General features: G+C 37.7%; 1 protein-coding gene across 1 annotated transcript; it reads right to left on the bottom strand.

Annotated features, from left to right (window-relative positions):
- Positions 1-74,076: 74,076 nt before the first annotated feature.
- Positions 74,077-129,471, bottom strand: LOC104587315 (uncharacterized). The gene is made up of 11 exons (XM_010244867.2): positions 129,175-129,471; positions 117,967-118,022; positions 110,887-111,011; positions 110,184-110,278; positions 101,030-101,235; positions 92,163-92,351; positions 91,825-92,025; positions 80,805-80,958; positions 80,624-80,687; positions 74,399-74,464; positions 74,077-74,320 (listed from the first exon to the last, which is right to left on the bottom strand). The coding sequence occupies exons 1-11, from the start codon at positions 129,292-129,294 to the stop codon at positions 74,244-74,246; spliced, it is 1,353 nt and encodes a 450-aa protein (XP_010243169.1). The 5' UTR covers positions 129,295-129,471; the 3' UTR covers positions 74,077-74,243.
- Positions 129,472-144,179: the final 14,708 nt, after the last annotated feature.

Genomic DNA, 144,179 nt, shown 5'->3' with positions numbered 1-144,179 from the left:
TAGCATGAGGATGGGTCCTTCAGTAATGAGGAAACGCACCAGAAAATGGGCTATCCATTTGCTGTTGGGCTTGTCTAAGTGTTTCACAAGATGATAGGGGTGTCATAGACCGATGTGGGAGGAGCTTCACCAGAAAATGGGAACTCTCTCATGGTACCTTGGCGTTCATGAATATGATGGGTGAGCACTCACTAGACAGAAAGGTTTACCTGAAAACGGCTCTGAACCTTGTCTGACAGAGGCCAAAGGGAAAACTCATATGATGAGTGGATATGATCCTTCACAGAAAGGTGGTGGGGTTTTGCAGCTGAAATAGTTGGCTCCATGCACCCTATGTGGTTTCCCACATTTCCAGAGACAAGTCGCTGTCTCCGTCCCTGAGAAGGAGGGAAAACTCAGAGATGAACAAATGGGAATGGAACATAGACTAAAATCCATGTCTGTGATATGAACATGAATCAAATAAGGTTGTGGACTGATATTTGCTGTTTTATTAGAAAATGGCAAACGGACAATTTGCAAAGCTTCTTGACAACAACAAGCTTAAGGGCCCAAAGTATGCCGACTGGTACCGTAATCTAATGCTGGTTTTAACATCTGAAAAATTGGACAAGGTAGTCAAGTCTCCTACCCCAGAGCGTCCGGGTGATAGAGTTTCCGAAGCCCATAGGAGAGAATTCCAAGATTGGGAGGATAAAAACTCCCTAGCCCGCTGCTATGTCGTTGCTTCTTTGGACAACTCAATACAGAGGCAGTTCGATCAGATCAAACTCGCTAAAGACATATTGAACAGTCTGAAAACAATGTACGAAGAGCAAAACCGTTCTACTCGGCAGAAGGTCTTGAAAATGTTCATGACCGCTCAGATGTCCAAGGGGCAGAAAGTTCACGACCATTGTCTTCGGATGATGGGATACATTAACGAGCTGGAAGCCCTTGGATCCGGGCTAGATCTTGGCACTCAAGTGGATGCCATTCTGAACTCCTTGCCCTCTTCCTTCAATGGGTTCATATTAAACTACAATATGAACAAGCTGAATGTCAGCGTCCAAGAGCTCAGCAATATGTTGCAAAGGGCCGAGGACTTACTTAAGAAGGATGAGCCTATGGTGATGCTTGTTGAAGCTAACAAAACGGGCAAGAAAAAGAGGAAAGCAAAGAAGCCTCAGAAGAAGACTACCAAGCCCAAGAAGCATAAGAACGACAAGATAGCATATGCATGTCACTTCTGCAAACAAACCGACCATTGGAAGAGGAACTGTCTTCAGTACCTAGAATCCAAGAAAGGTAATTTCGAATCTTGTGTCATAGAAACCAACTTATCGGTAGCTTCTGTGTCCTGGTGTATTGACTCCGGGGCTTCAACTCATGCGTGTAACTCACTACAGGGGTTCAAGGTAAGCAGAAGGCTGAATGATGGAGAAGTGATGCTCTACTTGGGGACTTCTGCAAGCGTTGCAGCTGCAACAATAGGCACCATAGAATTAAAATTTAGAGAAGAAAATATTGTACTTAAAGATTGTCTTTTTGTGCAAAATCTAAGAAGAAATTTGATTTCTATCTCAAAACTGTGTGCAGATGGATATTCTGTCTTTTTCAGTAATACGATTACTATTAAAAGAAACAATAAATTCATCGCATATGGGGGAACTGCAGAATGGTCTCTATGTTTTACATCCTTCTCTAGAAACTAACATAGCCGAAACTACGTCGGCTGAAATCCCCAAGAAAAGAGCACGTGATATAGCTAATCCCACGTGCCTATGGCATTACCGACTTGGCCATATCGGTATTGACTGAATCACAGGACTGGTAAAGGATGGTCTTTTGGATTTTCTAACTGCAGAAGATCTTCCCACTTGTGAGCCTTGCCTTCAGGGTAAGATGACAAAGAGGTCATTTAACGGTAAGCCTGAAAGATGTACAGGCACGCTTGACCTTATACATACTGATGTATGTGGTCCACTGAGTGTTAGGACCCGTAACCAACACGTGTATTTCATTAAATTCACCAATGACTATTCTCGGTATGGTTACGTGTACCAAATGAGACATAAGTCTGAATCCTTTGAAAAGTTCAAAGAGTTCAGACAAGAGGTCGAGAAACAGTTAGGGAGAGAAATTAAGTCCCTCCGATCAGATCGAGGCGGCGAATATCTCTCTAACGAATTCAGGGACTACTTAAAGGTAAATGGGATAGTATCACAGTTAGTTCCTCCTGCTACACCACAACTTAACGGTGTTTCAGAGAGGAGGAATAGGACCCTATTATATATGGTCCGGTCACTTCTCATCCATTCAGAGTTACCCACATCTTTTTGGGGATACGCATTAGAGACTGCGATATACGTGCTGAACCGGGTTCCAACCAAATCGGTTTCTAAGACTCCCTATGAGCTTTGGACCGAAAAGAAACCAAGTGTACGACACTTGAAGATTTGGGGTTGTCCGGCTCACGTTAAAAGAATGAATCCGGACAAATTGGAATCCAAGACCAGCCGTTGCCTATTCGTAGGCTACCCAAAGGGCTCAGTGGGCTACCTATTCTATGATCCAAGTGAGCAGAAGGTGTTCTGCAGTCGGAATGCACAATTCTTGGAAAAAGACTACATCCTGGACAATCTTCGTCAGGAAATTGTTCTTGATGAGGAGAGTTCAGATGTAGTGGGAGGTGTCCCACAAGTTCTAGGTAGTGACCAACCTAGAAGATCTACCCGGGTGTCCAGGCAACCGGTCCGTTTTGGTTACGATCAGGATAGTTACTTGGTTGAAACCTTGACTAGTGAAGAGGATCCCATGACTTATACGGAAGCTATGTTCGGCATAGACTCCCTTAAATGGGTAAATGCCATGAGAGTTGAGATGGACTCAATGGAGACCAATGGAGTCTGGACTCGGGTGGATCCGCCCTCCGGGGTAAAAGCAATTGGTTGCAAATGGATCTACAAGAGGAAGAAGGGCCCCGATGGCAGGGTTGAGACCTACAAAGCTTGTCTGGTGGCGAAAGGATACACTCAGAAAGAAGGCATCGATTATGGGGAAACCTTTTCGCCCGTGGCCATGCTTAAATCCATTAGGATCCTGCTAGCTATAGCAGCTTACTATGACTATGAGATTTGGCAGATGGATGTCAAAACTGCATTCCTGAATGGAGATCTTACTGAAGAAAACTATATGCAGCAACCGCAAGGTTTTGTACCTGCGGGTCAGGAACACATGGTCTGTAAGTTGAATAGATCCATATATGGACTCAAGCAAGCTTCTAGAAGTTGGAACATCCGATTTGACTCTACGGTCAAAAAGTTTGATTTTGAGTAGAATCCAGATGAACCCTATGTTTATAGGAAGACCAGTGGTGACAAAGTTACGTTTCTGGTTCTGTATGTAGATGACATTCTACTCATTGGGTATGATGTAGAAATGTTAACTACAATAAAAGTATGGCTATCACAGCAATTCTCCACGAAAGACCTTGGAGAAGCCTCCTATATACTGGGTCTTCAACTCTATAGAGATAGATCGAAGCGGATAATAGGATTATCCCAATCTGCTTATATTGACAAAATAGTCAAGAGATACAGCATGGAAAACTCCAAGAAAGGAATTGTTCCTTTCAGGCATGGAGTCAATCTCTTCAAGAAGATGTCTCCAAAGACCTCTGAGGAGATCAAGAGCATGAAAGACATTCCCTATGCCTCAGCCGTAGGGAGCATCATGTATGCCATGCTGTGCACTCATCCTGACATTTCCCAAGTAGTGAGTGTAGTAAGCAGATTCCAGGCCAACCCAGGGCAAGAGCATTGGACTGCTGTAAAATGCATACTTAAGTACCTTCAAAGGACAAAAGAGTTTTGCTTGGTATTTGATGGTAGTTCACTACAGATCCAAGGGTATATAGATGCGGATTTCCAGTCGGATCTGGATGATAGAAAGTCTACATCTGGATATGTTTTCACAATAGGATCGTGTCCTGTTTGCTGGAAAAGCAGCAAACAGGGGTCCACAGCAGACTCCACAACCAAGGCCGAATACATTGCTGCAAGTGAAGCTGCCAAGGAAGTCGTGTGGATGAAGAAGTTCGTTCACGAATTGGGAGTAGTTCCATCCAGCACATCACCCATTCCATTGTTGTGTGACAACAATGGAGCGATTGCTCAGGCTAAGGAGCCACGAGCCCACTCGAAGTCGAAGCACATCGAGAGGAAGTACCACGTACTCCGGGAGATTGTTGGTAGAGGGGACATCTTGATTCAGAATGTAGCATCAGCGGAGAATGTAGTAGACCCATTGACTAAGCCACTGGCACAGAAAGTGTTCGAGAAACACGTGGAAAGTATGGACTCCGGCTTATACCAGATTGGACCTAAGTGCAAGTGGGAGCTGTTAGACAGTTGTATGCCCTTAGCTTTAATCAGAAATATGTACATTATGAATTTATTGTAAATGAATAAAGTACACATTTGATTCATGTTCCTGTCGTGTGTTTCTATGTAATACCCTTAAACTAGACACTTAATGAGACTTGTGTTAGTTTAGAATGTTCACAACCATTGGGTAAGTCTAGGGAGATTTATCTTGCCAAGGCTGACACTGGTGTGCTACCAACTGTTGGGGTGGCTTGTCTCAGCTACCAGGGTGAGACCCGAAGCACATGCAGTGTAGGATTAATAGAACCTTTGAACCGGACCAGATTTCCAGTATTGCCCTAAACCTTGGAGATAGATGGGCAAAATTGGAAAGTTGCACCTGACCCCTAAACTTGATTATGATACAACACTAGGTGTCGGATTGGGTTGTCTTTGATGTACCAATCAATGAGATCCTTAGCGGGGGTCAAAACCTGGGTATGTTGGGACACTCTGAGAATTCATCTGAGTGGGTGATCATAGTGACAGGATCAGCCCCTTTGTCGGACAAAGGTAATGATCGGGGATACACTCTCTCTGATGGAAACCAAGACTGCCGACAGCCGATTTGAGATTTTGTTTTGCAAAATATATTTATATAAAGATATATATATATATATGTTATGGTTTCGAAATGATTTGCAAAAGGTTTTAATTCCCGGGATCCATGTAAGCAGAGAGTGCAACACTGTTCCGTGCAGTCGAGGGAGAGGTCCTCCCTTGTCGGGCAGTGTTTGATCATTATGGGCTGAGAGGTTAAGTGTAAGACCATTGAGGATAATACCTGATGGGCTAATCTTCCATCTGCCCACAGTCCCTGGGTGTTACAAGGTGGCTTGGCCCAAGGACCACTTAGGGTAAGTGTTGGGCCCATAGATCCCATTAGATGGGTTTCAGGGGGTGCACTGTCCATAACAGTGTATTCGGCCAGGCCTTGTAACAAAGGCTGGGCTGAACCCATGTAGCTGATGTGTAGATCAATGTTTGGGTCCCACGCCATACAAGGAAGCCCAATTGGGCAGCAGTTTGGAAGGCTAAGTGAGTACATAACCTCAAATGGGCCTTAAGCCCATTTCGAACTGGGCTGATTTGATCAATCAATTAAAAAGGGGGCGAATTCTGAGATGGATCAGCTGATAGGATTGGGCCTAGACCCTATCCACTTAGAGAGTCCAAGATCTAAATGAGATTTAGATCTGGAAGCCTCCTAATTGGATTAGGAGATGGCTGATCTAATCTACAGATAAGATAAGGGTTATCCCTTATCACTTAATGGGACTTCTAATCCAAATATGATTTGGATCAGCAACTCCTAATGGGATTAGAAGCTGATCCTTTTAAGATTATGAAAGGAGAAAGGGGCGGCAACTATTATTGATTGATGTTCAATTCTCTTCAGAGCTGAAAATCACAAGAAGAGAGAATTCTGCATCCTGCGAATACTCTCTTGCCGCTTCCTTCCTACAGCCGCCACCTCCAGTAGTTCGATCTCCTACTCTCTACAGGAGTAATCAAGATTTGATCTTGATACCAATCTTTTGGGGAAAATATTGATTGGAGCTGTATTCACAAGCCATCCTGTTGATTCTTGCGAAGGGTCAAGTTCGTTTGGAAGAACATTGCTGATTTTGCTCCATCCTGCACTGCGCCATCTTTAGTGAGAGCATATTTTGGATCCTTCCTTGGGCGTGAACACCTCCATTGGGAGATACTGTTTCTCCGTATCAGGTACATCCTCCCTCCCACTCCTTTTGGTTCAGATCTGGTTTGGTTCATGGTTCAAGATTGATCCTTGAAAAATATGTTTTTTCTAAAATAGGGAATTCGATTCCCTGCAAAGATGGGAGAAAATTTTTGAAATTCGCCCAGTCCATTCTGCAAGACTTGGGCGTCCATGTGAGGGATATCCCATCCCTTCAAGGATGTAGAGACTAGGTATTTGGAGATCGAGAAACTAGCATACGTGCTGGTCATAGAAGCCCAAAAACCTCGCCCATACTTCTAGGCCCACACTATCGTTGTTCTCACCAACAAACCCCTGAGGCAAATTCTGCTCAAGCCCGATGTGTTTGGAAGATTAACGAAGTGGTCCATCGAGCTGAGCGAATATAATATCTGGTATGAGCCACGACCAGCAGTCAAAGCCCAGGTCTTGGCAGACTTCGTAGAAGAGTGCACGTTCGGCGCAGCAACCCCCGAGTCGGTCGAGCTCGCTCACACGATGGAAGTATCAACCAGTACGGCACCAGCCCCAATTAGAGTGGAACTGACCTGAGATTAGGAAACCTGGATCCTCCATGCTGATGGCTTGTCCAACTAGCGGGGAAGCGATGCAGGACTGGTACTGTGCGGCCCAAGCGAGGTGAAGCTAGATTATGCTCTTTAGTTCGGATTCGATGCATCGAACAACGAGGCAGAATATGAATCACTGATTGTTGGGCTAACCTTAGCAAGGGAAATGAAAGCAAAGCACCTTATCGTATGCAGCGACTCACAACTAGTGGTCAACCAAGTCATTGGCGAGTACAAAGCCCGTGACCCAACTATGGTAGCTTACTTGGCCAAAGTCAGAGAGATCCTGCATAGGTTCATCTTCTACTTTCTCAGGCAAATTCCGAGGTCTGAGAATGCTGAGGCCGATGCCTTGTCATGTCTAGAGAGCACGAGCAACAACACTATGCAAATTGTGAATATAGAGGACTTACCTCGGCCCAGCATTCTCAAGAGGGCAGAAGAGGTCGCTCCCGTATCGCAAGCGGAACCGAGCTAGATCGACCCACTCGCTGGTTATCTACTCCATGGGACCCTATTTGCAGAATGCAATGCGGCTCAGAGGGTAGAGCGTCAGTCAGCCAAGAACGTCCTCATAGACAGACAGTTGTACAGAAGATCCTTCACGCTCCCTTATCTGCGTTGTCTGTGACCCTCAGAAGCTGAGCACGTACTTCGCGACACCCATGAAGGCTTGTGCGGTGGACACTTGGGGGGCAGAGCCCTCGCACAAAAAGTGTTAAGGCAAGGCTTTTATTGGCCCACAATGAAGACAGATGCACTTGAGCTCGTCAAAAAGTGTGGCAAATGTCAAAGGCATGCCAACATCCACCACTAACCTGCTACAGATTTAAAATACCTCACTAGCTCGTGGCCATTCGCGGAATAGGGAATCGACATCCTTGGTCCTTTCTCGCCAGCAACCGGGTAGAGGAGGTTCTTGGTTGTAGCAGTAGATTATTTTATGAAGAGAGTGGAAGCTGAACCCCTAGTAACTATCACAGCTCGTAACATTCAAAATTTCTTTTGGAAAAGCATAGTATGCCACTTCGAACTACCCCGGGTATCGATATCCGACAATGGGAAGCAGTTCGAAGATGTTAAGTTTCAAAACTAGTGTGCCGAGATGGGGATTCAGCAAAACTTTGCCTCAGTTGCACACCCCCAAGTGAACGGACAAGCATAAGTAACTAACAGGGCAATACTTCACGGATTGAAAGCTCGCTTAGCTCAAGCAAAGGGATTGTGGGTGGACGAACTACCCAGTGTACTTTGGACCTACCTAACTACTATCAAGACTGCGACGGGTGAGACCCCCTTCAACCTCACGTATGGCATAGAGGCAGTGATCCCGACAGAGATCGAGGTACCCACATTGAGATTTAAGGCCTATGATGAGGAGACAAACGATGACGAGCTCCGTACCAACTTGGACCTGATAGAGGAGGTGCAAGACCTGGCTTACATTCGGACCACGGTCTGCCAGTAGAGTAGCTCGGTACTATAACGCCCGGGTCAGAAAACAAACTGGGAAGGTTCGTACCGTGTAAGGCGGGTGTTCGGGGAAGGCACATATGAGCTCGAGACTTTGGAAGGGAAGCAGGTACCTTGAGCATGGTAATCGATAACCTAAGAAGGTACTACTTATGAGCCTGTGACTCCAAGGCAAAATTTCTCTAAGTATATGAGACCACCGAACTGGTAAAAAAAGATGACCGACTAAAGAGAGGACTATGAGTCACTCCCAGAAAACTAAGGGCTACGGTGTCGAGCTGACAAAAAGACCTCGACACTACAATAAGTCCTAGTTGCCTCTTCGACATAGGCAGACAAGTCCTTGTTGCCTCTTCGACATAGGCAGACAAGTCCTAGTCGCCTCTTCGGCATAGGCAGATAAGTATAGTCACCTCCTCGGCATAGTCATAACAATTCTCAATCGCCTCCTCAGCTTGGACAAGTAAGTACCCCGTGCATAGACAGGTCGGGCAGGTACCCTACAGTGCCTATCCACCTCGGTGTACAACAACACAAGGTTATTCCTACCTAGAGTCCAGCTCGCTAGTCTGGCACTTCGGGATAATCAATCGCCTCTTTGGCTTGGGCAAGTAAGTAGCACGTGCATAGATAAGTCGAGTATATACCCTATAGTGTCTATCCACCTCGGCGTTCAACAACACAAGTTTATTCCTACCTCGAGCCAACTCGCTAGTCTGTCACTTCGGGATAACCAACACTTCGAAAAATTTTTACTTAGAAAGATTTTTGCACACATAAGACTTTTTGAATCATTATATTTCATTAACAAAAAAAGTTCCAAGTACATGGCAACTATAACTATAACCAGGCTCAGAGGCCCGGGACATACACTATATGGGGGGTCCAAGAAAAGAGGCATGTTTAAACATCAGATTTTCTTGAATCTCCTCTAGCAGGAAGGTTAGTCTCCATGTGGTCTTCCTCCACGTCATCTCGACCTACCTCCCCTGACGGTCTCGCCTTGAGAAGTTCGTCATCGCTTTCTCCCTCGGAGGAGTCAGGTTCCTCGTCAGCCTCCTTCGCTATCTCTGGAGTAACAATAGACAAGGAGATGGATCTGAGATCGAGCTCGGGGAACTTCTGTCGCATCAACCACCTGTAGAGCTTGAAGCCCGATCGGTATGAACCAAAACCATATTCGACCTAGAGGTCATGAAACTCGGGGGACTCTTTGAACTCCTTGATGGAATGATCTCTCTCCTGAATCCTCGCCTCCTGAATTGCGGTGTCGAAGATTTTAGTACGTTCCTTGATCATTGCCTCAAGGTTTTCATTCTTCCGAAGGAGAGCTTCCTTCTCCCCCTTGAGCTTCTTCTTTTCCTCTATTAGCACTAGAATCAGCTCCTCTTGGCTCTGAGCTCCCTTTTTGGCTCTAAGAACTTCACCCCGAGCTAAGTCCAGCTTGTGGTAAAGCTTTCGAGTGTTCTCTTTGGCCTCCTGAGCTCGCTTCAAGCGGGATCTCAGATTGATAGACTAGCAAGTGGATAGCGGAGTTCACCTAAAAACAAAAAGCAAGCGTAAGTATCACTGACAAAAGGATAAGAAAGTAAATGAAGGGGCAAGTTACTTACCACCATACAGTAGCTAACTGCTCTCCCTCTGAGCTGACTTGTTGGCATGTCAGCCCACTCCGCGACCTCCGCAAGAAACACTACATCTTTCCTCTTAAGAAGCCTGAGCCTCAGAGTCCTTATGCTCTCCTTCGCTGAGGGGGGCTGAGGCTCAGGCACCGAAGTACCTTTGGGCTCGCGAGGTGGGGTCCCCTCATCCTGATCCTCGTCCAGGTCAACAATTGGAGGTTGGGGGTGAACCTCCTCCCCTGGGAGCTCGGCAGAGGATGGCTCTGGCGCTACAACCTCAGATTCGACAAGAACCAAAGAGGTGACCTCCTCTCGACGGGACCTTTTCGTGGCCTTTCTCTTCTTCCCCTTCTGAACACTCTTTAAGAGGTCAGCAGCGTCAACATCCGTCATAGCTTCTGCAAAAGAGAAGAAAAAGAGAATTTTTCAGTCAGTTACGAACTGAAGTAAGTGCAAAAAGAAAAAGGAGAAGTAATGTGTGCGTCGAGATAGAGGCCTACCAAGAGGACTCAGCCCAGCTCGTACAAGCTTCTCCTCGACCAGGAAATCTTCAATCTCAAGGCCGAGGTCCCTCCAAGAGTGAATGACCACCCTGGTCTCTGCATCCAGCCTCACCCCGGGGTCCTTAATGGCCACTCGCCAGTTAGTCGGGAATGGCCGTCCTTCAGGGTTCCGAACAAAAAAGTACCTTCTTTTCCAGGCCGATACCTTGTTCAGGTTACCGAATAGGACCTTGAACCCGGGCCGAGGTGAGATATAGTAGCTCTGTTGGGTGTCTCCATGCAGGCAAGAATAATTTTTCTTAATGGAACAAATTGAGCTAAAGATGTCTAGAGTGAGAGGTCGATTATACTCGTGGAATAGCGAGATCGTACCAACAATAGTACAGATGGAGTTCGGGTGTAGCTGATCAATAGTGATGTTAAAAAACTTAATAATTTCTATGATGAAGGGGTGGAGCGGGAAGCACAGCCCAGCTACGAGTTGTTCCTCAAAAATCGCGAGTTCGTAATGGTCGTGGACCCAAGGGTACTGACCCAAAGGAATGCTGAAGACAAGAGTATCGAGGAGACGGTAATGAGCTATTAAGAACAACAATCTGTCCGAGGTCATCGTGGAAGGGCCAAAGTTGTTCGAATCCCGACCTTGAGTAGAAGACGAGACCCCCACTCTGGAAGTTGGCCGCTCTACCTGAGGCTCGGGTCCCTCAAGCTGAGATGGTCCGACGTCAGGTAAAGGCATTTCTCCTAAAAGGTTTAAAGAGGAGCTCTCTAGCGAAGAGCTAGCCTCACCGGTGGGAGCTGAGGACCACACCTTGGCACCCCCGGGCTCACTAGAATCACTAAGTAACCTATCTATGCTAGCACTAGACATATTGGACAGGAAAAGGAAAAGGGAACAACTAATGAAAGAAGATGAACTCACCAAAGAAGGCGATAACGACCTCGGACACAAGGGGAGAGAATGGCGAGCTGAAGGACTCTGATGCGATCTCAAGAAAGCTCAGTTACATGATTTATGGTGAGGATAATGGGCCTTTCGGCTCCTATTTATAATCCACCACATCCAGAAATCGACGGTGGAGATCTGTGCGATCCTACGACTTTAATAAAAACCAGTTGCACGCTACCCGAGGATGAAATTGGTTGAGTGCGCACAGGTCCGACTAACAGTCCACCCTCCAAGTCGCCTAGACTTTGTGCCAAACCCACCTGGACTCATCATGAACTCCCCGCACTGGGTCAGGACCCCTGGCACGAGGAGTGGGGGGCAATTGATGAAGGGTGATTTGGCACGACCTAGTAAGAAAGGGTCACGTAGACACGATCTGCTCGAGAGGTGACAACTCAGCCAAAGGAACCCAGTCCGCAACAATCGGAGCTTGGGTATTCAGTCCATAACAATCGGAGCTCGGGTATTCAGTCACCTCGGCCCAAAAACCACCTTGGCATAGAGACACCTCGGCCCAACGGACCCCGAATTTCTCTGGATGACGACAAAACTCATCCTAGCTCTGCTTGAATCGGAGGAAAACTACCTTATCAACTAACACATTGCTCTCCTTCAAAAACAGAACAGATCTTATCCATACAGTCTGGAGATCCCAGAGCTCTTTTGTAAGGTCCACGACTACTTCACTATATAAGGACATCAAACCCCAAGGCAAACGTACACCTGATTATTTACTCACTAGCATTCAAGCATTCAAATATTCAACTTGCATCCACAGTATAGAACTGACTTAAGCATCGGAGCGAGCTTACCGAGTAAGCCACCCCGGGTTCTCTGATCTGTTATTTTGCAGCTTGGTCCAGCTCGCCGCACAACTGGAGTTCGAATCATCTTCCAGCTAGGAGTATGTAGATCACGCTCCATCATTATCTAAAAGGAAAGTTACTCATACTTTTCCTTTACTTTCTAATTACTAGTTGGGACTTGTGCAATGCATGGGCTTTGTTAAAAGCAATTGTGTCAAAAGGAGCCTTGCAACAATACCATTCGAGTCAAGTGAAATTGAGTCCAATACAAACATGATTTTTTTATTATGTATTGTTGGATGAATTGGTGTTAAAATTAATTTTTTTTTAATTTAAACTAAAAAATTCTCACATTATTAATTTTATTAATAAATTTATAGTAGTATTTATTTTTATTAATTTTTACTAAGTTTTATTATTTTATATTAGAATTGTTAATGTTGCTATTTTTAAATTGATTTTAAAGTCAATAAATTTTTTAAAATATATTTATTATTTTTTACTAATTATAATTATTAGTTTATTGTTATTATATTTATTGATTTTATCATTATTTTTTAAATGCAATTTTAATGGATATTAAATTATAAAAATTAATTCTAGAACTAATAATTTCTTATTAATATTTTTTTATTAATAAACTTGTAATAATTAGAATTAAAATAGATAGAAATTAAGTAGCAATGACCATGGGTAGAGCCAAGTTTCCCCAAGCACATGTGATAAGGATATGGCCCAACTTAGGCTCGACCTAGGTTCTAGGCCAAAACATAAGCCCGTATCCAATCCTACATGGGCTTGGCCTAGGCTTAGCAATTGTGATAAAGGTTATAGTCTAGGCATGAATAGGGCCAGGCTTAAATTTGAGCCTATGAGTTTTTTTTTTGTATATAGTGAATATATGTAATATTTTATATTATATGTCATAATATGTATATAAAAATTATCTTATACATTTTCTAATATAAAATATCATAAATTATATGTACTATAAGTATGTATAAATAATAAAAATATGTGTGAGCCATGTAGGGCTCGGGCTAGGCTTGAAGTGTTGGGTCCAAGCTTAGCCTTACAGTTTGTTGTGTTAATACAGTCCCAGACAGGGCCAAACTGAAAATGATGACCCCTAAAGCTAAGTGATTAACAATTTTGTTTAATTTTGATTTTACTAATAAATTTTGGTAATTCATGTTATATTATCAATTAGTTAAGATTAATTAAGTTATTGTTAATTATATACTTTATTTATAAATAAAATTATTATCATATTGTGTTTTATTAATTAACAATAAAAAATAACACCCATTTAAAAAATTGGTAATTTAATGCCCACATTAAATGAAAGTTTCACTCACTAAACACAAAAGTTTGTTACGTGGAATTGTGTAAAATTAGAAAAAAACACAAAATCAAAAAGAAGAGAGAAAAGATGGAGGCCACATCATATAATTCCTTTTTAATATATGCATATAGATAGGTTAAAACTTTACTCACTTTTCAAAATAGGTTAGACCACCTATTAGAATCACCAATCATTGTTAAAAAGCAAAAGGAAATGTATTATGACAATAAAACTGTTTATATTAAATGAAAAAAATCTTCCGTACAAATTTCAAAATATCATTATTTCATTTTTTTAAATAAATATGTGAGAATGCATGTGGGGTCCATTGACCTTACCACCCAGAACCAGCAGTTCATATATGGAGAAGACACTGAATGATCATTTAAACTATGAATTCAAGTACCGATTGGTATATTTAAGATTGGAGTATATGACTGCAGCTTCTCTTCCAAACATGAAACCAATCAAAATTTACGAGGTGGGGGAATCAATAAAAATTCTTAATAAAATTAAGGCTCAGTTTGGAAGGAGTACAAATTAATGTAAATATGTACAGTATAAATATATCTAAAATATAAGGTTTTGCACTTTATAAATTTGTATTTGTACTCTTTCCAAACTGATTATAAGGGACTATTTGCTAATAGATGAAGTGGCAGGAATAATTGATTTATTGTTTTGTCTTTTAGTGGAAAATATAATTATTAATTATATAATAAATTGTTCCAATAGTCAATCCAACTTCAGCTTCAGCCATTAAGGAGCTCACAACTTATTTAAAAACTTACCAAGAAATAAAACAGTAAAAATAGCCCTTAAACTCTAAATTTTTCTCAATAGAAAAATGTTCCTTTTTTTATAGAACCACATCTTTAACCCTAATATGTTGGGGTTAATTGGTAAACCCATATTGACCCAACTTGAGCTAAGTTTGGGTTGAGGTTGACGCATACCAAACCAACTCGTTGGTATTGTAGTATTGAAACATTTGTAAATAGAGCCTTAATTGGACCAGGTTCCTCTTAGGTTAGCTTTGGGTCAAAGTTGGGTTTAGCAAAACCCATAACGAACTCCACCTCATTGACATATCAAAATCCTATCACTATACTATGCGAATCATTTTTTTCTATTGTCCAACTTGATCTCTAACCCTAGCTATATTTTCATTCTTTCCCTTGTAGTTTATATTAGTCGGGACCTCTGTGATGCATGGGCTTTATAATTAAACAAAATTGATGAAAGAGTTCTATGATATTTCTAATTAAATGGTACCCTGAGTCCAATTCAAGCATTATTTTTGGGTTATGTGTAGTTTATTCAATCACAGTCCAAGTTGTGTTTTAATGAAAGTGGCCAATTTCCTATGCTTTAAATAAATTTGTATTGTTTTTTATCTTAATGATATTTTTTATTCATTTTTAAATTTTATTGGTTTGTTATTATTTTCATATTATTTTTAGGTAAAATTATAAAAAGTCTCCTCTTATAACAATTTTATAAACAACCCTTGTGTTTTGGCCATAACAAAAACGTCCCTTATCTATACTACTTTAAAAAGCAAGAATGCCTGAAGAATATTTCTGGAATTTTCTAAGGACAAAATTACCGTTCTATATTTAAATTTATTGATAAAAAATAAGGGCAAATAGGGTAATCAGTTCTTGATATTAAATGATTTAATTTATTAACTTGCACTCAATTCTCATCATTAAGTTCTATTAATTAAATTCATAATTAATAATTTAATAATTCCAATAACAAAAAAGTTTATACTTTTAAAATCTACCTAGAAAAAAATAGTGTTTTCATCTTGGTGGTGGTAAGAAATTAAATCATTTTAGGTCAAATGGGTTAATCCATGTTGCCACGATTAAATAATAAAATTTAAAAATAGATAAAATGAGAAAATAGAAATTAAAAAATTGGAAACATTTTTAACATACAAATTAAACAATAATAAGTATGATAAATAAGAAATGTTTTTATTAATGATGGAAATGGAATGTAAAATTTAAAACCAATTGGAAATAAAAATATTTTCCTATTCTTTCTTATTAAATCATATATTTAAGATATATTTTTCTCATCATTAAATTATTGTAATTAAATCCACAATATTTATTTTAATAGTATAAAAATAAATATTTTGAAAAGTAATTTGAAAACAAAACCATTTTCTTCCCTCCCAGTGGTGGGATAAGCAATTTGACCATTTAGGATCAAATGGATTAATAAATAATGACATAATTAAATGATAAAAGGAAGAAAATAAATAACTATGAAATGTAAGAAGAATTTTTATTAATGATAAAAATGGAATGCCAAATTCAAAATCTACCTAGAAATGAAATGGTGTCATAGTCAAATAATAAAATTTTTAATAACAGAAAATACAAAGAATCACAAAAATAAAAAAAAAAAGATAGAGAAAATTTTGGGCACATATCTAATGTTATATATTTATAAAAAATAAAATATTGGGTGCATATCTAATATTGTACATTCATTATATTGAACAAAAATAAGTTTTATACATAAGAAATAATTTTGTCAATGATGGAAATATATAATACAAAATTTAATGTCAACCTAGAAATCAAACAATTTTCAGTTTTAGATGGTTAGTTAATGGTTTGAGTCAAATGATACCATAGACAAACAAAATTTAAGTGTGATAAGTAAAAAATATTTTATATAATGTAAATGAAATATATAATTTAAAGGGAAAATTATAGTCAAAGTCGGTTGTATGTTTAAAATTAGGTTGCAAGTTGGTCCAAAAACAAACAAAATTCTAACAATTGGCTCTATATTTCAAATTATATAAACCCCTACTATGTCATTGAAGGATTATGTGGCTATTGCCAATATGGGTCTCTTTGTCCATGTTGGACATAGCAAAAAACCTATACCAAAAATAGGTTTTCAATTTCTCTCCCACTCGCTCTATCTCTTGATCTCCCTCCCTTCTCTCTCACTCTCGTAGTCATCTCTTGATCTCCCACTCCCTCTCTCCCACTCTCTTAGCTTCGATTTGTAGTCAAATCAAAACCTCTCTCTCTCTCTCTCTCTCTCTCTCTCTCTCTCTCTCTCTCTATATATATATATATATATATATATATATATATATATATTGTTCTCCCTCAATCTTTTTCATTCTTCTCCCTTGCTCTCCCTCTCATTCAATATCTCATTCTCCCTCAATCTCTATCATTCTCTAGTTGGTGTAAATTTTATAGCCAAGAGCTTCTTGTGAATTATTTTTATCAAATTGGTGTAATAATTTTTGAACCATACCAAGTTGGTATTCTTTTATACAATTTGATTAATATCATATAAGTGTTTAAGAAAATAAAAAAATGAGAGAGGGAGCAGGAAAGAAGCTGAGGGAGAATGATAGAAATTAAGAGAGAATGAGAGATCAACCAAGAAAGAGAATGAGATTGAGGGAGAACGATAGGTAGAGAGAGAGAGAATGAGAGAAGTTGATATAAAAGAATGTAAATACAGAAAATAAAACTATTTTTATTTATTAAATCGCTTAGTCATTGAGTAGATAAAGATGACTATAAGTGAGAGAGTGTGAGGGAGATTGAGAGAGAGAGAGAGAGAGAGAGAGAGAGAGAGAGAGATGGACCAACTTGTTTCCTAATTTTAAATATATAGCCGGCTCTGTTTATAATTTTCCCTAATTCAAAAATAATCCTAAAGAAAAACTATTTTCTTATCTAGATGGTGGGTCAATGATTCAACTTTTCAAAGAAACCCATGATGTCATAATTGAATAATAAATATGAAGAAAAATTTCAAGTAATTAATATGAAGAAAAATTTCTCACGTTCAACGCATGTACTTAATTACTAGTAGTTTAAAAAAGTGCAAATACCTTCTTTCCATTAGTTGTTCAGTAATAAAGGCATTGAAGTTACCAAAATACCCTCACAACTTTCACTTTTGAAGTGTAAATCTCTTTATTCTTCATAGACGAAGTAAGGTTAAAAGGCTGAAGTGAAGTAAAAGGAAGCAATTTTTTCCAAGGTATTTTAGTAAATTTACATCTGAATGAAGTTGGTTAAGGATAAATTTGATATTTTAAAAAATTAATGCATTTCATCAGCATTTTCTAGTTGGAACGTGAAGGAAGGTCTTTGCGCACATATTTTCAAAATAGTGGATGTTTTTGTTAAGGTCAAAATAAAAGGGAGCTTCATAGGCTTAGTTTGGAAGGAGTACATCAGTACAAATGCAAATTTGTTGAGTGTAATAAATAATATTTATTCTAAAATGCAAATTAATTAATTAATTAACTAAAAATAACTTTCTTTTATATCGAAGTAGATTATTTAGCCTAATAATATGTCATTGAACATCTCCACTTCAATATAATTAATTTTTATTAATGATTATAAATTAATGTAAATATATTTAAAGTTAATGAATTAGTGGAGTAATGGAGAGGAAAGAGAATTTGTGGTATGAGTTATTGTAAGGAAAGAGTTAAGTGCATAGTTAATGAGAAATAGGGGAAAGAGTTCATGGTGACTTAATAGGGGAGATAAATGTCTTAAAGGTGATTGGCCACTTGAGTTATTTTGTTCAATTTCAAAATTAAAAAAATTAAAATAACCCAGAAAAAAGATAAATACATTTCAAAAACAACCAGAAAACATGAAAGTGCCAACTTGAAACATTCAGGTCCCATTTTGTTTGCGGGAATAGGGTTGTGGAATTGGAATAGGAATGGGCCATTCCGATTCCAACTGTTTGGTTGGGTGGAATCAGAATCCCATTCCCATTAATTCCTGGTGGAATGGCCATTTCCTTCCCCCCCCCCCCCCCCCCCCCCCCCCCCACTTGGGAATGAAATCCCATTCCCACTCATTTCAATTCCCATTTTGATTTACATCTGAACTAAACAGACTTTGGGAATAGATTGATCATTTTGATTCTGATTCTAATTTTGATTGTGAACCAAACAGACCCTCAATTTTAATATATAAATATAAATGGTCTCTAGAGCTAAAATTTCCCACCTAAAACTCGCAACCAAATTCCTTGGATGTGTAAAGAGGGTGGCTATTTAATTCAAACATAGCGAATTTAACCAAGACCAAGAGAAAAGAATTTGACCAAATTGAGAGAAAAATTGGTTAATCCAAACACTGATTTTAAGTTTTAACAAAAACATATATATTGCTGGGACTGATTAGTGATTTCTATTCCTCATTGGTATATTTTAGATTATCCAAAATTAATTGGACCCATTGGATAAATTGGACAAGAAATTAGGCCGCATAGCTTAGGACAATGTCAACTTATATTATATTGATTCAAGGTGATTCTATTTTTTTTTTTTTATTTATCCGTACTGAAAACATGTCTAACCCTTATTAACTAAGGGGGTTGTCTTTTCGGGCAATGTTGCTGTGTTTTTGTTTTCATCAGTAGTATGCAAATTTATTTGTATATATCTTGTCCTAAAGGCTGTGTTTCGTTGCTATGCAAATTTATTTGCACTAGTACAAATGTATGGGAGTGCAAATGTAAAAATGTAAATTTTTGTTTAATTTTGTTTTGATTTTATTATTGTAATCAAACAAAAAAAAGCTTAATTAAAAATAAAAATAGATTAGAATTTATACTCAAATCATTTGTACTGTCATAATTTTGCATCAATGCAAATTTATTTGTATTACATACACAGCCAAAAAAGCAAATCAAAAGGCTCAGTTTGGAAAAACTACAAATATAAATATATACAGTGTAAATACATACAAAATAATATAAAATATAAAGCTTTGCACTCTACATATTTACATCTGTACCCTTTTCAAACTGAGTCAAAAGTGTTTTCTAGAAACACCATGACAGTTGAATAACCAAGAGAAAACAATGTTTTCTTGGGCCAACTTGTAGGGCCCAGTTTATTGGAATCAAATACAAGAAAAAACAAATTATATTTCAGAAACACCCTCTTAAGTTCTCGCAGCAAACACTTGAAAAATCACAGAACGTTGACTCCAGACTTCATTAAATGCATGTTCATGCTGTTTGAAAGGGATTATCTCACAATTAAAAAAGCAAAAGGAAAATAATTTTAGGAGATTTACTAATAAGCGCAACTAAAACCTTCCTCCATACCCATTTAAAAATAGAGAAACAGACAACAGAGGAAGCAAAAGATGAAAGTAGAGATGAGGTGATTGTATGTCACGGGCTGCATTATTAAGGCTCAATTTGGAAGGAGTATAAATACAAATATACTCCTTCCAAACTGAGCCTAATTATTAAGACAAAGTACATGCAATCTACAAATTTGTATTTGTACTCCTTCCAAACTGAGCCTAATTAAATGGATATTGGTATTAAAAGAATGCCACAAGGTCCACAACCTTGTTAGTTGGTTTCTTTAGACAGTTCTGTTTCATATTTTTTTAGCACCGACACTTTTATGATAATAAAGGGAAAATCTATGATGCGGGAAACACATGGTATAGAAGAGTTTTGATCAATCGAAACCCACCCATAATTTTGATAAATAATATATGATTGGTTATCACGTTTATGATTCCAGTTGATTGGTCAAAAGTTTTTCAGACATCATATCTTTCCCATATCGTAGTCGAACCCAATGATAAATTTGGGTAAATTTCTAAAACCTCCCCTTAAGTTTCTTCACTGTTGGCTGAATAAACCTCCCCTGAAGTTTGGTAATTGCAATCATGTCTTTTAAATTCTCTAATACATACAGTTGCAAGCAGACCCCCTCTAATTAGAGTCCTCTAACGAGAGGCATGAAAATATCCAAAATACCTATATAGTTAATTTTGAGCAAAATGTTTATTTTCCAAATTTTCTCTTCACATCAATAATCATTACCCTAAACCCATTCAATATCTTTTTTAAAATTGTTTTATTTTCTAAATTTGCCCTTCATATCAATCGCCCAAAGGTAAAACTACAACTTTAAACTCTTATTTCATTTGTTATTAATTTATACAGTTTGTGTTGTTTTTTATGTAAAAACTAGCCTCAAGTGCAATTGTAGAGGTATTTTGGACATTTTCGTGCCTCTTGTTAGAGGATTCTAACATAGGGGGTCTACTTGCAATCAAGGATTAAAATATCAATACGGTACGCTCGATATGGGGTGTATCATATCTGTATTTGGTCATACCGGCATGAGATATGCTAGTGTATCCTTCTAGTTGTGCGTATCGGTCTGATATGCCATCGGATACTGCACATACAGACCAATACGGAAGCGTATTGAACCTCAGTTTGACAACAAGCATGAATTCAATATAAAAAGTGCTAATAGCATGACTTAAACCCAAGACCACAACTTGCCTAGCTCCTAACAACAATGCATCTTTAACCACTAAGCCAACTTTTATTTCATGTCAATAAATGGAATACATTAACTTTTACTACTTAATATCTACATAAAATCCCAATAACCAACATACACTTATCTTCAACAACTCCAATTACAAATTAAAAAGAATAATATTTAAAATTAATATTTCATAAACCAATAGAATAAATAATGTATCAAATCCACATTTATATAAAAAAAGTTGATTTTTAATTTAAAAAAAATTAAAATATTAATAGTAGAATAATTATTTTAATACTTAAATTTTACTAATTTGCACATTATATATATCTCAAAATTTTTGTAAATTATTAATTAATATTTTAATTTGCATTAAATAACCATATATTTATTATTTACAAAAAATAAAAATAGTATTTACAAAATTTTTAAAAATATAATATAAATTGAATCTATCAAATCCACTAATCTATATTTATATTTAAAAAATTATTTTTTTATTTTAGAAATTTATAAAAATAAAAATATTAACAATGAAATAATTTCTATAGTAATTAAAATTTATGAATTTTCATATAATATATATCTTTGAAATTTACATAGATTTGATATATTTTAAGTTAGGATTATATATTTTTATAAATTATTAATTCATTTTTATTTGCATTTATAATAACATATTTATTGTTTACAAAAGAAGAAAATAGTGTTCACCAAAATTTTGAGAATTAATTTTTAGTTAACATTTTTTTTAATGTTAAAAATTCTAAGTAGTAAAATAGAAAAAATGATATAATAATTGAAATATAATAGTTGCATATGTTTTGTGCCTTGCACTTTAATATAAAATAAGATAAGAATGGCATTGTGCATATATTAATTTATAAAAATATATATAATATGTTTCTTAGAATCTTGATTGATGCATATCAATAAAATTGTATGATATCAATGCATTCTGCTATATTTATTGTAATATATTTCTTCATATATACCGTCAAAATGTACAATATGTTCTTATGTATTTATACATTATTTGTAGCTATTTTGACATTAAAAATATTGTTAGTAATATATTTATCGAATTAATATTCATTTTCCTAGTGTATTCAAGTGTTTTCATGTTTTTTGTCTATATCCATGTATTTCCAAAGCATATCCGTATCCATATCCGCATCCGAATTATCTGATAGGATACCTGATACTGATACATTAATCATTGCTTCCAACTTTGTAATTGCAATTACCAAACTGCGAAAGAGGTTTCAGCAACACTTAAAAATATTTGGAGAGGTTTCAACAATTTACCCTAATTTTTTCTCGAAAAGGGAAAGTTCTATTTCTCCTTTTTTTCTTTTATATCAAATCAAATGCATCCTTAATGATCCATTGTTGTAAGATAACTATAACTAGAGAGAGAGAGGGAGAGGGAAATCTATGATAAAGTTGTGGACAAGAAAGAAGAAAGTCCAAAGCTGGCTAAAGCAGGCATCGCACGTATCATCAAATGATCAAAAGTTTGCAAATGCTAACCCTCACATGATCAATACATGGGCTGTTAGCCTGTTACCTATAATCAAGAAGAATCCAAGGAGGAACTAATAACAAACTAGCCCTCACATGTCTGGTGATCAGAAGGCAATTGAAGGTGCTAGACAGCTTTTCTTCTCTAATCAGATATAGACACTGGAGCTATCAACGAAAGTTGATTAATTTCATAATTATTGCTTTCAGTTGTTACATCAATACAAAAGCAAAATCAGTGGAGTTCAAGCATGTGAGTATGATAGATCATGAAAGAAAACTAATGTTATATCAACTTCCTCCAATCAGGGAGAGGTGTGTTTTGGACAGTGTAATATCGTTTTCAAGTGAAAATATAAAGGCACAAAAGAACCAAACGAGGAATCTTTTGTTTTAGAACAATACACCAAATTACAGGGAAGTTTAGTCTGAAGAACAGGAAAGTAAATTTTGATGTGTTAGTTCCAGTTTTCTTTGCTTTGTTTCTCTGCTTTTATTCGCTTTGCCTTCTATTAAGGGTTTTGTTGTTTTTTTGGATCACGAGAGGGGGAGGGTGGGGAATTGGTCAATAGGATTTTCGTTTCCATTGACCAAGACATTCATGTTCCATTTTTTAGATTTTTGTGAGGACTACGGGAAATTTACTTTCTCTGTATGGCTATACCCATCTCCTAGGTGGGTAAGTAACTTTCCCACCTAGGGAAATTTGCCCCTTTTAATAATAGATTTTTAGGCTCAGTTCGTTTTTCGGTAAGTTACTTACCAGGGTAAATGTAATTATTTGGGTAAGTTTTTCTTGAGAAACACTTACCCAAATAAGTGCATTTACCCATGTTCTTTTATTTCTCAGGTAAATAAGGCAATGACCATTTTAGCTATAGAAATTCATTATTAAAAAGGACATTTTTGTCCCATTCAAATGTTGGAAACTTTCCCCTTATGTGGCAAAGTTATTTACCCACCTAGGAGATGGGTATCACTTTCTTGGGTAAGTGATACCCAGGAAAATAAACTTTCCCTGGTCCCTACATAAAGCTGAAAAAAGAACATGGGATTCTTGGTCAATGAGAAACAAAATCCCATTGACCAACTTTCCCCCCTCTCTAAATCCAAAAAAAGAACGCCCCCTTGAGGTTAAGATGGCCAATGTCTTATTTACTTGATAAATAAAAAAAACATGCTTGGGTTAGTAACTTAGATTGCGTTTGTTTAAAGTGTAAATGAGAACAGGGGTAAATTTTACACCCCATTTTGATTTTGCAGACATTTGGTAAAGGTGTCAATATACTTCATCAATCGGTGTAAAAGTTCATTCTTGTTAGTATATTCATCGAAAATCAGCGGAAAGTTTACATTGATAAAATTGATGTAAAACTTTACCTTCCTTTGTCCAACGGTTACCTCGCGTCTCTTCTGTCCAAGAGCTACATGTCTTCGTTCGAACGAAGAAGAGAGTGAACTAGTGCAACGGTAGCATCTCCGACCAGTGAGTTTCGATTCCAAAGCCCAGCTCCACTAATACTACCGGTCTTCCATCCATCCATGCCAGTGCTTGGCACCGCCAATCGGGGACTAACAGAAATGGGTTCACACCTCTACCAGTTCCGGTTCCAAAGCCTAGTACATTAATACTACCAGTCTACCATCCATCCACACCGGTGCTTGGCACCTCCGATCGGGGATTGAGAAATGGGTTCCCACCTCTACTAGTTCCACCTCTACTAGTTCCGAATCCAAAGACTAGCTCCACTAATACTACTAGTTTGCCATCCATCCACGCCGATGCTTGGCACCACTGATCGGGAACTGACAAAAATGGGTTTCTGAAGGGATGAGAGATCCATCACATGGGTGGCCGAACCCTGCAGGTAGATTGGGCGAAATTTCAAAAATTTCTCTCTCTCCCATGTGGGAATCACATTCCACTATTTTAGAAAACTGCATTTTCAATGATCAATCTTGAACCTAAACTGGACCAGATCTAAAACCAAAAGGTAGGAGAGGAATATACTTGATACGGAGTAACAGTAACTCCTAATGAAGGTGTTCACACCCAAGGAGATTACCAAAGACTGCTCCCACTGAAGATGACACAGCGTAGGGTGGAGCAGAATCAGCAGGATGGCTCTTCAGCAAGAACCTGATTCTTCACCAAGAATCTAATAGAGGGCGAGTGAGCATGACTTCAGATTACCTTTTCTACCAAAAGGTGATATCAAGAACCCTTCTTGATCGCTCCTAAAGGTGGAGATCGAACTGGCAATGGCGGCAATAGCAGGAGGAGGCAAGAGCAGAAAATGGCATCAGTCCAACTGTATGTTGTCTTCTCTCTTGAATCAGTAAGACTGAAGGATGAACTGGGGTTCGCCCTTCTCCTCTATTTATAGCCTTAAAGAGAGCTTCTCCTAATCCCATTAGGAGTTTCCTAATCCAAATCTTGTATTTGGATTTGGACTCTCTTTAAGAGATAAGGATAATCCCTTATCTTATTTGCAGATAAAGATCAGCCTTCCTAATCTAATTAGGAGTTTCTAGATCTAAATCTCTATTTGAATCTAGGCTCTCTGAGTGGATAAGGACAATCCCTTATCCTATCTACTAATGTAAATCTCTGAACCACCCCTCTTTAATTAATCTAATTAAGCCAGTTCGAATTGGGCATTAGGTCCATTAAGTCCATGTGCTCACTTATCCTCCAAACTACTGCCCAGTTGGATATCCTTGTATGGTGTGGGGCCCAAACATTGATTTACACATAAGCTACATGGGTTCAGCCCAGCCTCTATTACAAGGCCTAGTAGGAGACAATGAACCCCTGAGTCCATTACCATGGGCTCTTAACAAGCCCAACATTTACACTAAATGGTCATTGGGTCAAGCCACCTTATAAAAACCCAAGGACTGTGGGAAGATGCAAGATTAGCCCATCAGGTATTACCCTCAATGGTCTTACACTTAACCTCTCACCCCATAATGATCAAACACTGCCCAACAAGAGATGACCTCTCCCTCGGCTGTTAGGAACAGTGTTGCACTCTCTACTCACATGGATCCCGGGAATTAAAACCTTTTGCAAACATTTTGAAACCATAATATATATATGTATATCTATATAAATATATTTTGCAAAACAATGTTCAATGGTTGAAATCGGCTGCCGGCAGCTTTGGTTTTCATCAAAGAGAGTGCATCCCCGATCATTACCTTTGTCCGACAAAGGGGCTGATCCTGTCACTATGATCACCCACTCAGATAAATTCTCAGACTGTCCCAACATACCTAAGTTTTGACCCCTTCTAAGGATCTCATTGATTGGCATATCAAAGACAGCCCAATCCGACACCTAGTGTAGTATCATAATCGAGTCTAAGGGTCAGGTGTAACATTCCAGTTTTGCCCATCTATCTCCAAGGTCCAGGGCAATACTGGAATTCTGGTCTGGTTCAGGGTTTCAAGAAAACTCACACTACATGTACCTCAGGTCTCACCCTGGCAGCTGAGACAAGACACCCCAACCAACTTGGCGGCACATCAGCGTCAGCCTTGACAGGATAAATCTCCCCAGATCTATCCAACGACTGTGAAGATTCTAAACTAACACGAGTCTCATATGTGTCCAATTTAAGGGTATTACACAGAAACACACCATAATAACATGAATCAAATATGTACTTTATTCATTTACATTAAATGTCATAATGTACATCATTCTAATTGGAGCTAAGGGCATACACTGTCTAACAGCTCCCACCTCTACCAGTTCCAATTCTAAAGCCCAACTCCACTAATACTACCAGTCTACCATCCATCCACACCGGTGCTTGGCACCGCCGATCGGGACTGACAAAAATGGGTTCCCACCTCTACTAGTTCCGATTTCAAAGCCCAGCTCGACTAATACTACTAGTCTGCCATCCATCCACGCCAGTGCTTGGCACTGCCAATCGGGGACTGACAGAAATGGGTTCCCACCTCTACTAGTTTCCACCCTTCTTAACTGTTGGATTTTAATCTCATAAGAGATTATATCCAATGGGTTTGATTGGTCAATTACATGAGAAATTGCACATGCACACTTGATTGAAAAATTAGTTTTTCTCTTACAAAACCCAATTTTGAACTTGTCCCACATTGGAAAATTATAAGCTTTGTTTTCAGTATTTCATTAGGACCTGATTTACACTCCTTAGAAATAGTAGAGGAGAGTATGGGGGTTTGATACCACGCAAGACGCGGGCACACGTGTGCGCGCATGTGTGTGGCGCAATGAGGCACTTTAGAGGCACATTTTGCTCACACTTTGCGTGGCTTGCGAAGGCAGGCTTTGGTTTTGGTGCGTTGCTGACCGTTGATCACTGTTGATGAGATCAACAGTTACGATTCGATCAGGTGTGATCAAGAGGCACAATTCAAAGTTAACAGTCATTAACTGTTAACTACTTTTTAAACAGTCACAATGTTTGAAATTGTGACTGTTCAAGGTGCCTTCTCTAAACCAACACCTACATTTTCTCCATACCTCTTCATAAACTATTTAAGAAGCATGAATCAGACTCCAAAAACTCACATTTTTCAAAATCAACTTTGCTGGTTGCAGATTCTCGCCCAAGGCTCTGTTATATCCTGGGATAGGATTTTCCTATAACCCAACAGCAAACTCAGTGAAACTGAGTAGGGGCAAATAACGTTCTAATGACAGTGTCTTCAGACGCACCTCAGAGCTTCTCCTCCAAAGTTACAGTGACCCCATTTTCCAACAGTAACTTGCTTTTCTCTCTCTCGCCCTTCTGGTTCACTCTGGCTGAATCTCGACCCTTTAGATTTCGATGCTCTCTCTCTTGTCCGAGTGGTTTCAATGGTCAACACTACTTACCAGAGAACCCATGTTATTCAGCAACTAGTGTCTTCTGCGAGAGGAGATTCTTCGGTGACTCACCGGTGCACTGCATCACAAGAATTGTCATGAAATCGTAGCAGCTCAATGGATTCCTTTCTCCTGCAATTGGTCGTCTCACGGAACTTAGAGAGCTCTCTCTCCCTGACAATCACCTCATTGACAAAATTCCTCGACAAATCATTGATTGCCAGAAATTGCAAATCCTAAACCTGCGAAACAACCGCTTTTCTGGCAGAATTTCATCAGAATTCTCCTTGCTCGTAAGCCTCCGATCCCTTGATATATCTTCAAATAGATTTTCGGGCGATCTGTCCAATGGTAAAAGCACTCCGTCGAGACCCACTGACCCAGGTTTTATGTGAACAATAGCAGCAGTAAGCTTTTTAATTTACACCCTACACAACCAGGTATAAATTTTCAAAATCAGCCCGTTTTAATTTCCATCGATCACTAAATAGGTTCATATTTTTTCATGGTGTAAAATTTGAATTTAAACCTCAAACAAATGCAACATTATTGAAAAGTGAATGGAGCCTAAATGTGTTTCTTTAGTGCTATTGCATGCGGTTGGGTAATTTTTATTTTCCCTACTTTATTCTGTATAATCCATTATATTACCCACCTGGAGGGATGATGCATCCAATCCAAACCATATATCAGATGTGGGAACTTTGGTCTGGTCTTGAATTTGCCTCTCCAATCCATATCTGCTTTAATATCCGCCTCATGTTTTCAATTTTTTTGTAGTAAATTTTGTAAGTTCGATTTGCTTAAACTTTCTTTTTTTTAGGATAAATTTGCTTAAACTTTCAGAATGAATAGAGGATATGGCTGAATATATGAAAGCCTTTTTAGACCCCTTTTTTAGCATTAAACTTTACTCCAAGTGAAAGACAGAACATATGAAAGCCTTTTTAGACTTTTTTTAGCCCCAAATTTTAATCTAGGTGGAGGGTGACCACCTTAAATTTTATTAATTATTATTCAGTTTAAATAAAAAAAAAAACTGAACCAAAAATTTTTATTTTTAGAATTAAAAGTTTGATTAACCAAATTCATTATATAATATCTAATAAATATAATATGTTATAATGAAATTCAGTTTCATAATATATATATATATATATGTTATAATATGTATAATATATTATATATTATTAAAATTATATTTTAACCAAAATAACCGAAAAACCGATCTAATTGAAAATTTTTTGGTTTATTCGGTCCAAGAGCTCACCCCTAGCTAATTAAAGGGAAGAAAAAAGTTTAGAGGGAAGGTCGTAGCCTGCCTTACCCAAGCCCAAGATACAAAACTAATAGAAAAGCTTTATTTTAAATACCATAAAAATGTAAAGTATTTAAAATATTTGTAACAATTGTTATGTTAGTATGTGGTCATTCAAGTCTTGTAAAACTTAAAATTCTTTTTGTAAAAGCAAAGAATCATTAATAAAATGTCTCATTACACAAATATAACTAATATTATATTTGAAATCCTATATATTAGATGTAAGGGAAATTCTACAAAAAAATTTGATAAAGTAGAAATTAAATCTTGTTTGTATGAAAAAAAATTAAAAGCATATACTTTAATAGTATTTTTAGAAACCTTTTTAAATTGGGTATTTATAGATTGTTGTAAAACTTTTTTATGCCTAGGACCTTCAACTAATAAAAATGGTTGTTGAGCATGTATAATATATTTTGGTAATTTTGTGTTTGAGTTCCATCGTTATTGTTTTTTTAAATGATTGACCATGTGTCTAGCCAAATGGTCAGTGCCCCCTTTTATATTATAACTAAATTCACTTTTTCATTTCATGCAAACTCCTCTCTTTCCCTTTCTCTGAACATCTTCTGTTTGAAACGTTTTCTAGACATCGTTGGTCTTTCTCTTGCCACACCTAGAAACGCTAACAGTAGGGGTGGTTTTTTCGTCAATAGTTCCGCTAACACTCATATTGGTGCTATCATACTATGACTAGACATCAGTGAAATCATAAGGAAAGGGATTGTTAGAGGAACCAGCCATTTTAATAAATTTTAAATATTAAAACCGTAAAAGAGTTAAAATTAATTATCACTTACCAAGTCCGCCAATTCGGTATACTAACTTGATTTCAAGTTTTCAACTAATGAAGCTTCTAAGCCTCCCTCATTGCAAACTTGAGACACTTTATCAAGTGTTCTCCTTGTTGAAACTTGAATAAAGTTGAGAATTAGGGACTTGGGAGCAATAAAGAGAGTATGAGAATTGGGGAGGTAAGGGTATTTATGGTAGTTAGAAATAATTTAATTAACCACAATATCCATATAAACTATTTGTTTTATAGTTGTTGGGGTGTATTTGTTGGGACCAATTGCCTTACCCAAGAGGGGGTGAATTGGGTATAACTTAAAACTTTAAGTAGATTAAGCTCACCTACATTCTCCTAAAACTGAATCCAGCCTTCTTGTAGAATCAAATCAAGTAGTGGTGGAATAAATACTTAGTTTAGTGTGTTTAACAATTAATTAGATGACTGCTCAATGTGATTAACTTCACTACCGAACAAAGAACTGAAGCTTCAGAAAAATAAGCAATGTAATCATAGAAGTTGTAGGGGTTAGCAATTAAACATATAAAAAACAATAAGTTCAAGTATCTAGTTGAATGTAAATAGCAGCTGTAAGTAGATTTAACAATGAAGTAAACAAGTTGCTATGAATATGTTAGTGGAGTTGTAGTTAATATAAAAATATTGTAAATTTAAGTAACTACAAAATGTAAAGGTAATATGATAGCTGCACAAGAACTGTGTGCTGATTTGCGTAGTTGGAGGTCAAGGACTAGCCATAAAGCAATAACTGTGAGAATGACCAACTATTGGAATAATCACTTGAGATTTAGGAATTGGAAGACTGCTATTGGAATCTCGAGGGTAGAACTGATAAAATGTAAATAATTACAGTTGAACAATAAACATAAGCAATTGCAGAAATGTAAATATAAAGTAGTTAATGTAAATGTTAGTGCAATCAGTAGGGTTAGTACAGTTAGTAGCTTACTAACTACACGTCTACACCAAGAAATCTGTATCTTGCATATCAAAAGAAAATAAACAAAATAAGGTGCAATGCATGCATGATAAGCAGATTTTCAAGTTTAAGCAATTTGTAGAGAAGTTAGAAAGTGTTAGCAAAGAGACAAGGCATACGAGATTTTATAGAGGTTCGGAAAAAACCCTTACCTACGTCCTCTAACTTAGGCCACCTCTGAGGATTTCCACTGACTAGTAGACTTCTGAGTGTGAACAAAATCCTTAAATTTAATAAGACTTCCAGGTGCCTACAATACCGTAACAGTTGGACTTATTGATGCTAACAAGACCTTAACTGTTGGACTTATGGGTGCCAACAAGACGTAATTGGTAGAACTTGCATGTGTTTAAAAAACCTTTGGTTGGGCTTTCGAGTGTTAATCAAACCTTAATGGTGTTCAAACTATAACACCTACCTGCTCTCAAGATATTATAGATAAAGCATGATGACAGGACATAACAAGCCTCTAAAATAAGTAGATATAAATAATATATAGCTCAAAACTATTCAATTGGAAGAGTGTAATATCAAGATGCTTAGCTTAGTGAAAAGACCTACACTAGATAGGTGAGAGTGTACAAGCTTAAAGCCTCCTTAGCTTTTTTCACCTCTAAAACTATTAACAGTCAAGAATCTCTTCTATAAAAGGACGCTTGCTAACTTGCTCTCTAAAATTAACTATACACTATATACAATGTTAGTTGAAGTTGTCTTTTTTCTAGCTTATTTGAACCAAACTAACACCTTTATTCATAGAGGCTATGAGAGCAAGTGATCATTGTCTAGTGGTTGGAGGTTACTTGCCAATCTTAGTAATGATTCAAATTTGCTCCAACATAATAAAAGGCTTATTAGAGATAGCATTAACCATTTAAGACTTCAAATAGTTAAATTTTCTTTGAATTAGTTGAATGTCAAATTTGGTAGTTGCCTACTAGAAGAAGGGAGGAATCTTTTTTTTTTCTTTCAATTAACTGGATCCTACCTTTATCTGTCTAATTCCCAAAAAGGAAAATTGTATTACAGTTTAGGATTATCGTCCAATTAGTCTTTGCAATGTATTGTATAAAATCCTTTTAAAAATTCTAGCCAATAGATTTTGTACTGTCTTGGATAGATGCATCTCTCTTAACCAATCAGTTTTTATTCCAAGCCAACAAATAGTAGACAATACCATCATTGCCCATAAAATGTCTCACTACCTAAAGCATCACAAAAAAGGTACAAGCTATGTATCCATTAAATTGGACATGGCAAAAGCCTATCATCGGCTAGAGTGGCCTTTTCTTCTAGAAGTCCTCAAAGCTCTAGGTTTTGCACCTGACTTTTGTCAAATCATTCTTGAATGTATTTCTTCAGTTTCTTATTCCATTCTTATCAATGGTACTACAGAGGGCAGAATTTTGCCTACCAAAGGTCTCAGGCAATGAGACCCTTTGTCTCCTTACCTTTTTATTCTTGCCATGGAATATTTAACCCGAATGATCTCCAAAGCTAAAAATGACAACCAAATTCAAGGCCTGAAAATTTCACCCCGAGCCCCTACCATTTCTCACTTATTATTTGCTGATGATATTCCTCTTTTCTTAAGAAGTCATAGAGATGAACTAGACTCGCTTAAAGTTCTCCCCCATCAGTTCTAGAACCTTTTAGGACAACTCATTAATCTGGACAAGTCAGGGATCTATTTTAGTAAAAATACACATTCAAAACAACAAAGGATGATTCAGAGACAACTCCAAATGAAAGCTCTTCCTACAAATTCTAAATATTTATGTCTTCCTTTGATTTGGGGAAGAAACAAACACTCCCAACTCTCTTTCATCCTTGAAAATTTCAGAAATAAACTTAATAAATGGAAAGCCTCCACCATCAGTCAAGCAGGTAAACGAGTCCTCATACAATCTGTTCTTCAATCTATTCCTTCTCACTCCATGACTGTAGCTCAATTACCTCGGAAAACAATTAATGAGATCGATCAAATCATTAAAAACTTTTGGTGGGGTAAATCTGAAAAAAAAATCTTTATCCTCATCATTGGGCTCCTTGGAACAAACTCACTCTTCCTAAATCCTCTGGTGGATTAGGTTTTAGACAAACTAAATTAATTAATTTTATCCTTCTGAAGAAGCTTGCATGGAGATTTCTTAATAATCAGCACCATTAGTGGGCCCAATTATGGAAAGCTAAATACTTAGTCTTGAATTCTTTTGTGGACAATATTGCTCAAGTTCCTTGGTTACAAATTGATGATAAATTTCAGCTAATTAATCAACCCATTCTTGTTCACTTAATAAATCTTACTTTCTCTGATCTCATTAGAAATGGTAGCTGGAATATACCGAAAATCCAAAATCATTTTGATCCTTATCAAGCTACTCAGATACTTAATACTCCTATATTTCCTGCAAATACTCCTACACATTGGGTTTGGACTAATCACTCTTCAGGAAAATTCATATCTTCAGTTGCTTATAAAAAGTTAATTCAAGATTCCATTCCACCTTTGTCAGATCAAATTAAATTTTGTACCAAATGGATTTGGAAACTTTCTTGTCCTCCTCGTTATCAGCTTTTATTCTGGAGATTTATTCATGGTTACATCCCTGTAAAGGACAAAATTCTTCTTAAAAATCAAGATCAAACTTGTGTGTTCTGTCAAACTCATCCTGAAACCTTATTTCTTGAGTGTTCTTTTACAAAATCTATTCTTTTTGCATCACCCTGGAATGTAATTCTTACTGATACAACTCATTTTTCATGGATTAACTGTATTATTGATCTTGATCACAAGAGTCCAGATAAACAAACCTTCCTTAAAATGCTTACTTGGTATGTTATTGCTTTATATTATATTTGGTTTGCAAGAAATGAGAGGGTTTTTAAAGATTCCGATATTTCCAATCTTTGGATTATAAAGAAAACTAATTTTATCTTTAATGGACTTTTTTACTCTCGATTTGATTCAAGCTCTACTATAGAACCATCCCCACAACTATGTTTAAAAGTTAAACCATATACTGATTGTATCATTTTCACTGATGCAGGGAAAATTAATCAATGCTCATTTACTTATGGAATTATCATCCTAAATGTTCAGTTGCATTGTCTTCAAATTGCATGGGGAAAGAAAAGTTTAAAATCTGTAGTGGAAGCTGGACTCTTTGCCATCTATCAAGGAAGTATTTTGACCTGACAGCTTGGAAAATTTCATCCTTTAATTTGCTCAAACTCTCATCCTTTAGATTTTGTTCAGAACTTTACAAGTTTCTCTTTTTGTTAATATAATATGATTTTACTTGTCAAGAAAAAAGTTAACTAATATGTATTTTAACTCGGCCTATCAGAGTTAGTCAACTATATTGTTTTGGGTAGTCAATTACTCTTCATAGTGTAGGAAATTTTATACTTTGGTTGTCATAGGTAGTCAACGATGTCACAGAGGCTGACATTTTCATGCCTCAACTAACATAGGTAGTCAACTATTCCTTTTAGGGTAGTCAACTATGCCCCACAATTAGAAATTTTTAGCCCTCACTATTAAGGTTAGTTAACTATATGATTTTGATTAGTTGATTAATGATAGCCTAACACTAAGAAACCTTAGAAATATTTGTTGAAATGTTTGGAGTTTATTCCATGGTTTTAAATGATGATTTTGAAGTATTTATAACTCTAACTACAAGAAAACCTAGGAACCAAACCTATTATAATGTACCATTTGTCTCTAGGGTTGCCTAAATCAATTTTGGTCTTGTTGAGCATCATAGAAATAAAGTGCATCTCATGCAACGAATTACATCAAGATCCTAAAGATAATAAATTTTTAAACATGGTTTGTTAAGGGATGAGAGATCCATCATGTGGATGGCCGAACCATGCAGGGTGGTTGGACGAAATTTCAAAAATTTCTTTTTCCCATCCGAGAATCATATTCTTTAATTTAGAAAACTGCATATTCAAGGTTCGTTCTTGAAACAAACCGGACTAAATCTAAAACCAAAAGGAAGCAAATAAGGATGTACCTGGTACGAAATAACAGTAACTACCAACGTAAGTGTTCACGGCAAAAGAGGTGACCAAAACCCACATCCATTGAAGATGACACAGCGTATGATGAGACATGATTAGCAAAGTGGTTCTTCAACAAGAACCCTAATTCTTCAGCAAGAATCACGCAAGGGGCTGGTGAATTGGGGAATTGGGGAAGAATTCTGCAGATTGTTGAGTGTGTAAAACTAGTGAATTCGCCCCTATTTATAGTCTTCTTTGGATCACCTTCCTAATCCAATTAGGAAAGAGTCTCTTGATCCAAATCTGATATTTGGATCTAGACTCTTAAATGGATAACACTTATCTTATCCTTTATCTAATCCTGATCAGATTATAAATCAGAATTCGCCCCCTTTTTAATTAACTCACTTAAGCCCAGTTCGAAATGGGTTTTAGGCCCATTTAGTCACATAGCTCACTTTCCCTTTAAATGCTAGCTAACTTGGCTCTCTTTGTATGGCGTGGGATTCTAGCATTGATTTACACATCGGCCACATGGGTTCAGCTCAGTCTCTGTTACAAGGCCTAGCCTAATTCACTACAGAACACAATGAACCCCTGAGTCTATCAGTATGGGCTCTTAATGGGCCCAACGTTTACACTAAATGGTCTTTGGGTCCAGCCACCTTATGAAGGCCCAAGGACTATGGGGAGATGCAAGATTAGCCCATCAGGTATTACCCTCAATGGTCTTACACTTAACCTCTCAGCACATAATGATCAAACACTGCTCGACAAAAGAGGACCTCTCCCTCGGCTGCAAGGTACAGTGTTGCACTCTCTACTCACATGGATTCCGGGAATTAAAACATTTTGCAAACATTTTGTGAAACCATAATATATATGTATATCTCTATATAAATATATTTTACAAAGCAAGTCTCAACAATTTGAAATCAACTGCCGGCAGTTTAGGTTTCCATCAGAGAGAGTGCATTCCTCGATGATTCACTTTGTCCGAAAAAGGGTTGATCCTATCACTATGATCACCCACTCAGGTGAATTCTCGAACTGCCCCAACATACCTAGGTTTTGACCCCCTCTAAGGATCTCACTAATTGACATATCAAAGACAGCCCAATCCGACACATAGTGCAGTACAATAATCGAGTATAGGGGTCAGGGGTAACATTCAAGTTTTGCTCATCTGTCTCCAAGGTCTAGGGCAATACTAGAATTTGGTCTGGTTCAGGGTTTCAAGAAAACCCACATTACATGTACCTTAGGTCTCACCCTGACAGATAAGACAAGCCACCAAAATCCACTTGATGGCACATCAGTGTTAGCCTTGGCAGGGTAAATCTTTACAGATCTATCCAATGGCTGTAAAGATTCTAAACTAACGCGAGTCTCATAGGTGTTCAGTTTAAGGGTATTACACAGAAGCACACCAAAATAACATGAATCAATTATGCACTTTATTCATTTACAATAAATGACAATAAGTACATCAATCTGATTGAAGCTAAGGGCATATACTGTCTAACAGTTTGATGTAGCCTTCCTCTTTGATGAATTATAGTAGCATTCAACTTTTTGAGTAGCTAGAAAACCTTTGAGTTCTTACAATAGCCTTATCATGTTTGATCTTGTTTAGAGCATCTAGAGAGACTTGGAGATGTATTGAGAAAATGAAGCTCAGACAACCGAATCAAGCTATGCTTCCATATCTTCATCTTGGTAGCAAATTAATTTGCTTCCATTTCTTCCATATCTACATCTCTGATGAAGTTCTTGGTCTCTCTCCTGAGGTGGTCATCATAGTAGAAGATAATGATGAATGGTTTTGTCGACTTCTTGACAAAGAAGAGATTGAGGGTAGACCTGGAAAAAAGTTGACCCAACCCATGAACCCGACCTAACCCAACCCGAAAAAACAGGGTTAGGGTCTTATATTTAGCTACCCGAATGTGAAAAATGACTCGACCCGACCCAATCCGAAAAAAACTGGGTTGGGTTGGGTCATGGGTCAACCCGCTGACCCGATTATCAAGTCTAATTGGGATTATTTATGCATTGTTAGAAGTTTCCACTCTTTAATTTTTTCTATTTAATCTTTACTTTTATTGTTTACTCTTTAAATTGTTAAATGTTCAAGCTTTTTATTTTATATTAGGAATTTTAAGGTTAATTCTTTTAATTTTGACATTTTTCATGTTATTTTTTCTTAATTTTAATTTTTTTTTGGGATGACCCGAATTGACCCATGGGTCAAACCTAACCCAAACATTTAGGGTTAGGGTCTAACATTTAACAACCCAACTCAACCTGAAATCAACCCGAAGTACCTTGACCCGAACCCGAACCACCCAACTCAATTGCCAGGTTTAATTGAGGGTGTTGTCGTCAACTGGGACCACTAAAGGCCCCCAGCGCGGATGGTATGTTATCTTCCATTATTTCTAATGATATAACCATGTAGGTACAACTACAATCCTTATTTAGTGGTGGTACTATTGATCATGAATTTGTTAAAACTAATTTAATTCTTATCCCCAAAGTTATATAGCCATCTTGAATTAGTACCATAGTATCGCCCAATCAGCTTGTGCAGTGTAATTTACAAAATATTTTCTAAATTATTTGCTAATTAATCAGCTTAGGCCCCTCTTACATAAAATTATCTCTCCCTGGCAAACTGCTTTTGTTTTATAAAAGCAAATTGTTGACAACATTCTAATTGCATATGAGGTTGTCCATTATATCAAGAAAATGAAGGGTAAACAAAGAGTGTTTGCCCTCCAATTTGACATGGTGAAAACGTATGTAGGACAATGTAGATTTTATGGGACAAGGTTCTCTCTTGTCCAACAGGTTGATTTGTAATGAGATTGAGAAAAATTTCAGGCAGCTTTTTATGGGATAATAATAATTACATAAAAGTACGGATCGGCTCATTGTTTATACAGAATTCTGATTTTCACTGCTCACCTACAACATTTTAAAATGTCAATTATTCCCATTTTATACACCAATGTCCGCCCATAAATTAGCATCAATTCTGATTTGGCACCTACCCCAACTGTATGTTGTACCTATGAATTCTGACGTTGGACTGAACCGTCATTCTCCCTTCTACTTATACATTACGAGTCCCATTTCCTTGCCTTTCTTTTGGTCCAGATGGCTGGTTGTAGCTGGCATTGCCACGTGTCTCCTTGTGGATGTTGAATATGAAGAGGCTTGGGCCATCCTTCAGCTTCAGGGCTAGCTAATGTCTTTTCTCAATCAGTTGTTAGTGGTCGATGCATTCATTGGTTGTTGCCTCACATTTTCATTTTCATTTTCTTTCTGTTTACTATATTAGAAGTGTTGATAATGTTCTGCCTAATAATCTTGCTTCTACTTTCAAGAATTTGACTTGTAGGGTGTCATGTGGTCGGACTCGTCCACCTGATGTAATTCGGTCTTTTTTTTAAGGTAGTTATAAATTTACGGGGTACCGCACTATTGGTACTCTTAATGAATTTGTTATCATCAAAATACATAAGGTCAACCATATTTTAGTCTTTCATAGAATTAATTATAATTTTACTAAGATACTCGAAAACTAGTTGTTATGTTAAGGGGGCATTTAAGTTATTTTTACCTCCAAAAACCAAAATACACAACTACCCTCAAACTAGCCATTTATAATTATTTATGATATTTTTATAAAACACCCCAAACAAGTGTAAAATATCGATTGGAAACCCCAATGCAATATTAATTATTTGGCGGGTTGCTGAACCACTATGTGAGCCATACCGTACCTAGTCACGTGTCATGCCAGTACAACCCACATTATCTTACTATGCCATATGCCATGTTGACCTGTGGGCCTCAAAACTCAAGCCCGGAATGACTCGTGTCGTGCCAACCTAGAGGGGAACGACCCACTTTGTAGTTTTTACAAATGTGGAAAAGAAACATCTGGAAATTATTCTTCTTTCTTCCTTCTTCCTCGTATGCATTTGAGGCAAGCATATTGGTTAATTGAGAGAGAGACAAAGGAAGTGGTAATTCACTCTCTGTATAAACCTTTTTTTTTTTTTTTGTTTTTCTCCCCATTTTTTATTCACTGGGTCTGGGTGGGTGAAGGATTAGGATCAAAAGAGTAAAGAATAGCTTTTATGTTGTTCATCTTTTTTGGTGAGGTTTCTTGAAACCCAAGAATTGGCAGTATGCAGTAAAGATGAGTTAGCTGAGCTGGTGGACCAAAGATCTTTCGTGTGCGACCATCTAATCCTTCTTAACTTGTCAATTCTCCTCCTCAGACGTCCTAATCTACATGGGTTTTCAGACATATCTCACCCCATTCAAACTCCTAAACATGATAAGGAATGAGACTGATTTGGACTATAGAGAGATAATGAAGTGCAATGTTTCAGGCTTTTTAATACTTAATTTGCATAGTTGGTCCCACACAGCATTCAATAGACCTAAGATGATTATTTAAATAGTTATTACTTCCAGTGACTTCGCCATTAGATAAGTAAGCCATGTTTTGTTTAAATATATACACTTGGAATATGAATTTCCTCCGATCAGGAAAGTTTTTATTGGACGTTGTGTAGTAGTTTTCAAAAGAAAAACATAAATTGAAGTATCAATTTAAAAAATAGCTACCAAAGTCTCTTCATCTCTAGCACTCTGTGCGGCTTTAAAAAATAATCTGTGTCTGCTGTAAGAGTTGCTTACAGAGGAGGGCTAGCACTAAATTCTATATATTATCCACCTTGTCTTTCAATTAGAGCTTTCAACCCAGCCCAACTGCTCTTTCCTTATAGCCAATTAAGATTTCTTTTTAAATATTTTTAAGGGTCATTTACGTAGACAACCCATATGAAATATAATTTCATTTATTTATTAAACCCACTTTCTAGTTTGTATGTTATTAAGCCACTTTACTTAATTGGCCATCCATTAGGAACTGTTTGTGCTTTCGTATTAAAATGGTCACATGACCTCTTAAAACGAGTGGAAAATGTGAAAAGATATATCTGCAGGTTTCTAATAAAAGATTGATTAAGTAAATAAGTTTGCAATCTATACTATATCTTCAAAGTAAATGACTCTATTTTCAAATTAATAACAATAATAAAGCTTAATTTTTGAAGCTAACATCAATTGGTGAAGGTTAAGAAAAAAGGATCTTTATGATGACATGCCATATTTTGGATTATTTCGATATCATTGAACCATTTGGTTTCATTTGGTTTTTCCCCATCTCCTTATTTCAGTCACATGGAGAGGATGATGCGCCAATAATCCAGACCAAACACTTAATTTAATCTACAAGCGCTCTATAGTGAACCATGTATTTGAGCTTTTCTTAATAAAGTTTAATTTTATTTTGCCAAGTGGGAGGGGGTATAGATTAAAATTCCCCATGAATATAATAGAGGGTGCTGCAGAAACTCGTAAATTGTTTTTCTTGTGAGTTGGCCCAATATCAAATCAAATTGGTTATATATAGATATTTGGTTTGAAAATATATTGATTTTTGAAACAAAAACACAGAAAACATATTGTTGGTTGCATATGCATTTTTGTTTCCATAGTTCAAACAAAAAATATATTCTTGAATTTTTGGTTTGAAAACATGTTGTCATATGATGATCTCTTAATTATCATGTTTTGTAAACATAAAATATTTACTATCCATTTTTTCATTTTAAAAAACATTATTTTGATGGTTTCAAACACACGAACATATATTTTAAAACAAACCAATTTGTTTTAGATTCTTGAAACAAAAAAAAAAAAGAAAGAAAAATATAGTTCAACAACATTTTTCAGTTTTTTTTGGCCGATGTGACTTGATATGGCCAAAGTTGTTTGTGCCAATCAACGATCAACTCATGGCCACCTCGGACCTTGGAGGGCAACCTCATATTTTTACATGCCTGCATTTATGGTAGCGAGCCCTCCTTGGGGACGTTACAACTGTAGTTGATCTCTTGGGCTCATTAAATGTTAAACGTTTTACCACGTAGTCCCAGCTTTAATGAAGCCTTCGATCATTGTGATTCGATGTGCAGAGACATTACAAGGTGCCCATCATGCTACCATTAATGGGGTGGGGTATCACTAGTAAATTGGGACGAGAAGCCATAGGTTATAGGTATCTCTTTTACAGCCTTTGATGACTTTTTGTCTACGTAGGTGGGATTCTTGACTAAATCACCTTAAAATTTTCTAAAATACCCTCATTTCCACCTTGATAACATCAACCAATTGACATTGTCTATAAGAATAACAAACAACCGAGTCACTATGGCCAACAGATAAGATGCATGTGCTGATAATGCTTCTAAGTTAGAAAATTATGCACCATCTATGGAAACTAGTGGGAGGACAACATCAAAATGATCGACCCTTTGACGCATGATGACCTAGAAGAAGAGTCGTCAATCCACCATCCATAAGTCAAGGCCTCAACAAGAGCCGCACCAACAATAACTTCAACATTTTGAGGCCAAAAGTAGTAGTCACCTCAGAAGCCACCAACACTCGTATACGAGTGAACACTAGCTATCGTACTATCTATCGCACCCTGCCAACAACTAACAGGGTAGAGCACCTGTTAGACAGTTTTGTATGTCCTTAGTTTCAATCAGAATGATGTACTTTATGAGTTTATTGTAAATGAATAAAGATACATATTTGATTCATGTTCCCTTGGTATGTTTCTGTGTAATACCCTTAAACTGGACACTTAATGAGACTCGTGTTAGTTTAGAATGTTCACAGCCAGTGGGTCGGTCTGGGGAGACCTATCCTGACAAGGCTGACACTGTAGTGCCACCAAGTCGGTTGGGGTGGCCTGTCTCAGCTGCCAGGGTGAGACCCTAGGCACATACAGTGTAGGATTAATTGAATCTTTGAACTGGACCAGATTTCCAGTATTGCCCTGGACCTTGGAGATTAATGGGAAAAACTGGAAAGTTACACCCGACCCCTAGACTCGATTATGATACTGCACTAGGTGTCGGATTGGGCTATCTTTGATGTACCAATCAGTGAGATCCTTAGCGGGGGTCAAAACCTGGGTATGTTGGGACAGTCCGAGAATTCATCTGAGTGGGTGATCATAGTGACAGGATCAGCCCCTTTGTCGGACAAAGGTAATGATTGGGGATGCACTCTCTCTGATGGAAACCAAGACTGCCGGCAGCCGATTTCAACCGTTGAGATTTGTTTTTGCAAAATATATTTTATATAAGATATAAAAGTATATATATGGTTTCTAAATTGTTTGCAAGAAGGTTTTAATTCCCGGGATCCATATAAGTGGAGAGTGCAACATTGTTCCTTGCAGCCGAGGGAGAGGTCCTCTCTTGTCGGGCAGTGTATGATCATTATGGGCTGAGAGGTTAAGTGTAAGACCATTGAGGTTAATACCTGATGGGCTAATCTTGCATCTGCCCACAGTCCCTGGGTGTTACAAGGTGGCTTGGCCCAGGGACCTCTTAGGATAAGTGTTGGGCCCGTAGAGCCCATTTGATGGGTTTCAGGGGGTGCACTGTCTTTAACAGTGTATTCGGCTAGGCCTTGTAACAAAGGCTGGGCCGAACCCATGTGGCTGATGTATAGATCAATGCTTGGGTCCCAGGCCATACAAGGAAGCCCAACTGGGCAGCAGTTAAAAGGGTTAAGTGAGCACATAAGCTTAATGGGCCTAAAGCCCATTTCGAACTGGGCTGCTTATTTAGTTAATAAAGGGGCGAAATCTGAAGTGGATCAGCTAATAGGATTGGGCTTAGACCCTATCCACTTAGAGAGTCCAAGATCTAAATAAGATTTAGATCTGGAAACCTCCTAATCAGATTAGGAGATGGCTGATCTGATCTCCAGATAAGATAAGGATTATCCCTTATCACTTAAAGGGACTTCTAAACCAAATATGATTTGGATTAGCAACTCCTAATCTGATTAGGAGCTGATCCCTTTAAGACTATAAAAGAAGAAGGGGGCGGCAGCCTTTAGACACACAATACACACAGATCATCAGGTTTCTTTGGTGCTGAAATCTAGAAGAGAGAATTCTGCTCCCTGCAAATACTCTCTTGCCGCCTCCCTGTTCTTGCCGCCCTGCTTTCCAGTTCGATCTCCACTTGTGGGAGAAGTCAAGATTGGATCTTGACATCAGTCCTTTGAGAAATGATTGAAAGGAAGCTGTGCTCACATGCCATCTTACTGATTCTTGCGAATGACAGAGTTCTTGGAGAAGAACACTGCTGATTCTGCTCCACCTGCACTGCGCCATCTTCAGTGGGAGCAGGATCCTTCCTTGGGCGTGAACACCTTCGTTGGGAGATATTACTTCTCCGTATCAGGTATAATCCTTCCCACTTCTTTTTGGTTACGATTCCCAGTTGAAGGGAGAGAAAAATTTTTGAAATTCGCCCCTTATTCCGCAATCTTTTGGGCGTCCATAGGATGGATCTCTCATCCCTTCACGCAAGACGCTAGTCCATCCCATTGGTTCCAATATCTAACCTTTGTTAGCACCTAAATTGTTGTTATGCTCAGACGGGGGTGCACCTACAACATCAGGATACTCCCAAAATGACCTACAATAGATGGTTTGATGAACTGGCTACCTAGCTGTGCTATTCAAGCCAAAATCAAGGAAGTCAAGGTGGGTAGGATGGATGTCTCCCAAACTTCAAGACTCTCAACTTGGAAACTTATGAGGACATCATCGGCTTAGAGGACTACATCGAAAGCTTTAAGGAACTCATGCTACTTCATGAGTTTTTCGACACCATGATTTGTTGAGCCTTCAAGCCATAGTAAAGAAGGCAGCTCAACGATGTTTTTCACATCTTCCCCCTGATCTATCAAATCATAGGACCAATTTATAGACTTCTTCCTTTCCCACCTTGTAAGCAATAAATGTTGCTAGAAGACCTCATCCAGCTGAATGGTAATGAGATAAAAGCTAGACAAACCACTCCAAGATTACATTCAACACTTAAATGCTGAGGCCCCCGAGATTAAGGGCGTCAACTAAGCCGTTGTCATAGTAGTCATTAACGACATAAAACTATCATCCTTCAACTTCTCTCTTCAAGAAACCACCTCAGACCATGGTGATCTCCTATCATGGACCGAGAAATGAAGACGCCCAAGCCAGAAAGCACCCAATGGTAGATGACCACACTACAAGAAAATCGACCATTGGCAACAGTCATTTGTTTACAGTTAGAAAAGGTTGTTGCCAAAAGCCTAATTTTAGCCACAGTTGATTTGTACTGTTTCTAAAACCATGGATTGGCAACAGATTCTATCCAATTGTTGCTATTACGTATCTAACTGTTGCAAATAGCGCCTTTTTTATGATTACCATTGCTGTTAAACCAATGTATTGACAACAGACCCTATCCAATAGTTGCTAATTGTGGACCAACCGTTGCTAATTTCTTTCAACATGTAGCAACAATCATAAAAAAGATGTAGTTATAGTGATTTAAAACATTCAACAACTACATTAAAGAATGATTAATATGGAAGCCACAAAAAGAAAAAGGTTCATCTTAACTTATTTTATATTTTTATTGGGGCAGCTTAAATGGGAGATGTGATTTCAATGGGTCAAGTTTAGTATAAATTTGGTTAAAATACAGAAAAATGCAAAAACAAAAGAAAAAAGAAAAAATTTCAAACTTTTATGACATTAATATAATTTCTATTTTCTATTTTCTTTTTTTAATTTTTTATTATAATAATAGAAATACATGATAAAGAAACAACTTTTAACCAAAATCAATCAGTATCATATAATAAAATGGTAACAAATTAGTAGGCTATGTATCAAATCATTGAGGGGTTTTGATTCGTCAGTCCTACACCATGTCTTTCCAACATCTTTTTTTCCCTATTTTACAGTTATTTGTCATTTCAATAATTTTTTTCCTATAACATTATGCTATAGTGTAATTGGAATAAAAATTGTGACAACTTTTGGATTGGATGGTTCAACCGTTTGCATCAAGCAATGGTTTGAAAACATTGATACACGGAACCTTTATTCAATTAATCTCAAATATACAAATATTTCAATGTTGAAATATCAATAATACATTATTTCGAGAATTGTAACGATTAACTGGTTTGTAGACCTGTTCATGGGTCGGGTAGCCCGACGGCCTGGCCTGGCCCAGCCCGCACTCTCTCTCTCTCTCTATCTCTCTCTGTTCAACCGCTTCAACAATAGCAGCAGCAACAAGTTGAACTTTAGGCTTTGGGCTCGGGTCCAAATTGTAGGCTCAATGGTCGGGTCAGGCCTTAAAAAAATATGTTAATGAAGAGTGAAAACCCGGCCCGGCCCATGAACAAGTGTATTGGTTTGATAAAAAAAAATTGTAAGCTAGTCCACTAACCAATTTTCTGTTTAGGCTCCAAACACTAGGTGATTAGAAAAATCTTCCATAATTGGGCAATTCAAGAATTGGTGAACTGGTTTTGATTTCATAAAACTGGTTCATTTTTATTCATATATATTTTTTGATTTTTTATCTCAATGGTTGGATATGCATTAATTACCAAGGGGCCCAAAGGCGCCTTGTCCCACTATTTTTTTTCAAAAATGCCTTTTTTTATTGATTTGATTCGGGCGGTTGAACTGACCCCCCACCCCACCCCACCCCACCCCACCCCACTAGATGTGTTCATGGGCTGGGTTGGGCCAGGTTGGGTTGGACTTTGTCTCTATATCAATAAAACATGCTTAAGCTTTAACTTGACTTGACCATCGGACATAGATCTTTAGATTAAGAATAACCCTCATAGTTCAACCAAGAAATTGGGAAAGAAGATTTTTTATTCAACAATAAAACTGATTTTTATTTATATTAAATAAAAAAACCAGACTCGTGACAATTATTTAATTTCTACAGCATTGAGGTGGAATAATTCAAATTTAGTTCATTTTCACAATAAAACACATCCTCAGCAAAGGCAACAGAAGAAAAGTCTATAGCCAGATGCCATGCCACCCTTTTCACTCTTCAACTAGTTCTTTGACTAACAGATATACTTGTTTCAGTCCCTAGGAGAAAAAGAAAAAAATTAAACACCTTTACTCTTAGCATCTATATAGCGTGTATCTTGTTGGTAATACTCCACAGCCCCTATGCCATTAGTTTCTTAGCTAACAAGTATTGCTAGAATTCCCTTGAGCCATGATATTGTAGGATCTTCTTTGAATTAGAATGACCAATAAGTCAAGGGGAGAGTTAGATAATGTCCTTTAAGGTCACTCACTATCTTTTTCTCTGGAGAAGCCCAGATTCCCCAAAGAGAAACTCTCAAGTTTTAATTAATGAAACCAGGAAGTTGATCTATAGTCTAATCGTTAACTCTATAGGCTCAATTTGGAAGGAGTACAAGTGCAAATATATAGAGTGCAAAGCTATGTATTTTGTATTATTTTGTATATATTTACACTATACATATTTGTATTTGTATTTGCACTGTACATATTTTTATCGTCTATGTTTGCTATCTTCTTTTTAGAGTTGGTAAGATAATTGTTCTATAGGTGAGGCTGAGTCTAGGTTAAAACGGCTTCATCAATGTGCTGAGAAGGAACTACAAGTTTATCTAAATGCAGAGGGCCCATCAGAAGACTTCAATGAGTTCTGAACAAAGCTTGTTGGGCTGACTAGGTAACTACTAGAACACATATATACTATTGGAACTAAACATTGTGGGGATATTTGGTATTAAGGTGTGGGACATGATTTGTTTCATCAAATATCAATCATCATTTGAGGGATAAGCACCTTTTTAATATAAGCCTAGAAAGAAAGCCTTAATGGAATAAGAAAGGGGGAAACACCTTCATCAATCCTATCTTGCTTGTTATTCTCCAATTTCAGCTGTGATTTACAATAGAAATCTGAACTTTTAAAATTTAATAGCCTGTTTACTTTTAATGATAGTGTGACTCGAAACTACTTTGAGAATTTGGTACGAGCATTGGAGAACAGTTTATCAGATGTTGACTCCCATGGTGCTTGTAGCAAAACAACAAGCTCTAAGAATTTGAGAGGAAACATATCCAGAGGTGGAAGAGGCAAAGGAATGGCCTCCCAAGCTCCTAGTCAAACTGGATGGTTCAGGTCACTGGTCTTGTGACCATTGAACATATGCCAATGTTAAGTTTGCAAACACTTGCCAAATGTAGAGATAAGTTAGAGCTCTTCAGGATGTAGAATCAACCTTTCATGAGCTATTTATTATTTTCAACGAACTAGCTATCGTGGTTATGTAGCGGAAGACACAACTCCAAATATGTGGATGGAGGCATTGGATCAAATTTTGTGTTAATTGTATTATGCATTAGATCAAAGTTCTTGTTAATTGTATTATTTAGATGATATGAATTTGGAAATTGTAAAATATTATTAACATAGTTGCATATGAATTATAGTTGGAATGCAACTTTTATCTTTTATAATATCAATGGGCTCACATATTGACATTTTACAAGTGTATTTTATTTAGATGATTGACAATAATTATTATAATATTTGTAACAATTTGTTAAATTAAATATCAACAATTAAAATGATAATTGACAATAGTTAAGGTAACAAATGCTTGATTGTTGCTACTTCAACAATAGTTTGGGAAAACCGATGCCATAAATGAGCATAAGAGACAATTGTCCAGTTGTTGCTAACAACAATTAACATGATTGTTGTATATGAAATTTTGGGGCAACAATTGCTTGATTGTTGCCTATTCAACAAAAGGGTTGTTGCCTAAGATGCTAATTAGAGACAAAATTTTAACTGTTGCAAATTTATAATTACCATCAGCTAGTATGATTGTCGCTAAAGGTACCATTGAGCAACAATTAAGTAGTTATTGCTAAAAATTTATAGGGGCAATGATTTTTTTTATTAATTGTTGCTAAAACAAAACATTTGGCAACAATGTCAATTGGTTGTGACAAAACACTATTGCTACCAACAGCTTCTCCAACTGTTGTGAATAGTATATTTTGCAACAATTGATTGTTGCTAAAAACTTTTAACAACGGCTTTACTAGCCACAACTTGTTCAGTTGTAACTAAAACATTAGGCAATAATTTTTCCTATATTGGGAACAAATTTTGACTGTTGCCAAAGGTCAATTTTCTTATAGTGCTAGGATGACACGAAAATGAAGAAAAGAGATGAGTCGAGGTTTGGCAGCTCACATAATAAGAAGGACAAGTCATGCAAGTTCGTATGAGAGCAATACACCATTAAACTATTGACCCTATGTGTTTTGATGATAACAAATTCATTGAGATTATTAATAGTGTGCTAAATATGCAATTAACTTAAGTAAGCATTTCAAAGACATAATTATGTTAAAGCAAACTTGTTAATGAAGATGAAGAAGTAGAAGCATTATTTGATTCAGATGCATAAGCTTCACATCTCTAATACAATCTCCAATTTGTCCAATGAAGATGCTCCACAAAATTTCAAGGATGAAAAGGCTACAATATCAATTCAAGGACTTCGGAGCTACTCAAGAAGTTCAATGCTACAACAACTCACTACGGTGGGCTGTAGAAATGACCCTGATCATAAGCCTAATGGTGTTTAAGGCCACTTAATTGATCAGGATGCTATAGTAATTCAACACCTCAGGGATTAATGGGTGAAAGGGCAATCGGAGACCAACTTGGAGCTAATGTTCAAACATGTAGATCTTTCCTTTTCTGCTTGTCCATGGTTTATCATTGGCCTTGGGGAGTCTAACTACAAATTGGTCCAAAATATAGTATTGCTAGCATATCTTACCCAAGTCTATGGGCTTGAGAATACACTCTAGCTCCGACTTGCCCTCTATCAGTGCAACAGGTGGGGTTGTCATAGAAACTGCCAATTCTCTACTCACTCCCCTCTCCATGAAAGCTGAGGTAGTCGCCTCATCCCATTTAGCCTAGGGTAACCTAACACTACTCTCAAGAACCTCCACCTCGGAGGTACAATCCAAACTTTTAGTCTTTGAACCTGACTCATTGGAAGAGGACTGGGTAGTACTAGTTTGGCCATACACCTCTCGATCTTACCCTGAAAGACATATTGAGCAATGAGGACTTATTGAAGATGGGGAAAGATGAAGACTTTGAAGGATAGATGAGGACCTTGTCAAATGTATTGATTCCCAAACCAATGATATGTGTTCTAGGCTAGATGATTTTAAACCATCATAAACCGGTCAGGTGATTGGTTCCGTTTTCTCCTAAAATTTGATTTCCTCAAAAATCATTGATTTTGGTCAATAAACCACTGAATTAGGTGGTTAATTGTTCGAACAGTTTTGATCGTTTTTTACTTTTCTAAAATTTTCTAAAATTTTTTTATTTTTTTGCTAGAATGGGCCAATAATTTGATTCGAATGATTGGACTTTTTGACCCGATAAGCAGACCCCTGACCGATTCAGTCTCCGGGTCAATTTTAAAAACCATGGTTACGACCATGATCGAGCTCTCAGGCTCACTAAATTCCAGTATAATGCTCGGCCACATGGTCCCAACTTGAATGAAGTCCACCATCCCTATGATTTGGCGTATAATGCTATTACAAGGTGCCCATAATGCCACCATTAATGGGGCCTTGCCTATAAATTAGAACAAGAAGCTGCATGTATCTTTCTTACACATTTTAATATTCCTATTATTGCTCTTACTCTCACCTCGCCCCTAGGACCACACCCTGGGCCTTTGACGTCTTTTTAGGCACACAAGTGAGACCCTTGGCCATCTTCGATAACATCATCACTATTTTGAAAACAAATGAAATAAAAAACTTTAATGGTGTAGAACATCACCTTAGTATGTGTACCAAGAAATATATTGAGGATCTAATGTTAGTCTTTTTGTAGTTTTAATTTACAAGAAGGAAGAGAGAAAAAAAAAAAAAAAACGTGGTTGCTTTTGTTAATGTGGGACAACACCCTCTAGTTATTAATAAAAAGTGATTGTTCTATTACTCCCTAGTTTAATCCTTTGGAAAATAAAGGATTATTTCATCCTTTAGAATATGCTCCTAGTCTAATTTGTAATCTAATGAGTATATTCTAAAGGTTGAAATGACTTTTTTTATCAAATAAACAAATTAACTACCAATTGTTGTTTAAATATATTTGTAAATAGGGGTCAATAAAATCATTCTATCACTTAAAGGAAAATGACTTACAACTAGGGGAGGCAAGTGAAACTATAGTGATCAAAATGTCAGTTCTATGAAATGTCAGTTCTATGAGCATCAGAAAATGGCTCACTTAGGCTGATGGAACCTTCGGGAATTTCGTAAAAAATATTTTTTGTTGAATAGTGACTCCAAACCCCAAGGCATTAGTTGAACTAGCCTGGGTAAGACTCAGTTGGGAGAGGGAAGGGGTTAGGCACCCCTCTCCCAGGTCCAATAGGTGGGGCCTACATGGGATTCTGAAGATGCACAACCTTAGGTATATAATCAATTAAAGGCATATTGATAACAAAGAAATCAGAACTAAAACACACATTGGAGAATCTATACCCTATCAATTTCTATAAGGCTCGGTAAGTTACTAACCCGGGTAAATGCAATTACCTGGGTAAGTTTTTCCTGGTAAATACTTATCTGGGTAGGTGCATTTACCCATGTTCTTTTATTTCCTAGGTAAACAAGGAAATGACCATTTTAGCCATAAAAATCTATTATTAAAAGGGGCATTTTTGTCCCATTCAAGTGTTGGCAACCTTCCCCCTAGGTGGAAAAGTTATTTACCCACCTAGGGTAAGTGATAGCTAGGAAAATAAACTTTCCCTGGTCCCACATAAATATGAAAAAAGAACATGGGATTCTTGGTCAATGAAACCAAAATCCCATTAACCAACTTTCCTCCCTTCCAAAATCCCAAAAAAGAATGCCCCCTAAGTATTTTTTTTATTTTATTTGTTTATTTATTTATTTTCACTTTTATTTGTTTATGTGTTTCTTTTTCTGTTTTGTCATCATTTTTATAATTGAAATATAATTTCATTGATCAAAGAATATGAGATGTTACAAGCATCCCTTGGAAAGTTGCGAGGTGTAGCCTATCCTAGACATTACAATGAAACAAGAACAAACTAGAAAAATTACAGACTTGCCCAAAATAGTTCTTCCCTAGATACCCCTTGTTCGGCAAGAGAGTTAGTGAAAGCATTTGTTGACCTACCCACTCATTGGACTCTAATTGTCATGTGTCTTGTTAACCATTTAATTTTTTTCATGAGATCCCTATAGCTCCATGTAACTGAATGAAGGTTCTGCAACCAACCCACAATCACCCTAAAGTTCCCTTAAATTAGTAATTTCTCTATCCCAAGTTGGTTGGCAATCTGAATTCCTTGTAGAATCACCTACTCCCACCAGGCCTGAAAACAGAGATAAGATATTGCTTTCCTTAGTTCTCAAGACCCCTCTAAGCATTGACAAACATGGATTTCCTTGGCTACTCCCGTCAAAGTTCAGTTTAATGAAAACTTTCAAAGGAGGTACCCAAACTATTGCATATTTATTTTTCTGCGAGAACATATTAGCTATTACAACCCAGCTTCTCCAAAAGCCATCAAAGGAAAAAGGAGTAAAGGAGTCTAGGGTTCTCAACCATGCATATATCTAGTTAATATGCACTCCTTCACTGTTGGAAGGCTTCTCTCCTTGTCAAGAAAGGTTCTAGAATTCCTTCCCCAATAATCCTTAATGCAGTTGTTCTAGTGCATCTCTACATTCATTTCCCTTTTTCTTGTTGGCTAGGCAAAGGATGAGTTGAACAACAATTTTACTTTTGATGGCTGAATCCACCTACAACCAAACAAATCAGAAATCCAATCCCATAGAGATGCAGCAAAGGGGTAGGAAATCAATAAGTGGTAGCAGTCCTTACTATGGGTTTTGTACAAAATACACTAGTTTGGGGATAGACACAAAAAATGCCTTTTCTTTTGTAAGTTTTCCAAAGTATTAATCTTATCATGGTACACCTCCCAACAAAAGACAACTATTTTAAGGGGAATAGACTTGGCCTGAAGTTCTAATACAGGGAAAGACCCAAGCAAAACACTAGAACACAGGGGCCTACACTCTCTTATTAGAAGAAGAAGGGTCCAAAAGAACATTACCAAGAGAAGAAAGCAACTTAGTAACACAAGGAAGTTCATCCTCCTGCAAACCTCTACAAAATCTGAGTCAAAATTCAAAGAAAGAAGGAGGACTAGAGGGGAAAGGAATGAGGAAATATGTTCTTTTTTTTATAAAGGGAAAGAGAATAAAGAGAGAGAAAAAAGTCTTTGAGAGGCAAGTTACCCACCCAAGTGTCTTCCTAAAAAATAACAAGATTACTCATGCAAGCATCATACCTTACACATTAGAGAATTTGGGAAGAATTCTATGTATTTCCTTCCAATATGTTGTAGGGTATCTTGACGAGATACTCTGGAAATATGTTCTTTTTTTTATAAATCTTGAATGCTATCCACCACTTGTGAACATCCCAATTGGTTTGCGGTTCACTTCATGGTTGAAATGGTATGGAGCCACCACCCATCAATGCAAGGAACATGGGAATAATGGGCCTCACAAGTTTAAAAACAAAAGGAAAGGTGTTAAGTGAAATGAAATAAGAAAAAAAGAAACTATAAGGAATTAAACCTACAAGAATGTTAGTGGGTCTGTCTACCAAAGAGGATGGTTATTGTGGGCTTGTTTCTTAAGTGATTCAGCCCTCTCATTCTTTATTTGGGTGTGAGAAACCCTTAGAGGAGCAAAGGAGTTGGCAACTACATGCCATCCTCCCTCTTTATCCAAAGTTCCTCTCACTCCTACTAAGAGAATAAAAGAGGCCAAATCACTAGGGATTCAATCCCCCATGAGCAACCCCTCTAAAGAAATTCCTAACCTAAAATTAAAAGAAAACAAGGAAGCAAAACATACAAAAAAAATAAAGAAATTCAATTTGAATTAACGTAAAAAAAAGAGAAAACAAAACCATTGAACTTACATTCTAACATTCAAATAAGAGGTTCAAAATGCATATTTTTATCTGGATAAACAAAACCAAATTTAAACAACTAAGGAGTTAAATTAAAGGTGGGTCATTGAAACATTATTTCTACCAATTTTCTAACCACTTATTACCTCCTTCCTATCTACTTTAGAAATCCATCTACTAAGCATGTATGCCACTAAAGTATAAAAGGAAAGGGGAGAGTGGATCACCTTATCTTAAACCCTTACAGGCTGGAAATAAGTCTTTTACTACTTCATTTACTAGCATAGAATGATGAGCCAAAGTGAGACATGAAGAGAACCAATTACACCATCTTTCCCCAAAACCATAGAACCTAAGCACCTATAAGAGGAAGGTCTAGTCCACTAAATCATACGCCTTCTCATGGTCTAATTTACAAGCAAAACCACATCTTCTAGATCTCCTCATGCTTTCTACACACTCATTTGCTATTAGAATTTTATCGGTAATTTGCCTACCTTGTACAAATTCTCCTTGAGAAAGGCTAATGAGGGAGGATAAAAACCCTTTTGATCCTCAAAAAAAGCACATTTGCCTAAATTTTGTAAATACTAATCACCAAACTAATGGGCTTATTGTCATTAGGTTTCTTGGCTTCTATCTTTTTAGGAATAAGGGCTAGGAAAGTGGCACTAACCCTAGGGCTGATTACATGTCTCTCTCCAAATTCTTTGAATACTACAAACAAGTCCTCATTAACTATTTCCCAACAATCATAATAGAAAGCCATCTGATCCTGGGGCTTTTGATCTATCCATGGAAAAGACAAGTTGTTTTATTTCCTCTTCCTCAAAATCTCTTTCCAGCCATCTCAAGATATTCTCCTCCAACCTAAGTCAATCTAAGCCTTCTAATCTATCTCAAGACAGAAGAGGTCTTATCAAAATTGAATTGAAATCGTCCACAAAAAAACCTTGCTATCTCTTCTTGGCAGTGAATAACTTCCCTATCTATCTGTAAATTAGCCACAAAATTTTTTCTCCTTTCATTAGCTACTAAACGAAAATATTTGATATTTCCGTCACCTTTCTTAAGCCACTTATACATAGACTTTTGCCCCAAAGAAATTTCCTCTCTATAGAGGACATCTTTCATTTCCTTTTTCAACTTCCACCTCAAGTCTCTATCTCTCTCTTGTTAATTCATGGTTCTTTGGGGTTCCTTCTCATCTAATGCCTTGATGCAGGAAACTAAGGTGGATTTTTGCTCCTCTAGTCTTCCAAAATGATCTATGTTCTACTCTTTTATTTTGGACCTCAACATTTTCAATTTCTTGTGAAACCATACTCCTTTCCATTTTACACCCCTCAACTCCTTTTGCAACTTAAAGAACAAAGCTTGGGTGTGTTAATCACATATTCTAAAATCTAAAAAGCCTTAGTCCACCACCTAAAAGTTCTTGACCTAGAATAATAGGGCAATGATCAGAGGCAACTCTAGGTAGGACTTTTGACAGACCCCTCCATAGATTCTCCTATCCTTCATTGAAAATAAATTTGTCCAATTTAGAGCAGATTAGGTTTCCTTAAAAATTAAACCACGTAAACAAAGTTTGTAGGAAGGGAAAATCCTTTAAGTGAAAGCTATTGATAAAGTCATTGAACATCCTCATACTGGTGGTAATGGTTTGTTGAGGAATTTTTTATTCCCTTGTAAATCTAATTACATTATAATCCCCATGCAAACACCACAAACCCTAAATTGCATAAAGCTCATTCTCTCTCTATACTTATTTGACCCATAAACATTAATTAAAACTCACACCGCTCAATCATCCAAGTATCTAAATTTTAGAGACCAAAAAATTGCCTATCAATACCTCCAAAACTTCCACATCTCCTTTCCAAAAGGTTACTATTCCCCCTTAAGCACTCCAAGAGAGAGCTGAAATCTAACACGCCTTGATTTCCACATGCTCCTTGCCCATCTTCTATCTAGCCCTAGCAGTTAGTTTTCTACAGCATTACAACATCAAGCTTTTCTCTTCTTAATAGGTCATTTATATTTTTTGTTTTCCAAGAACTCCGAAGCCCCCTTACATTCTAGTTGATAACTTTCATTGTTTAAGAGATAAGGATAAACCCACCCCAATGACTCCTCAAATCACTATTTAGGTGCTTTCCTTCTCTCCAAGAGGGCACAAATCTAATTCCAAATCCTTTTCATTCTTCTTCCTTTTTTCCCTTAAGGTTTAACACACTCTCCCCTTCTTCACCCCTCCTTCTAATGGTTGTTCTTTCCTCTTGGGATGTCGAAGTACCTATTTTAGGAAAAGAACCCAAATTAGTACCCAAAATTGAATGGACAAGTGTACCTAGGTCAGAGGGAACAAAAGGAGAAGAGCCAAGGAGAGGGGTCACTGAGTTTGGAAATTCGATTATACCAGGTTCAGCCAATGTTTTTTCAAAATTAACACCAAATCAGCCTTAGGGGATTGTCCCCTTTATGGAATTTTTATGCATAATGTCATAGTGGAGATCTCCCTTCAAAACTAATCTATTGAACCAATTGTGCCAAGGGAAGGTCCTTATATGTAGGAAGAGGAGAATTCTATGCATCAACCATCCTGTTTGGAGTCTTTGTCACACCCTTGTCTATCTGTGATGCACGCAAGGGAGATGAAAAATCTTCATGCCGAGCTCCATCTGTTCCCAATCGTTCTTTCCCCTAACCATTTTGCTTTTTAGTGACTTTCCCACTATTAAGAGTCTTAACATCCTCTTCCAGAAACAACATATTGGTGTTTAATCTCTCCTCCTCTACTAGATCCTTGGTCCCAACTAAATATGTACTTCCAATACTTATTTGGTTGTTAGTATCAGAGTCACTTTTAGAATCATCCTCTATCGAGATGTCCCGAATAGGAGACTTCATAGACCTATGTCACTCACACTTGGGGTTCCTTTTTTTAGTGAGAAATGAGTAGATTTTTCCATTAGAAACCATTGTAGAGAGTTGTTCGCTAAACCAAATCTCTTCAATCCATTATCAAAGATCGAGGGAGGGAGAAGAAGATAGACCTGATCCTTTGTTCTTTGAACCTAACAATTCCAAATCATCACCTTCATCAACAGATAAATTTCCATCTACACCAACGAACAAAGCACATTAAACCTTACACTAGAGCAATGGGGTTCCATTCAACAGATCATTGGCTACTTCCTTCACCTAATGCCGAACTCATGTCACACTAATGACCTTTGCCTCACCCTCAGCCATGGAAGTAGAAATGTGATGTAGCAATAATTGACCAACTAATTGTCACACATTCAGGGGCAATTTTGTCATCACATAAGCCTCAAGAAGCAATCTTGACAATCTCCCTTCAATCTTAACGAGGAGTTATGATTGCGAGTGATACGACCTCGATTGCACCTCTAGTTCATTAATGCTAGAGTAATGTCCAACCATGTGATCACCACCTTAATAGCCCTGGCCTTTATGGCAGCCCAATGTACAGAGTTGTTATAGAGAGTTCATAACACAAGCTCTATGGGAGACCTCACCTCTAAGTACAAATCGCAAGCTACAAGTAATCTTCTTATGCATTCTTGTTTTCCTATTTGCTCATGCTCCCCTCTCATCTCGATACTTCGACTCTTACAAATTTATATTGATCAACCCAAAAATGCAACACCATAAGACTAAACACCCCTACATTATCCACAATAAAAGTCATGTCAAAAACAAAAAGATGACTATTATAGTACTATGGCGTTTTTGTAAATGTAACAAAAAATCCGTCTGATTTTCCTATCAATCATCCACTAGTACTACAAGAAAGAAATCAGATTTGATCCTCACAATATTGTGCTCACACCATCCTCATTAGCCCCTTGTGATTTATGCATTGGAAAATTTCCCCATGAATAAAAACAAAAAAGTATAAAGATGTTCTTTATTTTTGGTAAAACCTGAAATGTGATACACAAGTGGGTGGGTGGGGGGGGAGGGTGGTAGCACATCCCCAAGTATCAAAGAAAAAAACAAATTACAAATAGATCTCTAGGCAGCTCCAAATGAGAAGGAACATCACCAGAAAAAGGAGTGTGAGATAACCAATCAACAGCTTGGTTTTTTTTATTTTGTGATAAACATTCTGATAGTAGATCCCATGGTCCAAGTGCTCCCCAATGTTTTGAAATCCACCAACCACAATATCTTCAATTTCCATGGTAATCAAACTTGGTTCCTAAGAAAGACAATGACCAGCTTTAAATCTCCTTCGATGATGACTAAAAAGCTTCTAAAGTCGAAAGATAGGATGTGGGATTCCCAAGCAACCTCACTTTAGCAAAGTTAATCAAAGTGAATCCCAAAATATAAGCCTTTAAATCCAAGCCTTGTCCAAAGTGATTTCTTGCAATACAAGCAATAGTACATAGCTTATTAGGATCACAAGCAACATTGAATTTTAACTTAATATCCCCCCATAGGGGGCATTCCCATCGAACAAGGGAAATGGAATTTCCTTTAGATTATATAACAAAGCCAACAACATGATCCCTAGTAAAGGGAAGGGAGATCCATCATATGGATGGCCGAACCATGCTGGGTGGCTGGGCAAAATTTCAAAAATTTCTTTCTCCCTTCTAGGAATCTTATTCCCTGATTTAGAAAAGCTACACTTTTCAAGATTCACTCTTGAAACAAACCGGACAAAATCTGAAACCAAGATTAAGGGAGAGATATACTTGATATGGAATCCATGCAAGTAGCTTCCAACGTAGGTGTTCACGCCCAAAGAAGTCACCAAATCCCACATCCACTGAAGATGACACAGCTTAGGATGAGGTAGGATCAGCAAAGCAATTCTTCAATAAGAATTGCAATTCTTCAACAAGGATCACGCAGGGGATGTGAGCACAACTTTAGATCTAATTCTTCTGGAAATAATCAGAATCAAGAATCTTTCTTGATCAGTCCAAGAATATGGATATCGATCTGGGTAGGGCGGCAAGAACAGAGAGAAGAACTAGATATGCAAAAGTGTTTAATAAAAGGATTTCTCCCTCTATTTATAGCCTCTCTGGATCAGATTCCTAATCCTATCAAGAAAGGGTTCTTTGATCCAAATCTTTATTTGGATCAGAACTCTTAAGTGGATAAGATATATCTTATCCTCTTGCTGATCTAAAGCAGATCTGATCTCAAATTCGCCCATAATTAATTAATCTTATTAGCCCAGTTCGAATTAGGCTTTAGTCCCATTAAGTCATCAGGCTCACTTTCCCTTTAATTTGCTGGCTACCTTGGCTGTTTGTATGGCGTGGGACCCTAACATTGATCTCCACAAAAGCCATATAGGTTCAATCTAGCCTCTGTTATAAGGCCTAGTCGAATTCATTGCTGAAGACACTGAACCCCTGAGCCCATCAGTATGGGCTCTTAGCAGGTCCAACATTTACACTAAATGGTTATTGGGTCCAGCCACCTTATGAAGTCCTAAGGACTATGGACTAAGTGAGATTAGCCCATCAGGTAAAAGCCTTAAATGGTCTTACACTTAACCTCTTAGCCCATAATGATCAAACACTGCCCGACAAGAGAGGACATCTCCCTCAGCTACAAGGTAAAGTGTTGCACTCTCTGCTCACATGGATCTTGGGAATTAAAACATTTTGCAAACATTTTGTGAAACCATAATATATATATATATATATATAAATATATTTTGCAAAACAAATCTCAACAAGTTTGAAAGTAACTACCCGCAGTTTAGGTTTTCATTAGAGAGTGCATTCCCAATCATTCACTTTGTCCGGCAAAGGGGCTGATTCTATCACTATGATCACCCACTCAGGTGAATTCTCGGACTGCCCCAACATACCCAAGTTTTGACTCCTGTTAAGGATCTCACTGATTGGCATATCAAAGATAGTCAAATCCAACACCTAGTGTAGTACCATAATCGAGTTTAGGATTAGGTGTAACTTCCCAGTTTTGCCCATCTGTCTCCAAGGTCCAAGGCATAACTGGAAAATTGTCTGATTCATGGTTTCAAGCAAACCCACACTATATGTGCTTCATGTCTCACCCTAGAAGCTGAGACAAGCTGCCCCAACCGACTTGGCAATACATTAGTGTCAGTCTTGGCAGGATAAACCTCCCTAAGTCTATCCAACAACTGTGAAGATTCTAAACTAACACGAGTCTCATAATTGTCCAGTTTAAGAGTATTACACAGAAACACACCATAAATAACATGAATCAATTATGTACTTTATTCATTTACAATAAATGTCAAAATGTACATCAATCTGATTGGAGCTAAGGGCATACACTGTCTAACACCTAGTTTCCACAAAAAGATAAATAGTTTTTTCCAATAACACGAGGGGAGGGTACAGAGTATTATTGAAAACTTTTTCATTCATATTTTTCCACAAATGTACCACAAGAGAATTATACTTTTTTAGCTAATAATCTATCTCCCTTAATCCCCACAATTCTACACCACCAATCCCACATCGTGTTATCCTCAACTCCCATGCATACCATGCCAAAACCATAATATTCCAAACTTGCTAAGCATAGGTGCAGTTCTTGGAGATGCGGTCCACATCTTCCTCCTCACCACAAATTGCACAAGATGAGAGCTTGTTTGTTAAAAGCAAGAACATGAATAAGTTTACTTTTGACACACATTTGGTTTTCCATACTTTATTTGGCGTATGATTTGGAAAGATATTTTCATAGTGAGATAAGCAAATTATCTCGTATGTTGCTTTAACTATGAATTCTCCATTCGGTGAGAGTCTTCAAATTAGTTCGTCCTAAATCTGGTAGGAGGGGATGAGAATTGGCTGGATTTTCCTCCAAGTGGAGGTGAGAGCCAATGATTAAATAACAACAACCCTCCAATCTTTTCTCCCAACATCAATGATGTCCTTAACCATAAGCTCCTTATTTTCTATCTGTTCCATATTGACATCTTTGCAAAGAGGCTCATCTCCAACCCAGATACCATACTAACTTAATTCTATAACCATTACCAATGATCCAGCCCAATCCTTTCTTAATCATCAATCAGGATTGAAGGATGCCTCGTCAAGCCCAAGAATTACCTAATTTTTGGATTAATAGGCCATAAATCCTCTCTTCTCAAATATTTGCACGAAATCACCTAAACCCAAAGATTATTACCATTTGTTAAAATTCTCCACCCAAGTTTAGCAAGACTGGCCAAGTTGGCCCACTTAAGATTCTTAACCCCCAGCCCACCAAAAATTTTGGTGGGACACACTCTTTTCCAGTTGACAAGATGGATAGGGTTCCTACTATTTTATTTTAACCAAATGAAATCCCTTTGAATTTTTTTAATATCAGAAAGGGTATTGTTTGGTAGTCTAAAGGACCTCATAATAAATTGAGGCATCATATTTGTTGTTAATCTACCTATGACGGACAGGGAGCTTTCTTTCCAACATGTCAGTTTATTACTAATTTTGTCTTTGAGTACTTAAAAGGTTTTGTTTGTCACTCTCCCAACTATGGTTGGAACCCTGACATATGAATCTTTTTTGTTGTCAAGGGGAATTCTTAGAATTTTGGACACTATTTTCTACAATCTTGCAAGAACATTTTTTTTTTAAAGAACAAAGATGATTTTGAGAAATTTGGACATTGTCCTCAAGGCTAAGCATAGCTATCCAAAATATTCTTAATTTTGAGACAAGCATAAATTAAAGTATTTGCAAAAATATTGCAATCATCTGCAAATCGCAGAATAGGAATAATTGGTAACTTTGTTTCCGATATTAGAGGCCTCCTTATCAAACTTCCTAGCCAGAGCTTCAGCACACAAAACAAATACATAAGGGGAGAGAGGATCTCCCTATATATTTGAGAGCATCAATCAGGATATCATTAGAGATGTCACAGATAATGAGATTTGGGAGGTGAACAACTCTATGCAGGACCTTAAGGCTCCTAGGCCAGATGGGCTAAATGTTTTATTTTTTAAAAAAATATGTAATATTATTGGTGAATCGGTTTGCAGAACTATGAAATCTTTTTTTTTTCATTTTGGAAAATGAACAAAATCGTGAATAAAACATTTATGACTCTCATTCCTAAAACAAAAAATCCTGAGATGGTTAATAATTTCAGACCTATTAACCTCTGCAATGTAGTGTACAAAACCATCACCAAATTCTTGTTAAAAGAATCAAGTCATATCTCAATGAAATTGTCTCATCTTTTCATAGTGCTTTCATTTCCCTCTAGATAGATTACGGTAATATCCTTACTACCTATGAAATGTACAACACAATCAAAGAGAAATAAAAAGGAAGGAGGGGAATCTTAGCTTGTAAAGTTGATACGGAGAAAACCTATTATAGAATTGAATGGACATTTATAAGTTTTGTCAAAGTTTGGGTTCCATCATAAATGGATTGCATGGGTCATGGAATGTATTAAATTTGTCTCCTTCCAAATTCTCACCAATGGGAGATCATCCCTTCTTAATAAACTTCTCAATCCCATTGGTGTCATCGAATTTGAACCTTCAAATTCTGAGTGGAGATAGTTGTATTTTCTTTGTTTTGGACCCATTCCCCCATATTATTCTTGATCTTTATGATTCTATTAGTGTTCCTTGTTATAAGCATACTTGTATGAAAAAAAAAACTTGTTATTTTTATCACCCCCATTTTAACCATTCAATTCTTGAATTTTTCTCCAAAAAAATATCCTCCCTGTGGAGGATGTTATCTAGTTGTTTCTACAGAGCTCTCTCAAGGTTAAGAAGGCTTCGGTTATTGGGGTCATCGTAAAGGTTCCTCTGAGTGTCTTTAATACGTCTCAAGATATCCTCTTTCCTTTTATGTGTTAGATAGTGTATGCCCTTAGTTCTAATTGGACTGATGCACATAAGCAATTACCAGTGAATGAATAAAGTACATTATTATTTCATCTTCTAATCAATATATTTTTTGTGAATTATTCCTTAAACTGGACACTTACGAGACTTGTTTTAATTTCGAATGTTCTCAGCCATTAGGTAGACTTGGGGAGTTTATCCTGACAAGGCTGACACTAGTGTGCTGACAAACTAGTAGAGTAACTTATCTCAACTGTTAGGGTTATATCTCAAGCACAACTAGTGGGTGTTTAGAAGAAACACTAAACTCATACCAATTTCCAATTATGCCCTGGACCTTAGAAATAGACGAGCAAAACTAGAAAATTGCACTTAACTCCAGACTTGATTATGATACTACACCAAGTATTAAACTGAGCTGTCTTTGATGCTACTACTAGTGAGATCCATTAAGGGTCAAATACCTAGGCATGTTAGGGCACTTTGAGAAATTACTTAAGTGGATGATCATAGTGATAAGATAGGCCCTTTGTCAAACAAAATGAATATCAGGCTTTACACTCTCTCTAATGGAAACCTAAATTGTCGATAATGGATTTTAATTGTATTTGAAATATGATTTGCAAAATATATTTATATGTTATATTACTATTTTATGAAAAAAGTTTGCAAAAAGTTTTTATCCCGAGATCCATCCGAGCAAAGAGTGTGACATTGCATTTTGTAGTTAGGGAAGAGATCCTTCCAACTAGGCAACGTTCTAATGATAATGGGCTGAGATGTTAAGTGTAAAAGACCATTACAAGGTTGATTTACCTGACGGACTTTATTTTACATAAGTCCATTATCCTTGGATCTTTATAGGGTGACTGAGTCTAAGGATTATTTATGTATAAATGTTGGGCCCAAACTGAGCTCAAAATGATTGGGTCAGGAGTTCATTGCCCCTAAGTAGTGAATTCGACCTAACATCTACTAGAGGTGGGGCCAAACCCTTATAGACTTGTGTGAGACCTTTTTGGGCCTCACGTCATACAATATGCATGCCCAAAGTGGCCATGCAACACCTTGTGACATGAACCATTAGAGAAAATGGGCCTAAGGCCCATTACTAACATAATTAGTTAAGTGATCTCATGACAACTTAAGTTGTCATGTGACCTGGGTTGAAAATGAGCATGGATCTAGGTATGGAGCATCTATCCTCTTAACAAGATAACGCTTATCAATTAAAAATAAACTCCTTATCCAAATTTGATTTGGATTAGCTCCTAATTAGGAGAGAGTCCAATTCAACTAATTCTCTCCACTCTCTTGTTCTCTTATCTCCTCCCTTGCCTTCTAGAAACTCTAATTCGACATAGCTTTGATAGAGGCTGATTTTTATCAATCGCTTATCGTGTTTTTATAAAAAAAATGTCAAAGCATATCAAGTTCATATACCCAATTCGATCCAAGCAAGTTGGAGACTGGTTTTTGTTGAAATGGCATTGCTAAATCGGTTTCACATACACACTACGTCATTTTCAGTTAGAGGACGATTTTGAGACTGATATTGAACATGAACTACCACTTTGATAGCTATGTTTTATGGTCTCAATATTAAATATAATCAATTTTAATCTGACTTTCAAATCTGATCTAATTCTATACAAGATCGATCTCAAAATATCAGATTTCAAAGTCACCAAAAAATTGATTTCTGAATTAAGTTAGAATATCTTTATAAATTCAGCTAACCACCAAACCTAATTCGACCATATCAAACCTGATTTCTAACCCTTCAAACATTATGAATATTATCAAAATGCTCAACACTCCACTCTTTGAACCTGTAAAGTAGATTGTTTCATTTTCTTAATGAATTGCATGGCTTTAGATCCATTGGCTTCGCATTCCCAAGCTTCCTTAACCAATTCCCTAGACTAGGGTCCAAATAGTGGAGTGTGAACAGATGAAAGAAAAGGTAAATTCGATAAATGCTTGTGTGAGCACGTTTTGATGACGGATCGGTGGGAACAAAATCCGTATACGACAAGCAACATGGAGAAACAACCTCCCGTGACGCCACATTCCTGGCCAACACATTACATCCTTAGCCTTCGCCGCTATCACGTGATTGACCACACTATTTTCTGACATGGAAATGGACCTCACTAAATCAACGGTGGAGATGCCATCTCAGATTGTAATCCGTACGTACAGATGGTTCCACCTGAACACCCTTCACGTGACTCACGTCTTTCTCAGTTCCTCCTAGTCCTGGTTTCCCTTTCACGGTCCCTAATCACCTTTCCAAAACGCCACTCTCTACAGTGTCGGTGAATCACAACATAAATAGCAAAACTAGAAAAATAGAAAAATAAATAAATAAGAGTGTGGGGCCTTAGAGAGGCCTGAACACTCGTCAAATTCCAACATCTAGTTGTGTTTGTCCCCATTTAAACACTTGTTTTTGTTTTTGGGTAGCCCACTTAAACACTTTAAAGCTTAAATAAATCAAAAGAGTACAATGGGGATAGTGATCATCCCCATTTCAACCTATCTTATCTTGTTATAATGGGGGATAATGACAATTTCACTTAGAGGATGAAGTGGAAGAAGAAAACCTTTTTTTTAATAAGGTCTAGGTGGCGGTTTCGTTCCTTTTTAGTGGGCGTTGAGGAATTGGTGGAAACCATTGGATCATGTCCAAGATCTCCAGTGGTGGGCCTCTTCTTTACCAAGTCAAAAATGATTTTATAATTGAAACCATGTAGAATAGCTATTGGGTGTAGGGTGGGTCAAGGGGCGATTCAGAGGGTGTTTGGTTCCATTTACGTTTATTCAGTAAATATTTATTGAGAGTGTCGAATAAGCACTACTTCAGTATTTTTTCTTTCTTGCTCTTTTGCATGCATCAAAAATGCAAAAAAAATCAACTTTGGTTTATGTGTATGCCACCCGTTTGTAAAAGTTATTTTTTAAAGCTTTCATAAATGACTAGGTGTTTTTTTCACTATTATGCTGATGTAGAGCTTCGTGACGCCTAGTGGCACATAGTTGTCATAAACAGTTGTAATTATCGCATTTCTCGATTTTACCAGCAAATAAAGTACAAACATTTATTCAATAAACATAAACAGAACCAAACACATACTTATATTTTTTTAAGGCCCCTTTGAGAGGGCTTCAGCTTTGCTTGACTTGCTTTCACTGAGTCACTTTGAAATATGGTTTTTAAATGGTTATTGATCTGGATGGTCGAACCATTTGGCCTGAAAATCATCTAGGCAATCGGTTTCATTTCACTCCTGATCTGGTCTTCTGCCAAAATCCACTAACTTGGTCAGTGACCTGCTGACATGAGCAATTGAACCATCAATTCATTCGACCTAGTGATAGTGGTTATTGATCGTTTTTTTTTTTTGTTTTAATTATATTTTTATTTTATAAATTGCAAAGGGCCATCTGTTTAGACTGGACAGTCGAACCACTGACAATGACTAAAGCGGTTCCGGTTCTAAGTTATTTTTTAAAACATTACTTTAAAGTAACTTGGATGAAATAAAGCAAACTTTTTGGTTGAAGGAAAATAAATTTAAATTTTTCAAATTTTTCACCAAACATAACTTGTAGGCTGTACTTGTAGAACCCACCTAACAAAACCAGAAGTCACTGAATGAAAGCCCTACTCCCTCCCAAATGGGCACCTGGAGGATTGCAATTAATAGGCTCCGTCTAGAGTGTAGGACCTCAAATTGGGTCTCCGTCTGAGGAAATCGCTCTCACCCAGATGGACCAAACCCATGAACCGGTCACAGATTGGATTTATCACTAAATTATCTATTTCTTAATAAGTAATTCAATTCAAGGTAAGCTACTTAACTGCTGAATGCCATGTTTGGGTGACTAGCTATTTTATTATACTAAGGGTCCGTTTGATTTGTAGTTGGAATCAGAATCGGAAGGGTCTATTCCTATATATTATTTGGTTCAAATAAGAATAGGAATAGGAATTAAAATCAATAGGAATGGAATTTCATTCTATTGGGAGGGGCAAAGAATAGCCATTCCCTCAAATGGAGAAATGCTATTTTACCAGAAATGAGAATGGAATTTCAATTTCACCCAACCAAACAGTTGGAATCAGAACAGTCCATTCCAATTCCGATTCCAGATCCCTATTTCTACGAACCAAATAAGGCCTAAACTTTTTCGTTATATACTTATTTTATTAATTAAAATCATTAAATAATCTAGACCAGCCTTACCAAACAAATGCCCATCAAAGGTTTAGATGGCCTAACATGGTGAATGCAAAGGGTGGCAATGGGTAGATAAGGACAAAACAATTGAAGTCGTGTTAGTTGAACCCTGATTCCACCCAATTATTAATGGGTTGATTTATTATTTATGTCAAACAAGACGGGTTGGTTGGTGGGTCGGGTCAGTGATTTCACTCTCCTTAATAAATGAATGGTGTAGGAAGACTATCCATGTCAAGTTTTGTAAAAGAGATCTCTGACTGTTGGTGAGTTTTTAATGGTGGGTCCCATGTAATGCATGTGCAACGGTTAGAAACAAGTCTACCCAATACTTTCTAAGCATGAAATGCAAGTAGCTAAAACTTAATGAAAGGGCCATGATTCATGGCTTTCTGCATATGGGAATCATTCATTCTCTTTCAAGTGTGAAACGAGTCTTGGTTCTTACTCCACTTATAGAAGAAGAAGAAGAAAAAAGCCACTTGTCTGACTGAAAAGAGCTGTTTCTTGAGTGTTGAGTATGCTCTTTGCTTTATTATTATTTTTAGTTTCTTAAATTTTGGGCAACACTGAAGAGCTTATATTTATAAAATTCTCTATATAAATAGACTATTGTTATTTTTGTATAGAAAGAGATAAATTTGAGATGGGTTGTTCAATCTTTGTATGGAGTTGTTGGAAACTGTGTTCTCATGTGCAGGAATCTTTGAAGACAACTTAATCTTCTCATGGATTGCTCAACAAAAAGACAATAATTGCTAAGTCTTGCAAAGAAAAAGAAAGAACTGTCTTTGACCAAAACCATATATAAATAAGCAAAAGTTGGCATTGCATAATATAAATAAATCAATTTTTTCTCTTTTAATTTTCTTGTTCTTTTTTAGGTAGAAGTGCGCCAATACTATTTTCTTACTTTCTACCCAATAATCTTTTCTATCTTATTTTATCAAAAGCAGTTGGATTTAAATCCTTGGTAAGAATTATAGCATATTCAGGCAGTGCCGTATATACACATATACATATATATATATATGTATTTTAAAAATGAATAATGTATAAATATGTTTTAGATATACTATATGTATTATTTTATATTTAATTTATGTTTTCTAATTCAGTTTTTAATTTTTTATTTATAAAATATATTAAAAATTGTAATTTGAGGCTAAAAAGGGTTTTCTTCACAAAAAATAATGGGGCAAGGTGCCTGTGGCCCCTTGCGATGCATAGATCTTGATAAGTTACCCAAAATCTAAAAAAAAAAAAAAAGTCACCACAATTGAACATCGGATTGCAAAGTTATGGTATCTGAAAGTTTACATGTATTAAACGCGCAACCCGCGACTCAGTCACCAAATCGAACCAGCCAGGTTGAACGGTTCTTGACCAAATCAACAGTTTTTGACTGTCTGTCGGGTCTTGACTGAACTGGACCCAGAATCTTAGCTAGATGACGGTTCAAACAGTTCGACCAGCTAGGTCAACAGTGATTTGAAAGCATTGACATGGACTACAAGTGAGCCATTAGTTAGAAGATCAAAAGCAGTTTTCAGATCCCTTTCCCCACCCTTTACTGATGAGAATAATTTGTCTTAGGATGACTTAGAATCACTTACCTACAAGAACCTTATCCATCTATCCACAAGACATTGCAGTCATACATCGGAAATTGGATTGGATTCAATCCTTACAAAACGATGTTAACACCAGACACTTGCAGCTGTGTATTGGAAATATTTCCCAATAGGCAGTTGCTGTGAGAACGGTGTAAGCGCCGTTTTGTGAGGACTGAATCTGAGTTCCGTTGAAATTGCATGAGTAATTTATTTATTACAGTAAAAAATTTCAACACAGTAATTTATTTATTACAGTAAAATTGCTAGCCAACGAAACAACTTGCATGAGTAATTTATTTATTACAGTAAAAAATTTCAACACAGGAATAGTTGTAACCAATAAATTCTGTGTATGGCTGAGATGGACTGTGGGATTAAACATGTAGCCAATTTAGTGGATCCCCTACTTAATCAAACAAATAAATAAAACTTGGCACTAAACAAAACACACTAATAAACTTTGTTTCTATTTCTTTTGTTTACTTGATTTACTCTAAAACGTTGAGCAATGCATTCATCTTTGTCTGTACGAGCTGAGGAGGGAGTTCTTTAATGGAAAATCCAGACCATCTACTATATCAGAAGGGACAATTTAGGTCTTAAGAAAGCAAGGAGTCCAACATGCATGAATAATGCCCCTGTATTGCTCAGTACTTGGTGGTACAAACATCAGTGCTTCGGACTTTTTTCTTGTGAATGATAGCCCTACAATTGTCTTGAATGAATCTTTTCAAACAAACTAGGATGAAAAGGAAGCCTTAAAGGATGCCTTTGTCTAGGTCAGTCTCATACCCCACTATGCTCAACTCTGTTTCAGTCAATAACGACCTATATATGTACTGTTTTCTTCTTTTCATATTTTCAAATAGATGTTAGGCTTGCCACGTGGAAAGTTGATGATGTAGAGCAGGTGAATGAATCCATCGTAATGAGCCACCACCCTAGTTGTCTCCTATAGCTCTTGCAAGTAGCTATGCTCAAATGCTACCTTTTGGACAGCATGGTAAAACATATCTTGTGTGTTTTGTTTTAAGAAGCAATTTTAAAACAAATCAAAACTAGATAAAACAATTCCAAATAACTATCAATAGGGCAATTTTGGTTTTGTATTAGAGAATCATTTCAATTACAATAGAATCTTGTTGGTTCAAACTTCAAATTGCTTGGAATTTATTTTCATCTGAAGCTGAGATTTAGGGGGCCCTTTGTTCAAGTGGACTTTGCCTCTCTTAATAATTATCCAATATCCTGGCCACTAAGCTAATGGATGTATCTCATAAATGACAAAAGAAACTTTGGCAAGTTCCTTTGAGACATAAAAAGAATTTGTATTTGTGCAATAATTTTTGCGACTGATTGGCAAAAGAATTTATTCAATTATTCATGGGCATCTTTAAAATTAGAAGGAAAAAAGAAAGGAATAGTGACTAGAATAATTGGGTTGGCTTTTGTTGGGCTTTTATTGAATTTTCAGTGGGCCTGAGCCGGAGTCCAAGCCAGATGAGGTTGAGTTTTTCAAATTGATGGTAAAGGGCTCATGTGGACTGCAAAAGTGAATAGTTGGCCAATGCAGTGGGAACCCTATCCATCAAAGGTCACAGGATCCCTCTAGGTGGCAGAAATAGGTGGGTCTGTGCCGAGAAGCTCCCTCCTTGACCCAATTAGGAAGCTCCCTACCAGCTTGAGTCGATGGGTATATGAAAGAGCAATCCAAGTCTAATCCAATGGGTAGATTGGGATTTTTCAGACCAATTAGGCCGAGTTGGTAGTCAAACAACCTGACCTAAGATGAAGTTGGGTCTATTCAGTTTGGTCTCAGCCCAATACAGGTTGAACTTGCAACCTAGAGAGAGGTGGATTTGCAGATAGTGAGATAGGTTATTAGCTAGATTCTTCTACTAAACTTTTGCCTTCAGTTCGATATGAGAAAGGTGTAGCCCAAACTTGACCAAATTTTACATGGGCTTAAGACTAGACAACATGAAATTTCCACTTCAGCATTGCTTTCAGCCAGTCCTAGACTGCTTCAGTTTTGACCTAATTTAGGATACCTTTTAGAATTGACAGCCTTAATAGCTAGCTTTAGAGTTTGTCCAGTGAGAAGTTGATCGCCTTGACCAGCATCAATGTTGAACATCTTGTTATGGTCCACACTTGGGCTCATGAGTAAAGGGAATATTGGCCCTAAGGTCTTGAGCAGCAGTTGGATACTTGGATCACCTTTCCAATTATCTAAACCTTTCTCCTAAAACATCACCTAAATTATCTCTCACCATCTCCTAAACATTTCTTAACACCATCTAACTTTTTTACTCCTCTCTCTCTCTCTCTCTCTCTCTCTCCCTCTCTCTCTCCATCTAATGTTTCCTTCTAAAACACTTATTTTTTAAGCCTTTCTTCAAAACATTCTCACATTCCCAAAAAAAACAACTAATATTTTCTTTATAATTACTTTTTAGTAATTTAAATTTTATTTAAAAATAATTAAAATAATAGAAGTAGTAATAGCTAGTAAAATTTACTAATAAAAATTATAGATTTTAAATTTAATTTATTAATTTGTATTCCTTTTAAAATAATTACATTAATAAAGTTTTAGAATTAATTTTAATTATACATTATAAAAATAATAAAAACTAAATTAGTAATTAATATACGTATTAACAATAAAGTTATTTTTTATTAATTTGAGGTGTAACTAAAATCCATTTAAAATAATAAAAATTAATTCAGAATTTGGCCACTCTCACTAGGGTAATGCTTCAATTATGGACTTGGACCAACTTTGCTCAACAGAAAATGGGTGTGATCATTTCTAGCCCCACCCTGCCTAGCCCAAAAGCTTTAGGGCCAAGCCAAGGCCTAATACTTCAGGCCTGGCCCACCGAACTCAAGTCTATCCCAGCCCCCAAATATATTGACATGTAAAGTATAAGATACTTCATACATATACATACATACACACACAAACACATATTATATATATATATATATATATATATATATATATATATATATATATATATATATATGTATTTATGTTTTATATTATAGTTATAATATGAATATAAAATGATGCATATAATACATATTATTCGTAAGGGTTTAAATGGTATATATTTGTAACTTGGCTCATATATATATATATATATAATATTTTTAAATTTATATATAATTTTTTATTTTTTATTTAAAACTTGGCTCATTTTCAAGTTCAAGCTGAGCTGAGCTCAAACATATAAGCTTTTGAGTCAAGTCAAATTCAAGCTAATATTTGTAACTCAATCAAGCTTGAGACCAAATTCAAGTCTTATGCTTTTCTGCCAAGTTAAGCTCAAATAATCTAATATTTGGCTCAGCTCGTATCCACCCTTAATGAGAGGGAGAATCTACACCAAATCTATCTCCATCTATTAATACACTATATGGGTTCGACTATGATACCAGAAAGATATGACATCAGAAAAACTCACAGCCAATCAACTGGCATTGTAAAAGAGATGACCAATCAGGTGGTATTAATCAAAATTCACGGAGTGCTTTGATAATTTGATTGGTCAAAGCACTTCCAATATCATGTCTTTCAGTAATCATAGATTTTCCCTTATAAATTTATAATTCAAATGCTTATAATTTGGATTTCGAAATTAAAGGCACATTTTGACAGGATTTCACAGATGTCAATTAATGATGAAAATTTATATGATTCTAAGACTTTCGGGTTCAAAGTTTAGCTTAAAAAATTAATATTTTTTTTGCTGAAAACTCATTCTTCAAGCAGTGATTACCAAACATAGCCAAGTTTCATTAAATGGATCGGGCTTAAAGAGCAAAGTCAGACTTTGCTCTATGCATCCTTCGGGTATAAACAAAAAACATTTTGATCTCAGGATGAATAAAAACTAGACTGTCTCTAGCCAGCACAAACAAATACACAATGTGCATTGGGACACAGACAACAGTAACTTTTACTCAATAAGCAAATCAGAGTTGCATTATCAAAACTAAAATAAAAATCAGAGCTACCCCATGGGCCATGGTTAGAATCAAAGATGATGACGCAGCGAAAGAAAAAAACATGATAAAATACAGATCAATATATCACCTTGATCGGGTAAATTCGCAACCAGAGAAGTTCACTTGATGGACTGATGGTGGGGCACTAGTCATAGTGTCCCCTTCCCAATTCCACAACTGTAAAGCTGACAATCAGTTTAATGATCTACAAAGCAACCACTAACATCCAATGATAATAATAATTTCTTTTCCCGACTATAATTCAATGCTTATAGCTCATGACAATCAGGAAAACCCCCCCGCTGGACTCTTGGCAACCAGTGAACCGCTCTGAGGATCATGGTTTTCAAAATCAGACCGGACAGTTGGACCAGAAAAACCGGGAATTAGTCAGTCATTTTACCCTAGAATTGTTATTTTGCCAAAAATCGTTGATTTGATCAGTAAACTGTTAACCCGGACAGTTGAATCGTTCAAACTATTTGAACCGCCAACGATTTTGGTCATTTTTTTTCTTTTTTTGTCAGAACGGGCCATCCATTCAGTTTGAACAATTGGATCATTCGATCCGGGAACATTCGATCCGGGAACTGGACCCCTAACCGATTCGTTGTCTAGTTCAATTTTAAAAACCTTGCTGAGGACAAAACGGAAAGATACTCTAAGATATCGATCAGGTCAAACCCAGAACATCAACAATGACACACCAATAACCCAACACCTGACAAATGCACTCTGAGAATCTTATGCACTAAATCTCTATCTATTAAAAGTGTAAATTTGTATTTAAATAAAATGTACCAATTTTTAAATTCTGTCACTTTTTAATTATAAAAATAATAATTTGAACAATCATTTTTATCTTCATTCAAATGCTTCTCATTATGTCTTATATTTCTAATATTAGTTGCCATTAACATTCAATGAATCCTATTCTTGATTAAAATACCCTTATTTTTTAATTTGGTACAAAATGTCATAATTCCTTCTCATTACTGTCATTCTTTTATGGGAAGTTGTCTAAAACTTAACATGACTTTTCAGCATTTCTCTTAAACTCACCACAACTTTTCAAAATGTCCAAAGAACCCCATGTTAGTGACATTTTATTTTCCCAAAATCACCATAGAGCACTGTTAGTGTTCATTGACAATTGACAAAAATTGTTCACATTACCATAGATGCAATTTTTTGACCAAACTACCCCCGAATGGCATGTCAGCCTTATTAAACATATTTTTATCTCAACTTAATTTTTATTCAATACACCTTTGTTCTAACTGACATCTAATAGAAGTGGGCATTGGGTCTACATAACCACATGTGCTCTTCTTGACCATGGGTCTTTTATTGATGTAGGTTCTTGTTGTATTTGAAATTAAAAGAGATAAAGTGACAGTTGTTCTGTGCAAGTAAATATAGAGCATAGATGAGTTTGATTTGAATAAAAAATTGTTCTTTTTCTTTTTTTTTTATTTGAAGCTCCCATTTTACTTAAATATGTAAAATGGACAAAAAATATTGACTAAAATATTTGAGAGATATTTTTGTTGTTTTTATCAAATTTTTGCTTTACTTTTCATTTACAACAGAACAAAGGGTAAAATGGTAATCCACCAACACCTGCTAGTCTATTTAAGGTTAACTTACTAACATGGGGTTCCTTGGACATTTTAAAAAGTTATAGTGAGTTTAAGAAAAATGTTGAAAAGTCATTGTGAGTTTTAGACAATTTCCCTTCTTTTATTAACTTCTATATTTATTAAACATATTAAATTAAAGGGTAAATTGCTAAAACCTCCCCTGAAGTTTGGTAATTGCAATCACCTCCCCTATATTAATTAAACATATTAAACTAAAGGATAAATTGCTAAAACCTCCCCTCAAGTTTGATAATTACAATCTCCTCCCCTAAACTTTCTGACATAATTGCAAGTAGACCCCCTCTAGTAGAATCTTCTAAAAAGAAGCATGAAAATGTCCAAAGTATCCATGAAATTTAACAAAAATGTTTATTTTCTGAATTATTTTTCATCTGAATCACTATCCCAAACCCTTTCAATATCATTTTAAAATTAATTTATTTTCTAAATATGCCCTTCATATCAATCACTCAAATGTAAAGTTGCAACTTTAAACTCACTTTGTTTTGTTATTTATAAAGTTTGTATTGCTTTTTTCCTATAGAAACCAGCATCAAATAGTAATTGCAAGGGTATTTTGGACATTTTCATGCCTTTTTATAGAAGATTCTACCAGAGGGGGTCTACTTGCAACTGTATCAAAAAGTTCAGGAGGTGATTGCAATTATTAAACTTCAAAGGAGGTTTCAACAATGGTTAGAAATTTCAAAGAAGATTTCAATATATCCTAAAGAAAAATAAGTGACAAAGAATAATTGATTTTATTGGTGATAAAAATAAAATACAAATTTAAAACCAAGCCAAAATGGAGTTGTTTTCTTGTTTGGTGGCAAGTCAATAATTCAACATTTTGGGTCAAATGTGTACTCTTGATGTCTTAATTAAATAAAATTATTAATTAAAAATGATGAAAACAAACAAGATTATAAAATACAAAAAAAAAAATTGTAAAATAACACTTAAATGCATGCACATCACCGTATTAAATAAAAATAAGTATGACAAATAAAAATAATTTTATTAACCATACAAATATAAAAAAAAAGTTGTAAAAAAATTTTGGAACATATTATTTCCTATCATTGTCGTAAAAAAATTGTCACATACAAAACACACACATGAACACTTGGTCTATATTAACCATGAAAGGAATCCCACCTTTTTTGTGACCCTAACTTTCTGGGTTACAAGCGCCCCAACAAATCATTTTATTTCTCTTAACACCTAAATTATATAAGGGCCACTTCTATTAAATTCTATGATGTGAAGCCTACAATATTGTAGCATGCGTCCTTGAATTCCTCAAATTATCTTTTCTGACCTGAAGAAGTGCTTATTAGTTTTCATGACGGAACAAGGACAAAAAAGAAAATAAACTTTGAAAAAAAAAGCAAATAAAAAGTTATTTTATTCCACAATTTTTTGTACTCCAAGAAATGTTGTGAGCCTAAAATTTCTCACATGATCTCAGGTCAATCTAATAAATGAAATGTGCACATTCATATCTTCAGTAGGCTGCAAGAGATGCCAACATTCAACGGGTTTCAGAACGAGAATTCCTCGGGCAGTTCTTGGAACCTACCAGATACAAAGCTATTGTACTTCGCTTGAAGATCTCCAGCTGCGAAAAAACAAAAATACATCTTAAAAGGTAAAGTTTTTTTCTTTATGATCAAGAAATGCATTGGAAGAAGGTTACCTTTAGGTTCAAAAGGTGGTATACTACTGGACAGAATTGATTGAACCAACTTAACTAGCTCCTTGCCTGAACAGCCATAAAGTTTTAAAAAGTTACTTCTTGGTTGATCTTAAAGAACAAATATATAGATATCTAAAAACGTCTATAATAACTAATGTAAAATATTCAAAGTCCATGAGAGAAGTATGGCTCAATTTATTTTATGGCTCACAAATTAACAACACTGGTTACATTGTCTACAGACTACACCATTGGATCAATTAGTCTGTCTAATTGTCCAAGAAGTGGTTCAATAAAAAGAATCATCATGAGTGTACAGATGTAGAATTGGACTAAGTCATAAAACCAAGCATGGTGCTACTTGATGCTTGGATCATCCCAACGTCAAATGGTTCCACCAAATGTCATTAATTGCAAACTTAAAGGGTATTCCTATAGATTGATTGGGATATTGTTACTCATTTCTAGCTTCCTTTCCTTGATTTGAAGCAATGTTTTAAAACATGGAGGTGTGACGAGGTGTTCCACTACTTGGAGGCATGAGGCATCGGGCATAGTTCAGAACGTAACAGGCATAAGATTCCCAAACACGAGGCGTAATGTCACGACCCAACTACTCAAAGCTTAAATCATGTGGCACTGTTAGCTACTAGCAAGAGTAAGCCTAACTATCCACAGATTTAACTTCCCAAGCTAAGTAACTAGGGCACCAAGATGGCAAAGGAAAGACAAGGGAATTAGGGAAACAAAGGTAAGAAAGGTTAGAGGCAAGTGAACAAAGGCAAAGAGAGCTCTTAGGGAAGGTGAAAGCTTTATTGCATTCCAGAGTTACAAATGGGGGAACCAACTCTTATTTATAAGATGGACCATTGGATAGCACCTTTGGGGGTGCAATCTTAGCCCCTTCATTTATCACCTCCTTATTTATGTGGACCGTTGGATAGCATCTCCTTACCACAACCTTTCCACCTCTTTATTTGGACCAAACACTCCACCTCCTTTGGTGGAAACTTCTAGTCATCTTCTAAGAACATTTCTGTCTAAAATACACAAGATATTTACAAGGGAACTCAAGATATTTCTATAAAAAGTGGCTTAGGAAATTCTAGGCATGTGTGGAATCCTCCAGAAGCGTCTAGAAATTCCTAGAAATGCCCTTAGTCAGGGACAAAGTTGAGCAGTGCATTACAGTAAGCCTACTTAAGAGGACAAAGAGGAGGAAGGAGCATCTCATTTTTCTTTATTCTTAATAAAAATATTTTATATTAAGAAGAATGGAGATGCATAGATAAGGGGCTCGGGGTCGGGGTGAAATTCTGATTCTTTAAATAGGGAAGAATTATTTTGGGCTCAGTTGTGATTATTGTTTTTCTTTCCTAGTTTACTTGTAAGACTCAAGGAGGGGCTGCAGCTCGTGCCTCTCGTTGGGATGATGTATGAACTCACTCTAAAGTTGCTTCTGAATCAATAAACTTATTATTATTCATCAAAAAAAATTCTGATTCTTTAACTTCATTGGCACACATCCCTTGATCCTTTAACTTCATTGGCCCACATCCCTTGATCCAATTTTTTCTTCAATATCTACAACTTCTATAGGTTGAAATACTGATTCTTTATTCTCTAAGTTTAGCTCTAAGTTAGGTTTCAACATGCAAGGAATCATCTGCTTTATCTTAAACTTTGTACCTTATTATTGGCTTCAAATTCTTTGTTGTAACTATATTGAGAGCCAACTCAATATAGATCACCATGGAAGTCTAGTGGAAAGTACTTTTCTTGCAAATACCTATTTGTATCTGCCCACATAGTAATAGGATCATCACCTTTGTTCTAGTTGTTAGTCAAGAGTCCACCATACTTTACAGTGACCCCTGAGCTTCAGGCATGCAAATCTAATCTTTTGTCAGACATCATAACAATTAAAATATTCTTCTAGTTCAGCAACCCAATTTCCCTTTCTCTTCTAACATTGTTGAAAACCATACTCCTATAGTCGACATTATTGGATCTGTTTTCTTCCACCAACTTCTAAAAGCCAACAAAGCGCTTTGTATGGTCCAATGACCCAATCATCATTGATTCTAGATCCATGAGATTGTTTAGAAGATACCTTAGGCCTATAGAAGAGGTCACTTTGTCAGAAGATAGTAGTAGAAAACTCAGAAAAAAATAATCTGATTTATAAGAGAAATAAAAAGGAAGAAAGAGAAAGGTTTCTTGGAGAGAAGAGAAGAATGAGAAGAGACGGGAGAAGCCAATGATCAATCTGGCCGCCAAACTCAATAGATTATATACTCATAAATAAAAATAAGTATAATGTCTAATATGCCCTTAAAAGGGCGGATGCTGTCAATAACATAAAAAAAAAAAAAAAAAAAAAAAAAACATAAAAGCTGTTGGGCCTTGGGCCCAGTAACACTAACACTAATTTAAAAATAAACAAAAGCTACTAAAACCTCAACACTCCCCCCAAGTTGGGAGTAGATGTCACACATTCCCAACTTGTGTAAATCATGTTCAAGCTTGTTTTTTGCAACCCCCTTGGTGAGTACATCGGCAAGTTGCAAGTCAAATGAAACATATGGCAAACAAACTTCCCGAGATGTCACTCTTTCTCTTATAAAATGCATGTCTATTCCCCAATAACACTAATTGTTGCTTGATAATCACAGTACAGCATCGTAGGTTTCTCTGCATCAATTCCAAGCTCTCCCAGTAAGGATCAAACCCATAGAAGCTCTGAAACACCATGTTCCATAGCTCTATATTTTGCTTTTGCACTTGACCTGGATGTTTTTTAGTCTTCCATGATACCCATTACCTCCAACAAAAGTGCAAACTCCTGATGTAGATCTCCTGTCATATAGGTACCCTACCTAATCTGCATCTATATAAGCTTCTAACTTCATGTGTCCATGATCAGCAAACAATATCCCTCTACCTGGGTGCCTTTTCAAATAAGCAAGTATCATGTCAATGGCTTCATAGTGTTGAGCTCATGGAGCATGCATGTACTACCTCACCACACTAACTGCATAGGAGATATCTGGACATGTCATGCACAAGTATAGCAATCGGCCCACCAATCTCTAGTACCTCCCAACATACTTGACTAACTCACCATCCGATGCATTAATTCTGTGGTTCTAGGCAATAGGTGTATCAATTGGTTTGACACCAAGTTTTCCAATCTCCTTTACCAGATCCAACACATACTTTCTTTGGGAAATGAAGATCTCATGTTTGCAGGAGACAATGAGAAAGCCACACACTTCCTATTCCAACTCCTTTACCCACTCCAATATCCAACCTAGTTCCACCTACTTTGCCTACCTCATTATGTCCTACTTGTCAGTTTTTACATGTCAATACATACGACAAAATAGGGGGTTGATTCCACAACATAGGAACCCCCACCACTTACCATTGGCTCATTTGAGATTCCAAGTTTGGTTGGCATCAACTCAGGTATGCCTTTTGCTTCCACTGATGTTTCAATTCTTGTTGATATTACACCTCTACCTAACCTTATTATAGATGACCTAGACCTTCCTTTCGCACCCTGGAAGGGGAAGAGAAAGTGTATAGCCCATTGTATTTTACATTATCTTTCCTATAGTGGCTTATCTTCCTCCTACCGTGCCTTACTATCCTCTCTTGATTATGTATCTATACCAAAGAATGCTAGTGAGGCTCTCTCCAAACCATAGTCTCTAAGTGGCCAATCTTTTGCCACAAGGTTTTAAGAGCTAAAAAGTAAACTGCAATAGGTTTATGTCCCTGCCTTGTGCTAATCACCTAATCCTCAACTAGCAAGTGCTGGCAACATTCTCACAATGTAAGTAGGTCTCTACAACTCCATCCCAAATTTCCTTACCTGTGTTGTTAACCCATAGAAAATTCTTGCTTATATGGGGTAACATAGAATTACAAAGCCAAGTCATCACCATGTAATTCACCTGCACCCACCAGGATGAGTTGTTTTAGGTTTTTTTCTCTTCACCAATTACATACCCCAATTTTCCATGAGCGCAAATTCTCATCTTGGTTGATTGTGACTATTCCAAATAATTTGTACCATCTAACTTAATTGTAGATTTGTGTTCTACTCCACTACCTTCCATAGTTCCCAAAACAGATTAAAATTTCAACTGTAGACAAGAAAAATCCTCTAGACACAAATCTGTCCCCTTTGGAAACCTCAACAAAACTTCTGAAAACAAAAAAAAACCTTCACCTGGAGAGATTCATGTCTTCCTAGGATCTAGTAGGTCCCAAGATAAGAGGTTTTCGCGCCCTCTAGAAGCCCTTCAAAAAACATCAAGGAATGTAAAAAAACTTGAGCACCTCTTCCTAGGTCAAAAATAAAGTCCTATTGCAATCAGGATTCTTCCTTCTTCTATAGCTCTTCGACCCAAGATCAGACACAAGGTTCTAGATCCACCAAAAAATCCAAGAACTGGGCCCTTTTGAAGTCTTCGATCAGATCTCTAACTCACCATGCAGTTGATTGATCTAGGACTGCATGGTAGAAACCCAACAATCCTTAGAAAGTGCTCTAATAACAAGTAGAAAAATCAAGAAAAAAAATCTGATTTATAACAGATATAAAAAAGAAAGAAAGAGAAAGGTTTCTTGAAGAGAAGAGAAGAGAAGAGAAGAATGAAAAGAAGAGATGTGATAAACCAATTATCAATCTAGCTGCCCCACTCAATAGCTTATATACTCATTAAATAAAAAGAAGTATAATGTCCAATATGTCCTTCATAGGGCAGCTGCTGTTAATAACATAAAAAACAAACATGAAAGCTGTTGGACCTTGAGCCCAATAACACTAATTTAAAAATAAAACAAAAGCTACTAAAACCTCAACAATAGTGAGTAACCATTCTCTGATACCAAAAGTTGTGCAACAAGTCTATAATAAATTAACACAAGATAGAAAGAGAGGTTTAATGTATAGGTATCATACATTGTATTAATAAAGCTTGGATAGGGATACATAGCATAATACGCTTTGGATATGCATGGATACGGTGGAAAGAAATAAATATGCTTGGAGCCTTGGATACATTCAAGAAACTCTTACAAATCCCACAAATACATCAATAATGATAAATATAAATTGAAATAACTATGAATAAGGTATTAACACATAATAAATGCATACTTACATAGATACATTACAATCAACAACACCAGGAATCTTGAACATAAACATATCATACAATAATTTTATTAATAATACTTCAAACAATGTTTGAGCTTCCAATAAGACCTATTCATGGGCCAGGCTGAAGCCCAAGTCCGACAGTGTAAAATGTTAATGGGCCAAGCCTGAAGCCCAGCCCATTAGCATATTTCCAATCTACCAAAAGTTCAGTACAAGATACATTAAATATTTAAATTGTTGTTGGATTAATGAGTTTGATAGATCATTGATACATCCATCTTATAGTTCTTTCATGCAATTAAAATCATTTAAATCATATATAAAATCATTTATAATTTTCTATAGGTTGTTGAGAAAGCCTATAGAAATTCTCAAAAAATTTTGGAGGAATCAGCACTTTTGGACCTATGACAGCAGTCAGGGAGCTATGGCAGCAGTACAGTAGTCATGACCACCACTATAACCTTTAGCAGCAGTCATGTCTATCAGCATAAGTTGTATCATTTTCCACCCATTCCATGTACCTACACACCTTTGGATACGGATACAATATGCCCCATATCAGCATATTCGTGTCAATATTTTAATCCTTTCTCCAAGGGAGATAGAATCACTCTAGGGTTTGTAGGAATCACACTCCATACAGGAAACTTCCAAGAGTGCTCTAAAGAAATCTTCACTAGCTTCAAAAGGAAGAGAATACATCTATTTCTAGAGAGTAACTTATGTGGCCTGAAATACTGTTCATCATAATTACCAAAATGCCACACCCTGTCTTATGCATTAAGAACCACATTAACACCTACTAATGCAATCAAACTGAAAATTTAAAGATAAACCCTCTTAAACTAACAGAACAAGATATCATGAGCCAGGCCCACATAGGACAGGTCAAAATGATGAAAATACCCCTACTATCCAAAAAAAAAATACAGAAACAATAAAATTTCAGAAAATCCCTATTTTGCCACTTCAGCTCTTGCATCATAACCACACACCCAACCAGGCAGAATTTTCATATTCACAACCAATGTTTATTTCCAGCTTACCTGTTTTCCGTTTGTCTCCTTCGCCAATATTAACCAGGAAGGATGGAATCTGGTTTTCTTTTAACTGCAAAAGATGTAGAGGGAAAAGAAACACATGACAATAACAATTATTGGTCAAACCATAAAATATATGAATACAGAATGTTAGTGATGCATGACAATAAACAAGTTCTTATCAGACCTTTAAAAGAAGAGATTTTGCTAGCTCCAAAGGGTCAACGGGTGAGGGACCCTTGCCGTATGCAGGCACAAAATTACCATTCTGATAGCCAGCCAGGAAGTGGTATGCTGCCTGACCTGAAGAGATCTTACACACAGAAGGAAGAGTGCCAGAACTGCATCAAGATAAAGCATACAAGTTACATTTTTTATGTATGAGCTTACTTCAGGTGGTAACTTACAGGGAAGTTTGTGGTATCATCCAATATCCATAGACTATATTGAAATAACCTCCTCATATACCACACAAATATGGGGAGGGAGTTGAGGCTAGGGTACAATTAAGGCACAATTCTGCTTACCCCACTTCCATCCAAACCATCCAGTACAGAGAATTGAGGGGCTTCCTTTTGTAGCCTACTACCAGCACAACCACACCAAACCCCAACCCCCTCCCCCCAACAAAACAAAAGTAAAAGAAAGAAAAAATAAGGAAATAAAGAAAGGAATGAGGTTTAATGAGTTTAAATTGGCCTTCTCCAATCCCCAATCTGAACTGACCTTGAGCATGCAGATTCTATGAATGGTCCCTACTGATAATTGCTAGGCCAACGCCGATCAAAAAAAATTGCTAGGCCAAGTTAAGGATCAAGCAAGCAAAACTAGCCCTTTCTAAAAGTTAGCTCAGACCAAACCAGAGTGAACATATATAACTATAGACATAGACTCCATTAATAGTCCCCATTAGTACTTGGCCAATATGGGGTTTAATGAGTTTAAATTGGCCTTCTCCAATCCCCAATCTGAACTGACCTTGAGCATGCAGATTCTATGAATGGTCCCTACTGATAATTGCTAGGCCAACGCCGATAAAAAAAAATTGCTAGGCCAAGTTAAGGATCAAGCAAGAAAAACTAGCCCTTTCTAAAAGTTAGCTCAGACCAAACCAGAGTGAACATATATAACTATAGACATAGACTCCATTAATAGTCCCCATTAGTACTTGGCCAATATGGGGTGAACCAGGCCTCTGTGCATTTTCAACCAGTGTTTTAAAAGGCGTGGGAGGCGTACGCCTGGAGGAGGCGCTCCCAAAATGCCCTGAGGCGTATGCCAGAGGCACTGACACCTCTGAGGCGTACGCCTCAGGTGCAAGAGGTGCATGCCTCTTGCGCTTTTTTCATGAGGCGTGCTAGAAGCGTACACCTCATGCGCCTCATGCACATCTGATATAAAAAGACAGAAAAAAAAAGGAAAGGAAAAGAAAGGGAAGGGAAAGAAAAAGAAAGAGAAGAAAAAAAAGAAAAAATGAAAGGAAAGGGAAGGGAAGAAAAGATAAGGGGAAAGAAAGTGGTTTTCCCCTTGCCCCCCCTTTGAACTAATGTTATGCATCTTTATTCTTCTTAATAAAAGATTTTTATTAAAAATAAAGAAAAAAATGAGATCCCCCCTTCCTCTTCATCCTCCTCCTAACCCCCCTCCTCTTAAGGAGGCTTACGCCTCCTTGTGTTCGGGACGCCTCCGCGTTTTAAAACATTGTTTTCAACACCAAAGTTAACAAAAATCCACATCAATTCAACCTATTGTCATTCCTAGTATTTCCTGTTTGGTAGATTTGGCCATCAGTTGAGAGAAATCAAATGCCAATTCAACCCTTTTTCTAATAAATATGCCAGTTCAACCATTCAATATATCACAAACCAAAGTTCACAATGCTTGAGAACATTAGAAGGGCAGCCCAGTGCACGGGGCTCCCGTCAATGCAAGGTTTAGGGAGGGACAGATGTACACAGCCTTAGACCTGCACATACAGAAAGGCTATTTCCAAGATTTGAACCCTGGTCACCCAGGTCGAAATGGAGCAATCCAACCACTGCACCAAGGCCCACCCTCACATTGCTTGAGAACCTACACTGTCCTAAATCCAGACCATCTGCTTTACTTTTTCTTAGTTAGCTATAACAATGCCTATGCATTATATGAAAAAATAGTAAAAGCACAAACAGAATTTGCCCTAATTTATGGGTGGAGAACTGGAGATGAGGGTTATGAAGTAAAACAGCACATAGGTTGACTATGTAGCAAATAAAAGAGTATGTTAGTCATCTCTTGAATTTGCTACAAACATGACTTGTGAATATTATATTCACATGGTTCAAATCAATTTGACTAGGATTTGATTCTTTAGTTTGCCATTTCTTCAATTCTTTTTTAATTTTGTCAAGGGGTTGTTCTTTTAAAATCCTACCAAAATAAACCTTATATGGGCCAATGTTCAAAATATTGACACAGGCTGATATGCCAGTTGGGGCATATCGGCCTGTATTGAGTTTCACATATATGTTTTCTTAGTTTTTTTTTTTCAAACTGGTTCAGAGGGGTCAGTTTAAGGCCCATCTACCCCCTGAACCAGTTCAGAGGGGTCAGTTTAAGGCATATCGTCCTGTAGGGCGTACCGAGAGGCCACCAATATGACACTTATCGATATTTTGAACCTTAATATGGGCTACTTAAAACCTATTCAGAAATATAATCAAGTTCGCTTTCCATCATAAGTAGGCTAAAAGCCATTATTTGTTGGTGTAGAGAACATTGATGTGGGCCCCACAGCTGTGGTACCACTCTGTCCGTAGGGTAGAATGTATCTAGTCACAGCTGTGGTTATTTTGTTGCTCTGTTATTTCTAGTTTCAGTTTTATATTGGTTGTTATTTGTTAGTAGTTATGATGTAAACACCAAGGGCAGATATGTCCTTTCATGTAACTAGCATAACCTATATATATTAACTTAAAGTGGCGGCGGCAGAATATTGACATTCTGTTCTTCTCCTCAAAATCTGTGTTCTATTGCTCTTCCATCTCTCTTTCTTCTACATCTTCTTCACTTTCTCTTCTCATCAAACCTAAAATCTCTTAGTGATCAAGACTGAATAGCAGTCTTGAAAACCTACATGGTATCAGAGCCAAGTTAGGGTTTTTCATGTGAGTCTAATACCAGCCGACCACATGAGAATCTCCTAGAACTGAAAGCTGAAAAGGAGGAGTTCGCAGACTGATTCTTGGAGATCGCCAGAGGTACTAGCAGCTGTTGGAAACTTGCTAGGGTTGCAGAGTGTTGGTGGTCAGGAAGGATCAGAGAAGACTAGGGTTCAGGTAACCCTAGAAGGCAGCGAACTATTTTTTCCTTGTAAGTTGTTACTTTTTAATAGAAGTTCTTTCAGAGAAGATAGGTTGGACCTATCTGGAGAGGAAGGCCGAACCATTCTAGCTCTTTCCTTCTTCGATTTCCTAGGGTTTTACATCAAACCCTGGACCGAACTGTGTTTCTCTCTACTCTAGGGTTTGAAAGTGATCTGTGGCAAGCCCTAATGGTTGATTGAACTCTGTGATCTATCTAGAGCTACTCTTAAGTTGATTGGTAGGTCCGATCAGATTCTAGGGTTTCTTATTAACCCTACTGCAAGCTCATCTATACAGTTTGGACTGTGCGACTGAATTGCTTTCTTTCAGGACTGATTAAAACCCTACTGAAAGCTCATCTATATAGTTTGGACTGTGCGACTGAATTGCTTCCTTTCAGAACTGATTAAAACCCTAACTTTCCCTAGCATATCAGTTTTGTTTTAAAGCTGTTCTCAGAGTTCTAAGGGGGTTAGAGATCTACGGAGAGCTACTGCTGTGTTGGCTAGTTGGTTTCAGATCAGAATTACTTCGGTTTTGTGCACATACACTGAGAATACAGATCAGGCCTATACTGTTTTGATTGTGATTGGTGATTCAAGTACTGTTTTGAGACTTGACAGAAATGGAGTCTAAAATTCAGGCAGAAGGCAGTCTTGGGAACATCAGTTATGGTGGTATTTCTGAAATGGGTGGTCAGATTACGACCGTAAAGTTTAATGGATCAAACTATTTGGAATGGGCCCAATCAGCCATGATGGCTATTGGTGGAAGAGGTAAATTAGGGTACCTCCTTGGAGATATGAAAGAACCTTCCAAGGGAGACCCGACATATACCAAGTGGATGCAAGAAAACTACTTGGTTATGACATGGCTGTGTAATTCTATGCAGCCTCATATTAGCCGGAATTATTTGTGGGCAAAGACAGCTAAGGAGATATGGGATGTTATGAAAGAAACTTACTCCCAACCCCTTAATGTTGCCAGAGCATATGAATTGAAATGTGAAGTGAACACCCTTAAACAAGAAGAGAAACCGGTATCGGTCTACTTCTCTACCTTGAAGTCCCTGTGGCATGAGATTGAACACTTAGAGACTCTTGAGTGGGAGAGTCCCAAAGATTCTCAGACCCATAGAAAGCGCATCAAGACAAACAGAGTGTTTGAGTTCCTGGCGGGACTGAACTCAGAATATGATATTGTGAGGCAGCAGATTTTGACTAGAGACAGTGTGACTCTCTCTCAGGCTTACTCATTTGTACACAGTGAAGAAACCAGAAGGAAGGTTATGATGCAACCCATATCAGCCTTTGTAGCGGCTACACCCAAATCAGGGGGTGATTCAGAGAAGGACAAGAGGAAGGAAGACAAGAAGGATGTAGTATGTGAACATTGTAAGAAACCCAAACATACAGAAAAGACATGTTGGAAACTGCATCCCCACTTGGTTCCTGCGAAGTTAAGAAACAAGAAGGGCACTGCTCATGTAGCCATGAACACTGATTTAGCATCCTCATCTGGCACAAAAGGAACATCTTTGGAGACCTTAGCTGCAGTTCGGGCTGCACTAATACAGCTAGAAAAGGAGGTTGGAAATTCAGCTCAGCCACCGCAGCCTCCATCAGCCCCTGTCACATCTACCTTCGCCCATTCAGGTACTCGAGCTTCAGCCTATCATGCCTCAACTCCAGGTACTACTGAACCTTGTTGGGTAATAGACTCAGGTGCATCTGATCACATGACTAGCGTGCCTTCACTGTTTACTACTTACCATTTGTCTTCTGGTAGAGATAAGGTATCTATTGTTGATGGCTCCCTGGTTCCTATTTCTGGGAAGGGTGGCATCAAGCTTTCAGATACTATCTCCCTATCATCTGTTTTGCATGTGCCTAAGCTTGATACTAACCTTCTTTCAGTCAGTAGTATTACCAAGCATATGAACTGCTCAGTAACCTTCTTCCCTGACCAATGTGTTTTTCAAGACTTGGAGACGCAGAAGGTGATTGGGACTGACCATGAGACGAATGGGATCTATCTGCTCGGGGAGCGGTTTCGTCAGGGAGAGTCAGTTGAGAAGTTGTCTTTTGTTTCTAAGAGTGTGAGTCCAGTTATGGTTTGGCATAACCGATTAGGTCATTTGTCTTTTCGATCTTTACAGAGTCTGTTTCCTACTTTATTTGAGTCTATTGAGTTGTCTCAGCTACAGTGTGAAAGTTGTGAGTTTGCTAAGCATTGTAGAAAGCCTTATTTATTGAGTAATAAAAGGAGTGATAATTCTTTTGATATTGTGCATACTGACGTTTGGGGGCCTTATCATATCCCTTCCATGGGTGGGTACAGATATTTTTTGTTATTTGTTGATGACCATACCCGCTTTTCTTGGGTTTATCTCATGCGTTCACGAGATGAGGTACCTTCCCTGACCCAAAATTTTCACCAAATGATCCTAACCTAGTTTGATGCCAAGATCAAAGTTCTCCGATCTGACAACGCAAAGGAATACTTTGCTAAATCATTGACATCTTATCTTCTTCATCATGGGGTTATCCACCAGAGCTCTTGCCCTCATACACCTCAGCAGAATGGAGTTGCTAAGAGGAAGAATAGGCACATTTTGGAAGTGGCTAGAAGCCTCATGTTTACTTCCAATGTCCCTATTCGCTTCTAGGGGGACGCTATCCTCACGGCGGTATACCTTATTAATCGGGTCCCTTCCAGGGTTCTTGATATGCGATCTCCTTTTTTGCTTCTACACCCACGTGAGGACTTGTTTTCTATTCCCCTTAAGACATTTGGTTGCACTTGCTATGTTCAGCTTCTCGGACCCAAAGCCTCCAAGTTCGAACCCAAAGCCTCCAAATGCATCTTCCTTGGTTATGCACAAACTCAAAAGGGTTATTGCTGTTATGATCCTGTCTCCGGGAGGAAGTTTGTCTCCATGGATGTCACTTTCTTTGAGGGAACGGCCTATTATCCTCGGGTTGCCCCTCAGGGGGAGAGTATTGAGAGTGGGGGTTTGAGTTCTTGTCTTCAGGGGGAGAGCAGTGAGAGTGGGGCAGTTCCTTTACCTATTCCATTGGGTGATGAGAACTGCAATGGTGAGGGTGGTCAGAGGGATCAGGAGTTGAGGGAAAGCTGCAATGGTGAGGGTGGTCAGAGGGATCAGGAGTTGAGGGTTTATCACAGGCAGTGCAGGCAGGTTGATCCTGACCATCAACAGTCCAGACCAGCTCCAATCTCATCTGCAGCTCCAGGTCCAGATACTTCAGTCCCAGAGCCCACAGAGACTTTCCCTACAGATGATCTTGACCTTCCAATTGCAGTCCGTAAAGGGAAACGACATGTACCACATCCACAGCCCACTGTATTTCCCATTTTTTATCCTATGATCGCCTATCTCCTACCTACAAGTCCTACCTTAGCTCCATTTCCAATGTCCCTATTCCAAGAACAGTGCAAGAAGCCCTATCCGTCCCTAAATGGAAAGATGCAATGCAAGTTGAGATGGATGCTCTGTTGAAGAACAACACCTGGGAAGTAATTGATTTGCCAAAAGGAAAGAAACCAGTTGGATGCAGATGGGTATTTACGATGAAGCATAATGCAGATGGATCTATTGAGAGGTATAAAGCTCGGTTAGTTGCAAGAGGGTTTACACAGACTTATGGCATAGATTACTTGGAGACATTTGCACCGGTAGCCAAGATGACTACTATTCGAGTTCTCTTGTCCCTTACAGCAAGTCACACTTGGCCTTTATACCAAATAGACGTGAAAAATGCCTTTCTGAATGGAGATCTGCAGGAAGAAGTTTACATGCGTTTGCCACCTGGCTTCTATGATGTAGAAGTAGGTAAAAAGGCCTACCGGCTCAACAAGGCTTTGTATGGTTTGAAACAGTCACCTAGGGCTTGGTTCGATAGATTCAGACTAACACTTGTGAAGTTTGGATATGTACAGGCCCAGTCAGATCACACCCTATTCATCAAGAGGGTGGAGTCCTCTTTGACACTGTTGGCAGTACATGTTGATGATATTGTGGTCACAGGGAATGATAGCCATGAGATTGAGTCTCTTAAACAGCTTCTTCACCAAGAATTTGAGGTGAAGGACCTTGGTGTACTCCGGTATTTCTTGGGTATTGAGGTTGCTAGATCCAAACAGGGGATCTTTATATCTCAGAGGAAATATGTCCTAGATCTGTTGGCAGAAACTGGAAAGTTAGGTGTCAAGCCTACAGATACACCAATTGAATAGAATCACAGGATTAGTGCCGAGAGTGGGGAGCTTCTTGAAGACAAAGTTATGTTCCAGCAACTGGTAGGAAAGCTTCTATATCTCTGCCTCACTCGGCCAGATATTACTTATGCTGTTAGTGTTGTCAGCCAGTACATGCATTCTCCTAGAACCACACATCTTCTTGCGGCAGAAAGAATCTTAGCCTACTTGAAGAGATGCCCAGGTAGGGGTATACTTTTCAAGAACAACAATCACATGAAGGTGGAGGTTTATAATGATGCAGATTGGGCTGGGAGTGTTGATGACAGAAGGTCTACCTCGGGATATTGTGCCCTTGTGGGAGGAAACCTTGTCTCCTGGAGAAGTAAGAAACAAAGTGTGGTCTCCCGGTCAAGTGCTGAAGCAGAATACAGGTCCATGGCCAATGGAGTGGCTGAAATCCTATGGCTAAGATCTCTACTTGAGGAGTTGGGTAATGAGTATGAGAAGCCCCTGATGTTGTACTGTGATAATCAAGCCGCCATTAATATAGCACATAATCCGGTACAGCATGACAAAACCAAACACATTGAAGTTGACTGTCATTTTGTGCGAGAGAGGGTCTCATCTCAAGAAGTATGCCTCCCTTACATCACATCCAGTATGCAACTAGCCGACATTCTTACTAAAGCCGTATCAAGAAAGAAGCTAGAGGCAGATCTATCCAAGTTGGGAATGATGAACATATACTCCCAACTTGAGGGGGAGTGTAGAGAACATTGATGTGGGCCCCACAGCTGTGGTACCACTCTGTTCGTAGGGTAGAATGTATCTAGTCACAGCTGTGGTTATTTTGTTGCTCTGTTATTTCTAGTTTCAGTTTTATATTGGTTGTTATTTGTTAGTAGTTATGATGTAAACACCAAGGGCAGATATGTCCTTTCATGTAACTAGCATAACCTATATATATTAACTTAAAGTGGCGGCGGCAGAATATTGACATTCTGTTCTTCTCCTCAAAATCTGTGTTCTATTGCTCTTCCATCTCTCTTTCTTCTACATCTTCTTCACTTTCTCTTCTCATCGAACCTAAAATCTCTTAGTGATCAAGACTGAATAGCAGTCTTGAAAACCTACAGTTGGTTAATTATCTTTCAAGTCAAACCTGATCAGTGATTTAAAAGGCACACCTAGGCGCATAGGTGAGGTGCATTTTAGGGTATGGCACACCTAGGCGCATAGGTGAGGTGCATTTTAGGGTATGCACTTCACCCAAGTCCTAGGCACACCCCTTTCAAAAGGCATGCACCTGGTGCGCATAGAAGCACCTTTTTAAAATTTTGTTTATGTATTTTAATTTTAGACGATAGGTTTTTTAAAACATTTATTTTAAAATTTAAGTTTATATTTATTATTAATATTATGTTTAATATTTTTTGCATTTTTTTTAAATATTTTTGGCATTTTTTTGAATTTTCTAACTTTCTTTTATTTTTTAGCATTTTTTTGTAACTTTGCGCCTTGCTTTGGAAAGGCGTGCGCCTCGCCTTGTGCCTTGCGCTTTTAAAACACTAAACCTGATCATATAATATTATGATTCTAGTCAACAAGTATTAAATTTAATTTTAAGTATACATATGGAAGATATGGATTAAAAATGGGGTTAAAATTAGGAGTGATCATTCTTGTCCTCACCTGAAAACACGGCCCGGCACACCCACAAATTTCCAAGCCTGGGCCCTGGCTTTTGTGTGCAGGCCCAGCCCAGGCCTGATCCCACATCAAGCTCAAAAATTCCGAGTCGAGCTTGGGCCCAACACTTCAAGCCCGACTAGGGCCTGGTCCATCCAGCAATATAAGATAATATATATTTTTAAAAATATATAATATACATATTTGTATATTATAGTATATGTATTATATTTTATATGTTATATATACACAAGTATATTTTATTTTATATTAAATGTTTATCATTTAATATATAAAAGTTTTAAGTTTTGTTTTAACATATAAATAAATATTTGAGTTGACACATGTCGACACTTGAGTCAATTCAAGTATGAAAATTGTCCTCCTAGGCAAGGCCGTATATAGATGAAGGGAAGGCTTTCATTCTCATTCTCTAAGCAATGTGACACTTGAGGACATAGTTTTCAAGGCGACAAGGCGAGGCTAGGCAATAGGGGGGTGCCTTGTCACCTAGTCGCCTAGGCAATGGATTTAAGTAAAAATCACATATCCTAGGGTAGTTCCCTAGGTTCCATAACAAACTTTCTTTAATAACTATCCATAATTTTCATAAGAAAATTATAAACTTCATGTTTAAGTCTAGAAAATCAACATATTTATGAGAAGAAAAAGAAGAAAGGAAAGAAAATCCAAAAAATGAAGGGGCTGAACCCCTATTTTAGTTATAGGAAAAGAAGAAAAAAAATTGTGGAAGAAGAAGAAGAAGAAGATGTGGAAGAAGAAATGTGTTGATTAGACAAAATTTTAAGTTCTTCCCTGACTTACTGGTTCAGAATTTGAAGTCAATGAGGGTTCAATACAGTAGTTAGCAATGTTTGTGTTGATTAAACCCTAACAAATAAGAAAATAATAAAAAGAAATTAGTTTATAAATACAGAAAATGAATATTTTTCTTTAATAATGTCTATTTTATAAATATAATCTCAAAAAAATAACAATATAAAAGTATTTTATTACACAGTATGCAAAACTGCTTAGCGACTGGGCGAGGCGAGCCTCCAAGGGAATAAGAAAATAATAAAAAGAAATTAGTTTATAAATACAGAAAATGAATATTTTTCTTTAATAATGTCTATTTTATAAATATAATCTCAAAAAAATAACAATATAAAAGTATTTTATTACACAGTATGCAACACTGCTTAGCGACTGGGCAAGGCGAGCCTCCAAGGGTGCCTTGTCGCCTAGGCATCACCTTGACAACTATGCTTGAGAAAACACTCAATGTTTGCACTAACTAATTTTTGTTGTTCTAGGTCCCACATTGCTCAATAATGGGAATGACGGCCTTGCCTTCGTCTATAAAAGGATAGGTAACCAACGCAAATCAAACCTAGCAATTAAATGAGGCCCGTGCCTTATTTTTTGTCCCATAGGACTAAATCCTAGCCAAGCCCAATTTAACTTGCACTTGTGCAATATTTTTTTTTGCATGTATTACAATTTATTTAACTTGAAAATTTTAAATAATTAAATTTTTATTATTTGATGTCATGGACCAAAGTTATTATTCATTAGGTCAAGAAAGCCCTTAAGCCCAACCAGGCCCCATGTAGGGCCAAGTCTGGGCTTGTAATCTGGGCCCGGGCTGGGGCCAGACCTAGGTTAAAGCCCTTATCATTGGTGTGAAACACGGCCCAGCCTAACCCATGATCACACCTAATTAAAATCACTCTTCTGTTTTGACAAATTTCAAAAAAAAAAGGCAGAAACAATCTTACAATTTACAATATAATTCACAATTTGGTTCGCTTCATATTTGTTAGTTTACAATATGGTTACCATTATCAGAAATCTGAGTAGTGCAACCTCGGTGATTTCTAAGTACTTCTCTAAACTATGTTTTTTTATCAAAAAAAGACCTGAGTGAACACCATGTGATTTTTTGTTTACCTATCTGAAGTCACAAGAAGCATAGCAGCTGGCAATTTGTAAAGATTTGGTGCTCCAGAAGCCCCAGTTTGAAACAGTGGTGCAACACCCTGCGAGGACAGAACCACACCAGCATCTGTAGACACCAACAGATCCGAGAGGCTCTGAACAGTATCCTCTGGAGTAAACAGAAGAATTACAGAGTCGCCAGACAAGAAGAGCCTATAAAGGACAAAAAAGTGAATTACCACCTCTGGACAATTGATAAAAAAAACTCACCATCTCTGGAAAATCACAAATAATGACAATCCACACAGCTAACAAATGGATAGTTCTTTAAAAAAAATGTCGTTATTCACCTAGCAGAAAGAGGAATGCCTTCCCTTGCAGATATAATTGGTGCAGCCACAGCAGCCAATGCATCTTTTATACCATGGATATCAGAAAATGCTTTACTACAAAGGATGAGCGATGAGTGTTCAACATCAGCAGCTAGAAATCCAGTATTCACTTGTGAACCAAGACCAATAACCTCTGCAGTATTTTGACTGTGACAGCATATGTAACAATGGAACAGCATTAGGAGAGTCAAGTGAAGAAAAAGGAAGCAAGGATAGTAGTATAGTACCACAAAAAATACTACAATTTCAGCCTAGTAAAGAATTCATACAACAATTTCTTTCTTTTTAAATGAAAGAAAAGAAAGACAATTTCCCATTTTCTGGATAAGCAAGAAAAAAGTATTTCAATAATATATAAATGTAGGAGATGCACAAGAGGGATGCAAGGTGCGTCAAAAAGTACTACAACTTCATTCCTTCCAAGTATATGAACAAGCCATACACAAGATCCATATCATTAAAGGATGGTACCACTGCACACCACCGGAAGAGAAAGCCTAAAGATAAGAGTTGAATGGACTGAATAAAAATAGCATTAAAAAAGAAAAAGAATCAAAAGGGGAAGAGGGTAAAAACCCATAAAGCAACAATTCAAGGCAAAATAAAAACATGGCTTTCCCTTTTGATCAAAAAGAATGACAAAGAAATGATCCACCAATTTGCACATAATCCACAATTCCTTGTGTTTAAGATGGTCAATCGTATACAACTTGTCAACATAGACAAGCCACATAACCCATATATAACAGACATAACAGAATCAACCCACTTTGTCATGATGCTGATAAAACAACTATCTATGGATATTTTAGATTTCACTTCCTAGTGCACCATGATCATGATGCTGATAGAACAACTATCTATGGATATTTTAGATTTCCCTTAATTTACAATAATCTTGTTGTTTACCTAACATAATTTCAATATTATATAATCAGACCCGGTATTAACTTTGTCATCGACAATAAGAAACCCACTTTGTCTTCCTATTCAACTAGCTTAAAGATTCAAAAGATTTCAAATATTATTATGCTTCACTTATCAGAAGCCAACAACACCTGCAATTCTGAAAAAATCCAAACATAGCCACCTTTTCCAAATGAATGCCTTATAGTCCAAATTAATGCAACACTTGTCATGGTGAGTTTACACTACTGTATGGTAAAGCAAAACCTAGAGCTTTGCTACCAAACTAATGCGGGATAAATATATTGAATAGAAAAAGATTAATAACATCAAACTAAGTTAGGTAAATGTTAGCCAGGTAAAATAGAATAAATATGCACTTTTTTATGGTAAAGGAATTTTTCATTGAAAAGAGACAGGAACATACACCTGAAAAAGGATAATTTATTAACAACCAAAATGAGAGAGAGAGAGAGAGAGATATGTTTCAGTGGTGTCTATGTAGTAGTCAGTTTGTTTTGTAGCTTTTGGTTTTTGTCCAATGAAGAAAAAAAAATGAGAAGTGTGTCAACATCTTTCTGAAGGGCAGGGGTAACAATGGAGTTCATGCAGGCAGGTCAGTGGAGGAGATCCTTGAAGATAGAAGCAAAGAATCTCATGTTCGAAGAGATGAGAATCAAGGGGAAGGTAAGCCTGAAGGTAAGGGAAGCGAAAAAGGGTACAATATTGCTGGAAGGATTAGAAGTGATCGAGTGGCTAAGAGAGTTCATAGCTGGAGCCTGTTCAAAAGGTAAGCAGATAAACTGGCAGAATTTTAGTACATTAGAAGGGAGAAGATATGTTGTTGAATGTAAGAGGAACAGAAAAGGTTTCTTCATAGCTTTGGCTGAATTTTTTGGTAAGGGACGAAGGCAACTGGTGTGTCTACCAGCAGGAAAACAGAACCAAGGTTGGGGGGAAGTTGACTGGTTGCTCAAAGAGTTCTTAGTCCAAAGAGTAGCAAATGATAAAAAAGCCTCCTTAAGGGAGGAGAAGGCATATCTCAGCAACAGCAGGGTAGAACAAGGGCCAGTGGTCATGGCAAAAACAAAAGGCCAATGCAGAATGGTGGGAGGTCTAGAGAGAGAGGAGTGGGATAGTAAGTTTGTGATACAAGCCAAGGAAAAGTTTAATGATTGGAGGAGGGTAGCTGATTTACTGGCAACCAGGTTGAAGCTGAAGAGTGTCTTCATAGTAACCCCCTTCGATAGCTGTAAAGCCATCCTAGATCCATTAGAGAATGATTTGGAAATATCAGCTATCAATGTTCAGGCTGATTTCGGATCATTCAGTCTTTAAATGGAATCCAACATCCAACTCCAAGGATTTTTTTGTCGAAGATGGTGTGGTGGTGCGTGTAATAGGCTTGCCATTTCATCTATGGAAACATGAAATAGCAGAGTCTATAGCTGTATTGTGTGGAGGAATCTTGAAAGGAGCTTTCTGGGGTGATCTTTACTCAGTAGCAATCCTGCTAAGTGGTGTGAAGCCAGAAGACATTCCACAAAAGATAGAGGTACAAACAGGGGAGCTTTGTCTCTGTGTGGTTAGCTTCCTCCATTGAAGCAGGGCTGTAGAAGGAGGCTCGTATGGTAGGAGGGGAGAAGGAGGAAGAAGAAGCACTACGTGGACCTGTGAGATTGGTTAATTCAAATGGGAAGGAATGTTTCACTAAAAAGGGCCAACAAGTTCTGGGAAGCCAAAAAGTTTTGGGGCAGTTGGAAGGTCAAACCTGGAGAAAGCAAGATAAGGATATGACAAATGGCAGATCCTTTGCGCAGGTGGTGTCAAGGGAAACAGACAAAAACTTACCATTGGCGAAAGGGAGAGGGCTGAACAAGCAACCTCAAACAAGGAAGGTTGCTGGCTCGACCATTAAAACAGGGGGGCGTGACTTTTTAAGAGGTCACGTGGGACGAAAAGAATTAGAAAATGGGCCCAATCGAGTGGATCCCTTTTGTGGTGGGCCGGAGAAGGCAACTCAAGTAAAGGTCTTAAAGTTGGGTTCCTATAGTCTTGAGCCCAAGGCCCAATACAAAACAGTTGGGCCGAGGGACACTTTAAGTAAGCACGTGACTGGGAGGAGGGATGAGCTAATAGACGAGACTAAGCGTCTTTCTTCTTCTACCCCGAATCCCTCCTTTCGATCGAACAGATCAGGCGCAAAATCTCAAGACTCTCAGTCTCGAGGCTCTCTACAGTGGGTTCCATCCAACCTGGCGAACCGTCTTTCACCAGATAGGCGCAACCCGAGATACCTGAAGCCTAGTGATTTGAACAGAACAGGGTCTGAAGATTGGTTGTGTGAACAAAACAGCAATGACGGTTCTGATAGAGACGAAACGTTAAGTTTGGGAAGTCTGTCTCCGAAAAGCAACAATGAGTTACTTGAAATAGAAAGTTTGCATACAGAGTTGTTGTTTTTAGAGGAAGAGACTGAAGAGGTAAGTGGCGGGAAGACTAGAAATGGTGAAGAAAATGGTTCTAAAGTTGTGAAAACTCCTCCTCCCTTCGTCGAGGGAGCTGACCCTGAGTCTAATGAATTACAGGATGTTGGTGGAAATGGACAAGAATCGGCCGTGAGGATGGATGTGGGTATTCCAGTGTCAGAAACACAGAGAAAGGTTTTCCAAGTGGGTAGGTCGTTAGGAAGTGATTCTTTCACTATGTCTACTTCACAGCCTTGTCCAAAAAAGGGAAAGGCCTTAAAACCATTTGCCGCCTGTCAGCACTTCAATTCCAGTGTTTCTAGTCCTACCCCCGTCCTACTAGGTATGGGTGTCAATTCTTTTATAGGTACTGACTTGTTTGCTATGCTTGTAACAGATATCCCAGCTTCCCATCCAGGAGGTTCTGATGCAAGAGAGAGGGTGATAGTGGAAGGAGAGAGGGTGTTGGAAGGAAGTAGTAAGGGGGAGGCAGACAGAATTTGGGAGCTGATTTGTACAATGATGGAGGAAAAAAAAAAGGAAGGACTCTTAGAAAGATGTTGTAGCCAAAATAAGTGTGAGCAGGGTAAAATTCTTCCCCAGACATTGGCTGGAAAGGATGGAGAAAAGAAAAATGATGATTGTTATATTAGGAAGGGGGGGGAAAAAGAAACAAATAAGAAAAAAAGATCTGAAGTGGAAAGGCTAATTTCAGACATTGAGGGGGATTTAGAATTCAGTTGTAGAGGGGATAGGAGGAAGGGCCTAAAATGATGAGACTATGGCCTTTTCATGGGTTTTTTGCTATTTTGTCTCAATGAAAATTATTAGCTGGAATGTAAGAGGGTTAGGGAGTGCAAGAAAGAGAAGGGTGATCAAAGACCTACTCCGAAGGGAAAAACCCGATATTGTGTTGTTACAAGAATTCAAAATGATGGAATTATATGGGAGATGGGTGAGGAGTTTTTGGAGATCTAGAGGTTTAGGTTGGAGCTTATCTCCTTCTTGGGGAGCCTCGGGGGGGATCGTAACACTGTGGAGGGAGGATGTGGTGGAAGTAGTGGAAGAATGGATAGGCAGATTCTCAATTTCCATTAAGAGTAAGAATGTAGATAATGGGTGTGTATGGGTCTTAACCAATGTTTATGGCCCTAATTCCTATAGAGAGAGGAATGAGATGTGGGAGGAACTATATGCAATCAAGGGGCTATGGGATGGTCCTTGGTGCCTGGGCGGGGATTTTAATGTCATTAGATTCTATGATGAAACCAGTAATCCCCAACAGGTAAGTTCAACAAGCATGAGGAAATTTAATGGTTTTATTGAAGAATGTGAACTGAAGGAAATACCTCTGCTACAAGCCAGTTACACTTGGTCCAACCTTCAGGAAACCCCTTTGTGTTCGAAGCTGGACAGATTCTTATTTAACCTTGCCTGGGAGAATAGTTTGGAAAATTTGGTTGCTAGAGCGTTACCCAGGGTCACCTCCGATCACTGTCCTATGCAAATAGGTACTGAGTCATTTTCTATATGACCCAAACCTTTTAGATTCGAAAATATGTGGTTCACCCATCCAGATTTTGTGAAAAAAGTGAAGGAATGGTGGGGTGAGGAGGAGAGGGGGGTAAGATGGAAGGGGATCAAGTTCCATAAGAAATTAAAGGCCGAGAGCCAAAATAAAAGAGTGGAATAGAGATCAGTTTGGTAGAATTGAGGAGCAAAAACTGTGCCTAATTTCTCGCATAGAGAACTTGGATGTAAAGGAATCTCAAAATGGGCTGACCGAGGAGGACAGAGTGTTAAGGAGACAATTGAAAAAGGATTTGGAAGAGGTGTTATTGAGGGAAGAAATCAGTTAGAGACAAAAATCTAGACACAAGTGGATTAAGGAAGGCGATGGGAACACTAGATTCTTCCATGATTTGGCAAATGGGAGACGAAGAAAGAATCTTGTGACCAAGCTAGAGATAGGAGAGGAGGTAATTACCAACCAGGATAACATAGCCAGAAAATTTGTGGACCACTTCAAATCGATTTATAGAAGACCTCTGAGTGAGAGAGTAGTCATGGAAAGGGTGGATTGGCCAAGAATTGATGATGGAGTGGCAAGGTGGCTGGAAAGGGATTTCGATGAAGAAGAGATTAAGAAAGTTGTATTTCTAATGGATAGATCCAAGGCTCCGGGTCCAGATGGCTTTACAATGGGCTTTTATCAAGACTGTTGGGAGGTGGTGAAAGAGGATTTAGTTGAAGTCTTTAAGGAATTTGCAAACAATCACACTATAAGCCCTGGAATTAATGCCACCTTTTTGGCCCTGATACCTAAGAAGATTGATGCCAACCACCCAAAAGATTTTAGGTCTATTAGTCTAGTGACAAGCATCTATAAAATTCTGGCTAAAGTGCTCTCATTGAGGATCAAAATAGTCCTCCCTTCTTAATTGCGAATGAGTGTGTGGAGGAAATGAAAAGGTTTAGTAAGAGAGGATTCATTTGTAAATTGGATCTTGAAAAGGCCTATGATTTGGTGGACTGGAAGTTTCTATTAGAGGTTATGCAAAACTGTGGGTTTGGGGACAAGTGGTGTAATTGGATCTTTGGGTGTATTAGTACTTGTCACTACTCTATTCTGTTAAATGGTATGGTGAGGGACTTTTTTCTAGCTTGCAGAGGTGTCAGGCAAGGGGATCCACTCTCACCCTTCCTTTTTACCTTAGTAGCTGATGTGATTAGTAGGATCATTACTAAGGCTGACAGCGAAGATGCCATTAGGGGCTGGAGAATAGGGAGACACCAAGTTCCCGTCACCCACCTTCAGTTTGCAGATGACCTAATGATCTTTTGTGATGGAGGTCTTAGCGAAAAGGTAGCAAACCTAAAGGAGCTAATAAAAGGTTTTGAAAGTATCTCTAATTTGAGAATAAATCTGGAAAAGAGGTGCATAGCGGGTATAAATTTGGAGGTAGGGGAGGTCAAGGCTATTGCGGAGTGTCTTGAATGTTCCATTTCTGCTTGGCCTATGTCATATTTAGGGCTTCCTTTAGGGGCAAATCCTAGGGAGAGTAGATTTTGGACCCCAATGATAGAAAAGTTTGAGAAGAGATTAGCCTCATGGAAGAGGAATTATATCTCTTTAGGAGGGAGAATTACCCTAATAAGAGCTACCTTGGCTAACTTACCTACCTATTATTTGTCTGTTTTTAGGATACCAGTTAGGGAAGCTAGGAAACTGGAGAAGTTGATGAGAGATTTCTTATGGGAGCCGAGACAAGAAAAAAAGGATCACTTGGTTAATTGGGAAATTGTGTGCAGAAGTAAAGAAGAGGGGGTTTGGGACTTGGGAGGGTAACCAGAAAAAATCAAACTCTGTTAGGGAAATGGTTATGGCGATGACCTTTGGAAAGAGAGAGGTTGTGGCATGAGGTGGTGGGAAGCATTCATGGGAGGTCAGAGAATGGATGGGATGCTGGTGTATCGAGGCAAGCTAACCTAGCAGCACCTTGGAAGGCTATTCAAAACACCCTTCCTCAATTCCTCAATTTTATCAGGTATGAAGTTTGTTCTGGCAACTCCGTCCATTTTTTGGAGGATATTTGGGTAGGAGACACACCGTTAAAGGATTTGTTCCCTTCTCTATTTTCTATTTCTTTGTACAAAAAAGAGGTGGTCTCAAAATTTGTCTCACCTTTGGAAACACCCTTAGATCCTACTTGGGATTTTGGGTTTCGTAGAGGTCTTAGGGATGATGAAATTGATTCTCTTTCTACTTTGCTTGGTTGTCTTAATCAGGTTTGTTTGGATCCCTCCAAGCCAGATAAGAGGGTTTGGACTCCTAGACCCAATGGAACCTTCACTTGTGCTTCTTTCTTCAAGTCCATCTCTCAACTTTCTACTCACCAACCCTTTCTGTCAAAAGAAATTTGGTGTAGGCCAGTTCCCCCAAAAATTATGGCATTTTGTTGAGAAGTATTCCATGGGAAAATGAACACTTTGGATAACCTACAAAAGAGAAGACCTTTCCTCTATATTTCTCCTAATTGGTGTATCCTCTGTAGAGCTCACAGTGAGGATTGTTACCATCTATTAATATCTTGTCCCTTTTCTGCAGACCTTTGGGCTTGGCTACTTTCGTTGTTTGGGGGTAGTTGGAGTCTACCAGCAGAAGTTCACATGCTCTTCAACCATTCTACCTTTTATTGGCCTACAAAAATAGGGAGAATTATGTGGAGATGTGCTCGTGCTGCTTTGATTTGGACTCTTTGGGAAGAAAGAAATCTTAGAATCTTTCAAGAAAAGGAAAGGAGCAGCCAGGATTTGAAAGGTTGTGTGTTAAATAGGGCAATACATTGGCTGAAGACCTTGGAAATCTTTCATCAATTCTCCTTTAATGAGCTTTGGAGAAATTGGTCAGCAGTAGCGAGGTGTTCATCTCTAAAGGACAAATCAATTACAAGCTGGTCTCCTCCATCCAAAGGCTCACTAAGGTTGAACTTTGATGGGAGTAGCATGGGTAATCCAGGTTTATCCGGAATGGGGGGTGCTTTGAGAAATGCGAAGGGAGAGATTTTGTTGCTTTACTCAGGTCCCTTGGGATTTGAGAACTCCATCAGGGCAGAACTTTTAGCTATTGTACAAGGGGTGCAATTTGCAAACCAGCTGGGGGTACAACAACTAATAATTGAGGGGGACTCCAAAGTGGTGGTGGGTTGGTTAAAAACTTCTGAAGAGGCTATGTGGCGATACAAGAATGGAATGAAGAAATTTAGTTGGTTGACAAGGAATATGTTGGTCACTGTACAGTGGGTGGGGAGATCAGCAAATACTTTGTCAGATATGTTAGCTAAGCAAGGGGTAAATAGGGAAGAATTATTTTGGGCTCAATTGTGATTCTTGTTTTTCTTTCCTAGTTTACTTGTAAGATTCAAGGAGGGGCTGCAGCTCGCGCCTCTCGCTGGGATGATGTATGAACTCACTCTAAATTTGCTTCTGAATCAATAAATTTATTATTATTCATCAAAAAAAAATGAGAGAGAGAGAGAGTTAAGATACAGAATTCACCCAATCAAAAGTTTACCAAAAATTAATCCCAAACCCTGGTCTATTAACACCCAGAAGTTCAGTGTGGACCATCACCCAGTTCACTATCATTCTTCCTATATCAGCACAAAGCCTTTCCAAGTTACTTTATTTGTCTAAAAGAATTAATATGCACTTGATCACCAGAGATGAAACAGATGCTAAGGGGTGATAAATAAGAACAAACAGGAGCATATTTAGGACAGGCGTTTTAAAATAGTGTAGCATTTTATTGAAATCAAAAGAGACATAATAAGTTATGCTTATTGTCCAGTTTGAGTGGTTCACTGAGCCAACAGTTCACAGTCAAATCATCAATCCAGTGGACCAGGCCAGTTTTCAAACTATTCAATTATAAAAAGAACCATTGATCACCTTATAGAGGTGGCAGCATAAAGAGTCACAGGGCAAGAATCATGGGACACTGCACGAGTAGGAGTCCTCCAAAGAATATTTGAAAGTGACAACACAGCGGAGGGACTGTCACTTATAATACGGACTTTTGCATCACATTTTGGAGAAGAAGAAACAGCCCCATCATGTACAAAGACATTTGAGATAGAAGATAAGTGGGATGTAACCTACAGATCAAAGATAAATGCTGTTAGGTATGAACTAGAAGTAACAATTATATAGGCAACAACGTTTGACAGGCTAGTACAGAAACATTAAATGCAAAGTTAGAATTTGCATACAACAAGCCAGTAAAATCCATGAAAAGTATCTAGCCTCAAAAATAATATCTAATATTTGTTAATGCATTGCCAAGTAAAAATCAAACAGAACAACCAACAATACATTAGAACACTATTAGATCCAAAATGAAAACAAAAACCGGAAATGGCTGCTTAGTGTTACTCTTCGTTTTCATATAAACATCTCACTTGTACCAATGTCATCAAAATTTGCATTTCATACATTTATTTGTTTAGTTTGACAATTCTTGGTTTGATTTATTTTTACTGCTTATATTTTATCCTTCCATAGTTCTAGGCTTCTAGACTCTACCTTCATGTTGAAACCGGAAATGGCTGCTTAGTGTTACTCTTCGTTTTCATATAAACATCTCACTTGTCCCAATGTCATCAAAATTTGCATTTCATACACTTATTTGTTTAGTTTGACAATTCTTGGTTTGATTTATTTTTACTGCTTATATTTTATCCTTCCATAGTTCTAGGCTTCTGGACTCTACCTTCATGTTGACTCCATCATAACTGAAAGACAATAAAAACAAGGTCATAGGCATCTCTTCCTTCAAGAGAAGGGAAGAAAAACAAAAAGAAGGGAGGAGTAAACCAGATCAAATGACAGAATCAGTTTAGACAAGGATAGCAAGAATAAGATAAAATGAAACAGTCAGTTTAGACAAGCTGTCTTGGTAATCCAGGCCCATCTGGTACTCAGGCATGCCTATGTGCACAGTAAGATAAGGTGCATATTAAGGCATGCACCTTGCTTCAACCCAAGTGCACCCCCTTTTAAAAGGTGTATGCCTGGTGCTCCTAGGTGTGCACTTGTGATACACCTCAGCCAAAGTGCATTTTTATAAATTTGCATTTCTGGTTACGTTTTTATACATTCTTATATATTGTTTGCACCTTTACATGGTCTATCATCTTCTAAATTACCTTTGTTTAGGTGCACTAGAAAATTTTTTAAAAGAAATAAGAAACAAGACCTTTTGAATACCTTAAGAAATAGTTTCAAACAAAAGAAGAATTTTACAACACAATTGATCTCTGATTTGAAGAGTTTACACTGCATCAGACTTTCGGCCAGAGCAATTTGAATTTTAACAATTCCCCAACCCAAGTAGAACCCCTAGTGGCACTATCTCTGAAGCCCCCCAGGCTTGTTTGGACTAGCCAAAAGGGTCCCCATAAAGGCTCCAGCCTACTAAGATAGGAACGCAAAATGTATAAAATCACACCATGTAACTTGAAGTGAGGAACTAAGAGATGGACAAACCTGTTGAGAGTTTCACATGCCTGAATTGTTGCTCGCTTGAAGCGCTTCAGTACAATCCACACTTGTTTGCTTTCACTTTCACCTTAAATTTGTCTTACATGTTATGATTACATATTCTGATTTGATCTAACAAGCTTTTTAAAAGATTCAATCAATTTCTTTTAAAATTCAGGTTTCCATTTTTTTTTTGATAGATATTCAGGTTTCCTTATTTTTTGTATTAAAGTATTTATTTATTTTAAAAAATGTCTAAATCTACTTCATTCAGGTGTGTGCCTTGGGCACTAGAAGGCACATGCACTTTTTCTTGCATCTCTCACTTTTACAACACTGATCTGGTATAGGTGGGATATTCAAAGATTACCTTGGCAATAATGTACCACTCAGCTTCTCAAATCTACCTTGTTGGCCTTTCAAATGTTTCTTTGATGAGTAATGATGAAATTTTATTAATTCAGAAACTGATTCAGATTTATAATCTCATACAACAGCCCTTGGAGAGGTGCAAGCTGCAGCATCTCCTAACAGACTGCAAAGAAACTAGGAAAAGAGTACAGAAATCACAGCTGAGACCAGAACAATTCTTCCCTATTTGCCCCTTCCTTGACTAACACATCAACCAAAGCATTTGCTGAACTCCCCACCCACTGAATAGAAACCAACATCCTTTACAGCCAATTAATCTTCTTAATTTTGCTCTTATAGCAACAAACAGCATCCTCAGGGTTCTTCAACCAGCCTGCCACCACCTTGGCGTCCCCTTCAATACTTAGTCACACTACCCCCAATTGGTTTGCAAATTGCACCCCTTGTACAGCAGCTAGTAATTCTGGTCTAACAGAATCTCTGAACCCCCCCCCCCAATTCCTGATGGCCCTAGATTGCCCAAACTGCTCCCATCAAAATTCAGCTTCAGTGAGCCTTCAGATGGGGGAAACCACCTTGTAACTACCCTATTCTTGATGGAAGAGCACCTCACTAATGCTAACCAATTTCTCCAAAAGTCATTAAAAGAGAACTGAAGGAAAATTTCCAATGTCTTAAACCAATGTATTGCCCTATTCAACACACAATCCTTCAATTCCTAGCTGCTCATTTCCTTCTCTCCTCTTGAAAAATTCCAGTATTCCTTTCTTCCCATAATGTCCAAATCAAGGCTGCTTGAGCACATCTCCACATTAATCTTCCTCTTTTGGTAGGCTAACCGAAAGTAGAATGGTCAAAGACCAAGCTCTGCTGGCAAGCTCCAACTACACCCAAACAAAGAGAGTAGCCAAGCCCATGGTTCTGCAAAGAATGGACAAGATATGAGTAGATGGTAATAATCCTCCCCATGAGCTCTACAAAGGGTACACCAGTTGCGAAAAATACAAAGGAAGGGTCTTCTCTTTCGTAAGTTATCTAAAGCGTTTACTTTCCCATAGTACACTTCCCGGAAAAAAGCCATAATCTTTGGGGGAATCGACCTGCACCAAATTTCCTTCAAGGGAAAAACCTGTTGAATAGAAGATTGAGACATGGACTTAAAGAAAGAGAGTCAATTTCAGCACACCCCTTATATGGGTAAAGGATGTATAGAAGCTCCTAGGAATCTGTCACTTATCCCCACCTAATGCCTCTCTGCTAGGCCTTTGAAGAATAGGCTAATACATGATGGCCTAGAAGAAGATACTTATGGTAGAGAAAAAAGTCTTCTGTTCGAGGAATGTAGAGAAGTTTTGAAGTTTGAAGAGGAAGGGAAATCCATAGTTTTCCTGTCTCAAGTTATTGCAGGTTGGATTAAAGGATTTGTTGAGGGAGTAATCCATGCAGTGAAAAGACCTGGATGGAGTGAGCTGAGAAGAGACAAAAAGTTCTTTTCAATTGAGAAGAAAGTTAATAGTAAAGGATGCTTTTAAGGCTGGATGAAGTGATGGGAGATGGTAGGAGACATGCTATTTGTTTGCCAGAAGGGAGAAATAGACAAGATTGGGCTGCAGTTGATGAGGTGTTGCAGGAGTTTGAAGAAAGATGTTGGATGAAAAAGGAAAATTTGAAGGGGCTGGGGGTAGAGAAGAAGTTTCAAATTTCAAGGTTCAGAGGGTCAAAAGGAGATGCAGGATGTGATGGGTGTGAGGAGCTGGATGTGCTCCTAGGCTCGTGTTGGGAGGACACAAGGGGGACTGGAGTAAAAAGATGAGTGTGTCAGTGAAGAAGAAAATAATTGATTGGAAAAGGATCCTTATTGATGTTATGAATAAATTCCAACTGGGGAACTAGCTATGCCCATCCCTTTTGATGACAGTAAAGCTTTGCTGGACTTGGGGAAGTTTAAGGCAGAGGTCATGAATGTTGAATTGCTGGAAGGTACGGTAACTGTAGCGAACTGGACACCATGCAATGAAATCTCAATCCCTGAGGGAAGTGTGTCTTTGAAGATCTTTGGACTTCCTTTCAATTTGAGGCTGGATCACGTCTTCGATCAAATAGCAGCTCTGTGTGGAGTTCTTAAAGATGTTTACACTGTTGATCTCCATGCAGTGAAGATGAAAATTGCTGGTGACAAATCGGATAGGATTCCTCATTCGATTGATACCTTTGCTGAAGAGAGACGGTGGAAGCCCTGGGTGGTGCTGGAAACTGAAACATCTTGGTGGTCTGGGGGGAAAGAGATTGAAGATGATGCCAAGTGGATTTGGTGGAATCCACGTGGCACAAACAAATTGGAAGGAATGAGAGAAGAGGGAGAGCCTGAAGTAGTTTTGGGTGTTAAAAAGTTCGATGCTGAATAAATTGTTTGCTCTATTTTCAAAAAATGATTTTAATAACACTGATCTCGACAGGAAAAGAAAAAATTTAAGTGGCTGGTCAAGGACATGGAAGTGAAGTTCAGTTGGGTGAAGAGATCTGCTAACCCATTTGTTGATGAGTTAGCAAAGATTGGGGTGGGTAGGGAAGATTTATTTTGGGCCTAGTTGTAATTTCAGACTTTGTATGGAGCTTTGGCCTAAGTAGGGGGAGTTAAGAAATTTTATCTCCCTGCTTGTACTATATTTACAGTCTAACTAATGAAATTATTGTTATTGATCAATAAATAAATAAATAATGCTGATCCCGAGAAAGGGGAGATTAGAAAGGGAGAAAAAGAAGGTGAACAGGCATTTCAGGAGAAAGAGGGACATTTACAACTGGTTGGGACTGCTTTTATTTGCCCAACACGTGATTTTCTTGGGGAGCAAGTGAGCAAAAAAGAGGGTGATAGCCTGGGCTAGAAACAAATAAATTTTGGACAGGATTATAATGGTGGGCCCAGGAAACTTGAGTCAATTAGTATTGGGCTGAAGAGCGGGCCCATTGATAATGGCAGAGTGGTCAGTGGTACAAGATTTAAAGAGGCCTTTTTTGGTTGAGTTGATTGATGGAATGTTTTGAAAATCTTAATCTTATCGTAAATCGTAGAAAAAGTTGAATCGAATCGAATCGTGAATCGTATCGTAAATTGTAAGATTATTTCTATTTTTTATAAACTTGTCAAAAAATTAAATATAAATATAATAAAAGGTCAAATATATATACGAAAGTGACTTTCCCATATTTTTAATCTATATATACCATATATGTACCTAAAATAATAGAACTTACCACTTATATAATAGAAGCCTGAGATGATAGAATCAAATTTGACTTGAAAGTCAAACAAATCCACATATAATGGCTCTTTATCCTACATATGAAGGAAAGTAAACTCAATTTCTAGTCTTAAATAATGTAAATAAATCATTTTCAAGTAAGGGCTTTAAAAAAAATCTCCCTTGACAAAACTAGATATAAACAAAAACATAACAAAGTGGAGAACTAATTCTTAATTGAATTTATTTGAATCATAGTGAATCGTAAAAATAGTATAAATCGTAAGATTTATGAATCAAATCGTAGGATTCAAACAAAAATCGTAACATTTTTGCAGAAAAGTATTCAGACATAAGATTCGAATCGAAACCCTTGGGATTCATGATTCAAATCGTGAATCGTATCATAAATTGTAAGATTTTGACAAGGATACAAAACAACCAAGTTGGGTAGTTCAATTGTGATACAAGGGACAATGGTAGATGCTAAGAACATTGTTATCGAGCATGTGGTGCAGCATTTGAAGAGGTGCCGATAGAGGAGGTCACAAAAGAGATGGTTCACAATGCCAAATGCTTCATCTGGAGAACAGAACGTTTTTCCTTCAAAGGAATTTATCAATTACAGAGAAAGCTGACAAGGAAGAAAAGAGATTGTGTTGAAGAGAAGGAAGAGGTTCAGGTGGATTTTAAAGACAGTTTTCTTCAACAGAAAAAAGGGGAGGATGGGGAAGACATTCTGGATGCCTCTAACGGTAAGAGAGGAGCTTTGGAAAGAACTGAGGGAGAGGATTGGGGACAGACAAGAGTGGTGGTGGAAGAAGAGAATAGTGGAGAGATGATTATGACTTTTCTGGGAAGAGATGAAATTAGAGTCAAAGAAGAGGGAGAGTGCAGTAAAAGAGATGAGGTGAATGGGGTTGAAGGGGCAAAGAAAACAAGAGATGTGGAAGAGCTAGTAGGGAACAAAGGAGAAGGGAATAAAAGTTTAGTAGAGGAGAAAGAAGGGGAAAAGGATAAGGGATTGAGGGAGGGGGAAGTGAGGGTGTAGGAAGTAAGAGTCGGGGTGGGGTTAGAACATACAAAAGGAAAAGATATAGAACTTTTCCCTTAGAAGAAAACAGAGGGGGGGATGAAAGTGGACTCAGGGGAGGAAAGTGAGGATGAACCAATGATAGATGAGGTTCATAATGTAGAGAAGACTTGTGACTTTGAAGAAGTGGTAAATAGGGAAATGGAAGCCGGTGGGATTTTGGGCTTGTTCTTCTTAGGAGGGGAGGAGTTTGCAAAGGAAGCAATCGGGCCAAGCCGAACTTTGGAATGTCTTGGCTCAGCTCGACTAAAATACTACTAGATTTGAGTTCAACTTTAACTATATTTTCCGACTCAAGCTCAACTCAATTAAATATTCAACGAACTCGAGTTCGGCTCAAAAGATCAAAAATAAATATATTTGTATATTTTATATATCATATTTTTTATAATATATAGTATGTTCTTATATTATATAGAATATAAAAATATATTTTTATATATAGAATATAAAATATATTTTATAATATTCTTTATAATATAATATAATATAATATATATGATACTTTTATAATATATAGTATATATTTTTTTAGGCATGTAGGTATGTATGTATGTATGTGTCAATGTTTTAAAACGCGGAGGCGTGACGTGAGGCGTTCCACTACCTAGAGGTGTGAGGCATAGTTCAGAACGCAAGAGGCATAAGCCTCCCGAACACAAGGAGGTGTAAGCCTCCTTAAGAGGAGGGGGTTAGGAGAGGATGAAGAGAAGGGGGAAATCATTTTTTCTTTATTTTTAATAAAAATCTTTTATATTAAGAAGAATAAAGATGCATAACATTAGTTCAAAGGGGGGGGGGGTCTTGTCGAAGGCCAGCCAAACAGACACAAAACACCCCTCAGATCTTAGCTCTATCTTTCGTGGGATATCTTCAGGCTTCACTCCACTTGGCAAAACTGCCGCAGAGTGGAGATCACCCCAGAGAGCTCCTTCTAAGCACCCTCCACACATCAAAGCTATAGAATCTGCCATTTCTTGCTTCCACAGATGGAATGGCAATCCTATTAAATGCACCACAACTCACTCCATCTTCAACAAAGAAATCCTTGGAGTTAGACATTGGACTTCATTTGAAAACTGTGAAGGATCCAATCTCAGACTGAATATTGAGAGCTGATATTTCCACTTCATTTTCTACGAGGTCTAAGAGGGCTTTGCATTCATCAAAGGGGGTTACTATCAATATTCCTTTCAACTTCAATCTTATGCTCAGCAAATCAACAACCTTCCTCCAATCACTAACCTGTTCGTTAGCTCAAATTACAAATTTACTGTCCCAATCTTCTCTTTTTGAAGTACAGAACCATTTTGCACTGACCTTTGGTATTTACCATGACCACAGGCTCCTGTTCCATGATTTCTACCCTGCTATTGCTCTGGTCTACCTCCTCCCTTGTGAAGATTTCCTTTTCAGTTGACACCATTTGACCCAAAAACTCATTAAGCAATCTGTTAACTTCCCCCCATCCATGGCTCTGTTTTCCTGCAGGGAAACATATTAGCTGTTTTCTTCCCCTACCAAAATGTTCAGCCAAAGCTATGAAAAAACCCTTAATATGTCTCTTACATTCGAACGAGCTCCATTTATGAAGTCCCTAAACAATTCAACCACTTCTAATCCTTCCAGCAATATCGTACCCTTCCCTTCTTTGCTTCCCTGACCTTCAGACTTGGCTTCCCCTTGGTTCACATCTCTTCAAACAAGAGATGTGAACCTGCTTGCACAAACTTCTTCATTGACCTCTAAGGTGCCAATAGTTTTTGTTGGCTTTTCAAAGGTTAAGTCTAAAAGATAAAACATAAAGGACAAGAGTGTCCTTAACTGTTCATTAAATCTTCAAAACATGTCCTCGTTCTTCCAGTTCCAGCACAAAAAAAAAAAAATAGCCAGTCATGGCAAGTGATGGCCCACTGCACACTAGTACTGGGTAGCAAGAAGCTGCCCTGATTTCCCTAAAAAAAAGTTTTCTAGGTAAAAAGAAGATTCATTTAATCGTAAATCCGGATATAGCCGGTGCTTTGATCACAGGGCTCCTTATGCCAAGTGAACTATGGCCAATCTGATAGGACATGTTGGCCTTAGATGTATTAAAGTCGTCCATGTAAACAGGAACACTAAGGGGATTGAATGAATGAAATTTCCGTCTGTATTACTAAAAAAATTCAGATACAGTAAGTCTCCTCCATCTCTACAAAATGTTGGTATACTTTGTCAATTTGACATATCACCCATGGGTCCTAATCAGAAGATTCACCTTTTATGCATATTCAACATCAGACTTGCATCTTAAATCCATTGTGCCTTTACTTTTTTAATTTTCCCGTACTTCAACAGCTACAGTGTCATTGTCTCCGTTTTTCAAGCATTTAAATAAGGTAAGTTCTTTGGTCTCTCTTAATCCATGGACATTCCACAGCTATTGTGCTTGGAAAATTTCATTGAAAAGAATGGAAGAGATAGTCTAGGGTTTCAGTTGAGAAATTTGAAGAAGAAGATCAACAGTGTTTTCAAAGTGGAAGGATAAACTTGAGATAATGAAAAATTTTAATATCAGCTATAAACGGCCCTGAACTTTTCATTGATGGAGGACCTGTTTATGTTATGTAGGCCCATCTAAAAAGGTATAAATAGTTTTTGAAACTAAAGGGTATCCATAAGTAGTTTCCACAAACTACAGGGTATATATAAGTAATTAACCTTTAATAAAATCATTTTTTTTGTTAATGAAAAAAAATGATACAGCCAGTTTAGACAAAGATGAAATCAAAGTTATTACGCCTCTGTCTTCATGTTCATTGATGTGGTTTATAAAGTCAAAAGAAAGAAAACATCCAAGCCTTGAACAAAAATATACCTGTTTCAAAAGTTTACTAAATTGTGCTTTGGAAATTTCGGAAGCCCCTCCAGTGGCATTCCCCCTGATGTGAATTGGAAGACCAGAAAGTGACTCTACAGAAAATCCAAAAATAAAGTTACAACTTACAAATGAAGATGCCATGCATGTGTTACTGCAAACAGTAGTACTTGAATGACAAAAAAAATAGGTATGCAAATGGTATTAATTTTTCAGAATTTGAACTTGAATTCAAATACAATCGGATTAAGGTAATCTGAATTCACTCTTGTTTATAATTGGATCAAATATGGATCCACCCCAATGCACTTTGATTCAATCTAATCCACTGATGTTTAAATATCTATGCTACATTCTACATAATATTAACATGCATCAATTAGCAAGGTCAGTTTGACTTTTGTATGTTTACTGAAGAGGAAAAAGTGCAGGTATAGCAGAAGCTATTGGCATATATGTTCACAATATGCAATTTCAAACTCATTTTTTAATTTATTTATTAATACTATAGAATATTCTGATAACTCTAGTTTAGTTTATTAATGGTATTCAATATCTGAATCCAATACAAGTCTGATCCAAATCTGTCAGAAAAAAATTCAATTAGAATCCAAATATTAACAGATCAAATTTGGATCTAGGTATATCCAATTTGATCCAATCCATTTCCTATGCTAGAAATCAAGGTTAAAGATCAAAATACCTGCAGAGGCTGCACCTTTCTGTTGTAGCTCAGAAGACTTTAAGTTGTAAAAAGCTTTGTCCTTAACAATCACCCCTCTTCCAGCAAGAGCCCAGTTAAGACCATAAGAAGCCCCAGGACCCTCCCTGTGTAAAAATGTATTAGCAACAAAACCAGAGAAAAACCTAACCCAGTCCTATGAAAAAGTTGTAAACATCCGATTTTTGGCTATCTAAAGCTATAAAGAAAAAGATAACTACTTGGTATTGCTCATATTGGAACAGGTTGTATGCATAAAACCAAGATATCAAGTCACTATAGTGTCTAATGAATGGAAACCATGGCATCCCTAACAGTTTTCTCAATGAAAAAAAAAGAAATTACATCTTCCTTATACTGCTACTTCAGATGGATCCCTAGAGATCTCAATTGTGTGGCTGATAGACTTGCCAAAGCTGGGTGGATAAGGATTTTTTTATAGTGATAGCATAATGCCTTTGTAAATCTGGGGTTTTGATTTTTTGACCTCAAAAAAAAAGCCATCCTTGAAAGATTTGACTCTTCTTTTTTTTTATAGGAAACAGTAACTTTCATTAGAGAATTGAAAAGATTACAAGCTTACCACCCACAAAATGGATGGAAAAAGAAAATAAAAAACGTACAAACAGGCCCAAAACAAAGCCTCCCTAGTAACTCCCAGGTTTCCAGCTTGCATCCACCCTATTACCAGCTTGGAGTCTCCTTCCACTTCTTATTGCTGCATTCCCCATTGTTGTCAGTTTCAAACCTTGAAGTAAGGCCATTACTTCTGCCCTTAATGAATCTCCCACCCCAATTGGGCCCGAGTAAAGGGCCAAGACTTTTCCTTCCTCATTTCTGTACACACCCCCAACTACCGACTGACCTGGATTACCCAAGGAGCCTCCATCGAAGTTTAGCTTCACCCTGAACTGAGCGGCGGTACCCAACATTCTTGTACCACAGGGGAGGAAGGCAAGGATACAGCTATAGCACTCCAAGATTTGACTCTTCTCCTGTCAGCTATGTGAGAGAAAGGTTGGCAGAATGGGGCCTTCTTCCAAAACCACTCCATGTTTCATTTCAAACAGCTAGATAAAAGGTTGACCAGTCTCTCCACTACCACAGAAGGGGAAAGAGCAGCCATAGAGCCCATTTGGTACGGCTTCTGCCTTGGAGGTATGTTGCAATGATTGAACCGTGGTGGTTGAGCGCCTGTGTTCCAGAAAAGCTACCTAGAGTACCTTCATATTACAGTCACGTTTCTCACATCCGGAACGTAATGCACACGTTTTCCGGATTTTCATCAAACACAGTTTCCGGTGTTCCCATGTGGGGCCCAGCTTGGAAAGGATGAAACCACATTTAGATTCTACTACATTTTCACCATCATACAATTACATGTTAACTATAATGTATTAATTTAAAAACTAAACCACTAAATAATTAAATGACAACTTACACTTGACTTTCGGAGAAACTGATAGGAAAACTAATCTTTAGTTTTGCATATTCTTGTGTCAACCCAAAATGTGTTACATGTTAAGAGGATCAATACTGGCAAATGAATCGCCTCAAACTAGCTCACAGTTTGTCTTATATGGATTGAACCCTCATCACAAAGGTTCTTATCCAGCTACCACAATGTTTGGACATGACTTGAAACTACTCCATGTTATTTTTTTTAATTAACTATTATTACTATTTCTTTCCTCGCAGTTCTGAGAAGCCCTCTCTCAATCTACTCTCAATGTGGAAAGAAGCATGCAAAACAACAAATTGCTAGCAGAAAATCGAGTACAACAGAACAATGTTTTAAAAGCTCATTTACCAAAAAAAAAATGTTTTAAAAGCTGACCCAAAAGCCAAACCGTTTTTGCCTCTAGGTTGCAGGCCACCAATTCGACCGTCCGGGTCGAAAGGATCAGACCATGCCACATCAGCATACGTATATATACATATATGTGTATATCAAGGATTAAAGTATCAGTATTGGGTACCATATCGAACAACTTGGATACGGATACAGATACGCTTTGAAAACACATGGATACACTAGGAAAACACATACAAATTCCATAAATACATTAATAACACTAAATTTAAAATCAAATAGCCACAAATAAAGTGTAAATATGTAAGAAATTAATATTTTAACAGTGTATATGAAAAAATATATTATGGTTAATGTAGCGGGATGCATATATATATCATACAATTTTATTGACAATGCAACAATCAAGAGCCCAAGACAATATAACATATGCACATATTATATTTTAATTATTATATCAATTATTTTCTATTTTACTATTTTACCTTTTTACATTAACAAAAAATTCAACCAAATATTGAATTCTCAAATATAAATTAAAATATCAATTAATAAATTATAAAAATATATAATCTCAATTAAAAAAATATCAAATCTGTCAAAATTTCTAAGATACATATCATAAGCAAATTTTTAATTTTCAATTAATAAAATAATTATTCCATTATTAATATTTTTGTTTCAATAATTTTTATAAAATTAGAAACCATTTTTGATATAAATGTTGATTACTAGATTTGATGGATTCTGGTTAATATCATATTATCAAATATTTTGTAAACTTTTTTTGTAAATAGTTAATATGTTGTTTTTTAATGTAATGTAAATTAAAATACTAATTAATAATCTAAATATATATATTAATTTTAAGTACTAAAATAATTATTCTATTATTAATATTTTATTTGCATAATTTCTTGAGATTAAAATCATATTTTGATTTTAATGTGGATTTGATAGAACATTTATTCCATTAGTTTATAAAATACTAATTTTGAATATCACTCTTTTTAATTTTTAGTTGGAATTGTTAAACATAAATATGTATTATATACTTGGATTACATATAAATACTAAATTTAATAAAAGTTATTTCATATTACTTATTAACATAAAAACTTAAGTTGTGCCCTACATTAGGCAAACGATCTGGGTTCAAATATCTCTACTTTCATGTTTTTTAGTAGGAGGGCATGGCATATCGATTCATAACAGTGTGTATCGGCCAATACAATGCAATACGAACCAATATGCACCTGTATTGGATCGGCCCAAAACACACAACTAACAGGATACACCTCTATTTGTAACATATCTCACATCAGGTATGATCAGTACCGATCGATATTTCAAACCTTGGTGCATATATACATATACATGTACATATATACATATATACAATGTATTATGTATATATGTATATATGTGTGTGTATAGGTATGTATAAACATGTATTTTATTATTAAAAAAACATAATTATTTTTTAGATGTAATATATGCATATATAAATATCATTTTATATTTAATTTATATTTTTAATTCAGTTTTAAATTTTTTATTTGTAAAAAATGCTAAAAATGCAATTTAAGGCCAAAAAAGGGTTTTTTGGCAAAAATAGCAAGGCAAGGCACCTTTAGGGCGCATAGATCTTGAAAGGTTAACCAAAATCAAAAAATAAATCACCCCAATCAGACATGTGAGTCAAAGTTATGGCCTCCAGAAGTTTGCACATACATCTAGTGTGCAACCCCTAACCCAATGACCAGGTCAAACGGGTCAACAGTTCAACTGCCCAGGTTGAACGAGTTTTTACCAAGTGGTGGGTTTCATGCAAACCATAGTTGTCAAGGTGACGCCTAGGCGACAAGGCACCCTTTGAGGCTCGCCTCGCCTAATTGCCAAGCAATTTTGTACTATGTATTATAGAATACTTTTTTATTCTTTATTTTTTGACATTATAATTATAAAATAGGCACTATTAAACTAAAATATTCATTTTATGTATTTATATACTAATTTCTTTTTATTATTTTCTTATTTTTTTAGGGTTTAATCAATACAAACATTGTAAATGCTGCATTGAACCTTCAAAGACTTTAAAACCTCAACCAATAAGTAAGGAAGAACTTAAAATTTTGTCTAATCAACACATTTCCTTTTATTATTATCGCCAAGCACTACTACTACTACTACTACTTTTCTTCTTTTCCTATAACAAAAATAAGGGTTCAGCCCCTATACTTTTTGAATTTTCTTTTCTTTCTTCTTTTTCTTCTGATGAATATGTTGATTTTCTTACTTTAACATGAACTCTGCACTTTTCTTATGAAAATTATGAACAATTATTAAGGAAATATGGTTATGGTACCTAGGGAACTACCCTAGGATCTATGTTTTCTACATAAAAAAATCCATCACCTAGGCGACAAGGCGCCCCCCTATTGACTAGCCTCACCTTGGTACCTTGAAAACTATGATCATGGGTCACCTTGCCCAAACGCTAGATGATTTTCCTATTAGGCACTTGCACAAACAATTAGGCACACACCAAAGCGACTAGGTGGGCACCTACCTGCAAGATTGCTATTGAAATTGTTGGCCCACACGTATTATATCATTTTTTATTGGTTACTTTATCTTATTAGAATACACTCTATTACATGTTATAATTTTTTATTATGAGAATTATAATATAAAATAAAACTACAAACTACAAATGTTTCTAGTCTTTTCCTAGGGGTTGAGCTCTGAAGTCTGAACCAATTAGAAAAGAGAAGACTGGGAAGTCTCCATTGTTTCAGTCCAAATCATCAAGGGATCTCCAAGTCGTCTGTTTTTCAGGAATGAAACAAGGGCTCCACCCCCTTATTTCTTCTTCTTAAATAGGAGCTGCACCGCATCCTTCTCTTCTGCTTTGGCTAGTAATTAGTTGCTTCTTATTTGCTTTATTGAATGGTTAGATAAATATTGAAATTAATATATTTAAATGATGAATATATAATGACAGTTTATATTTTTACATGAAATTTATACTTGAAAAATTTTGTTGCTGATGATTATTGTACAGGTTTGCTGATTGGTATACAAAACTAATAAACCAGCTTAGGAGGGGTAGGGATCTATAGATTCTATATTTTCAAATTTGACTTCCTAGGCAGTAGGCATCACCTAGGTGCCTAGGTGCCTGGGCGTCGCCTAGGCTCACCTAAGCACCTTGACAACTATGATGCAACCCGGACCCAAAATCTTGACCAGGTTACGATTCAAACGGTTCAACCAGCTGGGTCAATGGCAGTTTAAAACACCATGACAGAATGAAATCAGATGGTCCAATTGAAATACAAGGAACCATAGGGTGTTTAAAATAATATTTTTTCCACGAACCTCTATTCTGAATGCTAAGACTGAGAAAATTATCGGACTGTAATATGTGAACATCATGGTAATTGTAAAGTATAGAAAGCTGCCCATAGACAAACTTTCTGGAAGCAAGGATCTAGTACTTCTTTATGAAAAGGAAGGTTATTGATTGACTAACTTCTACCTTTCTTTTAATTTTGACTAATAACATGAACTATCATGACAGTATTGCCCAGACAGCTAGACACCCAATCAGATTTTTTTCCTTTCAGAATAATTTTTATATCATTTATTTGTTACTCATGTATTTTCTTTTTTTTACGATTGTTACTCTCATACACTTTCACATTTAGCATTATAAAAAAAAAATTGTGTATATATTTTTTTAATTGAAAATGTGGAAGATCACCATGTAACCAGAAGCAAGACAAGGAAAACCATCCCCTAAATTATATTCACACTCATTGTCATTTAATTATGAAGGGGCAATGGTAAAATCTCAGATTGACAAGCATGAGAACTTGGATGAGTCTAAGAGAGTTCACTTTGCGCAAAAAAAGTGCCGAAGTTTAGGTTCATATCCAGCCCACCCCTACCAAGACCCTAGAAAGCTGGGAGCAACATAAGGCAATTTTTTAAAATGTGTAGGCGTGATGTGATACATTCCACTAACTGGAGGCATGAGGCAGTGTTCAGAACATAAGAGGCATAAGCATCCTTTTTTTATCAGTAAATATGTGTTTTATTAAAATTCAGATTGTAAACATTTTATACAATTTGATGATGGGACTGTTGATTCCTTTTCCTCACTCTATTCATCCCTCTTGAGAGGAGGGGGATGAGGAGGAAGAAGAAGAAGAGGGAAAGACAAACTTACCTTGTCTTTTTTCTAAATGAAAGATATCTTATATTAAGAAGAATGAAGATGCATTCTTTCCCTTCTCTTTTCTTCCTTTCCCTTTCCTTTTCTCTCTTTGTTCTCTTCTCTTCTCTTTCTTTCTTTCTTTTTCTTTCCCTTCCCTCTCTTTTCCTTTCTTTTCTTTTTTTCTTTGTCTTTTTGTATGAGGCGTGCATGAGGCATACATCTCAGAGGCATCAACACTTCTGGCATACACCACAGAGCAGTTTTGGAGGCATACATCAACACCTCTGGCAGAAGAAGAAGATTCATTCTGAAGACGTACATCAACCAATTTACAGGCTGCAGTATTAGTTTTAATATTAGTTTAATCTCAGAGTCGGAGGTATATAATCCAGCAGATTCTTCAGTATGAGGCATGCATTAGGCACACATCTCAGAGGCATCAACACCTCCAGCATACGCCACAGGACAGTTGGAGGCATACATCAGCACCTCTGGCAGAAGAAGATTCATTCTGAAGACATACATCAACCCATTTACAGACTGCAGTATTATTTTTAATATTAGTTTAATCTCAGAGTCAGAGGTATATAACCCAGCAGATTCTTCGGTATTGTCTGGAGTTCAGAGGGATGGTATGTACTTGTATTCTGCAATGCCAGAATAAAGGGGCTAAGGTGTGTGTTATGCTGTAAAATGTTGTCAAAGGCTTTGAAGTTTGTAACTTATGTTAAATTACCTCCTTATATATTACTTCACCATCAAGTTTTAAGTCATCGATCAATAAAAATAATGATAAATATAATTCAGGAAACATAGATTATTACCACAGAGAACCATAAGGAACCTAAGATGGATAACATTTTTTTATAGGAAGATAGCAACATTTACAATAGTGGTAAGTTTTCAGTTGTACAATATACTCTGTCACATATGTTTGATTTCACATTTAACTGAAACAGAAAAGACTCAAATGTAATGCAAATTATATAGCAATTAAGAATCTCAATTGAAATGAGGAAATTACCTAGGAAAAACAACTGTTTCCCCTTCCTCATCAGCCAATGATGCAGAAACTGCATGCTGTAGGACTCGCAACATGGTAAACATGATCAGATCACTTGTACGTTTTTAGAGGAAAAAAAAAAGAGAATTTAGAAGTAAACACGACCTACAAGGAACATAATCATAAAAACAAATATAAAATGCATTGGATGCATCAAAAAGTAGCTTAAGCATTACAGTAATTCCACTGGATTCTCATCTGACCATAGTCCTGCTTATTTTTCTACATATATACTAGAAGGCGCCTGAAAAGATGTAAATTTTGAATGAATGGGTGGGAAAACCAGAAAAAATGAAATCAGAAATGAGCATTTCAAAGGAATCTACAAATAGCCCCATTAGGTGATAAAATGAGGGAAAGTAGATTAAGATGGTTTAGTCACATAAAAATAAAACTATCTACAGCACCTAAAAGAAGATATTGTGGTGTGTCATCCTCGTGAGTCAAATGAAGAGATTATACATGGGGCCCACTTTTTAAGAAAAAATAAAACAAGTCAAATATGTTGAACAGAAGAGGGCATTAAAAGTAAAGAAAGGGGCAGAATTGAAAAAAAATCCTAAAGCACAACAGAAGAGATTAAGACATATGATTTTAGAATTTATATAGGAATGTCAAGACAAGAGGAAGGCAAGGGAAAAGAAAAGAGAAAGAGGAATGGATTTGCATTGTTACCAAGTTTGAACAATTTGTGGCAAAGAGGAACAGTTTAAGAGATGCCACAACAAACCTTAATTTTTTATCAATAACAGAAATTCTTCATTAAAAGATATGAATCAAGTACAAGGGAGGGGAGAGGTAAACCATCTTAACTATCCCCCAAAGAGATACAACATTACAAAGTAGCCCAAAGCAACTGATTCCTTCCCACCCCTTGTTTGGCAAGTGTATCTGCAAATGAATTGGCACTTCTTTTTACCAACTGCAATCTCACCTCCATACCCTGAGTCGGCCACTTGATGTTCATTCATGTAAGTCCACATGCCATCATTTTCCTTCACTAACCAACCTATTAACACTTTATAGTCTCCTTCAATGATCAGTCTGTTAACATTTAGCTCCTTGGCCCTTTTCACACCCTCCACCAAAGCCATAATTTTTTTCTTGCAGTGAATCCCCAACATCAATTGGGCCTGAAAATAAAGCTATGACTGAACCTTCCTCCGACCTGAAAATTCCACCCATCCCAAATGGCCCAAGGTTACCTTCATTGCTGCCATCAAAGTTTAACTTGATAAAACCTGCACAAGGCGAAGTCCATGGTGGATGAGTAACACTTCTACTTGGAGCTGAGAGCCTGAGACTACCACTTCCTTCCAGTTATTCAGTAGAGTCTCTGTGTGAATGTCATTAAATATCTCCACTATTTTTCACTTCTATGGTTGCCTCTTTGCTTCTCTCTTTTTTCAGCAAAAATTCTTTGATTTCTTTCCTCCCAGATTATCCAACAAACCACCGCTCTTGTACATCTCCACAATATTCTTCCCTTCTTCTTTGTCCAGCTACTAGCAGAAGAGTCAAAGAAGCTTTGTAGACTTGGTAAGGGAATCCACTTGCAACCAAACAGAGAAAGAAACCAATCCCAAATAGAAGAAACAAAAGGGCAAGAGATTAATAAGTGGTAGCAAGGCTCACCATTGGCTTTACAAAGAGCACATACACCAGTTAAAGAGACAAGCACCAAAAAGGCTTCTTTCTTTGAAGTAGATCACAAGTGTATTCTTTCCAAAAATGTTTCCCAACAAAGTGCCCCAACCATTGGCAGGACTGATTTCCCCCATGCTTCTTTAACAGGAAAGGAGAAAATGGTCAAAATTTGAGAATGAAGCACAAGTAAATGAACCAGAGGAGGAAACAGTCCAAATTTGAGAGTCCAATTTAGAGGGATCCAAGAGAACCTTTTGGAGAATTTGAATCAAAGCCAAGACACTATCCACATCTGATTCTTTGAAACCCCTCTAAACCCCAAGTCCCAGTCAAGCTCAAGCCCCAATACCAGGAGAGGATAAAAAGGTGGAAACATGTTCATTTTTGTGACTGGAAAGGGAGAATAAAGATGGAAATTGATCTTTAAGTGGTGAATCCCCCACCCACAGATGTTCCCAAAATCTTACCAAATGCCCAGAACATAGGTTGTACCTAACAAAGGGTATGAAATACTTAAGGATGGCATGAATAGCTTTCCAAGGTGCCACACTAGTTGCTCATGCCAAAACTTCCGCATCCCAGCCATCAGCTGCCAACCCATGGATGCCTAAGATCACTTTTGTCCACATTACCCTTGTCTATCAGTAACCTCCACAACAATTTTGAACAATGATAGAAGAAAGGTGATCTGATCAATGTAATTCTTCCACCCAAGGACAGACAATTCCTCTTCCAAGAGGCTAATCTTTTTTGTAAACCTATCCACCATTGGGTTCCAGAAACTTATATTTCTTGGGTTTCCTCCCAAGGGTAATCCCAAGTAATTCATTGCCCACTGAGATACTTCACAGCCCAAAATAGTTGCACACTCTAACACCTCTCTTACATCCATATTGATCCCCACCACATAGCTCTTATTGAAGTTAATTTTCAGATTTGACATCTACTCAGACACTTGGATCACCACTTTCAAGTTTCACACCCATGTCTTATTATCTCAAGATTCTCACTCACAAAATAATATGGTGTCATCGGCAAATTACAGATAAGTAATGGGCACTCTTTCCCTTCCCACTATCTAGCCTCTCTCCAGACCCCTCAAATCTGTTCTCTAGATTAGAATACCTAGCACATCAACTATCAAGGTCAATAAGAAAGGGGCTAGGGGATCCCCCTTGTCTAATTCCTCCGATAGCAGGAAAGTGGTCCACAACTGTACCATTTAACAAAATTGAATGGTGACAGGTACTTGTGCAACCATGAACCCACTTACACCACTTATCTCCAAACCCACAGTTTCCCATTACCTCCAATAGAAAGTTTGAGTCCACTAAATCATATGCTTTCTCCAAACCAAGCTTACAAACTAAGCCTTTTTTTTCAAGTTCTTTTCACCTCCTCCACACTCTTGTTAGCAATTAGAATTCAATCAATGATCTGCCTATTCAAAACAAAAGCTCCTTGATTTGGGGAGATAATAGAAGGAAGCACTGATTCAATTCTCCAAGACAGCACCTCAATGATGATTTTATACAGGCTATTAACAAAGCTGATGGGTCTAAATTCCTTAGGATAAACTGCCCTAACTTTTTTTCAGAATCAAAGCAATGAACATTGAGTTCAGCCCTGGATTTATTACCCTCTACTAAAGAACTCATTGAATACCCTTAGAATATCCTCTTTGAGGATGTCCCAACAGTCTTGGTAAAAGGCCATTTTAAACCCATCTGGACCTTATCTTTTAGCTCTATCCATCGAGAAAACCGCCTCCTTTATTTACTCTATTCAAACCTCCTTTCTAACCAAATCTTGTGATTTCCTGACAAATAAGGCCAATCCAACCCATCCAGACTTAACCACTTAGTAAGGGGCTTTCTAAATATCGATTTAAAATGGTTCACAAAGGCTCCAGCAATTTCACTTTGTTGATCAATTGTTTCACCTTCAATCTCTAACTTAGATATGAAGTTTTTCCTCCTATCATTTGCTAGAGCATGGAAGAACTTTGTACTTCAATCCCCTTTATCCAATTTTGTCTAGACTTCTATCTCCAACTAATTTCTTCTTTGAACAAGATGTCTTCCGGTATCTTCCTTAAGGTCCCTCTCCCCTGTTTTTCCCTTCCTCCAAAGGTTCCTTCAACTTCTTTATTGTCCAACATCTCGATTTGATCAATTACCTCTTGCTTTTTTTCCTCTGGTTTCCCAAAATGATGTATGTTCCAATCCTTAATTTTTTGTTCTCAGCTCTTTTAGCTTATGATGGAACCTCATGCCCTACCAATGAACCCTTGGGTTACTCTCTATCCACCACTCCTTAACTTTTTATTTGATCCCTAAGTGATAGGGCCACATATTCTCAAACCAGAAAGGAGTCAAACCCCTCCCCCTTAAATCATCCCTGAACAAAGAAATTGGCCGATGATCAAAAGTTATTCTTGGTAAATCCCTCAAAACCAACACTCCCCAATGTTCCTCCAATCTACTGTAAATAAAAATCTATCAAGCTTTGATGGTAATCCCCTCACCTTATTGAATGCCTCAACAAATCTTATTACATTAAGGTCCCCTCCAATACACCATGGTCCATCCCATAAGCCTCGTATATCTTCTAATTCTTCCCACAACTCATTTCTCTCTATATATCCATTAGACCCATAAATGTTTGTTAAAACCCATTCAAATTCATTGTCCACTTGTCGGAACTTGACTGACACTGTGAATTTCCCCACCAGTTCCTCCACTCCTTGCACCACATCCTTCTTGCATAGGACCATGCTCTCTTCCTTGCACTCCCTAACCCTTGAACACTCAAATTGATCAACTTCATTTCTAAACTGCATTTTTTTGTATCCCCTTCACTCGACAAACCAATTTATTTTGCCCCTCTTCTTCTACCCTACCTCTTATTGAATTCCCTATCACCCTCCACATCTAGTTTCAATCTCCTAGCCTCGCTCAGCTTTCTTTTTCCTCACCTTCCCTTCAGTTTTCGTAGTCATTGTGTAAGTTTTCAATTCATTTAGATCCTTTAGCTTACAGCTAATTTTCTCCACAAACATTGCCACCAAGTTCTCTTCCCTTTTCTCACACTCTCTTTCTACCCCTTTGCTCATACTATCATCTTTCGAGACTGGATCTGAATCCTCCTTACTACCCTCATGATCAATCATTTTATCTCTTTTCACCTCCCTCCTCTCAACTCTTCCAGTGACTCTTCAATTAGGTCCCAAATCTTTCCAGTGATTTACAAGGCAGGCGCACCTAGGCGCATAGGCGAGGTGCATTTTAGGGTATGCGCCTCGCCCAGGTCCTAGGCGCACCCCTTTCAAAAGGTGCACGCCTGTTGCGCCTAGGTGTGCGCCTGTTGCGCCTTACGCCTCAACCCAGGCGCGTGCCTTTTTAAAATTCTACGCTTTTTGCTTTTTTTTGAGCCTAAAGGCTGGGTCGGGGGCTCCGCCCCTCAGACCCCCGACCACGCCCCTCAAGGCAACCCCCTATTTGCTAATGTTGTTCATTCATTCATTCCAATAAAATATCTTCTTAAAAGGCAATTAAAGTTATAAAATCATTATTTTTATGTGAGAAATGAGAATTTAAGACCCTAACATGGACTTGTTCGAGCTTGCCTCGATGGGTGTGATACAAAGGCGACTCACAGACACAAGAATGCAATATATTTTACATCACATTAGCCACTTGAAGCAATGCAATTGAGGAAAAAAAGAGATTGTGGGTTTTGCATGCTTGAAAATGCTTTATATGTTTGCTTTTATTTTTAAATTTTAATTTGAATACGCTTTACATGTTATGTTTATGTATTTTAATTTTAGATAATAGGTTTTTCAAAACATTTATTTTAAAATTTAAGTTTATATTTTTTATTAACATTATGTTTAATATTTTTTGATTTTTTTGCATTTTCTGAATTTTCTGACTTTTTTTTATTTTTTACCTTTTTTTTGTAATTTTGTGCCTTGCTTCAAAAAGGCATGTGCCTCGCCTCAAGCACAAATTGGCCCTTGCGCTTTTAAAACACTGAATCTTTCTCCACAATTCCTCTTCTTCTAAGGATCTATCCTCTTTTCCCCACTCATCCTTTTCAGCATCCATATCTGGTGGCATGTTTGCAAGCTAGGTACCTAGAGGAAAAGCTATAAACAGAAGACCCAAGTCAGTACCCAAAACCAAATTCATAACCATACCTAGAAGTAACATAGGGTAATGCTCTACTACTTTTTCTTAGGCTAGAGAAGAGGGGTAACGGTCTTTTCTAGGTTGGTTCTGTTGTGGGCTATTCCTTGTGATTGCCTTCCAGAGCTCTATGGCTTATCCCTTTCTGGCATCTTCTCGTAACACCACCGGTAATCCTTGATAGCCTCCTTACAAACACCCTACAAATAACTTTAATCTATGAATGGTTCTTCAATGTTATGCCTAAGGTTTCCTTTCCCAACATCCAAACCGTCCTCAACCTCGTTCGACTTACTTCCAACTAGCGCTACAGTTCGAACAAGGGTTGTTCCCACTTCCTTTAATTTGCCATCAAACAACTCGTTGATATGGTAGTCACATTCGATTATTTTCGTCCCTTTGTTTGTTCCCACACTACCAATTAGTGAAGTTGTATCAAACTCAAACCCTTCCTCATCTGGCAAATTGTAATCAACCCAACCTCCATCCACAATTTCTTTCTCCACTGAACTAGTTCTGGTATCTTGGGTTAGAGCAATCCTCCTGTGATCTACCGTGGCCCTGTTCTTCCTCTCTTTGCCTTGCAATCCATTGCATGGAGTTTCTCAAACCAGATTTGGCTTCAGAAGTTCTGTTGGCTTGTATTGAGGACGATGATAGACCCAAAGTATCATCCCCAATCGAAAAACTACACCTACATCCCATGTGATTGTTTCATGAGTCACATGAACCAGATATTTTTAACTTAACTGAATCGGCCTTTTCCTTGCCCAGCCCAGACCTGGTTTGAATTTGACCACTGGTTGGGTCATCAAATGATCATGTAGTCCATACCTTGGGTCCAACCGGGTACCAAACTGTACCACCTCAACAAAAGATTTAACCCCCGCATTTTTATCCACTTTTTTATTTTCTGTTTTAATTTATTTGAAAACCTTCCCTTTTCAGTTGCCCCAATTTCTCGGTCAACCAAAAAAGATTGTTCCCCTTCCAATTCTACTTTTTTCTTTCCTCACCTCCTCTTCCCTCATTCTCCTACCACCACGTGGGAACCAATTCTTCAGTTCATCATCATCTTCAAGCTTTCAACAGCCCTGCCAAAGCAACACTTCGACTCCCATCGCAAGCCAGAATTTCCCCCATCATCCTTCTACCAACAAATCACAAGAGCAAGGGATCAACTCTGGTTTAACCTGATGCATCTTAATATTCATGGCGAACATATCTTCAAAACTATAATCTTCTATGGTTCCCCCCAACACTGCTACAATATTTTCTAATATATCTTCCTTCTAGAGATTGAATGACAAACCCATCACCTTCACAACTATGCTCAAATTATCTATCTCTAATTCATTGCACGACATGTTCCATCTCTCAAACAACATCTGGCCTTCCCCTGTTTTCACCATTGACACTTCTACCTCTTTGCCTCTGATATCTACAACAGCTCTGTTCTTGCAAAAGGGGAGTAACACTGTTGTGTTTCTAATTTAGAGTTCTTTTAACACCTAGTCTAGTACTGACGACCAACCCTTCACCTTTCCTTTTGCTGTAATTACATATCTTTTGTCCCGGTTCCCTTTCTCTACCTCCATCAACATTTCATTGTCTGTGAACTAGTAACTAGCACTGCCTCCTTTTCTGTTTCGTCTCCATTACTGGAACCAGACTCATCTCTAATGGGGGCTTGGTTATTGTCCCTTCCCTAAAATCCACCGCCTTCTACTAAGACTTTCTTTATCTCCTTCTCCACATAACCTTCTCCAATATGATAACCATCTTCTATCCACCACTCTCCTTCCCGTCCAACAAACAAATCATTTGTTTTTTGCCTTCTTCGAATTCTTTTGTGACAGTTACAAACCAACCCTTCCTATTCCTTCGCAACATTGCTTCATACCTTCTACAAAGACTTTCTTCATCTCCTTCTCCACAAAACCTTTTCCGATATGAACCAAGCAGAGTTGTATTCTCTCTATAACCATCTTCCATCCACTGCTCTCCTTCCCTTCCAACAAACAAATCATTTGTTTTTGGCCTTCTTTGAATTCTTTTGTGACCATTACAAACCAACCCTTCCTTTTCCATCACAACATTGCCCCATACCTTCGATTTGAAACACACAATGAACTCTTACATCCTTGCTTCCTTTAAGAAAAAACTGCTCCATCTACAAATCTCTACAACCATTTTATAGCTTCTCTGGCCAAGAAAAGTGTAGCCTTTCTCTCCTCCCTAATCTTCAACAAGCATTGACCCTGGCTTCTATAGTCTCCAAAGATGAAACTTTTCGCTTCGACCTGTAGCTCCCATCTCCACTTAGTCACGTTCACAAAGTCTCCTCTGTAACCGCCTTCCATCTACAACGTCCCATGACCAACCTTAATTGCACACGTAAGACCAATAATAAGATCAGAAATACAAAATAAGGGGGAGGCAAAAGCAGTATCTATAGAGAAGAGGGTTCACAAGTGAACTTCCAAATTCAAAGAATGAGTTGTATCACCAAGAGAGCAGGGAGGAGGAGTTGAGACAAAGACAAGGTGAAGAGTGAAGACCAAAGCCTTCAGGATTCTCACAGAATAGGACTATGGTAGGAGTGTAGCAAGAGCAAGAGAGTCCCTCTATTATAAATTAATAATCACTGAGCAATGGAAGAGAAGACAAATGAAGCTGCAAGCAATGAAACTGATAAGGTAAGAAGTTCTAGCCCAATCGGTGGAAGTGTGGTGGCAGGAAGAATCAGAGGTAGAAGTGGCTCAAAAGGGTGTTGTAAAAGAAGAAGAATTAATATCTGAAACTCAAGATTTGTCAATGGAAGAGGAGGCAAGGGAGAAAGAGGTGGACACCAGACTTTCTAGTGAAGTAGAAGAAGGTGGTGAAAATCTGGCGGATGAAAGGTTGATTGAAGCAGAGAGAGAAGAGTCTCGTGAGGTGGATCATATAGTTGGCAGAGGAAAAGATATAGGTTCAAGCATTGGAAAAGGAACTTCTATTTCAAATTATGACCCTGCATGCAGAGATACAAAGGAGGATGTATCTTTTGTAAGGGTTAAAGAGGGTAAAAATGCAAAAGGAAAAAGGTTGTCACAACATCAACCTTGTTTGGTGGAAGAGGAAGTAAAGGAGAAGAAAGTAGATTTCAGATTAGAAGTTTGGGATGAGATTGAGTCAATCAGGCATTACAGGTGCAAATAGCATTGACAAAGACAGTGAATATTCTAGGAGAAGAGACAAAACTACTATTGTGTCAAAAAGACAAAAGGGATCAAACAATCTCCATTTGGTTCATTTAACCAAGGTTTTCTCTCAATTGAAGGACAGTTTTTTCTTTCAACCTTGGGATGCCAAGTGTTGTCAATCTCTATTCTCTCCTCTTTTTAATTAATGAGATTCATGTTATCCTATACTTCAAAAAGAAAAAACTTCTTTCAGTGTATCCAATGAAGATGGTTGTAGAAGATCAAAGGAATGACTTTTTTTATGAGGAGCCTTTTTAGTAGTCTTTGGAGGATAAGGGGATTGGACAGTGCTTTTTTGAATCAGATAAGAGTTACTTGGTCATTTGCTGTTTGAGATTCATAGCTTGACGCAGGATGGTATGTTTTAGAAATTTGTTGTCTGACAGGTGTTTGGTATTGGTTTTCTGTGGCGTTCTTCTTTTGGCAATTTCTTGTTACCTTTTGTTGTATACTCTTTTTATTTTAATTAAATTTTTATTTTTCTATCAAAGAAGAAGAAGAAGTAGAGGAAGAAGAAGAAGATATGACCTACTGCAAGTTGAAGGATCTAGAAGAGTTAGGGTCAAGACAAACAGGACATGGTTTGAAGTAGCCAAAGAGCCCATAATTTAACAATGAGTGTGGTACTGAACAAAGCAAAATGGCAGAAAAGGATTCATGCAGCCACCTCCATATAGTCAGAAGACTCAGAACAGGCTTTGTCGATTAATATACAGGTATAGAGGTGTACAAAAAGGACTACAAGCCCAAAAATTATTTATGGTGTTCACCCTCCACACCCAAAATGGATTGACATTTACACAAGGTTCAAAGTATCAATACACCCAATACACATAAACATGCATACTGGGTGTTTCGGGTGAATCAAAACCTTTTTTTCATTTTTTTCACTTTCATATTTTCACGGGAGGGGGGCCATTTTAATGCTATTTAACATTTCAAAAAATTTTCTGAAAAAAAAAAAATAGGCATATCTTAGTCCTGCCAATATGATATGATACGCCCGACATGGGGCATATCATATCAAAATTTTGAGCCTTGCATTTACATACAAAATCCCTCCGATTGAAGTCAGGGAATAGAAAATATTTTAGAGCCAAATATCATTGCTCCATTGCTTGAGGTAACTAGTGTCATCAAAGCAAAGATGCACAGAAGGCCTTTCTTACCTTCAAAAGATCTTATGTATCTCTTCTTTCAAATTTTCCAGTAGATAATAAATGGCATCCATTTTGATTTTTCCACTTTTGATTATGTCCACCAATTTTTACTTGGTTTGCATTCTAGTACATATTAAAGTAAAGGAATTAGAACTACAATGATATGGTACCTGGCTATGAAACTTTCACTTGATGCTTTAAAATAACTAATTATTGAAAGACTGACTCTTCACTTTTTTTGCCCAAAGAACCCATTCAACCTACAAGACTACAACTTTCGTGTTAATATCACAACTCTCTAACCAATTGAACTAACAAGATATCATTTCTGTCAAAGTTCAAATTTGTATTTTTATACGCTAAGTTTTTCTTTTAATTTTGTTTGCATACGTAACACCTCATTTCTTTCAGCTGCACTTCTCAATTTGTGTCTCGCGCCTCAGGCTCTAGGAATTCCTTGGAGTATACTTCTTGGCATCCAGTCAATCAACACAAAAAACAGTAAAACTTGGTTCCAACTCAACCAAGTCTGCAGCACCAATAATATGTCACATTCAAATGAAGCATCCTCTGACCTGGCTGAGTTAGATTAGCTAAACAACTGGAACATAAAGATGAGATAACTCCCAGATTTCCCAAGAACAACGGATTTGACATGTCTAAGCAGTTAATACCTTAAAATCAAAATCACATATTGAGAACCTTAATCGATTTTAAATGGAAGATTCGGAAACTTTACTAACAGAAAACAAACAATTATCCCAAACCTAATGATCTGATATCACCGGACAGTTCCCGTATAGAACTTGAATTAAAGAAAAATTTTTCAGAATAGAAGAAATGAAATAAGAATCAAGAGTAGAAAATAACGTTAGGATCAGGGAATGAAGCAAAAATTAAGGAAAAATAGAAGTGAGAACTCACGCGTCTCGAAAAAAGGGAGAATGGAAGAGATGAATTGGTAGCAGCTGCAACGACGGATCTCGATCTCGATGACGAGTTGAATGCACCCTCCACTAAATGCTTCAGGACGGCGTTCCTCATTTTTGCTAGTGCAGTTTGGGAGAAGCACGATGAGTTGGGGAAAAAGGAAGAGAATGGGAAAAGAACGAGGATCCTAAAACTCGCCCGTGCAAAGGTATCAAGAAAATAAAGCCACTCAGTGAGCAGGTCAGGTGTTTGAGTTTGAGAGCGTCAATTGTGTCGAAAATAACCCCAAACTGATCAGTCATTCTCCCTTTATTTTATAGCTCGGCTAGGAAGCACGGTCCGAAAACTTTTGGTCTTGGGCCTAGGTTTTGTATCAGGCCAAATAAAACCTAAGCCCCGGCTTGGTTCTAAATCTGGCCCATAAATTTTTAAGTCTACGGTAAGGCCCAATACTCTTTTTTTTGTTAGGGGTTATATAGGGCAACTTTTTGCCCTGAATATCAATAATTAAAATAGGATAATATTTTTATAAAATAATTAAAACAGGGTAATTTTTTTTAGAAAAATATCAAAAAAAAGGCAGTAACACTGTTCATCGTCTTCCTCTACTGACTCTCTCAAGAGGAAGATGATGGAATGATATTTTTGCCCTAAATAAGGGCAAAAAGTTGCCCTTATCTCCTAGAAACCCATTACATTATCCATGAGACCATGACTATGAGTGAATAAGTGATGGATGGAACAACTCTATCCGCCTCTGCAAGAGGAGAGCAAGACCGGATGGATGGATTTCCTTTTAGTTGCAGAGTTCTGGTTGTAACCAAAAAGGAAAATTTTCATGTCTGTCGCTGATGGAAAAGCGGCCGATCCATATTCCGATTACATGATTGTTGTAACTACGCTAAAAGTGCAATTTCTCCGGACATCGTCGGTATTAGACTGCCACACACCTAATTAATAGCATTTCCTCCTCACTCCTGAGTCCTGCTTATATGGAGCTTTTACTACTTTACTAACTACAGATTTGCAGTGGGGAATCCAACACGTTGGATTTATTCATGTCTAATTAAAGAAGACGACGAATCCGACGGTGTTGAGATTCGAAAAATTTTTTACGAGCACAACGGCAAAAAAAAAAAGTAAATTTGAGAAACAGGAGGTAATAGAAAATCTCACGTTGTCAGTGACGTCAGGAATAGTCTGTGGACACTCTCTGTCAATGTAAAGTGGACGTTTGTTAGTCCAAGCGTTCAAGATCTGTCAATAATCAAAGCTTCAACGACAGGCGGCCTTGCAGCGGCTGATTCTAATGGTGATACGCCCATGGTTGTAGGTCAGCAGCGGCGTCACAACTACTAACTTCTTCGTCCTTAATCTCCACCACCTCTGAATAGAATACCCACCTCTCCTCTCTAGCATTCCTACCCTGATGATGCCTCAACGCCGTGTGAGCAAGCGAACTCACTCCCTCATCACTATTATGTGTCCCATGGCTATAGGTGTAGGTTAGGGAGGATGGGGACAAGGAGTCCTCATCAGAGGACAACACCACACTACTCCCATCCCCAGCACACCCGCCAAGGAGACCATTCAAGGTTGCTCCGCCTCCGCCGTCGTCGTGGAAGAAATAATTCACATTGTCTTGATCAGGAACGTCTTTCTCTTGTAAGAGATTTTCTGGGTGTAATGGAAAAAGGTTGAATTGAGGATGGCTCATTTCGCAGGATTCCGGTGATTATTCCGGTAAAAGTTCACTCTCAAGAGTGAGGAAGTTGGATGAACAGTGTTACGTCTCTTTTTTAATATTTTTCTAAAAAAGTTACCTTATTTTAATTATTTTATAAAAATATTACTTTTTATTCATATTCAAGGCAAAAAGTTGCCCTTATCTGATATAATCCCTTTTTTTTATAGAAAACAATTGGTGCTACACAAGCCGTACGCCCCCAAACATTACTCAAACAAATAGAACTAAGGGCCCGTTTGGTGTATCTTTTTGTGCAGTCTTTCATAAATTTACAAGTTAGGGAGACCAATTTTTGGTCTATTTCCGTTTGGCTCGTGGAAAATCTAGCCGCTAAAAGCCATAGTGCCGAAAAGATGCAAAAATCTCATTTTGGGCTGATTTCGGGAAGCTCCAAATGAAGTTTTTTGCATCTTTCACGTTTTATCCTCGCGTAGAAAGACACAGAAAGACATGTCTGCCAAACATGCTTCGGGCTGCTCAGATCTTCATGCAAAAGATCAATGCATCTTTTGACTGTCAAACCTACCAGAAGATCTTCCCAAAAAGATGTGCCAAATGGGCCCTAAGATTTTTGGGAAGATTGCAAAGTTCAAAAGAGAAAAATCAAAAGCTATTCTTGCAATCCAATCGGCCGCTTGATTCACCTCCGTAAACACATACCCATAGCTGACTCTACAATCCAACTTTTCCTTCAACTACAAGTAGTCTGAAATAATATTTCAAAGGTTCCATGGAGGAGAGGTCATACCTTTGAGGCAATGAATGACAAGGTTTGAGTCCCCTTCGATGATGATAGGGTGGTTGCAAAAATTTGCCGCCAAGTTATGGGCTTCCCATGCTGCCCAGGCCTCAACAGCATTAATCTGAAGGGTGAGAGATCCATCATATGGATGGTCGAACCCTGCAGGTAAGTTGGACGAAATTTTAAAAATTTTTCTCTCTTTCATGTGGGAATCACATTCCCTATTTTAGAAAACTACATTTTCAAAAATCAATCTTGAACCTAAACCAGACCAGATCTGAAACCAAAAGGTAGGAGAGGGATATACTTGATACGGAGTAGTAGTAACCCCCAACGAAGGTGTTCATGCCCAAGAAAATTACCAAAAACTGCTCCCAGTGAAGATGACACAACGTAGGGTGGAGCAGAATCAATAAAATGGCTCTTCAGCAAGAACCTGATTCTTCACCAAGAATCTGATGGAAGGCGAATGAGCACGACTTCAGATCACCTTTTTCTGCCAAAAGGTGATATCAAAAACCGTTTCTTTATCGCTCCTACAGGTGGAGATCGAATTGGTAATGGCGGTACTAGCAGAAAAAAGCAAGAACAGAAGATGGCGTCAATCCAATTGTATGCTATCTTCTTTCTTATATCAAAAACTCTAAACGATGATTTTGGGGTTTGCCCTTCTCCTCTATTTATAACCTTAAAGAGAGGTTCTCCTAATTCCATTAGAAATTTCCTAATCCAAATCTTGTATTTAGATCTGGACTCTCTTTAAGAGATAAGGATAATTTCTTATCTTATCTGCAAATAAAAATCAACCCTCCTAATCCAATTATGAGTTTCCTGATCTAAATCTTTATTTGGATCTACACTCTCTAAGTAGATAGGGACAAACCCTTATCCTATCTGTTGATCTAAATTCCAGAACCACCCCTCTTTAATTAATCCAATTAAACCATTTCAAATTGGGCTTTAGGCCGATTAAGTCTATATGCTCAATTAACCTTCAAACTGCTGCCCAGTTGGATATCCTTGTATGGTGTGAGACCCAAATATTGATCTACACATCAGCCACATGAGTTCAGCCCAGCCTCTGTTACAAGGCCTGACCGAATTCACTGTAGGCGACAGTAAACCACGGAGCTCATCACCATGGGCTCTTAATGGGCCCAATATTAACACTAAATGGCCATTGGATCAAACCACCTTATAAAAACTCAAGGACTGTGGGCATATGCAAGATTAGCCCATCAGGTATTACCCTCAATGATCTTATACTTAACCTCTCAACCCATAATGATCAAACACTGACCGACAAGAAATGACCTCTCCCTTGGCCGCAAGGTACAGTGTTGCACTCTCTACTCACACGGATCACAGGAATTAAAACCTTTTGCAAACATTTTGAAACCATAATATAATATATATATATATATATATATATATATATATATATATATATATATATATATATATATTTATATATATATTTTGCAAAACAAATTTCAACGGTTGAAATCAACTACTAGCAGTTTTGGCTTCCATCAGAGAAATTGCATCCCCAATCGTTCACTTTGTCCGACAAAGGGGTTGATCCTGTCACTATGATCACCCACTCAGATAAATTCTCAGACTGTCCCAACATACCCAGGTTTTGTCCCCCTCTAAGGATCTCACTGATTGGCATATCAAAGACAACCCAATCCGACACCTAGTGCAGTATCATAATCGAGTCTAGGGGTCACGTGTAACATTCCAGTTTTGCCCATTAATCTCCAAGGTCCAGGGCAATACTGGAATTCTGGTCCGATTTAGGGTTTCAAGAAAAACCCACACTGCATGTACCTCAGGTCTCACCCTAGCAGGTGAGACAAACCACCCTAACCAACTTGGCGGTACATCAGTGTCAGCCTTGTCAGGATAAATCTCCCCAGATCTATCCAACGGCTGTGAAGATTCTAAACTAACACGAGTCTCATATGTGTCCAGTTTACGGGTATTACATAGAAACACACAATAATAATATGAATCAAATACTTTATTCATTTACATTAAATGTCATAAGGTATGCCATTCTAATTGGAGCTAAGGGCATACACTGTCTAACAACTCCCACTTGCACTTAGGATCAATCTGGAAAAAGCCGGAGTCCCAAGCTTTCCACGTGTTTCTCAATTAGCACATCCCCTCTTCCAACTATCTCCCGCAGTACGTGGTATTTCCTCTCGGTGTGCTTTGATTTCGAGTGGACTTATGGCTCCTTAGCCTGAGCGATAGCTCCAGTGTTGTCACACAACAATGGAATGGGTAATGTGCTGGATGGAACTACTCCCAATTCATGAATGAACTTATTCATCCAAACGACTTCTTTGGCAGCTTCACTTGCAGTAATGTATTCGGCTTCGGTTGTGGAATCCGTTGTTGACCCCTATTTGCTGCTTTTCCAGTAAATAACACACAATCCTATCATGAAAACATATCCAGATGTAGACTTTCTATCATCTGGATCTGACTACAAGTCCGCATTAGTATACCCCTGCATCTGTAGTGAACTACCATCGAATACCAGACAAAACTCTTTTGTCCTTTGCAGGTAATTGAGTATGTTTTTCACAACAGTCCAATGCTCCTACCTTGGGTTTGACTGGAATCTACTTACCACACTCACTGCCTGAGCAATGTCAGGACAAGTGCACAGCATGGCATACATGATGCTCCCTACGGTTGAGGCATAGGGAGCGTCCTTCATGCCCTCAATCTCTTCGGGAGTCTTGGGAGACATACCCTTGGAGAGAGTGACTCCATGGCTGAAAGAAACATTTCCTTTCTTATAATTCTCCAGGCTGTATCTTTTGATTATCTTGTCAATATAAGCAGATTGAGATAATCCTATTATCCTCTTTGATCTATCTCTATAGAGTCGAAGACCCAGTATGTAGGAGGTTTCTCCAAAATCCTTTTTGGAGAATTGCTGTGAAAACCATACTATCACCGTAGTCAACATTCCTATATCATTCTCAATGAGTAGAATGTCATCTACATACAGAACCAGGAACGTAACCTTATCCCCACTGGATTTCCTGTAAACACAGGGCTCATCCGGATTTTGCTCAAAGTCAAACTTTTTTACGGTAGAGCCAAACCGGATGTTCAAATTCCTAGAATCTTGCTTAAGTCCATATATGGATCGATTTAATTTACATACCATGTGTTCCTGACCCGCAGCTATGAAACCTTGTGGTTGCTGCATATAGATATCTTCACTAAGATCTCCATTCAGGAACGCAGTTTTGACATCCATTTGCCAAATCTCATAATCATGGTACGCTACTACAACTAGTAGCATCCTAATGGATTTAAACATGGCCACCGGCGAAAAAGTTTCCTCATAATCGATTCGCTCTTTCTAAGTGTACCATTTTGCTCCAAGACGAGCCTTGTAGGTCTCAACCTTACCATCGGGGCCCTTCTTCCTCTTGTAGATCCATTTGCAACCAATTGCTTTTACCCCAGGGGGTAGATCTACTAGAGTCCAGACTCCATTGGTTTCCATTGAGTCCATCTCAGCTCTCTTGGCATTTACCCACTTCAAGAAATCTTTGTCCAACATAACTTCCGTATAAGTCACGGGATCTTCCTTACGGGTCGTGGTTTCCACCAAATAACTATCCTGATCATAGCCAAAACAAACTGGAGGCCTAGAAACCCGGGTAGATCTTTTAGGTTGGTCATTACCTGGAGCTTGTGGGACATTTCCCACTACCCCTAAGCTCCTCTCATCAAGAACAACTTATTGACGATGATTGTTCAAGATGTAATCATCCACCAGGAAATGGGCTTTTCGACTACACAACACATTCTGTTCTCCTGGGTCATAGAATAGGTAAACCATAGAGCATTTGGGGTAGCCTACGAATAGGCAATGACTAGCCTTGGATTCCAATTTGTCCGTACTAGTTCTTTTAACATGTGTTGGACAACCCCAAATCTTTAAGTGTGTCACACTTGGTTTCTTACCGGTCTAAAGCTCATAGGGAGTCTTCGGAACTAATTTGGTTGGAACACGGTTCAGCACGTATATCGCAGTCTCTAATGCGTAACCCCAAAAGAATGTGGGTAACTCTGAGTGCATGAGAAATGATCGTACCATATCCAATAAAGTCTGGTTCCTATTATCTGACACACCATTTAGTTGTGGTGTTGCAGGAGGAGCTAACTGTGATACTATCCCATTGACCTTCAAGTAGTCCCTGAATTCATCAGAGATACTCGCCACCTCGATCCGATTGAAGGGTCTTAATTTCTCTCTCTAACTGTTTCTCGACCTCTTGTCTGAACTCCTTGAACATATCAAAGGATTCAAACTTGTGTCTCATTAGGTACACGTAACCATACCGTATGTAATCATCAGTAAATGTTATAAAATAAACGTGCTGGTTACGTGTCTTAACACTCATGGGACCACATACATCAGTATGTATATGGTCAAACATGCTTGTACATATTTCAGGCTTATCGTTAATTGGTCGTTTTGTCATATTACCCTAAAGGCAAGGTTCACAGGATGGAAGATCTTATATAGTTAGAAAATCCATAGGACCATCCTTTACCAACATTGTGATACGATCTATGTTAATATGGCCAAGTCAGTAATGCCACAGACACGTTGGATTAACTGTATCACGCGTTATTTTATTGGGATATCATCCGACGTAGTTTCGGTTATGTTAGTTTTCAGAGAATGATGGAGAACATAAAGACCATTCTCAAGTTCTCTGTATGCAAGGAATTTGTTATTTCTTTTAATAGTAATCATATTAATAAAGAAAACTGAATATCCATCTGCACACAGTTTTGAAAAAGAAATTAGATTTGTTTTCAAATTTTGTACATAAAGACAATCTTTTAATATAATAGTTCATTCTCTGAAAATTAACTCTACAGTTCCTATAACTGTAGTTGCAACACTTGTAGAAGTCTCCAAGTAAAGAGTCACTTCCCCGTCACTTAGTCTTCTGCTTATCCTAAACCCCTATAGTGAGTTACACGCATGAGTTGAAGCCCGAGAGTTAATACACCAGGAAGCAGAAGTTACCAACAAATTAGTTTCTATGACACAAGATTCGAAATTACCTTGTATCTTGGATTCCAGGTACTGAGGACAATTCCTCTTCCAGTGGCCGACCTGTTTGCAGAAGTGACAAGCATTCGGTGTTTTGTCTTTCCTCTGCCTCTTGGACTTAGTAGCTTTCTTCTGAGGTTTTTTCTTAGCCTTCCTCTTCTTCTTGCCCGACTTTCTAGCTTCAACAAGTATGGCAATGGGCTCATCTTTCTTAATCAGTTCCTCAGCCCTCTGCAACATATTGTTGAGTTCCTAGATGATAACATTTAGTTTGTTCATGTTATAGTTCATGATGAACTGATTGAAGGAAGGAGGCAAAGAATTTAGGATGGCATCCACCTTCGTGATATGGTCAAGCCCGGATCCAAGAGCCTCAAGTTCATTGATATAACCCATCATCTTAAGACAATGGTCATGAACCTGTTGGTTCTTGGACATCTGCGTGGTCATGAACTGTTTCAAGACCTTCTGCCGAGTAGAACGATTATGCTCTTCGTACATCGTCCTTAGACTGTCCAGGATATCCTTAGGCATTTCGATCTGATCGAACTGTCGCTGTAGCGAATTATCTAAGGATGCTATGATGTAACAACTGGCTAGGAAATTTTTCTCTTCCCATTCCTACTAGTCCCTCCTACGAGCATCAAAAGCCCTATCACACGGACATTCCGAGGCAAGATTTTTAGCTACTTTGTCCAGTTTTTCTAATGTCAGGACCAACATAAAGTTTCAGTACCAGTCAGCGTAGTTAGGGCCCTTAAGTTTGTTGTCATCCAACAATTTTGCGAATTGTCCGTTTGCCATTTCTAATAAAAGGCAAATATTAGTCCACAACCTTATTTGATTCATGTTATCTACATAGATATTGCTTTTAATCTATGTTCCATTCTCATTTGTTCATCTATGAGATTTCCCTTCTATCTCAATGATGGAGACTGCGAATTATGTCTCTGTAAATGTGGGAAATCACATAGGGTGCATGGAGGCAATTGTTTCAGCTGCATAACCCCACCACTTTTCTGTGAATGATCATATCCACTCATCTTATGAGCTTTCCCTTTAGCCTCTATCAGATAAGGTTCATTGTCATTTTAGGTTAAACCTTTCTGTCCAATGAATGCTCACCCATCATATTCGTGAACGCCAAGGTACCGTGAGAGAGCATTCCATTTTAGGATAGACCCCTATCATCTTATGAAACATTCAAATAGATCCAGCAGCAAATGGATAGCCCAATTTTATGGTGCTTTTTATCATTATTGAAGGACCCATCTTGATGCTAATGATGGAAGGCCTTTAGAGAATTCATCATATGAATCTCCCTATCACATGCACTCATATTTCAGCAGAGAGAACAAAATTATTACACCCTAGTTTAATTTAGGTCAAACCAAAGTGGCTCTCACTGACTTTCATAAAGCCAGTTTTTGATGGGCCCTAAACGGCTAGGGTTCCGCACGATTCCTCTTGGGGAGGTGTGGGGCCCACCACGAAGGAGATCATCCAATGATCTTTAGGGACACCATGGCAATGATGTGCATTCAGGAAGAAAATTGATCCAATCAATTAATATCTGTAAAACCCATTATTAAAGCCCATAATAATCCATAATATTACTGATTAATATTATCTAGGTATATGGGCTGAATTGCAAAGAGCAGTTTAGACCATATAGCTTTTATGTAGTTAATGGGCTAAAGCAGTTTTCATACATTAAAATTGGGTTTTACAGGTGTGGGCTGAATTACATCTTGTAATTAACCATCAACCCCTGGACCCAATAATGAAAAATTAGGGCTGACAACAACCCTCATCGAACTACGGATTCGGTCCAAAAAGTTTGGTCCAATCTGGTTCGAATGGGTCTAGGGTTTGATCTTTAATTCAAGATTATGATATGAAATTAAATTACTGATAAAAGACATCCAAGAATCAATACAAGGGCTGTTCGTAGATCTTCTACCCTGCAAAATAGATGTTAGTTCGTTGTTTGTAATTTCTCAAAGCCGATAGCCGAACCCTAATCTGTGAAACTCCTTCCTTCTACGCAATCAACTTTGATTTTGAATGGAATAAAATAGAAAACCCTAATTTCTATTAATATTACATCAAATCGAATTCCTATACATTCAGTCTAAAAATTAAAAAAAAAATTAATTACAGACAAGAATGTAAAAGAACTGCAAAACACAGATTTCTTGTGCCAATCAAGATTACGATCTCCACCGTACGAACAACCCATAAATCAAGATAAATATAAAGAACAATCTAAATATATATCAAATTAAAAATATTTAATTTCAGATCAAGCACCCTTAATCTGGGAACTGATTTCCCAGAAAAACATTAATCTGCGAATCGGGTAGAACGCATTCTGCCCATTTGCGCAGTTTCAGATCTGACCAATTTCGGTTCAAAATTTGAACCTGGCTCTGATACCAGTGAATGGATGAGAGATCCCTCATATGGATGGCCGAACCCTGTAGGTAGGTTGGGCGAAATTTCAAAAATTTCTCTCTCTCCCATGTGAGAATCACATTCCCTATTTTAGAAAACTACATTTTCAAGGATCAATCTTGAACCTAAACCGGACCAGATCTGAAACCAAAAGGTAGGAGAGGGATATATACCTGATATGGAGTAATAGTAACTCTCAGCGAAGGTGTTCACGCCCAAAGAGATTACAAAAGACTGCTCCCACTATAAATGACACAACGTAGGGTGGAGCAGAATCTGTAGGTGGAGGGCGAGTGAGCACGACTTCAGATCACCTTTTCTGCCAAAAGGTGATACCAAGATGTTAGAGAGTGTATGCCCTCAGCTTCAATCAGAATGATGTACATTATTTCAATTATTGTAAATGAATAAAGTACATATTTGATTCATGTTATTATTGTGTGTTTCGGTGTAATACCCTTAAACTGGACACATATGAGACTTGTGTTAGTTTAGAATGTTCACAGCCATTGGATAAGTCTATGGAGATTTATCCTGATAAGGTTGGCATTGATGTGCCGCCAAGTTGGTAGGGGCAGCTTGTCTCAACTGCCAGGGAGAGACCCGAGGTACATGTTGTGTAAGTTTATTTGAAACCCTGAACCGGACCAGAATTCTAGTATTGCCCTAGACCTTGGAGGTTGATGGGCAAAACTGGAATGTTACACCGGACCCCTAGACTCGATTATAATACTGCACTAGGTGTCAGATTGGGTTGTCTTTGATATGCCAATCAATGAGATTTTTAGAGGGGGTCAAAACCTGGGTATATTGGGACAGTCTGAGAATTCATCTGAGTGGGTGATCATAGTGATAGGATCAACCCCTTTGTTGGACATTGGTAATGATCGGGGATGCACTCTCTCTGATGGAAACCAAAGCTGCCGGCAACCGACTTCAATCGTTGAAATTTATTTTTGCAATATATATATATATATATATATATATATATATACATATACCTGGTTTCCAAAAAAGGTAATTTTGAATCTTGTGTCATAGAAACCAATTTCTTGGCTACTTTTGCTTCCTGGTGTATTGACTCCGGGGCATCGACCCATGCATGTAACTCACTGCAGGGTTTCAGGATAAGTAGAAGACTGAGTGACGGAGAAGTAACGCTTATTTGGGAGATTTCTGCAAGTGTTGTAGTTGCGGCTATAGGAACCGTAGAGTTATTTTTCAGAGAAGGATCAATTGTACTGAAAGATTTTCTTTATGTACAAAATTTGAGAAGAAATTTGATTTCTGTTTCACAATTGTGTGCGGATGGATATTCTATTATTTTTGGTAATACGATTACTATTAAAAGAAATAACAAATTCATCGCATACGGAGAAGTTGAGAACGGTCTCTATGTTCTCCATCATTCTTTGGAAACTAACATAGCCAAAACTACGTCGGTTGACGTCCCCAAGAAAATAATATGTGATACAGTTAATCCCACGTGCCTATGGCATTACCGACTTGGCCATATTAATATAGATCGTATCACAAGGTTGGTAAAGGATGGTGCTTTGGATTTTCTAACTGTAGAAGATCTTCCCACTTGTGAACTTTGTCTTCTGGGTAAGATGATGAAACGGCCATTTAATGGTAAGCCTGAAAGATGTACAGGCACGCTTGTACTTATACATACTGATGTATGTGGTCCCCTGAGTGTTAGGACTTGTAACCAGCACGTGTATTTCATTACATTTACCAATGATTATTCTTGGTATTTTTGGTAATACGATTACTCTTAAAAGAAATAACAAATTCATCGCATACGGAGAACTTGAGAATGGTCTCTATGTTCTCCATCATTCTCTGGAAACTAACATAGCCAAAACTACGTCGGTTGACATCCCCAAGAAAATAATCTATGATACAGTTAATCCCACGTGTCTGTGGCATTATCGACTTGGCCATATTAACATAGATCATATCACAAGGTTAGTAAATGATGGTCTTTTGGATTTTCTAACTATATAAAATCTTTCATCCTTTAAACCTTGCCTTTAGGGTAATATGACGAAATGACCAATTAATGGTAAGCCTGAAATATGTACAGGTATGCTTGACCATATACATACTGATGTATGTGGTCCCATGAGTGTTAAGATACGTAACCAGCACGTTTATTTTATAACATTTACTGATATTTACACACGGTATGGTTACGTGTACCTAATGAGACACAAGTCTGAATCATTTGAAAAGTTCAAAGAGTTTAGACAAGAGGTCGAGAAACAGTTAGGGAGAGAAATTAAGACCCTTTGATCGGATCGAGGTGGCGAGTATCTCTGACGAATTCAGGGACTACTTGAAGATCAACGGGATAGTATCATAGTTGCTCCTCCTGTTACACCACAGTTAAACGGTGTTTCAGAGATGAGGAATAGGACCTTTTTGGATATGGTTCAGTCACTTCTCGTGCACTCAGAGTTGCCCATATCTTTTTTGGGGTTTCGCATTAGAGACTGTGATATACGTGCTGAACCGGGTTCCAACCAAATTAGTTCTGAAGACTCCCTATGAGTTTTGAACCGGAAATAAACCAAGTGTGTTACACTTGAAGATTTGGGGTTGTCCAGCACACGTTAAAAGAACGAGTACGGGCAAATTGGAATCCAATACCAGTCGTTGCCTATTCTTAGGCTTCCTCAAGGGCTTTATGGGTTATGTATTCTATGACCCAAGTGAGCAGATGGTGTTCTGCAACCGAAATGCCCATTTTTGGAGGAATACTATATCCTGAACAATCATCGTCAGGAAGTTGTTCTTGATGAAGAGAGCTGAGGGTAAGTGAGAGGTATCCCACAAGTTCTAGGTAATGACCAACCTAGAAGATCTACCCGGGTATGTAGGCCTATAGTCCGTTTTGGCAATGACCCGGATAATTTCCTGGTGGAAGTATGATTTGTGAGGAGGATCCCGTGACTTATGCAGAAGCTATGTTGGACATATATTCTCTGAAGTGGGTAGATGCCATGAGAGCTGAGATGGACTCAATGGAGACCAATGGAGTCTGGACTCTAGTAGATCCGCCCCCCCGGGGTAAAAGCAATTGGTTGTAAATTGATCTATAAGAGGAAGAAGGGTCTCGATGGTAAGGTTGAGACCTACAAGGCTCGTCTGGTGGCGAAAGGGTATACTCAGAAAGAGGGCATCGATTATTAGGAAACCTTTTCGTTGGTGGCCATGCTTAAATCCATTAGGATCTTGTTAATTGTAACAACATACCATCACTACGAGATTTCATAGCTGCGGGTCAGGAACACATGGTATATAAACTGAATAGATCCATATATGGATTTAAGCAAACTTCTAGGTGTTGGAACATCCGGTTTGACTCTACTGTCAAAAAGTTTGACTTTGAACAGAATCTAGATGAACCCTGTGTTTATAAGAAATCCAGTGGAATAAGGTAACGTTCTTGGTTCTGTATGTAGACGATAATCCACTCATTGGGAATGATGTAGGAATGTTGATTACGGTGAAAGTATGGCTTTTGCAGCAATTTTCCATGAAAGATCTTGGAGAAACCTCCTATATTTTGGTTTTCGACTCTATAGAGATAGATCAAAGAGGATAATAGGATTATCCCAATCTGTTTACATTGACAAAATAGTCAAGAGATATAGCATGGAGAATTCAAAGAAAGGAAATGTTCCTTTCAGGCATGGAGTCACTCTCTCCATGGGGATGTCTCCCAAGACTCTCGAGGAGATTGAGGGCATAAAGGACGTTCCCTATGCCTCAGTCGTAGGGAGCATCATGTCTGCCATATTGTGCACTCGTCCTGACATTACTCAGGCAGTAAGTGTGGTAAGCAGATTCCAGGCCAACCCAGGGCAGGAGCACTGGACTGCTGTGAAAAATATACTTAAGTACCTTCAAAGGACAAAAGAGTTTTGTCTGGTATTTTATGGTAGTTCACTACAGATTCAGGGGTATACTGATGCCGACTTCCAGTCAGATCCAAATGATAGAAAGCCTACATCTGGGTACGTTTTCACGATAGGATTGTGTGTTGTTTGCTGGAAAAATAGCAAACCGGGGTCCACGATAGATTCCGCAACCGAAGCCGAATACATTGCCGCAAGTGGAGCTACCTAAGAAGTCGTGTGAATGAAGAAGTTCATTCATGAATTGAGAGTAGTTCCCTCCAGCACATCACCCATTCCGTTGTTGTGTGACAACAATGGAGTTATTGCTCAAGCTAAGGAGCCACGAGCCCACTCGAAGTCGAAGCACATTGAGAGGAAGTACCATGTACTGCGGGAGATAGTTGGAAGAGGGGATGTCCTGATTCAGAAGGTAGCATCGCGGCGAATGTAGCAGACCCATTGACTAAGCCACTGCCACAGAAATTGTTTGAGAAACACGTGGAAAGTATGGGACTCCGGCTTATACCAGATTTGACCTAAGTGCAAGTGGAAGTTGTTAGACAGTGTATGCCCTTAGTTTCAATAAGAACATTATGACATTTATTGTAAATGAATAAAGTACATATTTGATTCATGTTGTTATGGTGCGTTTCTATGTAATACCCTTAAACTTGACACATATGAGACTCGTGTTAGTTTAGAATGTTCACAGCCGTTGGATAAGTCTAGGGAGATTCATTCTACTAAGGTTGACACTGATGTGCCGCCAAGTTGGTTGAAGTAGCCTGTCTCAGCTGCCAGGGTGAGACCTGAGGTACATGTAGTGTAGGTTTATTTGAAACTCTGAACCGGACCAAAACTCCAGTATTGCCCTGGACCTTGGAGATTGATGGGCAAAACTTGAATGTTACACATGACTCCTAGACTCGATTATGATACTACACTAGGTGTCGGATTGAGTTGTCTTTGATATGCCAATCAGTGAGATCCTTAGAGGGGGTCAAAACCTGAGTATGTTGGGACAGTCTAAGA

The sequence above is a fragment of the Nelumbo nucifera genome, chromosome 3 (assembly GCF_055504915.1).
Source record: "Nelumbo nucifera cultivar China Antique chromosome 3, China Antique-T2T, whole genome shotgun sequence".
Classification (NCBI taxonomy): Eukaryota; Viridiplantae; Streptophyta; class Magnoliopsida; order Proteales; family Nelumbonaceae; genus Nelumbo; species Nelumbo nucifera.
This window is presented reverse-complemented; position numbering and strand designations above follow the sequence as displayed.

Bases quoted from the DNA above. Each gene is read 5' to 3' on its own strand.
- LOC104587315 (XM_010244867.2), bottom strand. From the start codon at position 129,294: ATGAGGAACGCCGTCCTGAAGCATTTAGTGGAGGGTGCATTCAACTCG. The intron at 118,023-129,174 runs GTGAGTTCTCAC...CGAGTCCTACAG, and splicing joins TCTCCCTTTTTTCGAGACGC to CATGCAGTTTCTGCATCATT. The intron at 110,279-110,886 runs GTATTTTGATCT...GATTTTCTGTAG, and splicing joins GAAAGGTGCAGCCTCTGCAG to AGTCACTTTCTGGTCTTCCA.